Consider the following 141829-nt stretch of genomic DNA (forward strand, 5'->3'; position numbering starts at 1 on the left):
ATTTTGGTGAATACGTTATTATTACTGATAGAAGCTATCGACAAAACTACAGTGCAAAGATTGTATGAGTTGTATGAAAACCATAAATTACAAATTCCTGAACAAAATACTCAATTTGAATAAAGTGATTCAGTGCGTTGAATGAGTTGGTCTACTCCCAATTAAATTAATCTAACTCATGAGTTATTGGAAATGTTCATAATGTGCATAAATACCAGGTATGAACAGGATGACAACTACCATTTCTTACCGAGGTCAAATCAAATTAAATAGTATACACACAGACGTTTGTATAAATTATCCAGTAAGTGTGTTATTATGATTTTAGTCATATATGTGCAAATGTAGTTTAGAGACCTTTGGCTCCCCCCTGAGCTAGACTCTACAGGATGTTGGTGATCGGCAGCTAAAGTAATCTAGTAAAGAGTTACTACAGGACAGCGGTGGACTTACTTCCAGCGGCTGGGCGTGGTAGTGCTCCGTGGGATCCCTCAGCTCAGCAGCCTCTTTCATCAGCCTCTTCACCGCTGGTTGTTCAATGGAAACGAAGAACACAGAGTTTAGTCTCTTTAAGGGTATAAAAGAGTCTAATTCATGATCATTACAGCGTACATGTTCAGTGCACACCACGATGTGTTGCGTGTGAAACCCGACAATTACACCCAAATGTCAACAACGGCAGCGTTTGTTTTCACAGGCCAACATCTTCTGATTTCCAGATGCAGAAGGCTGTAAATGCATCGCTCCTCTGGGTAACAGGACGTTAACTCAGACGGACAGATGAGAGGAGCATGCAGAGCGATAGAGCTCCATGTGCTGGCAAGTCTCCGCTAAAAAACCACACTGACTGTCACTCATTCGGACAGCCACAGTAAAACAAGGCTCCTTCAAATGTGCAATCCAAAAAGCTTGGATCTAAAACCACCTTTGGCACTTCTGTTTCTACGCAACTGTCCAAGAAGACACCGAAGTTATATTTTGTGCGTTCCCCCTCCGCCATCATGGAAGATCTTCTAGTTCCTTAAATGCACCTCGAAGGTGATGAGGAGCGAGGACAGAGGAGGCTTGTGGAGGAGCTGAGAATCGAGCATTTAAAGCTACTACGAGGAACTTTTATTCAGTATTGTTTTTGGCGGTCCCTGTGGACTAAAGCGGTAGTGTTTCCAAACGCCGGACTCCCTTTAGAAAACCTCTCATTCTACTGCAGCAGGGTCTGACAGCTGGTGGTCTAGTTTACTGATGTAGGTCATATAGAGGCATCAGTATTAAATTGGGACGGTTTCATAACCAGTTAAAAGTTCTTCACGGTAACTTTAAGTCACTTTTTCAGCAGAAATGCAAAAGTTCCCTGCTTCCAGCTTCTCAAATGTAGATATTTCACAGTTCTCTGTCTTTTATGATAGGAAATGAACCGAATGATTAATGGATTGGTAAAGAAAGTAATGGTGAGATTAATCAATAATAGTGTGTGTGCGGCAGCGACACACACACACACTCTGAAAATGAGGCAGCGGAGAAACATCTGCTGGCATTAACCCCTCGTGTCACGACCCGGCCCACAACACACTCAGGCCTGCTGAGTTAATCTGAGCACAAACAACCGCATCACTCTGGGAAGGGTGGTTACACAAGTCCAGCTGGTGAAGAGGATGATGATGGTGATGAAGAGGATGATGATGGTGATGGTGGTTAATCACAGAGACGCTCCTTGATGTAATGCTGACTAACAAAGTCCTTACAGTGAGGCCACATTAGAGTCCGTTTGGGGCGAAGCTTTAGGTCACACATCCCATCGTGCTTCAGCACAAGCTCGTGAGTCAACAGCGTCTGGTGTCACAGTCTCAGCCTCGCGTGAACAAAGTGATCATCGCAAGTTCAAAAAAGTCTTTCTGAGCTGTCGAAAAGCGAGGTCAATTCTGCTCTCTTATGCTCGCCGCTACTGCCGGAGCTGCAAGACGGAAACGAGACGGGGCTGAAAATGGGAAAAAAAAGCAGAACTACGAGGTATTCATGGAGGCAAAATTGGTTTGGAATCCAATCGAGTGCGGACTGGGTGTCGGAGCTGTGAATGCATACTGTGAAATGAAACACGGGAGAGGAAGACGAAGGGCAGCGGCGTGATGGGTGGGAGAAAATAACATTGATGAAGGCGAAGCTTAGAGGATGTGTAAGCTGCAAGGATGAGCGGAGCAGCGGAGCGATGATGGACCGACACCACGCGGCTTTTCAGGGCACGTGTTCTCTCTGGATTCTGAGAAGATGAGAACCAACCACAGTAATCTCACACTGGACACACACACACACACACACACATATAGAAGACGTGTGTGTTTACCTTCTCCTCATGCAGCACTTGCAGTCGTACTCGAACTTTAAACTAGTTAGACGAGGGGCGAAGATGAGAAACTGATCCCGTGTGAGAATAAATTCTCACGTAGCCGTCTACGATCAAAAGTGATCAACATACACCTCGTGTTCTGATCAGTTTCAGGCGACTGTATCCCAGCGTGATGACGTGTAAAATGCAAAACTCTACACACACGTGAGATGAATCTTATAATTCACTGAATGACGTCTGAAACAGAAGAGCTGAGCTACATTTCTACTAGAATAATGAAATAACCGGCTTTTGTTGTGGAACATCATCTTTTAAGCAAATGTACTTGAGTATTTCCATTTTCTGCCAATTTATACTTCTCCTTCACTACCATTCATAGGCAAATATATATATATATATATATATACACACACACACACACATATAGTTACTTTGTTCAGATTAATACAAAATACAATCAGCAAATACACTATGATCAGTTATCATAACTGCAACATTTAAGTGATAAACACATTAGTGCATCAATAATAATTTATATATACATGTTCTCTGTTTTCCCTATTAAATAAATACATTTAATTAAATTGTAATTCTTATGATTCCCTCACTTCTTATCCATTAATACTTAATTAACTCCCTTTTATTTTTAGAAAGTACCAGCATCTGTGTGAGTCAGCTCAGTACACAAACATTACAAAAACAAAACATAAATCCTGCTGCAGTGCATTACAAGTGTGCTGTTATCTACCAAGATAAGGTTTTCACATCGCAGCTCTGAGAAAGGAAACGGCTTTTTACGCTGCATGAAGTAGAAACACGGAGTACTTCTTCCAACACGAGCTGTTGGTTTGATTATATCTTCTCGTTTCATCCTCACTCTCAAAATTCCACCTTCATCAATGACAATCTGTTGAGTTTTTGTGAAAACGTTAAGCTTCAACAGAATCTCTGTTTGCCCATGTGCCCCCCCCCGCCCGCACATTAGAGCCAACAAATTAAATAACAGACAGGAAGCTTAACTGTGCAGAGATCTGTGAAGGGCTCAATATACGGCTGCAGCACTCCGCCGTGTGAGCTCCATCCATCACGGGCAGCGGCAGAATATTTCAAATTCACAAACGCTGAGCCAGCTATATAGGCGGGGGGGGAATGAGCCGAACAGGGGGCTGATGGGACAGTTTCTCCTCCTCACTCCGAAGCTAACTAGCCAGCCATACATCCCAAAGCTTCATGTGTTAAAGCTGCATTATCTCTAATGTCCACCAGGGGGCGACTCCTCTGTTTGTATAGAAGTCTATGAGAAAATGACTCTACTTCTCTCTTGATTTATTACCTCAGTAAACATTGTAAACATGAGTTTATGGTCTCAATCTCTAGTTTCAAGTCTTCTTCAGTACAGCATGATGTTCATTTAGTACATTATGGTCCATTTAGAGTCAGCTGGGCTTGGCTCCCTTGTGATTGACGGGTCTCTACCAGAGTCGTATGCGGCGTCTCTACCAAGGCGTCAGAACTTCGTAGTCCAATTATGTCCACTGTTGCAAAAAACAAGATGGGGACGGCCAAAATGCCAAACCTGAGGCTATAAAACCAGAGTCCACAAACCAACGGGTGACGTCACAGCGGCTACGTCCACTTGTTATATGGAGCGTATGCTTCCTAGCGAGCTGCAACGGCACTTTACGACTGTCGTTTGTTGTCAACATAACTAACCGTCGCCATTTTCTTTCGTACTTATCAAATGTCCAAGGAGAACAGTTCAATGTCCGTTTTACTATTTCTACGGTTCAACCCTTTTGCAGGCTTTTGTATGCGATTTTACAAATCAATAAAAATGGAAACATATTCATATAAATATTGCGTTGTTGCTCATTAGGAACTCTTATACAACTTTATTTTACCCCACTAGAACAGTTTAATAAGAACAACAATTTGATCACATTACTATTGGGGTTTATAGGCTATGATAAATATATATACAGTATGTACATACACATTATATACATGCATAAGATATGATTAATTCATTAGGATATTGTCCGCTACTCTTTCTGATATCTAATCTCATATCAAAATATCAAAATTAAAGAGCCGGAACTATTCCACAGTCTGACGTAAGGTCTCTGGATGTTCACACTATTTTGAAAACTTGGTATGATGAAATAAAACAACAATGAAGAAACTCTGACAAAACTTTCCCCCCAAAAAAGCTTCACTTTTGATTGTCGAGCTCAGGCTCTCCGATGCGTCGAGTTGTTTCTCACGCTGAAGAAAAACGAAGGATAAAAGGAAACGGAAATTCTCTGAAGGTTGGACATCGCCTGCTGTGTGCAGACGAACCCTGAACGTTGATAAGGAGACGGCACCTTTAAAGTTTGCCACAAACACACCAGTATCTTCTTTCTACAACACCAAAAAAACCACAAGCGGCTGGTATCCAAGGGTGCAAGGATCAGAACAAAGAGTCCTCAAGATGTTCCCGAGAGCGCACACTTGTTATGCAAGACAGACGAAAGGGAGCGGTGCACGGAGAACGGAAAATACCGACCGAGGAGAGCGGAAGAGGCCGGAATTAGAATGAAAAGAGGAGATAAGGAGGAATCAGCTGGGAGAAGGTGACGTGAGGGATCTCTTGAAATTAGTTTTTAACCTTCGGCGGAAGCTGCAGAGCCGTTGTTGATGGAGAGAGAAATGTCAATCCGCCGTCGTGGACCCCAGGAGGGACAACTTTGAAAATGCTGATTGATACGCTGGTCTGATGTCTGTTATTGTGACGTCAATGCAAAGCTCTGGAGATGTGTGCTGAGAGTGTGAGGAGCAAAGTGTTTGTAGGTGTGTTTCTTTCATCGTTGGTTTCCCACATGTTTTCTTTCATTTCATAAATCCAGAGTATATTCATGCACTTAAATCCTCGCCTGCATTGAAAGATTTTGGTCTCAACTAAATGTTCTCTGCTGGTGGAACAGTAGGGGGTATTATGGTTGCAAACTAGGCCAGATCACTCTGGATGTTTCTTCTGAACAACAAATTCAGTGAAAGGTTTTTGGCTGTAGGAGAAACAGTTAGTTAGTGTGTGTGTGTGTGTGTGTGTGCATGTGCGTGTGCGTGTGTGTGTGGGGGGGGGGGGGGGGGGGAGTCTGGGACGTATCAGCAGCATTTTGCATATTTTTATAGACGTTTGCAAAACAGAAGAACTTTTTAACTTGGCAAATTAACTTCCCGTTACTGAAAACATTTATTTTTCCTAAATGAATAGAATTGGATTAAATAGCGTAGAGCTTGTTGTTGAGGTCTGTCAGGGTTTAAAACACTCACAAAACTCAACTTTCAAGGGAACTTGGCTACAGTTGTATAAACAAGACTATTCTTACATGAAAACTGCTCACAACAAGGTCTGTGGATCACCCAGAGTGACCGGGGTCAAGATTTGTGGAATTTAAATAAATAAATAAATCTTTTTCAATTTTTGAGCACCACAAGACGATATAGTCCCATTATCTCTACGGCCGATATCTCCAAAACTGGGCCACTCGCACCAAAACAATTTAGATTGATGAATAAGAGTAGAGGTAAGAGGACAAATGTGTTTGATTTTGAGGTGAACTATCTCTTTAAGCGAAGCTAAGCATCACAGACAGGACGAGCTCCGTCACCGCCAAATCCTGGAGGTCCCGACTCAGAGCTTTTAAGGCGATGAGCTTACAGCGTTGATATGATGTGCTCACACGTTTAACAGCAGATTTCACCACATTGTTCGCCAGCTTTCTGTCATCTACACTTAACTACCTGAGGCAAACCTATAAGTGGTGTATTGTGCGCAGGGTTTTTCCTGCAGCGTTTTACATTTCGTGTGAGATTAAGAATCAAGCTTAAGGCAAAAATAACAAGAGGCACTAATTTATAAAGCAAAGGCCACAAGTTTCATGAGTGAGGCGACGGCGTCTTCTGTTAACTTCATTGATAAAGTGACGAGATGAGTCGAGGTCTGTCCACAGACTTTATATAAGAAGAGGACGTAGTCACCGTGACGTCACCCATTGGTTTGTGGACGTTTTGAAGCCTCGAGTTCGGCGATAACGGCCGTCGCCATCTTGGAATACGGCCGCATGTTTACTGAGGTAATAAACCATGAGAGAAGTAGAGTCATTTTCTCATAGACTTCTATACAACCAGACTTCTTTTCACAACCAGAGGACACACAACGATTGTTTTTTGCATCTGACTGCTTCTGTTTAGGTTGTTAGTTTAAAGTTATATGCTGACAAGCTGGACCGTGTTGTTTGCACTGACTGTGTGGTCAAACAGAGAGGTGACCATGACAAACAAACTGCACTTCGTTGGTGTTCTTGAACCACAAAAAAAAAAAAAAAAAGCACACAGACAAAAGGTTTCAAACATTAAAGCTACGCAAGTGACTTTGTGACATTTTCCACGAAACCACCTTTGGTCGAGCCTAAATAGCACCGACACAAGCTAGACAGAGAGCGTGATATCCCGCTACTCACAGAGTTAATTGTTTAACCTGCAGTGCAGAACATTTGTTTCCCCCCTCTGGCATTCAGAGATATTACCATACGAGAGAGACCAGCAGCAGCTCGGGGGAATGCCGGAAAATCCTACAAAGCGTCCGAGAAACGTTTGTGGGGTGGATGCTCTGGATAAAAAACCAACTCTGCATTCAAAGGCAAGGATTTAAGTACAACAATACAGGGTTTTGTGTTCATTTGTGGGGATTATCTTGCTGAACAAAACGTGTAAATTTCATCAGCCTTTGTTTGCCACAGAACACATTTCTGCAATAATCCAAAGGTTCTCTGTAATAGTTGGACTTAGCGCTGTGAAGCCGTCTGCAGTTTGCTGATGCAGGCTGCTCTGTAATTGCAAGAATGTGTCATAATGACAAATTTGCGTAAAATACAAACTGGTTTGAGTCTGTACACCGCAACGAACCGGCAAAACCAGAAACCCATCCAACTACTGCACTCCAGCGTATAACCACCTACAGCTGAGTGACTGAACCACCAACAGTCTCTACTTACGTTTCCAACTAAAACTTCTGCTGCCTACAGGTTGTTTAAACATCGTTAACCATGAATTATTAAATTGCGGCTCTCGCAGTTTGACAGTCCCACTCTGAGAATTGTGATGCCGATATAAAAAAAAACGATGAATCATTCAGCGCTGGTCCTACTTTTAGGAACAGGGCTCCGGGAGCATACAGTACGGTGCGGTCAATAACTACGGGTTGTGCCTGTCTGTATGTATTGTAAGCTCAACCTCAGTGTATGGTACATGCCTGGTGCCCGAGGAGACAATACGTCTGATGTGTGGCCTAAGTTGTCCTGACAGCACAGGGAGCAGTGGTCTCAACTACTGCCCAGCAGGCCTTGGCCTCAATCCCAGAGCGACAGCAGCACATTATGGCTGTGTGTGGGAGGACTGACTGTGCAGAAAATACTAACTTTTGTACCATCCTCCTTTTCCAGTTATCTATCTCCACATACTGTATACACACATGCTGTTTATCTAATCAGGCAGGAACCTCTGGATCTAGACAGAGAAGCAATGCTGAAGTGCCTTTAACCCTCTGAACCCCAAAACCCACCGACGGGATTGAAAAGTATTTTTTCTTTCAATAATCGGCAAAACTACACCGTTTATCACAGCCAGAAGCTGTAAAAACAGACATTATGGTCAGATTTTCATCTTTCCAACGATGCTTGAACACATCATGTGCGTCGAACTCTTTCATCAGGCGATGGCCAAAACGCCGAACTCAAGGCTTCAAAAAACGCAGTCGATAAACCAATGGGTGATGTCACAACGACCACGTCCACTTTATATACACATCCATGGTCTGAATACTGTAAATACTTATTTTTTTCTTACCTAAGAAAGTTTTACAAATCCCAACATTGTTGAAAATACTGGTGGCATGGGTCAGACAGAAAGACACTTTTAGGGTGGACCGATGGACCGAGAGAGCTGCAGCTGAAAGCTATTCAGGTTAAAAGATTCTCTCCATATTCGAGGCCACCAGTAAGTCATGATTTTCCACTTGGAGAATCCATCAGTGCCCTGCGGAGGTGTGATAGGCTATCAGGGCTGGACAGGCACTTCAGAATGAAAGATGAGCCACTTTAAAGAGTCTTCTCATGGGATGGCAGGACTCACACTCCAGAGGGACTCCTCGGGTCATGGACAAGACGTCCTGGTGTCAAAGCCGAATCTCAGAGGACGATATCCGATCTCCCACATCAGCCCGTCTACAGAGCCGATCCATTGTCAGAACTTTTAGAAGATTTTGGGCAAAAATCGGTTATGATAATACCGTAATCACAAAAAAAAGGAGCCCTACCAATATTGGTATTTAAAAATATAGATTTTCTAACATAGACTAGAGGATGTAGACTGCAGATCTCCACCAGGTGAGACTGCATTGCTGTAATGTTTGAGTGAATGAATACAATATTAGGACCCCCCCCCGTCAAGTATATCACAAATCTCACACACCAGAAATGTTCTCATTTCAATCTATGCAAATGTCTGCACCGACTCGGTCAAATACCAGTAAAATCAATAACGACTTTGACTTTTTAGGATGGTTAAAGTCCCTACGATATGTTGTTCTCAAACACTTTGTCCCAGCTACGATGTCTTACACCACATCCCGTAAATCAAAGCAGGTTTCTGTCTGAATCAACAGTCTCCATAGACTACAAGCATCTACACCTTTGTTCCCGTTTGTGTGTGTCGGGGGGGGGATTTTGAATATGGTTGCCCTTGATAGCTGAATATTAATCAAACGAGTGCGAGCACAATATAAATGTGTACTTTCACACCATCACAGGAGGGCTTCTTTCACCGCGGCGTTGGTCTCATCAACTGACAGGAATCATGCTGTGCAGCCCTTGATTGAACAATCATTGAGACACATGCCTTTTTGTCAATGGCAATTTTAAGGTGCCTTTCTAGTCCCGGGAGCAATTTGGGAGCAATTTGGGGTTCAGTATCTTGCCCGAGGACACTTGGACATGGACTGGAGGAGCCGGGGATTGAACCACCGATCTTCCGATTGGAAGCCAACCCGCGGCTCAGACGCTCGTTACGGCATCGTCCGGCTTTGAAGACAATGTTCTCCCTGTGGTTTGCTCTAGCATGTCTAATGAAGCTGGTTTGACTGTCTCTCAGAGGGTCACACAAGGATTCTGTATTATTGCAAAAACTCCAGATCTCTCTGTGAAAGAATATATTACAATTCAGGGGTTTCAACAACTACTCATGTATAGTTTAAAGGACCAGTGTGTAGGTTTGTAGTTAAGTGGGATTTATTAGCAGAAATTGAATATACTATTCATAACTGCGTTTTTATCGGTGTATAATGAACTAAAACTTGTGTGTTTGTTGGATTAGATTGAGTCCATCTACATAGGGAGACTGATCGACTAAGAGGAAGGCAGCCCTATAATTACATTATACTGTTGTTTTATCTTAAAACGGTATCATCAGTTGGAGCATTTCAACATTGCCCCATCCACTACGCAGACCTCCACAGCATTACTCGCTGCCTCGCTACATAAGCGGTACTCTACACTGACTCTGTCCGTCGGTCGTACGCTGCACATTCCTCCAGAATGAACTTGCGAGGGATGCTGAGCTGGAAGAGGAGATCCGGGTCTCGGCACAGCATCCTCTTAACACCACGCTCCCTGCCAGCGGCTGGATGCACTGTGACAGGCGCTCCGGTGCTCCAAATCCCATGCCCATATTTGGCTCTTCCTTCCGGTAACAGTAAGCAGAGATGACAAGGAAAAGCCCCTTTTCCCTCACAAGGGCCTCTGGCCTCCGCTGGGTTTGCAGAGGTCAGGTCACCGGCCCAAGGCGATGGGGCGATAATCTCCGTACGAAATCATCTTATGTAATGCGTAGTTTGAGTGTGATTCAGAATCGGTCCAGAGAGGAGAGAGGAGACACGCTTACGTAATAAAAAGCAGACTCAAAAAGATGTGAAATACCCAGAGCACAGAGAAAGGAGAGGAGTCCTCCAAAGTCTGAGCACTTTCTACTTTTCTGTGGCTGCTGCTTCCACCACATTCAGCTCAGAGGTGAAGCCAGGAGAACAAAAGAGAGACAATCCCACGAGTTCAGTCAGCCCTGAACTTAGAAAAAACACTCTGGTGTGAAAAGATACAGTACGGAAGGATATAGAACATTTTATACACCAGAAATATAATGTACAGCACTGTGGATGTGATCTTTAGGGACATTAAAGGGCCAGACTAAATGGAGACAGCTGGAAAGTACGAGATATATATATATATATATATATATATATATATATATATATATATATAGATAGATAGATAGATAGATAGATAGATAGATAGATAGATAGATAGATAGATAGATAGATAGATAGATAGATAGATAGATAGATAGATAGATAGATAGATAGATAGATAGATAGATAGATAGATAGATAGATAGATAGATAGATAGATAGATAGATAGATAGATAGATAGATAGATAGATAGATAGATAGATAGATAGATAGATAGATAGATAGATAGATAGATAGATAGATAGATAGATAGATAGATAGATAGATAGATAGATAGATAGATAGATAGATAGATAGATAGATAGATAGATAGATAGATAGATAGATAGATAGATAGATAGATAGATAGATAGATAGATAGATAGATAGATAGATAGATAGATAGATAGATAGATAGATAGATAGATAGATAGATAGATAGATAGATAGATAGATATCTATATATATATATATATATATATATATATATATATATATATATATATATATATATATATATATATATATATATATATATATATATATATATATATATATATATATATATATATAGATAGATAGATAGATAGATAGATAGATAGATAGATAGATAGATAGATATATACACAAATAAATATATACATACATACACATTCATCAAGAAGGAAACTGATCATAAGTTACAGCCCCACTGTTGAATATTATAGTTTAACTAACTTACTAACTGTATTAGTTTGCCTTGTTTTATGGTGATTCAACATGTGCATTAAACACCAGTCAGATTATCTCTGTGATTTCTGAAACTCTGAATATCAAAACTGAAACCGTTCCAACCCGCTGGCTCTAGACAAATCATGCACGCACCTGCATGTGTTTGCACACGTGTACATACGTGTACACCCGCAGAGCAAACAGCAGCTACAGGACTCTCAAAGAAGTACTTGTGATACGTGGCATGAATTCACTGCTTTCACTACCGTACCAGTAACTGTTTTTCTAGACGTTTGTGCCTGCTGACACTTCAAACACACACACACACACACACACACACACACACACACACAGTTGATGAAACCCCTGAGCACATAACATACAGTGATCTGAAACCTGAGACGGGTGTCGACATGCCACATCATTATGCTCTCTACTGCAGTGCTCGCTCGCATATGTATTAAAATCACTAAAGTAGCAGAAGTGCATTGACCAACAGCTGTTGGTCATAACCAATGACCAACAGCTGCTTCATCTTTGCTGCTAATGTTGCTTTGAAAAGTTTCGATACTGCATGTGACTCACTTGTTGCTTGGGAAAATAACCTATGAACTGTATATCGCTCAGTAAATAGCCATGCAAATCACCACTATCACAACTAGGCCACCTTCTACTACTTCTACACCACGTACTTCAGCCCAGGAAGAGAGCCGAGTCAATGCAACTAATGAGTGAATACAGATGTTTCTGTTCAGTGCAAATACAAAGTACCTCCAACAAACCAGCAAACACTAAGAAATAGTCAATATATTTAATATATATACGTATACATATAACATCCCTCTGTCTGTCTGTCTTGAAATTGCCAGTCGACCCTCATCTACCTGCATGTCTTTTATTGTTGTTCGTCTGTGTCTGACTGACTTATATATTTCACATACTCTGCATGCTTTCATGTTTTGTTCCTCTGACATGGATGTTTTTAGTGTCTAACAATACAGCATCATCTTGTCTTCAGTCCATGTTTCTATTTAACATAGTTATCCCTCATTTTATTTGCTTTGTGTGTTGAATGTGTCTTGTTAGTACTTGACAACATAGTATAAGAGTCTCCTGAATGATGATACTACTTATATTATTCTCACTTCTTTCATTGTTTCTGCACGCTCTGTAAAGGGTCAACATTGCATAACTATGCAAGTGTAATCTTAGGTTTATTTTGAAACATCTGCCAACAGTAATGTTTGTATTAATGTGCACTGTCCCTTGTCAAATAAACCAATAAATAAATAAAAATATATATGTAGTCATTTCATTTTAACTTACCACAAGTAGTTATTGTAGCTTTATAGTAATAAAGTGAACTGGTGGGTTTCTCTGAGAGCTGCAGAACATTTAAAAGAGAGCTTACCTGGACTCTTGAGGTTGTATTTATTCTCCATGCTAACAGATGCTGTTGTTTCTGATGCTAACTCGCTAGCTAACTTAGCTTACAAGCGACCTATACCGCTACTTAACGTTAGCTACACGTTAGCAAGCCCCGGCTATTAGCTTCCTTCGGTCCTCAAATATGAGCAGGACAGCGGAAACCGGAGGTCGTCCGCTGTGCCCGGTGTTCCGGTGTGCAGCTGCAGTATAATATATCAGTGTACAGTCGTCTCAACGGTTATTGAAGAGTTGTTTCTCAAGTTATCCGCTGTTTCGGTTTTGAAACTGTTTTGCTTCAATGTTATCCTCGTGACGTCATTTATGGAAACGTAAACAGGAAGTGACTGACTATTGGCTGTCTCTTCTTCTTCTTCTTCTCTTTCTTCCGAGGTCTGAGGCAGCGCATGCGTATTATTGCAAAGGACTTTTTTAAATATGATTATAACAGGATTTTTTTTCTCTATGACAAAAAAAAATTCACCATAAATATTTTAATCTTATAAGCAATTAAATATTTAATTGTGAAATGTAACCTCTGTTGAATTTAGATTAGCCTACCACTAAATGTCATGCACTGAAATACTGTATTTTATTTTGGAAAAACCAAATATACATTTGTGTATAATGATTTATAGTGTTCACAAATTCATATTAAAATTCAAGGACCTAATATTTAAAAAATATATATGTGTAACTATAATGAAATATGGTGTGAAATATGATTAAATTGTTTTAAAAAAAACACGAAAAAAACCTATATTGGTATCGAACATTTAGTGCATCCCTGCAGGGTGCGTTGTGATCATGTTTATTTCAACCTCCTGTCAATACAAAGTAATTTCAATGGCCTGGTATGCATAAAGCGGCCTAATGTATATTTATATGACAAGTTGTCAGGACTTAGATTAACTTTTAAAGAAAATAAAAAGATGCTTTGCCAAACAAAAGATGATTTGAACAAATCAAGCAGGTTTCTTGTTCCAATAGAAATGGGTCAGTCCTGTTAACTTAAAACCGTAAACAGGGATTTATTACAAGGTGATTAAATTCTGTTAACTTGTGTTTTTGTTATTTTTAGAATGTGAGAAAAGCTACTTTAAAAGTTAGTTTACTTTACACCAGACTCCTCTACGCTGTAGAACCTCAAAGTCACATGACTGACACGTTGTTAGATAAGTTTGTCGGATTCAAGAAGATGTCACATGTAGATCTTAACAGATTCTTATAGATTATGTTCACATTTTGATGATGCAGGTCACGGCTACAGATCAAAAGCAGCTGACATTTCAGAAATATTCTGCACACATTTATACTTGTGCATAATATTTTTGTCCATTTAAACTCTATATTCCTGGGTGCTGAGGGAAGCTGGTGCATGAGCAGGTGCAGTCAGGTGAAGAGGGGAATAGATGAGATATTCCAGGTCCCATCTTCTGTTTAATGTTCCCTGCATGTTATTTTTACTGACTCAAAAGTGTCGACAGTCGCAGTCGCTCTGCTTCATGTGACTCTGACAGAGACTCGAAATCTCAGGTTGTTTTTCAACCGCTCCACCATGAGACGCCGCTGATCCATCTTTATGTTTAGACCAAACTGCCACCATCCTGCCTTCCTCTTCCCGCCTCAAAATATCCCAAAGACTTGAATATGGCAGGAGGAATACCTGACTGTTTCTCACTTTCTTTTTGCCCCTCAACATTAATGCAAAACTTATTCAAAGGCTGAGATCTCAAGCAAATGCCAGTTTCAGGCATGAAGCAATACACAGAAATCTGGAACTCACAGAGCAGGTTTATGGAGATTTCACAGACACTTTGAAAGCTTTATGGAGGTAAATGGGGGGGGGGGGGGGGGGGGGGGGCACTTTGATCTTGATCTGTTCATGACTTTGCCCAAAAGGTATTAATGGAGTTTGAACCAGTTCATTGAAGATAATATCTTGCATCTTAAAAACAAAACACTGTTGTCAGATTGAAAACAATGGCAATTTTGCAATTTTAAATGTAATTTTGGATGTAGTTTGACACTGTTTTCCTATTATATGGGACAGACAGACAGACGGACAGACGGATAGACAGATGGATAGACGGATAGATAGATGGATAGATGGATGGATGGATGGATGGATAGATAGATAGATGGATGGATAGATAGATAGATAGGGTGGGTTTACATTGTGGTTTAGTTGAAAGCCTCGGTATCAAACACCGAGGGGCGCCGACAAAGCGTTGGTATTTGACGAGCTGGGAGTTAGACCAGTTTTAAATATCATCTCCTGTCAACGCTCCCCAATAGAATATAAAAGCAGTTGTCAGCGGGTAATAACCAGCATTCCAGGGTGACCTCGTCATCACTGTTCCTGCACAGATGAGGTGATGAAGACACCTGCTTCATTTTTTGTGTGTTTAAAATAAGGGTATTAGGCCTGCATATTAAGAAGCAACGGTATTTCTTTAAGGATGACATGGAAAAAGAAAACATCCCTTTGTCACAGACATTTGCCCACTCGCGCACTGTCTGTGGTTACATTTCACTGTATTCAACACGGCTGAAACAGCAGAGCAGCGTGTCACTTCTATAGAATATTAACTAAAGCTGAGTGCTCGACCGCCAAACACCCTGCATCATCACTTCAAACTGACCACTGCGCAGAACGAACGTCAAATCTCAAGATCACATTGCAAAGCAACGAAGGGACGCCCGACCACTGACTCATGTCACACGCATCAAGTGCAGTCCAGCTGCTCTGCGTGTGTGCCCACGCACTTCAAGCCTCGCAGTCAGTTGCTCCAGTCATGTACGGATGCCGGGGGCGTTAAAAACCCACTCCTGCAAAGTCAAAACCCACAGGAGTCATGAACATGCCGTACGGACCAGAGACCTCTGACCTTTTGGCTGTGCTTCTGCTGCATGATGTACATCCACAGAGCCTCTGGTGCTCTATGTGCCAGCCACAATACATGCTTTATTATGAAGCAGGTGTCATGAAATCGCATTAGACATAAGACATTTTCTTTTGTTTAAAATGTAAATGAGGGAGCATTGGAGTATGAGGATGTGCAAATTCACCATGTGCAGGTTATTGAAGGAGCGAGACAGAGTGAAATGTGGTTGAAACTATAAAGCTGAGAGTTCTCTGTTAGACAGAGGAGAGGTGTCTTTTTAATCAACTCTCTTGTTGGAAACTCAACTTCTTTGACTGCTGGGTTTACGACAATACCTCAAACATTCACAGGATCCAGTGTGTCGACGCCAATATTTATAACAAATTAAAGTCACATTAATGCTGACAAATCACAACACAAACAGGTAAACTGCGTCGCCATCGACGGCTTCCTTTATATTTATTACTTCTACTTTTCTTGTCTGCACACAAACATCACCCAAAGGACTTCACACAAAAAGATCAGACGCTGCAGCAAAGAAGAGAAGGAAAATTGATCTGAAGCGATTTTAGCAGCTGTTTAAATTTCAAATTCAGATTCAATTCACTGTAATAATTTAAACTCTTTGTGTTCACATCATGTAGTGTGGAAGGTAGCGATGAAGGAGATACCCATGTTTATGACGGCTGTATGCAGAGTTTTACATTTGCATTTATTTAACTATGTCAAATATATCGAGCATCCATGTTTGTTTGATTTCTCAGGAGCTTACATATCATCCGTGAAGATGCAGCAGCTGTAACACAGCTCAGACACACCATCGTCTTACAGTATAAAGTATAAATGCTCCACTCTATTCACCAGCTCGTCTCTTAACTGTGTCTGCCACAGCGACGCCGCTTTGAAAGCGATGGTATTTGATTCTGACGCGTCTGGTCCATATGATCGTCTGACAGTTGGTGTTTGTATAGATGAACCTCTAATGAGGGGGAAAAAAGCTTTATGTAATGTCACGAGGTTGGCTCTCCATCAAGTGCAGCAATCTTCCACCCGCCAAATCCAGATTAATTCTGCTTGTGTGTGTGTGTGTGTGTGTGTGTTTAAATCTGCCAGTTGCTAAGGGAAACTGGCACAAAGTTTATGATAATTATTAGTCAACACTATGGGATTTACAACACAAATGTCTTGACCTGAAGCTGACAAACGCAGCACATTTCTTTTCTTTTAGGATGATGTATTCAAGCCTTTATGTCATAGTATTAATGGAGGGACACAGGGAATGTAGCAGGGGAGTGACGTGCAGCCGGGGAATCGAACCGCTGACTCGCTTCTCAGGGGCATTTAGGCCTAAAGCCACTTCGCTGTTGGGTCGCTGGAGCACAGCACATTTCTGCCACGTGGCTTTAGAGTAGAGTATTTATCGATTGCATTAGAAATGACACTTTGTGTGGCTCGCATCATGATAAGAGCAGGTCAAAGGTGCCTCAATGCTTCCTTTCTAATCTCCTTTAGCATAGGATGCACTAACCATCCTTTATGAAAGGAAAGGAGTTAATCCCACAATCCCTGTGCAACATTTAAAGCCGCTCTTAAAAACAGACGATATGCGTATCTTGCACAGATTTAACAATTGCTTTCATACAGTCGTGTACTAATTGAGAGAACGAATGTTGATAAATATGAGTGGATGGCGACTACCTTTTCGTTTCACTTTATTTTTTAGTCAGTGAATATAGCAAGCTGTCAATAAACAAATTCTCATAAACAGAATAAATAATCAACATGAATAAATATTAAATGTCCAAAAAGGAGTAGGGAGAATAATACAGTGCTGCCTCTTCTCCATAACGCAAACAATAAACTCAATACAGCAGCAAAGGTGAAAGTAAAATATAATAAGTATACAGACTGAACGGTTGAATTCACACTTGAGTATTTAATAATGCACCACTACTTGTCTGAGACGTTTAGGTTCATGTATAGATGTCAGTTTGGGAGATCTTTTGTGTCGCTAAGATGAATATATAGTAAGTTACAAGCAAAATCAGCAACATAAGATTCTCCTTTATTTTACTATTCACATTTATTTACATTTATGAGTCGTGACAAAAAGCTGCAGGATATTTTGTAGAGAACTTTTGACACAAAAAAAGGATATTGTCACTTTCCAGCCTCTTTTCTCTTACTTCACCTTATCATGTGCAATATCAATTACACTGTTCAATAGCAATATTTAACCGTGAAATACGGAAAATTATTAGAAAATATGCTCCAACTTCAGTGAATTGCCATCCAACAGAATTAAACATGGTAGATTTAGCAAAACATTGATGTTTAATACATCAAAACATTTCAGTAGCCAGTGAGGAATCAGAAGAAGAAGAAATAAAAAAGCACACTTTGGCCCGAGATGGCTAAAATGCTACCCCCCCCCCCCCTTCATTTTGATTAACGCCAAACATGGACAGTTCTACAATAGATGCCATACAGCTTAGAATCAGCCCAAGATATGGGATGCAATTATATGTTGATGTGACAGCACGTCTTAGTCTTTTGAATTCATTACGATGATTTGAGTGAATTGTCGGTTTTGGTTTCCTGCGGTCTGCTGTGAGCAGTGTTGATTGTGAAAGTGTGACAGCAGCAGGAAGGAAGAACCTGTGTCATCTTTCCTTCACACACTGCAGGTGAAGCAGCTCGACACTGAAGGAGCTGTTTATATAGACCGCCTGAAACAACATGTGGGGGTTTCTGTAGTCCATCCTTGGAGCATTGTAGTTTCACCACAGCAGACCCTCATCAATAGCAGCCACCGTCACATCATCAGGATTCTGTAGCTCAGTGTAAGTGCAGTCGGGTTGTGTTTTCCTAAATCCTCATGAACTGTCCTTAATGTGTTTCCTTGACCTCTCAATGTTTTCCATCAAGATCAAAGAAACGTGGTTAGGAAAATATATTAGGACGTGTTTTATGACTTTTCCGGCATGCGGCAACCTCCTGATGCGGAAGTGTCTTAAAACCTGCATTCTCTCTAGTGTCCACCAGGGGGCGACTCCTCTGGTTGTATAGAAGTCTATGAGAAAATGACTCTACTTCTCTCTTGATTTATTACCTCAGTAAACATTGTAAACATGAGTTTATGGTCTCAATCTCTAGTTTCAAGTCTTCTTCAATACAGCATGATGTTCATTTAGTAACTTATGGTCCATTTAGAGTCAAACAGACCATAAAGCAGGGGATCCTTTAGGGCGGGGCTACCTTGTGATTGACATCACTCCTCCTCATTGCAAATATGATACCTTCCGTTCATCGGTTGCAAAAAAAACAACATGGCGACAGCCGTAAACCAAGATGGCGACGGCTAAATTGAGGCCTCAAAAACGTCAGTCCACAAACCAACGGGTGACATCACGATGACTACGCCTACTTCTTATAGACAGAAACACATGTTTTTCTTTTCCAAGATGGCAGACTTTCACTCTCAATTTCCTCAAAGTCCGTGAGGGTTTTAGTTCTGTCCCACCGTCAAATCGTTGAGTGTTTTCACGGCTCTCTGGCTGACATTTGCAGCCCTTTATAAACACATTGTGTAAGTCTGCATGGGAATTACCCACAATTCATAGCATTGTGACGTTAAACAAGGGATTACCAGGGGAAGCCCGGAGGCGTTTAAAAAAAAAAAGGTAAATAAAGAGGACGGCACATCGATGTTCAGCCTGGAATATCCGCACAGAAACATTCATATTAAAGGGACAGTTCACCCCAGAATTAAAATCGTACCTGTTGTGATATTTATCAATCTAGATTGTTTTGGTGTGAGTTGTCTTGTTTTGGAGATATCGGTCGTAGAGATGTCGGCCTTCTCTCCAATAAAATGGGACTAAATATTTCCCACATGCTCACAACAAGGTCTGTGGATTTTGGGTAACCGGGTCAAGATTTCTGAAAAGAGACATGAATTTTATTTGTGCTTCGAGCACCACAAGCCAACAGCACTACAGGTAAGAGGAGAAATGTGCAGTTTTTATTTTGGGGTGAACTGTCCCTTAGAGGTCTGAGGATTACACATCTGGTTTATTTATCAACAATTTATTTTAATTGTGTTTATTGAAGCTGTTTTGACAAAAACAAGTAAATACATTATTTTACAATTACCTCTCATCGTGCAAGGCAAGAGATGTATAAAATATATGATGAAGACCTACATGTCACAGCAAAGTGCTGGCTTCAGGGTTTTATACACTGGGTTGGGCCCATGACGCCACTACGTTTTAAGGTTTAGTGTTTGCTGCCCTCTACTGGTTAAATGGATAAACTGCAAAAAGAGTTGTTTTTTTTCAAGAGTTCAAAAAATAATATTAAAAGATATATTTTCAAACAACTTAATTTCACTGATTTCAGAAGCGGTGTAATATTCCATTAAATGTGGATGGTTAGGAGACAAATCATCTTTAAACATGTCAGAAGATCACATTTGAAATCAGTAGCAGACTATGAATCCATGTTAATAATCCTATTGATCTTAATCATTATATTAATATAAATTATTGTTATACTTGCTAATAACTAAAGCCGCTCCTGTCCGATCCCAACACTGTGAGGACTGGGTGGTGATGAGGAGGTGGAGCGTTACGAGTACCATGAACGTACTAAAGGCAGAGAGACCATCATATTTAAAAAGAGACAGCAGTGAGATGATACGCTGATGATGCAATAGTGTCGCTGTGCTATTGGACAGAAGAGACCAGCTGATCAGAACAGCTGATGTCATGATCAACAGCACCAAACGATGACAGCATGCCTCAGAGGAGTGAAAGGCAGATTAATGAGAGATGAACTACAGGCCTAAGCATGTCAACATAGTCTCCCTGACTGAACTCATGCTACAGCTTCATGAAAGCCCAACACATACTGTAGACCAATATGTTTGCATTAAAGTCCATCAGAATCACTTCCTCTGCACACTGAGGGACAAACGTGATGCGAATCTGCTGCAGCTTAACAAATAAAACATAAATCTTAATTTCACGGCTACATTTTTCAACAGGAGGCCAGTTTATATTAAAGAATAGATTCAGCTTTATTGTTATTGAACAGAGTACAAATACTGAGATAATGAAACGCAGTTTAGCCAGCAGAGCAAAAAGCAGTTAAGAGCAGAGTAATATATATTATTATGTAATACATAGAATAAACAGTAGGGGGTAGGTATGAATATGTTAAGATATAAACAGCAGTGCTGGTATAAGTATAAAATATATAGTGCATGTATATAAAATGATATATGTATATATATATGTGTAGCTTAGCACAGAAAACATCTGAATGATTCTTTAGTCATGGACTAGGATGTCAGGATGTTTAACAGCAGTGGACTCTGTGGTGGGTTGATGTTGTTCATCAGTCCAGTGAGACGGAGGCAGAAGGGTCTCCAACGTTTTCATAGTTCACCGTACCGTCATCTTCATCTTCATCATCACGCTCCTGTAAACAACAACAACAACACACTTGAGATTCTGGGTGAACATGGAGCCAATAGATTTCTTTAGAAACACGGAGCAGCTCCAGAGGAACAGCTGGGTTCAGTGCCTTGCTCAAGGGGAACCAGAGTGATGGTTGTTGGAGCAGATGAGAGCGTTCACTTCAAACACACTCTTTATTTTAAAAGGCTTCCACTGCTCCACATTTACAGAACACACGAGGAAATCCAAAATGTCTTCTCATTCACCTCCATTGAACTGGATACATGCAGAGGTGTTGACTCAACTCTATGGTCACTTTGGAGCCTTTTATTTGTTAGATTATATTTCATTTTGGTTGATATTTCTTATTTAGCTTCTCCCAATGAACCTTAAACCATAACTGTGAAATCATCACTTTATTTAAATTCATTCAGCACCGTTTATCCTCATGCTGCATCTTCATGTCTTTTGTAGATCCACAGTGAAAAGTAGATAACAAACATAACAAACAGTGATTTTACTCTGTAACGTCATGAATCACTGTTTAAACTCACAATGTTTTCTTCCATCAGAGTTTTGTTTCCTGAAAACACAAAAAAAGAGTCGACTTTAGTTTCGACGGTCAAATTGAGGTTCATCAACACTTCTTGTTTCTAGAAGTTTCCTCCTGAATGTTGTCACCTGTAGTTCTTGTCCACATGTTGACTGTAACAACACTTATTATAAGTGCTGCTAAACCCACAGGAACAACGATCAACCTCCACCAGCCTGAGAAGAGAAGAGTTAGATGTAGTCAGAGGGTTTCATGATGACGAGGTGTTTGTTAGCGTGTTCTTGTGCTGTCTCTATCTCTGATATCTCAACAAAGAGGTTTGTTGTCTGCATGTCTTTTCTAAATGTAAATGTATTCTGTTCTGTTCAGTCACCTTCTGCTTTCTTCTCATTCGAGTTGTTTTCAGGTGTTTTGATGTTCGTCACTCCTGCAATGCAACAAACTGTACAGTTAGAAACAAACTCAAGCATCTGACATCATGATTAAAGAACGATGTGATTTTAAAAGCTCAAATATGAACAAATACTTTGTGTGATCATCCACAAGAGATTTTAAACAGCTCATCATATTCTCACCTGAGGACTGAGGGCTGAAGGTGAACTGATGCACTTCTCCCCTGTAATGAGTCACTTCACATTTCAATAAAGACTTTGACTTCTGATCAAGGTGAGGTTTTTTAATCCTCAACCCGGCTGAACAGATATGTTGTGATGTCACCACATCATCCTGATCACCCTCATTCAGCCACTTCACTCTGTGTCTACATCCTCTATATGTCGACACAGAGCAGCTCAACGTCACCTCATCATTGTTCTTCTGTTCAGTCACTGTTGGTGAAGATGGAGACGTTGTGAGAGACAACAAGAGTCAAATCAACTTCTTGGAATCACTGTCATCATAATTATTATAATGTTTCAGTTTATTGTTCCAACAAGACGGTTTGAAAACATCATGATGTAAATACTCACTGGTGACAACAGACAGATAAACCCAAGTATCTAGACCTTCTTGTTTTCCTGATCTGAACTGTCTGCAGTGATAATAACCACCATCTTCATCTGTGACATTCTTTATAACCAGAGAACATTTCTCTGAAACACTCAGTCTGTCTGATTTAGCTTCTGCTTCATGAATCTTCCCATATTCAAACAGCGTTACTGCTGTTCCTGAATCAGTGAAGAGCCACGTAGTAGAGTTACACTCATCCTGATCATGTATCACATTCTCACAAGGCAAAGTGACTTCATCTCCATCTCTGACAGTGAAGAATGAATATAGAGCTGCTGCTGTTGAGAAAATGTAGAAAAATAAACAGAAATATGAATATAACTGTAAAGTTAATTCATAGTGTTGTGATAACTTTAGATAAGTTTGCAAACGTGTCTCATTCTTTGGTTTCCAAGAGTTAATAAACTCATCATGAAGTTACAAACAGAACCTGAACTCTTACCTCTAAAGCTCAACACCTGCAGCATCAGAAATGAAGACATCACAATCCATCTGAATTCAGCCATCGTGTTCCTCTCTTGGTTTCACGCTCTCGACTGTCAAAGTCTCCGACGCGCTGCTTCTTAAACATGAACGCAGCATCTACTTCCTGTCTTCACTTCCTCACGATGGGCCAATGCCAACGTCCCCCTAAAGCCTCAAACCCTGAACCCTGAACTGACGTCACCTGGTGAGTGGGTGAGTGTGAGAGACTGAGAGGGCTTGAGATGGTGTAAATAGGAATGGGACAGCACTTTGCTGCAACATATGTCACCATGAAAACGACATAAAATATGATGTATAATTGTGGGTATTTATTTTGTACTTTTTACTCCCTGATTTGAACGTCTTCCAGACTCTTTCCTCACGAGATGAGAGATCATTTAAAATAATCAATTTACTTGTTTTTGTCAAAACAGCTTCAATGACAAAATCTAATATTTGATGAATAAATATCTTCTGATTTCATGTTTGTTTGTTCCATCTTTAACCCTTAATGTTTCTGAGTAAATGTAATATGACAGGCTGAACACACATTGCATGTTTTATTGATTTTCTGATTGTTTTAAATGTGAATCTTTGAGTTCATCAGGAATCGAGACAACAGAGAAAAGTGCAACACCTGTTCAATCAGAGAGCTCATCACCTCGTTAGCAGCGACTGCTTGTTGACCCTCTAAGTATCTGGTGACTCACCTGCAGGGAGACGGTCCGATACGTTTTACATACTTTAACTTACAGTCAGTGCAGTATTAAAGATTCTACACATGCATATATAAATACACAAAAATTCAAACATGCAGATACAATATACAAGTACATGGTCTGCAAACACACACATATATGCATGTACATGCACACATGCAGCTACTATCAGAGCCTGTTTAGTCTGCAGGAGTGAGGTGTCACCAACCAGCAGGCCGAGAGGAAGCGATGTAAGACTGATTCTGACATCATCGTCTTCTTATAACTTCTAAAATATTCAAACAGGAAACACCTCCACAGCTTAACACTTCAGTAGGTGTCACATTATTTCAGTTCTGAAGAAACAAATAATGACTTTTAAGATTAATAAGAAGCTAATAACGCTGAGTGGTAAGACTCTTGTCCACTGGTGCCCTCTGCATCACTCCTCCAGTGGAGGAAACATGATGCGGTGCCACACAGGCTGCCCTACATGGTAGAGAACCCAACGGAGGGACGGTTCACTACGAGAGCTGAGCAGAGACAAGCTTGTAGTGTAGTCTGTGTGATGGAGACAGAGAGAACAACAACACATTATGTCATCATCTTGGTTTAGTTTGTTTCCTGTTTTATTTTGAAGTTCCCTGCCTCTTGTGTCCTGTTTGTCTGACTTCCTGTCTCATTTGGGTTCATCCTCTGCTGTCTTTTCTTCAGAAGTGACACATTATAGAACTAAAAACACTAACCATAACAAAGGTACGATTGTTCCAGATTATATTAAGACTCAAAGCTCATTTCAATCAGAGACAAGATGAAGAAAAGATAATTGTTTATTATAAACAGATGATGTGTGATGAGAAAGTCTCTGGTGCTTGAACTCTACGGGGAGATTTGTAATCAGGGGGCGTCTGCCCTAAACCCCCCCGTGGAGTCCAGACACTATTGGTGGAGGAGGCTGATGAAATGATGAAGTTGATGAATCTGCTGTTGGGACTTCACCATGTGGGGGAAACAAAGACAGAGGCCTTAACGTAAAGATAAAAGCCTAAACTGTGAAACCACGCTCGACTCCCATCAGGTGTTTAAATCTCACCTGAGTGTGAGATTTGGTTTACACCACAGTTCTGGTGCCTCATTGGACCAGATCCAAGGGAACCCCAGGGAGTCCCTGTGACACGGCAATGACATCACCATATAAACATCTGTGCACACCTTCACACTGTGCCGTTCAACTGCAACTATTATAAAAAGATGTAACAACATCGGTACCCGAAAATAACCTGGTAACAGTCCTCACCTCGCTGGACGAGCAACACACTTGGATCCTGAAGGAGAGACGGATAACTTGCCCCGATGCCCCATATTGATACATATAGTGATATAATTCATTTTATTAATATCAATTATTTTTATACTTGCTAATAACTAAACCCGCTCCTGTCAGATCCCAACACTGTGAGGACTGGGTGGTGATGAGGAGGTGGAGGGTTACGACTCACAGTATTTAAAAACTTCTATTAATCCAAATCTGATTTTAATGTGTTTGTAACCCACATCACACCGTCTGTAATGTGCTCCCTATGATCTAACACCTTGAACAGAAAAGCTTTGTGAGACAAATCAAACTTTAAAGAAGCGCTGTGATGTCAGACGTCACCTTTTTTTTCCTTTTTTAAAGTTATTTTTTGGGGCTCTGGAGTTTTTCCTTATCCGAGGGGGCCGAGGGTCCAACAACAGAGGATGTCGTGTGTTGTACGGATTGAGAGGCACATTTGTGATTTGTGATATTGGGCTGTATAAATAAAATTGAATGTCATCACATGAGGTCCATGACATCAGAGACTGGGGGCTGGTGTTAGATTCGATAGAAAGCAGGAATCCACCCTGGTTGCTCACCTGATTGGGCAATGCACAGAAGCAATTTTTAGCAATGTTTGTGACGTTTTTCCCTTTTTCCGTACCAATTTCATTTAGTTTTGTCAAAAAATTGTTTTTTTTTCTTTTGGAGCAATAAATGTTAATGTGCTAATAAATTGCACTTAATGGAGCTACAGTGTGCAGACTTTAGTTTATATTTTCATTGCTGTCTTATTTTGGTCCAGCTCTTTCCCACAGCGGTTTTTGGAATCTCATGCCAGTAAATCATTTTTTTTAAATCTTTATTTTTACTGACACTCTTCCTCTTGCCCCATTATCAGAACAAAATGGGAACAAAATCAAAAGTTGCAGACCAGATTCATGTTTCTGAAGAGGAAAGTCCTTTTTTATTTTAAAGACCTTATCACTATCCCCCGACGTTTTGAAGCCTCGAGTTCTACATTTTGGCTGTCGCCATCTTGTCTTTTTGCAACCAAAGGGTGATGCTGAAGTACAACTAAATGCTGATTTTTAGGCGACAAAAAAACTGTTTTACTGAGGTAGACTTCGATACAACCAGAGGAGTCGCCCCCTGGTGGACAGTAGAGAGAATGCAGGTTTAAGACATGAAGCATTGCCTTCACTTTTCAGAGCCGGATGTTGCCGATTAGTCTTTTTGAATCAGAAAATGTTTCATCTTAATATTCAGCTTTACACCAACAGCAAACACAAACAGATCCAGTCGGTCTGTGACAAACTGTCTGCAGACACAGATGAGAAGCCCTGCTGTCATGGACTTACTGTCACCATGTTGTTGTTTAAAGGTTGATCAAAACAATAAAAGATGATCAAACATAATCTTATGCAGCAGAGGAAAATTAAAGTTCGCCTTTGGATAATCCTAAAGACAGCATTTCTGACAACAAAGCAGAGCTGATCAACTTCTGCTGCCACATGAACATTAACACTGTGTCCACACTGCAGCGCTCCACAATATCTTGTTGAGACAGAATTTTACTTAACAAATGTTGGTTTAGTGTAACGCTGGCTGGCACAGAACAGCAAGATGAGAGCAAGTCCAGAGTCTTTATTCCACGAAGAGGGAAACAAACTAATAAAGAAGAGTTTCGTGCAGGAAGCTCAGGTTAGAAATAAAAATGACTGGTGGCCAAAGCACTGTGAGCCTCACCTCATACCAATAGTGAAGGAGAGAGGAAATATGATGGTGATAGAATGAAAAATAACCCCAGTGACATGAATGCACTCAGCCTCTGGCTCCATCACCCAGCCGAGATTTGTGGATTAAGAGACGGTTACATAACTTCCTATACAATAATTGGTAATTGGTGATGTGCTTTATAAAATTAATATCCTAAAGTGTGTTTAACTGCAAATATATCAGATTCCAAAGGATCCAGCCTGATACGCTTTAAAAAAGCGAATAAAAGAATCACAAATCATGGTGCTTTGGGGATTTTCCTCCTCATCCACCTCTGATCATCATTCACCATTTTGTGCAAATATACAGGAGCGAATCAGATCAGATCATGACGTCCCTGTGAGCTGCGCAGCTGTCAGATTTGTACTTGTGGAGGTGAAGCACCTGGCGGGAATAAAACAATAAACGTGATCTGCGTTCCTGCTCGGACACGGCCGAGCACACGGAGAGCAAATCCGCGCCATCTCACGTGGAGGATTTGTAGGTTCAGCCCCCCCCCTTTTTTTAGATTAAATAGCGTGGCATCCATGTATACATTCTCAATATGTTTACAGCGCGAGGCGAGTGCGGAATGCGCGTCCTGTGCGGGAAATGTTGTGGGAGTAACCTGCGGTTTTGAGACTTTTGGAGAGGGCTAGGACTCTGGACACCATGCACACGGATGTGGTGCTGCTCTTCCTGCTGGTTTGGATGGCCGGTGTGTCCGGACAGACCCGTCCGAAGGGACAAGTGCTGCAGCCATGCCTAAACGTCAGGTCAGTTCATTGTGCAGGAGAGGCTTGGCTGACTTCTCATATGCCGTGCGTAAATACGTGTAAAGATGACACAATGTCATTTTAAATCGTGTGTAAAATCTTACATTTCACACTCAACAGTCCTGCAATAAGATTAAACCCAGCAGTGGCAGATCAACCCAGCAGCTCCAAAAAAATACATCTTCATCCAAGAAGGTAAAACAAACTGATCTGCGTTTGGAAAAACGACAAGATAAATGAGTCTGTTCCAGATTATACTGTTGAATAAAACAGTTCATTCTTTAGCCTGGAAACAGCAGTTAACAAAACAATCTCAACTCAAGGTCCGCTTACAGGCTTGTTGGGAACTTTCGTCCTTATCACACGATCTTCATCATTTGCAATTCAAATTTTACATGAACCCCTAGTTTTACATTTATCTCCAATATGCATACTATTGCTTTATTATAAATCAGTATTGTTATTCAGCCATACAACACGCTGCTGCTTGAGGTCTGTTGATGTGTGAGCCTCTCATGCATGGCTCCTACTGCTGCCTGCCTTAACACTATCACATGTTTCATATATCCTCTTATTTTAACTGCTAATTTCAGTGTCTGCTTGCACAAATGTCCTCTTGCAGCCATGTTTTCATTTGAGCGTCATTCTTGACCTTGGAAAGAGAATAATTTTAACACAACTATCAAGCAACTGCTGAGAGAGGATTTTAGTTAAGTTAATTGACTGTTTTGGGATTGTTTTCTATTTAAAAGTCAGATCTCAGATCTCTTTCTCACGGTGGGGACCAGTGATGAAAGTAGTACATGGCGCTGAACCATTTGGTTGTTGGAGGAGTAAAATGATTTTCCCTCCTCTTACCCTTCTGTCATGATGATGTCATGTTATTGATTATTGTGATTTAGGGATAGCATCAGTTTGATGCTCCCAAAGAGCTTCTATGGGTTTAATATATCTGGCTATATTCTCAACAACTGAATTTTTAAACTAAATTGCAAAAAATCACGAGACAAATTAGCTGTTCAGACCATCATTAACTTAGTTCGGTTTTAAGTTGATTACATTATTACAAATCTGATTTTGTAGTATTATTTAGGTTATAATAATAAACATACACTAAACACACTATTGTTATGTGTTAATATTGTACATATGCAGTATATTATTACATGTAAAAGGTATCTCAGGTAGAGTTTGAACACCTCAAACCCCTTTTCATTCATTCAAGAAACTAGTGCCTGAAACATGTCTGTTGACAGCGGGCCGAATGCTCGGCCTCCGGTGTTGCTCCTTGCAGCTTCCTTGAGAACTGCTCATGCAAACGACTTCACTCCCAACACTGAGCTTCCTTTGGTCCTCAGCAATACACCTGCCATGACAGAGCGCGTCACACACCCAATCATGGCTATTCACGAGCAGAAACACACCGGTGACTGTGCACGCTTGGTAATCAAAGCTCCATTTTTCAGCTGACAGCAACAAAAGGTGACGTGTGGCTGGTTAGAGAAATCACTCACTATGATTACGTAACCTGTCATCTAAGCGTGTTAATGTGCTTTCTGAATTATTGCTATTGTTGTGGCTTTGGGAAAGGTCAGCCGGGCAGAAGGAAGGTCAGCAATTAAATGTGATTTTCAGTAAAACGCAAATGTAAAACGTTTAATTCTGTCTTTCTGCTGTGCATCTGTCAGAAGATACAGTTTGGGATTTGAGAAGCTTATAACTGGAAATGTACTTTACTTTAACATTGTTGCTCTATACAGCGACTAGATGCTCTGTGTGGCTTCACGGAGTGCTGTGTTTAATCAAATTTAGACACATTCCTTCTCTTACACATGAAATATAAATTTGTTAGCAATAAATCAATCCTATTCAATTCAATACAATTTTGAGCTTTAAAGACAACTTCCTTATTGGCAAAACCGTAGAATTACAACTTCGTGGTCCATCATGTGACGCCATCAGACCCAAAGACTTCTGCCCATTGACTTACATTTTTTTTATATCTCCATTACAAGCCATTACATTTTCAGGTTGTCCGTCCGTGCGTATGTACGTTCGTCCCATTCTCGTGAACGCAATCTATCAGGAACCCCTTGAGGGAATTTATACAAATTCTGCACGAACGTCAACCTGAATTCAAGTGTTCAAAGGTCACTGTGACCGTAACGTTTGATACACCGATTATGAGAACTTCCCACAAATGTCTAATAGGATAAAATGATGAACTGCAAGGCGGCTAATCTAGTTCTGAGATTAATCTTCTTTCCAGTACAAACACTTAAATAGCTCTTATTTAAATCATTAGGTCCTAAAATTAATAAAAATGCACTAATAGCTGAATCCAGAGTTAGTGAGCTGTTGACAGGCGGAGTTAAAGGAAACGCTAGTGCGCTTGCTCTATGCGCTGCACAGATGGGGAAGTTCGCAGGAAGATCTGGGTAGTTGAACTATTTTGGCTTCATGTGCCACTGAGAAACTTTCATAGGAACGAACGAAGCCTCGCTTCCAACGCTGGATCCAGTTCTCTTTATACATCTATGGTATTATTGTGGAACTGACTTCCTTGTGTCAGTTCACCAGCTTCATGGATCTTCTCCACTTGTGCTACTGCTACTTTTGGTGTTAGTGTCAAAGTAACATGACGGTGCAGCACCTGAGTGTGAGGTTTAGTGCAGATATTGGAGGGTTTTATTAACAGCAGCTCTGGAAATGAAGCTGTTCCCCAAGCTACTAATAATGAGGACCTTTATCATTTAAAAGCATAAATGGAGAATGATGACGCTAGAGGAGTAAGGCTGCATCGTGTAAAGCAGGACATGTACAATGCAGAATTAAAACGAAACAATGTTAAGCAGACAATCAGCAAAGGCAGTTAAAGCATGGCAACATAAGATCACATTAGCCTCCATTACAGACGGTAAAACCAGACAACGCATTACAAGCTCCACCAATGTTTTGAAATGGGATACACTTTCTGTCTCCTAAGTGTTCAATGGGTCATAAATTTACTCTGGTGACTATAGAGAGAAAGAATCGGTCATTATCTGGGTTCACTTCTCCCATTGAAGTTAACAGACTTAATGGGAGAAGCTAGTCTCCTATATGGGCGTAGCTGTGTAAACCACGGATACAGTGAAGTGACACTCAGTGGGGGTTTCTCCATTCTGAACTGGGACGCAATCTGACAAACAGACAAAAAAGCCAAGCAAATGAGAGCAGACAAGGCAAGCAGGCAGTATGACAGCTTTTTAACAAAGTGTCAAAGGGAACATATCATGCTCATGTTCAGGTTGCAATATCTCGATCTTTTGAACCATTTCAGAAAACACATAATGAGCATTTAAGAAGCGTATGCAATACGCATGTTCACTTTCCCAGAACTAAAAGCCTTTTTCATTTTGTTTGTCCTGGCCTGCAGTTGACAGAAACCCGAGGAATTACACTGCTTGGCTTCGTGGTATGTCCCAGACTGTCCATTTCAATGTACGGTGTCAAGCAATCTGATGTTAATCTACTCAGTGTCCTCAAGTCAACTCAGTTTTAGGGTCACAGGCCGTGAAGGGAAGCAGACGGTGCCCCGACGGCCCGTCAGCTCTTTGACCTCTTTGTCTGTCCTCAATCACACGCTTAATCATTTCTCAGTTTCACTGCGTCCAAACTGATCGAACCGCCGATCCTCTGATTGAAGGACGGCCCTGACATAGTCACCCATTCGTTTGTGGGCTGCTGTTTTGAAGCCTAGAGTTCTCTATCTTGTTTTTAGTTTTCTAGTGACACTAGAGGGTGGAGACATTTTAGGCGACCAAAATGTTTCACACTGGGAAAACACAGTGTGAAAGGGTTAAATTTCTAAGATAAAAACACAACTCCCAGTCAGGACAACGCTGTGGTAGCAACCTGTCAATCACTGTGTAGCCCCGCCCTAAAGCATCCCCTGCTTTATGGTCTGTTTGACTCTAAATGGACCATAAGTTACTAAATGAATATCATGCTGTATTGAAGAAGACTTGAAACTAGAGACTGAGACCATAAACTCATGTTTACAATGTTTACTGAGGTAATAAATCAAGAGAGAAGTAGAGTCGGTAGGTAAATGAGTACACAAAATATTAGGCCGATGGGTCCGTTATTATTTGAGATTTGCTTTAACAGACTCGTACCTTGAATCTTATTTTAATAGCTTTTCCCTCCTTTGTTGTAGAGTTCATGTTTTTCATCTTTTTATGTAAGAGATAAGACTATCATGTCACAAATCTTCTGTTTTTACAACTTGCCCCACTTACTTGAAGATTACGTTCACCCAATTTAGCATCAGTGCTATTAAATATTGCATAATGCTTGCGTAAAAATGTTCCCCCCCCTTTCAAATCGAAGAGAGAAATGCCTCTGACAGACGGATCCAGTCGCAAGATTGTCAGGTATGACGCACGTCTGTTTTTTTTATCGTTATTTAGTCCAATTAGAACGATAACAGGGGCTAGAAAGGAGGATCTCATAGCGGAGATTAAAGCATCATGGATTAAGAGGCACATGGTCAACATTTTAATCACACTATTGTTTGCAGTATCTAGGAGGATGGGCCGCTTCCATGTATTTTACTAAGCCCAATATAATCCATTCTTATCCCTCAGAATCAGGAAATTCATAAGATGATTTTGCCTGTGCTGCATCAACTCATAAACAACAAGCTACGATGCACAAAATCTCTCAGGTGTTCACAGCATAGAAGAGCTTATTAGCGGTAAAACCTTGATTAGTTGCTAAATAGCGACGGTGATTTGAAAGAGGCTTAAGAGAAGCATTCGTTACTGTCGCTGCCAGCAGCCGTCCACATGTTCAAACACTCAGGACAATTAGACTACAACACCTGTCCACCCAAGCTGGATTATCTGCAACTGGGTAAAGTTTGACTGCATGTCATGTGTGCAATTTTTTAGGGAATTTGCACTATTGTCCACTTAGAGGTGAAGGTTTATTATTAGTGTTGGGTCAGGATGCTGTTTTGATGGAGCCCTGTGTTATAGAAAAATCTGGCAGTTGATTTATATTTTGCACTAAACATGAGTTTATGGTCTCAATCTCTAGTTTCAAGTCTTCTTCAATACAGCATGATGTTCATTTAGTAAATGATGGTCCATTTAGAGTTAAACAGACCATAAAGCAGGGGATGCTTTAGGGCGGGGCTACACGGTGATTGACAGGTCGCTGCTGCTACCAGAGGCGTATACGTTAGGCTATAAAAGAACTCCACCACCGTCACATGACTTCACGTCACCACCACTAACCTAAAGGACGACGTTTAGTCGTCTCATTTAGACACTTGTTAGCAACCGCCTTTTTCAAGACACGTAAAAGCTTCAGAGGGATATTTACTGACTTATTTAATGTCGTAGAACAAAACTTTAATGCATCTAACCAACCTGACCAACCTGACTCCGGGGCGAAGGAACAGGACGTTTTCAGGACTCATTCCTGCAGCACTCAATAACTCTGTCTTGGTGGTGAATAAATTAACTCTTTAATTGTTGTTTTCCAAACATTTCCATCAGCCCCATTTTCAGGAGGAGTCCAGATATAACTAAAGTCTGGGGTCAGAAGTCAGAGCAGCTGCTGAGTATAGACGACCACGACTTTACAATGCGACCAGGATTCGGAGGTAAGGAGGTTCATCTTATAAATGGATCATCTCTCCTCGAAGATGCTTCAGTTTTTAATTCCTTCATTAGCCACATCCAGTGTTCTTTTAGACTTTACAGCAAACCCAAGCCCAGATCATTCGTGTCTGGCGCTGGCTTGTAAAGATGACATAACGGAGTGGGATTATGCCTAAGTCATGCACCAGTGAGTAGTTACCAAGCAGCCACAGTCTGTAGCTTTAGGCTTCAATAACTCCCATTTTAATCTGCCGCACTGCTCAAAGACAGAATCGGGTGCTTTGTAAATTCTCACACTTGCATTTCATCTAGAATCTCCAAACCTCACATGGAGTTCTTGGCTACTCGGTTCTTATTGTTGTTAATTGAGTCAGGACTGAGTCTCATTAGTTGTTTATGTTAATGTTTTTTTAATGGTACGTGCATAGTGTGAGTACAAGGTGCAGTGCAACAGATATTTCAAAGCTCCAGTGAGGCATTCCGTCTGACAGCTGGTTGGCTTTAACTAATCAGCTTGTTCGTCAGGCAGGAAGGCCCAATGTGTTGTTGTTGTTCTCTGAAGCCTGCATGAACTGGGAACACCTTTCCTGCTAGATCCACAGAGACATATTTAATCTTTGCAGAAGTTTAAGCTCATCGATGTGTTTCTCTTTTCACATGGCCGTGTGAGTCTCACTGCTCTCACTGCACGCTACCTGCCCAGCATGAAACAGCAGAGAAAAAACGTGAACAAGAAGTTGGTGATAAAAAAAACCTGCATTTCTGTTTGTTTCTGAGTCTTTCTGCAGGATGCTGTGGTGTCCTTTAACGCCACTTTTGCAAAATGACAGGAGGCAGTAAACACTAATGCTGTACCCGAATCAGAAGTGTTTGGATTCAAATATGATTTGGATGTTCAATACGCAAAGTCGACAAATTTTTTCCTTTTATATATATTTATATCATATATACAGTTCAAAAATCTGATTGCATGAACTCCTCTCTCAAGCTCTCCACTTTCACTTTCCATGTGTACAACGCCATGAATGCTTTTTGAGGAGAGACAGTTTGAGATCGTGAGCTGTTATCGTATCAATCATAGCATCTTATATCGCATGTTAAAAACTGTACAAGTTAAATTGAATGTCACAACAATAGAGAGTAAAACAACATCAACGAAAGCAACAAAAAAAACAACAGATGAAAGAAAGCAGCATGCAATTAGGATTAGAGTACTCACTCCGCTGCCTTCTGTGCCATTGTTTGGGAAATCTGCACCCGACTGCATTGATGGGGATTTGGATGAAAGTCATTGTGTGAAGCAAAAGCACAAAAAGGAGTCACAACCTCCAAATAACCACAGATAATCCTGACAGTTTAAAATTTTAAAAAGTTTAAAATGAGGCAGCGGGGCCACATCTGCACTCGTTGGCTCTGCTCAGACAGAGAGAGTTTTGCAGTTTGCTGCCGTTGTAAAATGTTTTGCGAACACGAGCTGTATAAACTGTACGGTACCTAATAGTTAGCGGTGCAGTTTGAATTAGAGTTGAATTTCTTTTCAACTCAAGGCGTTCAGGGCGCTCCTGCAATAAAGCGAGGCGCATAGAGCGGAGAAAGTCGCTCAGCAACAAAAAAAACAACGAGCAAATACTTCACTCTCATGAAAACAAAAACTTGCACCAGGCTGCCAAACTATTACTCCTGGAACTATTTCTTGCGAGTGGCAGTGAGGAAGTGCATTCCCACCCACCTGTTTTTGTGGACTTTTTGAATTTGCACATAAAAAACATTGAAGTGGAATTGCCGGAAATTCTAAAAGACCAAATATCACGAAACCTTTTTTTTTTACGCTTGGCTAAAGTAGAAAGGTTGGTGTAATGTAACTTAACCAGTTCATGTTTGATTGGAGCTCTTAATAACGTCATCTTGTTGCCAAGTCGGTCTGATCTGAAACTGTCCACTGTTGTATTTCAACAGACACGTCAACACTACTGTAAGTTAAAGCTTAATATTTCTCTGTAGGGCCTGCCGTCCCTGTTGGAGTGGATGTCCAGGTTGAAAGTTTGGATGCTATCTCAGAGGTCGACATGGTATGTCTGGAGCAAACCGTGAGTAAGAAGATGTTGTTGGCTGAGATAACAACGTAACAGACACGTCTATCCTTGTTTAAGGACTTTACTATGACGCTGTATTTGAGGCACTACTGGAAAGATGAACGTCTGTCCTTCAGAAGCAACAACAACCTGAGCATGACCTTCGATGGCCGCCTGGTGAAGAAGATCTGGGTGCCGGACATGTTCTTCGTCCACTCTAAGAAGTCCTTCATCCATGACACCACCACTGAAAACGTCATGCTGCGAGTTTACCCAGACGGCAAAGTCCTCTACAGCCTCCGGTAAATCATGCCCGTCAGCCGGGCCCGGCACTAAACATACACAGTTACATACATTTTATTATTATTAATAATTATTATCAGTTCAGTAAAATCCTTGTAGCGGTTCGATTATTTTCCTTTATTCACTTAAACTTTTTTGTTTTTTTTAAATGTCATTGTGTCATTATGTGTCCACCAATTAATCGGCACGCATACAACGTTTTATTAATGCACGACAGACTTTAAATTACACTTTAGATTTGTATTATTTAGATAGTTTTGGGATATTCTTCATTACTCCTTGAGAAAACCTTCAAAATATTTCTGGCGATAAAGTTAGCAAACTTTTTGGTCCCAGAAACAGCAGATTTCGACCTCTAATGAATATTTTTTGAAAGCACCAATAGTCAACTCTACAATATCGTACAATACAATATTAATATCGAGGTATTTGGTCAAAAATATTGTGATATTTGAAAAGGCCAAATGTACTACAATTTCACATTATGAATTTTAAGATATCCCAGTGTTTGTTTTAGTACTGGATACATGCAGTACATGTGATGCCTCTGAAGTGGGGCAGGTTAGGATGTTAGTGGGTGTTCAGGGACGTAACTGTCGTTGGCTGCCCTGCAAAGACAAAGTGGCACCAGCTGCCACGGTACAAGATGTGTATTTAAGGGGATAACGTTCTGCCAATTACGGCCGCTAATGCCGCCGAGCAAGACCTCGTAATTTTGGCGAGCGATAGGAGGCTCGGGGCCAAGATAGTTGATTTGGTAATCCACATAACAGAGCCCGGCGGAGATTTGCTGCTGGCCATCTGCCTTCCTCTTGTGACCACTCAGTCGTGGCACCGACGTCCTGATGGACCGGAACAAACTGATGACATCAACATCTGCAAATCAGCATTCACTATTGATAGCGGGGGCATCATAGTATCTAAATGAGGGAATAGTAGCTGGGTGGTAAGTGGCAGATATATACACGTACTCGTCACATGGTCGGGGTTAATCTGTGTGGCGTTGGTGCTGGTTGGAGAGAGATTTCCCAGACTAAAGGCAGATTGGTGGGTGAGGATGCAGTGTCTTGTCCCATGAGCTGGATTATGTATTTTCATTCTCTGTGCTGGAAGCCAAATCTCTGCTGACCCACTCTGTATGTGCCCGTGGTTATGGAGGGGTAATGCTCTGCTAAAGGTTAGATGTGCATTACGGGCATATAGGGGAAAGCCATCAGCCTCTATTTACAGTTTTTATCAACAGACTTGGACCCGTTTTCAATCAAAATTTGAGTGCATGTGCGGGCTTTTGAAACATGTGAAAACTCTCTAAAAATAGAATCCTTTTCCATTGCCAGCAGACTTAGTCACAAACATAACAAACACGGGCGGGAAACTGTTTTTTTAATTTTTATATCCGTCTTTCAAACTCTCAAACCAGAGTTGGTGGTTGTTGGAACAGTGGAGAGACCAATAAAGACGTTTTTGAGGAGTTTTATTTTGTTTCTGTCGAGCTTGAATTAAGTGTGTTTTACTGTAATCAGCGAGTAGAATTACTGTTTCTGTCAATGGAGTCTGGTATCTTTGAGGAGAGCATGTAACGGCTGTTTCTTTTCACATCTAACTGAATGAATTAAGGGTTTCTTTGGACCAAACCAGAGCTAGAACTAAAAATCGAGATTAAAACTGAAATAATTATTTGGTGACATTTTCTTCCATACATCACCACAGCTTTGTTTTGTCATTGCAGGGTGACAGTCACATCCATGTGTAGCATGGACCTGAGTCGCTTTCCTCTCGATACACAGACATGCTCTTTGGAGATAGAGAGCTGTAAGTGACGCGATGTGATCAAACTTGATGTGGCTTTTCCTCTCCTCTGATCATTCCTGCGACTTCTGTAGAAAGTCTTGTCGTAGCTGCAGAAGCAGTGAGATATTTATCCTTCTGTCATGTTTATGTGACTATGTCAAATCAAGGAAATGTTTTAATATTTATAAAATACTGTGGATGTTTGTGCAAAAGATCCTTCATGTATGCTCTTTGTTTCTCCAGATGCGTATACAGATGATGACCTGATGCTGTACTGGAAGGAAGGGAACAGGTCACTAAACACAGACGAGAAAATTTCCCTCTCGCAGTTCCTCATCCAGAAGTTTCACACCACCACCAGGCTGGCCTTCTACAGCAGCACGGGTACTGACAGGAAGTGCAGAGATGTCTTCTAATTTCAGGCCTACAGCCACTTGGGTCTGCGTGACCTTTAACATTTTTTCTCCTTTCCAGGCTGGTACAACCGTCTGTACATCACCTTCACTCTGCGGCGTCACGTCTTCTTTTTCCTGCTGCAGACCTACTTCCCCGCCACTCTGATGGTCATGCTGTCCTGGGTGTCCTTCTGGATCGACCGCAGGGCCGTCCCTGCCAGAGTGCCACTAGGTAAAGCTTGGTTTATGATCACGCTTGGCGCCGTATGTTGGGAGGCGTTTATACTCTCTGCGCTGTGCAGAGAGTATAGCTGCAAAATATTTAGAGGTGCACGACCAGGCGCGCGCGCCACGTGCCGGCCGTGATTACGTCATTTGCGTCAGTGCCTTGCCTTTGTTAGCTAATTGGTGCGGTGGTTAGTTTGGTGATTGCTGGCTTAGTTCTAGCTTTATATTGTTTCTCTCAAAGCCCACAGATGAAGATAACGAAATTATTTAAAGGTGCTGTATACAAGATTGGGAGCATCTTAACTGCTCTCAACATGGCGAAGGTTGAGCCGGCGGCTCGCGGCTAACAGCGAAAATTATGGCGACTGACAGGGCTGACAGAGTTTACCTGAGGGGGAACCGGAGTGTGGATGCTATCAGGACGGCATTATCAGCTGTATCCGCCGTGTGAGAGTAGTGCGCTAACCAGTGGGGCACGCTCACGTGCACTAAAATGCAGTTAAAGCACGTGGTCTATGTCAACAAAGCAAGGAGAAGCTTAGATTGTGTTTACCTTTCAATTAGCTTATGCTAAACGCTAGTACTATTGCCAATCACTAGCATGCTGGCAGTCATTATGATGATGGTTATGTAAGTGCTGTTATAGTGACAAAATACAGTATGAACTCAAATTTTAGTTTACATGTAAAACTTAGATATACAGTGGGTACGGAAAGTATTCAGACCCCTTTAAATTTTTCACTCTTTGTTTCATTGCAGCCATTTACTAAAATCAAAAAAGTTCATTTTATTTCTCATTAATGTACACTCAGCACCCCATCTTGACAGAAAAAAACAGAAATGTAGAAATTTTTGCAAATTTATTAAAAAAGAAAAACTGAAATATCACATGGTCATAAGCATTCAGACCCTTTGCTCAGTATTGAGTAGAAGCACCCTTTTGAGCTAGTACAGCCATGAGTCTTCTTGGGAATGATGCAACAAGTTTTTCACACCTGGATTTGGGGATCCTCTGCCAGTCTTCCTTGTAGATCCTCTCCAGTTCCATCAGGTTGGATGGTGAACGTTGGTGGACAGCCATTTTCAGGTCTTTAAAGGGGTCTGAATACTTTCCGTACCCACTGTATGTATGTTAGCGATTAGGATTAGCACTAGCGATTAGCATAAGTCGTTGTATGTGAGGGGGCGATGAAGGGGTGACGAAAGCTGCCTTAATATAAATCACTTGGCTCCAGATCAGCCAATATCAAGATTCAGTTGCCATAGCCGTGTTTCAACCAGTCGCTATGCATGTTTATAACTGAACTAGACACTAAAATGTCAAGATTTGGACTTTCATTACACATTGCACTTTGTGTGAGTCCATATTTGTACATACCTGCCACCATGGTTGTATTTAGAGCAAGTAGCAGCTTCTTAAGTAGAGGGAATAGTACTCTACTCTCAGATGAATGTTTATCACTTCCAACGTCAGATATGAGGCCGGTTTGACTTTCTCTGCACTTGTTCTCTGTGCTTCAGGTATAACCACGGTGCTCACCATGTCCACCATCATCACTGGAGTCAACGCCTCCATGCCCAGGGTGTCCTACATCAAAGCTGTGGACATTTACCTCTGGGTCAGTTTTGTCTTTGTGTTCCTGTCGGTGATAGAGTACGCTGCCGTCAACTACCTGTCTACTCTACAAGAACGCAAGGAGAGGGTCCTCCGAGAGAGGGTGAGCATCGAGTCATCTCATCTCCATGCTCATAGATGCCAAGACGTGCATTTACTAAAGTTATTGTTTAAAAGCACCTTTTTTTTTAACCAGGCTAGTGGTTCTAGGGATGACAATATTGTGTGGTTGGTTGCTTTGGTCTGTCAATAAAGAAATATCTCAACATGAAATTTTGCGACAGATATTTAAGGTCTCCAGAGGAGATGTTGTGAATTTTATTGTCCGGTCAGAATTAAAATTTTAAATCACATACCTGCCAAATTCCCATCAGCCTCAGCTGTACTTTGTGTTAAGTGCTAATTAGCAAATGCAATGCTGAAAATGGTAAACACGTTAGCATGCTGATTAGCCTTTTGCTCAAGAGCCGCTAGCAGTAGACTGAAGACAAGTTTAACCTAAATACTATAACAGTTGTTGAGCCAGTATATATTCAGAATTTGAAATGAAAAATTATAGGCAGTGAACTAAATTTGCCAAATTGAATATTATAATTTTCTACTTTTCTTAAGTGAAACTGTACAATTTTTAGTACTCTTTTTTCGTGCTGCATTGCGGTGGTCACTACTCTGCAAAAATTACATCTACTCAAGTAATTTATTGTCTTATTCATAGTTAAAATCACATTTATCCAAAACAAGATTAGATAATTAAAACAACCTGCACAGTGTCAGTTTGAGTTCCAAGATTATTAACAAGTTTTTTGTGAACACGTAGTGTTTCAAGTACTTTTTTGTCTACCTGCAGCTGCCGTGTACCTGTGGTTTGGCCCATCCTGGCATGATGTCAGCCAGCTACAGTGAGGTGGACGCCAACACGACGGGGAACTACGGCCTGCCGGAGGAGAATGGGATAAAACGGCAGAGGATGCTGGTGCAGCTGGCGATGGAGAGCGACCAGATCACCGGCCACGTCGGCTCCACCGCCTACAGCAAGGTCGGGATCGACACGCACATCATAGACAAGTACGCCCGGGTCCTCTTTCCTGGATCTTACTTCTTCTTCAACATCATCTACTGGTCGATCTACTGCTAACACAGATGGGACTCGAGCAGACCTAACATGACTTCTAGCAGACGTGTGAAAACTCTGCCTCACTGCTCGTCAAAGTGGTTTACAGACGCACTTGTGCTTTAAACTTGCAGATTTGGGCTTTTTTTTGTCTTCAAATTTGAAAAAAGAAGATGGAACTAGGGCTGGAAAAATTCCCCTGATGTGAAAATCATATGTAATATTATTGCCTTTTTGTTTTTTTTTACAAATTACCTAATTTATCCTGATTTTAGTGTAATATAAATAAGCTTTATTGTTCAGCTATTATAAGGTATATTGTTGCTTTTTAAATGAATGCAGAACATAGCAGCGATTTGAAGCGCAGCGATTCTTTTTCAGGTGAGCGTAATATCCGCAGAAGTAAAACTGCCGACACAAGGTAGAGTACTTCTCTTCCCGCGCCTCCTCCATTGTGATTGGACGACTGGGAAAAAAGTGACAGTGACGAGCGCGGCTTTTTACCCAAAGATGAACATTTTTCAACTCTCAGCGCCTCGTCACGCTGCTGGCTTTTGTAGCATAGTATGAATACGCTGCTGCGCTCCAATATAATATTATTTCTTTAAAAGTAAAACATAGCGGTTGTGGCAGTTGCTTGCCATCCCTTGTGGTTGGCTTGCAATATTGCATTTATTGCGACAGCCCGAGATGCAACAGTCCAATTAAAAAAAACAGACTCCCAAAAACACATTCTACTTCACCTCGGTCCTCGGGTCTCCACTGGACAGAACCTCAGAGGACGTTTGTGGACAGCTATGTCTGGACATTTTGAAAGTAAGAGGTTGTTATCTGCCAGTTGTTCAGGGTTTTCCCAATTGGTCCAGAGCTTAATAAACTCTTCAATCAAGGGCTAAAAACTAATTCTAGGCAGTACATCAGTAAATACAGTGAAACCCTTTTTTTCTCATTTGTTTTTGATTTAGTTGCTGTTTTTTTGTTGGAATTAAAGGACAGGTCCATCTTTTACTCCAAGAGGCCTATTTTAACTAAGCAAATGGAAAGACTTCTTCAGGAAATCTCATTGTGGTCTGGATGACATGTGTTTTTTCATAATTTCATCTATCTATCTATTCACCATATTCTGCCCCAGTATGTTTTTTTCATTTCAGGTTCTTATTTGTTCGTCTAGTTTTTAAACAATGACTGATATTTGGGAACATTCAGCACCTAGACTGTGGTGATCGGATGGTTTTAGTGGACCACATCCATTAGCCAACAGTGACTGGGAGGACGGCGTATACAAATGGTGTGAAATCAGATATGAGGACATTTTTAATGACTTTGTAGTCTCTTGGTGTTGATGGCTCCACTATGAGGAACTAAAAATGTACCGAAGCTGAAAAAGTCTACACAGAAAGTTGAAATTTCTAGATACAAGTTGATCTAAAGAGTAAATAGAACCAGGACTGTGCGGGGCAGACTGTCAGACCCTGATGCAGTAAAACGAGAGGGACTCTGGTGCTCAGAAACACTACCACGTTTGTCCACAGGGGCCGCCAAAATCAACACAAAATGAAAGTTCCTTGCAGTAGCTTTAATCACAGCTCTTTTTTTTAAAGCTTTTAAGCAGGTAAAGGATGATGAAGCTAACAACGCTAAGCAACGTAATCTTCACTTCCACTTTAACATGGAAGATTAAAAAAAATGACGCAATACAGAAGCGCCAAAGAATAAGGTCAATAAAAAAATGAACCTGTCTGTCTGTCCACAACAAACGCTCCGAACAGGCATTGCACCAGTTAGTCCAATGATGATAGAAATAAATAATGAAAAATAGTTGAATTAAGCCATTTATATGATCACGTCAATCTGGTGCCATTTCAGACATAATTCTGCTGTATTTTATGTTATGATTTATATCTTAAAATGTGACAGAGGAGTAGTTTCTGTAATTAAACGCTGGATTATTTTCAAGTTGGAAAAAGAGGATAAATATCGCATTATTAGGCAGAATACTGAGTTATATAAAGGTGTGTGTTTACTATGTAGCAGCACGGGCCCCGTTCTTTATATGCGGACAAATGAGGAATCCAGATTCGGATGAGCTTCGAGTCGGGACTTACTTCAAACCTCCAAATCATTTAGCCCAAATCTGCAAAAGTGCAAGAGGTTTTAGGATGAACCCTGTGTATGAAGTAATAAATAGAAACAAATGGCTCTGTTTCTTCTATTTATAATAAAAGAGAGTTGATATAAATGGGACTTTAGAAGAGAACATGCAGGTTATTGATAAACTATTATCATCAATCATTGAGAGATAACATTTCTATTTACAATCAACACTTAAAATGATGAAGGCAAATGACAAGGTAGTACAAAATGTAAACCACACTTTGGGGCTTCAGTTTTACCTCTTTACTTAAGACTTCGTTAAACTTATTTCTTCCTTTTTACATAATGAACCAAAACAATGAGGATGATAATAAAGAGAATAAATATAAAAACAGGTTGAACTGTACTTGTGTAGTAGAGGACGACTGCTGGTGCTAACTGTGGAGCGGTGTGTTTGTAGTACGGATTTGGTAACAATGGTGAAAAGTACTTGAGTTGAATTTAAAGTACCTCAAGGCTCAAGTTTCACTACCAAATGTATTTGTTCTGTTTTTAGTCGCAGTCATGAACAGAAGGGCGTTTTCATATTAGGTGCGGTTGATTCGTATCTTGTCCAGTCGTTGTTAAATGTTAAAGTTTGGTAATTATTAAGAAACACAGAATCAAGGCTGAGTTTGCATTTAAACAGCAGCTGTTTGTGGTGTTTTTTTAAGTCAAATCTTCAGGGTTTCATGGTTATGTGTCATTGTTTTATCCTTTGACCTGTTTGCTTGAACTTACACTTGGTAGTAGGTGAAGCTTTTTTTTTCTACTTTCACGTCTCCATCTCTTGAAACTCTTCTCATCAACATGTTAAATCATGTAATTGGTAAGTCGTACAGAATTCTTGATTAAAATGTTCTTTCTTAGAGTAGTTTTCCTCCGACTGCAAAAACACCACTGACTCGACTAAGAAAGAGATACGACTGTGATGCAGGTCAGCGGAACATCCGACACGTTGGAGTCAAATGAAGTCTGTTCGATCAACAGGCAAACATTTTTACGAGGGCTGGTTTTGAAATATGTCCTTCTGTTGCTTTTTAAGCTTATGTAATGTCTGCGGTGACATCTGTCGTGGCTTATGTCAAATTTAAGACAAAGCCGAACCGGCAGACATGGTAGAAATAAACCAAGAGCTTAGTAAAATCATTGTAAACAATGAAAATGAAAACAACAATCTCTATCCACTGCTAAAAAAAAAACCAAAACAGATTAATGATTTGACCATGAAGTAAAAATTCTGTCAGGACACAGTTGTGATGAAAGAGACTGTCATTTGGTGATTGTCGTGTAGTAGCTACATTTAGATGTAAGAGGTCTTCTTGATGGATAATTCTGGTTTATTACAACCTATTATTATTATAGTTTGTTCACTATCAGTATGACTTTGAGTTGTGCGCCACACCACAGACTGTACATAAGAAGCTACACACAACGCTGCGCACTGTTTAACCAAAATTTGTTTCTGAGAAATGCCAAATGAAAGATGAAGGAGAAAGGATGAAGGGCAATACTTAATCACAGGAGTATTCATTTAATGAAGGCCGTAGCTGTACATACGTACTGTATAGAATTAACTAAATGCATCAGAGGAAAGATTTTAACTGCTACATTTTCTGTCCCTGCTTTTGTCTTTCATAACGTTGCGTGCATAATTATTCATCCACAGGCCTGGTCAGGTCTGTTTTGACCACGTGTCCGTCTCTTTGTCCCCTCAGACCAGCCAGGTAGACCTGAGGTTTGGGCACGTTGCTCTCGCCGTCTCGCTTGCTCTGACAGGCCGCGTTCTTGGGCAGCCAGGTCTGAGAGACGTTTTCCCGTCTCATGTGGCTCATATCCGTCTGCACCGAGTGCGTCACTTTGGTCCTGAGATCAGCCTAGAATTATGGCATAAATATATACATATAAATATATATAGCTGCGTTTCTTTTAATCTTAATATCTTCCCAGAAACCTAATTTGCATGACAAAGAATTGCATGGAGTGAATTCTGGCTCACCAGTTTGATAGCTTTTCTCCGCAGCTCCCACTCGCTCCACTCGTATGACTTGACGATGTTTGTCTCCACCGGGTGGACGTCTGTCTGTGTGCCGCTCTCACACCTGGTGACGGGCTTCACCAATAAACTCTCTCCTGGCTGAATCTGCAAGAACCACACGGCAACAACTCAAACTCCCAGTGAAGTCAGCGTGCAATACTGTCAGCCAAAGTATCCTCTATACTCCCACCAGATGTAGGAACAAACTACATAAATAATGAAGTAGAAATAAATAAAGTAAAGCATTTCAAACCCTACATGTAGCAGAATGAATAGTACTCTGAGTGAGTGCTTTCAGCTCTTCACATACATCATAGGTGTCCTAACTATGGGACTGTACTTTGAGGATACTCAATGCTCACCTCGGAGTAAGGACTGATGCAGGACAACTGTTGGTGCAGTTTGAGGAGCTGAATGAGTTCAGGGGAGTGCTTGGCTTTCTCTGTGATCTCTGCGATGAAGTCGTCTGGACTGGAGGCAAACTTCAGGGCAGCCTCTTTGGAGCTAAAAACATAGAGCTTCTCCTTGTGTTGAAGGACTCCGATGTGTGGATTACCTGCAACATTGAGGATGCTCTTCATATAGAATCCCTCCATACAGAATATATTGTGTGTATATATATATATATATATATATATATATATATAGAAAAAGATTAGAGGGAATAAACAATGTTACCATGACATTTTACACATACAAGGATAAGAATTGGCAAATGTGTCCCAAACACAAGGAGTAGAATTGCTGCTGCTTCACACTGAACCGAGTTGTTTGGTGCATCATGAGAACAGTACCTGGGAGTAGAAGCCCATCTCTGTTCACAAGCGTGTAGCCACAGACTCCGTTATACTGCAGTGGCAGCTCATTGAAACTGGCCGTTGTTTCAGGCAGGAGCCATTCCTGTGTCTTCATCTCAGCCGGAACGATAGACTCATCTGGAAGGCATAATAAAGCAAAACAACCACATTTAAAGGGAAACCCATTCTGTTTGTTATCGTGTCTAATGAAGTCTCGCTCAAGGGGAAGTCTCATTCTAAAATCTCGTTGGATAGCACCAAGCTACACTTTCTGTACTCTTAACAAAACAAACTAATTCCCGGTACTCTTCTCTCCAACTCTCACTCACGTTTCACGTCTTTCTAGATCTCAGAAGGAGACTTCTCCTTGAGCGAGACTTGGGTCGAGAGAGGTAAATAAAAATGTTTATATCTCTGTAGGGTTCCTACCATAATGTTGTCAGACACAAAAAACAATCTGAGCCTGTCAGTGGCAAAAACTAACTTTTAGTGGACGTACATTGACGGTGAGGCCTGAAAGGATTACGTTGCATTGTTTAGCGGCTGCAGCGCACACCTCACGCCTGCTTTACCACGGAGAGAATAAACCACGCTTTACACACCAACTGCTTCCATACCTGAGGACTCGGTCATTCTCTGGTCGTCTGTCTTCACCTCGGACGCCTCCAGCAGGCCGTCCAAATACGCCTCAGAAAACATCTTGGCCTGAGAGGCAACAAAGGGCTGCAGGTTGTGCATGATGTTGTTGAGGATGTTCAGCAGCTCAGCCTCATCCTGAAGTCCAGACCACAGCTGTGACAGGGACTTGAACAGCGGCTGAAAGACAACATGAGGCGTGACCGAAATGAGGCTAAAATAATAAAAGAAAACTATTCCTTTAAGACAAAATACAACAGAATAACAAGAGCAAAATAACAGAAGGGACCAAGACACTTACAAAAACCTTTGCAGTCAGTACAGCCGTCTGTGATTTCACAGTTTCTTTCAGCATCTTCATCTGTGATGAGAGCTCAGTCTGCAGGATCTCCACATGCTTGGCACATAAACATGCATCAGACTGGTGGTAAAGGGAAAACAAAGTTATTCTTCAACATACATTTCACTCTGAGACATAAAACATGAATTCACCTGCCTTCTTTTGCTCAATGAGCTGCAAAAATGGGTGTTCCTCATCCTCTAAACTCACATTATATTAGTAATAGATGTGAGCTACATGAAAATACCGCATTGACACAAACCGTAACTCTGTGTTACCTCACCAGTAACATTTTGAGGAACACTTCATGCTGCCTGACGTTGTAGAGCGCCTGTTTGAGCAGGACAACGGGCACGTCCCGTCCACCAGGCTGACTGTCACGGTCCGCTAGCTTCTCCAGCAAAGCGGTGTATTTCCACGCTACAGTCTGTGATACACTCAGCTTGTTTTCAACGCTTCTACTGGTGACTGGAAGGGCTTCATTGAGAACCGCAGGCACTGTGGAGAGAAATTGATTATTGTGAAGAAGTCTGAGGATGTTGTTAAAGATACAAAATGAAAAGCTTTCACTCTTGGTTGAATAAACATGACACTTCTCTGGACAAACTAAACCTAAATCTGTGTAGTTGCAACTTCGTGGAGGCAGAGAGGCAACTGTTTGCACCTCAGATTTGAACCTCAATTCCCAGAAATCCTCTAATGGATGTCAGCGACCTCTCCACTGAATGCTGCTAATCTTGCCACCTTTATACCTGCTCAGCTAGCAGGAGTAAGACATTCTTCCCTGAACCAGCCAGCCCCACTTTACTCAGAAGATGGTATTTATTACATAAAACCTTGCAGAAGCCTTAATGTAAATATTCTGCTAAGCACCTTATCTGTCAGATTTGCAAAAGGCACATTGTCTGTAATGTAACACGTTTGTTTTTCCGTCAGTGGCCTGGATTACTGTACTTAGTTCACGGAGGTCAGTCTCCTCGCCTCCCTGCTTGCCGGCTTTGTAGAAGAGTCGGATCCCTGTGACGATCATGGTGAGCTCGTTGAGCTGCTGCTCCTTGTCCCTCTTTAAGAGCACCGTGAAGGCTCCCAGTTCAGTCTGAGGGAAGACGCTCTGCAGGGCCGCTGGGACAAGAGGACGAGAAGAAGCCAAGAGTCGGGATACAGTTGGTGCATAATTTACTCTGTCTTCTTTTATGTAAGTTGCTGCATCCAAATAAGTCTGAAGTTGGGTTCATAGTATGTTGAGAAGCCGGGAAACATAAGTGAAGTGGCTCAACATTTTAACATCAAGCCCCCCATAAATGTCTACAAAGCAATGCATGATTTCAAAGCTGAGAGGAAACTCGTGCTGTCTGGGGCACTGACACATCATTTGATCGTTTTTTTTTAATGGGTGTCACTCCCCTTCATCCTGTACCGTTACTGACTATAGTTCCCCAGAAGCTGAAAGAATAAGTTAAAGTGAAACCTGCAGCCTCATGCAAAGCGTTGTCGTCCGTCGGCGACCCCATGCCGGACCGCAGCTGGATGTAGGTGATGATTTTACGGTACAAAGCGTCCGATTCGTCCCGTGTTTTCACTCTGCTGTCAGTGATCTCTCTGCTCACCGCACTCGGCCTCGACTCCGCCACGCGGTGGATTTCCTCAAGAAACTCACCTGCACAAACAAGTAGCTGCTTAGTCATGATATTCATATTATAAACAAATGGGAATTTGAATTTTTCTGCCTTTAAATGTTTTTGTGTTAAAATATGCAGTCCTTTAAACATTCTAAATTGATTCTAAAAACAATTTTAATTATGAATTAATTGTTGGTCGTATATCGATCCAAATGTTAGAATATTGTCTGATTTTAGTTTCTACAATGTGAAGGTTTGCTGTTCTTCTGTCATAAATCAAACAAAACACTGGCAGATTAATTGATAAAGATCATCAATAATGAAAATAATCTTGAGCTGCAGCCCTCTAAGTGGCTAAACTATGCATCAAAAACTACATTCATAAAGACAATACATTTAATCCATTTGGATTTCATGCAAAAGAGAATTGAGTTTATTCCTCATTATGGAAACAGAGGGTTTGTCATTTCATACAACGCTTACGTCGGGAGGTGTAATTCATATCAAAATACACCTGCATCTTGATCGTGTCAAGGGACGGGCTGCACTGGTCCATCAGTTTATCCAGACACAGCTGCAGGAAACATGGCAGAGGGAGATTAGGAAAATAAACAGGTGTGCTCTTGCAGGTCAGTACTCACACTGTGTGTATTCACAATGTGTGTGTATTCACTTATAGATCATAGTGTAGTAACTCAGTCTAACGACATCAAAATGAATGTCAACATACTTTCGAACATAAAAGACACGACCATAGAAACTTGAATAAATAATCTAATTTATTTCTATTATAATCATGGAGGTTGGGGGTTAAACTAAATAAATAAAATACAGTAACTCACCTCTTTGAGTTTCTGGACGTCTTGTTTCGTCAGTGTTCGATCAACATTAAACCCATTTCTTGGGTCCAGCACCACAGCTTTCACCTGAGAACATTAAGAAAGGAAACAAATATATATAAAGCTATAGAGTATTTATTGCACACAAAGAAATCTGTGCAATATAAATACACTGTGCAATACTACAATTATTCTGTCTGTATATATATTTTAGTTATTTACTTTTATGTTCTTTACTGTTTTACTTGTTTTGATCTTGTTTTTTTTACTATGTCTCTTGTTTGCACTATGCTGCATGTAATCCTGTACATTTCTCCACTACAGGACTAATAAAGGATTATATACATATTACATATCTTAAAGCAGTTTATAAAACAGAGCTCGGAGCCACTCATCAAGCTGGGTTTCCAGAGGGATAGTTCAATATTTTACACCCAATAAGTTAAAAGTATTTTGCCCGTATTATCACTCAAATGAGACATGAAGAGAGTTGTAACGTTAACAAGCTTCACTGACCATGAAAGCCACCAAAGTGTCCGTCACCACGTGTCCTCTCAGTGCGCACTGCTGCACTATTTCACCAATAATGTTCTTAATCACGCTTGCGCGCGCTCTGGACTTCTCCACCGTCATTTAAGCAATTTATCTTATAGCTAAAAGGTTCACAGTTAATCGTTACCGATAACAGCTGAGCTGGCTACGTCCACAACAGTCTGTTGATAACTGGTTGTCACAGTAACATTGTGTGCGTGCGCAATACTGAGGGACGTATGACGTGAACGAGTCCAGTAGAGCGCGCTATAGATCGTTGGGTCCATGTTTACTTCCGGTCAGAAAATAAACTGGGACACGTGTGGAGCGTACAACTGTGAAATAGTTTATTATTAAAGTACTAACGCTCAGTTTCTGTCGTTTAAAAAGGAATATCAATTATTTATCAGAATATGATTTTAATAATGACTTAAAGTACGGCAGTACGACTATGTATTTCAGACTTTATTTTATTTTTTTATTTCTTTATTGGAATCCTTGTGCAGAAAAAGTAAAAATTAAATAATTACAGTAAATCTGCCAAACAGTTTAACATTGATTAAGTGTTAAACTGGACTTTACTGGCAATAAAGAGGGTAAATGTATTAATGCTCTTTTGCATACAGCGATTGATTGAATTGAAATCATGTTTGAATTAGTTACAGTAGTAGTAATCCCATTTTATCAATTATTTTTCAACTGAATGTTAAAAACAGTTTTGACTTAACAGTGTATTGCAGTAAATGAGGAAAGCTTGAACATTATGTGCAATGTTTCACATTAAAATGCATACAATGGCACTGGTAGAAACAGTAAAAATACTGTAATAGAACCGTGTGTTTTATCCCCAGGATGTACGGCAAGGGGTGTGCCTGTTGTACAAAAAAGGAACAATGCAAAAGAATGAGGATTAAAATATTTATTATAAAAACAGACATGACATAAATATCATGGTTTGGGTGAAACATTGCTAGATTCAGTTCAGACTGTTACAGTACGTTTAGGAGGAGGAGGCCCAGAGACCCAGAAAACAAGGCACACTGAGCAGTTCAGAGAATTGTGTAGAGGCAGAAGTAGAGATCCCGGTCACATTTCATGCCGATTTCCACTTAAGAGCTGAACTTAAGATCACATGATAAACCCCATGCCTTTAGGGAGGCACTTCACAAAAAGCCAAAAGAAAAACATGCACCTAAAGGAGGACATGCAACAAAATAAACAGCATGCAAAACAGAGCAACATTCAAACTAATTAGATTAAATATAAATATACAGGGTTGGCAAAGTGGGTTTTCAGAATCAATAGTATTGAGATAACTGCAGCACTTTTGGCACAATTGGAACGCCTTTCAATAACGTCAACACTACTGTGCAAGTGTCAAAAACAGACAATGTTCTCAGATCAGAAAAATAAAAAAATGAATTAGTGGCAAGACACTGCACTCAAATAGAAAATAAAGAACTTCAACTTCAGAAAATAGACAAAATGTACCAACAGTAGCATTGAACATCACCTGCTTATTCAACAGACTGAAAGGCAGTACCAGACCAATACTTCACATCGTTCTCCATGGACTTGTTCTTCATCATTACCAGCTGCACACTAACCTTCCCAAAACCAAAAGTTCACTCAAGTGGAGGATCAACATGTTTACGAACCATTAGCGACACACGACTCGGCTGTTTTTGAGAACACAAGAATACACATTTTCTCCTCTCCAGTTCACATTACTGCAGCAACAGCAAACATTCAGGTAGAATCATATTTTTGCTTTTGGATATTTCATGAGTATTGGGGCCACTGAGAGGAAAAATTAGAGTTATATACAAAAGAGATTGAGAATAAAAAAAGGTGCAAGTTTGCAAAAAAAAGAAGAAATTAAAATGAGTCCTGAGAAAACCAAATCACAAAACATTCTGTAAGGAAATAAAAGAAATTCTACAAGAATGTGAAAAATAGTTATATTTTGAGAGGAAAATTATTGAAATATGACATGTTTTTATTAATATTTTTCCTAACAGTGGCACTAATCCATCAAAACTATCATTTAATGCTGCTATAATAAAAACTAAACCATAGCTGTGAACACTGCACAGATCCAAACTTCAACATGAATGCAACTTTCACCATGTCGATCACATAAAAAAAACTAATTTACTTTAAATCGTTGTATAAATACACATCGTAATTTGATATTAGATTATATATAATTTGGAGTCTCTTTATGGGCTCAATCTAGAAACAAAGTTGACAGACGTCGATTAAAGGCCAGCTTCAAATCTAGTCCCTTAAACCACGAACATGCGCTTAAATTCTCGAGACAGAAATACTTTCCCGAAATGGGAAACTTATGACACATTAGAAAAAAGGTTCTTGAGGAACGACGACATCGACTGACAGGAATTTCATGGACGTAAACATTACTTTCATCCGTGCCATGTTGGTGGACCTCAGTAGATAAGACTCACTGATGACGAGGGTTAAACTGACTCCACAGAAAACTCAATCCATAAAGAGACTAATACATAAAAGGGCTTATAATGGCTCATACCAATCCATGGCTCTGTATTATATACACATACATATATATTGCACTTGTGGAAATAACATTAAGTGGTACGTTACACGGCGGTCCGTCTCAGAAGCACTTCCTGAAGACGATCTGCGGCCCGTGCTCCTCGTATTCTTCCTGACAGATCCAGGCGGCGCTGAAGGTGGGCAGGTTGGCGAGCACCGCTCCGCCGCTCCACACCGAGAAGTCTCTGTCCTCGGGGCTGGTGACGCGAACGCTCTTCCCCATGTCGGCGGGAAGCAGTCCTTTGATTTCAGCCTGGAGCCGCTCGGGCAGGCCCGGCAGCAGAGTGTTCCCGCCTTCAGCAAGAGACAGAAAGAAAATGTTATTCCAGTCAGTAGAAGTTATCTGGAAAGATGCGTTTTTGAGTTCATCTTTGAGCCCTTCTGACTATTGTGTAACACCGTAACAAAACAACGGTTACCTGACAGTACGATATTTCCCAGGAAGCAGCGCCGCAGGTCGATGTCTGAGCTGAGGATGGACTTAAAGATGCTCTCGTGCATCCCGTAATGGTCCCGTCCAATCAGCTCGGGTTTAAAGAGAATCTCAGGGGCCCTGCATGAACGAGGATGTGGTAGACTTCTCTTATAAACAGCCTACGTAAATAGGTCTATTTGACTCTAAATGGACCATAATGTACTAAATGAACATCACGCTGTATTGAAGAAGACTTGAAACTAGAGATTGAGACCATAAACTCATGTTTACAATGTTTACTGAGGTGATAAATCAAGAGAGAAGTAGAGTCATTTTCTCATAGACTTCTATACAACCAGAGGAGTCGCCCCCTGGTGGACATTAGAGAGATTTTAAGACACTTCGGCTTCATTCGGCAGAACTGCCTGGTCGTTTCCCATCCTAACAGCTAATGAGATGTCAAAACAAAGAAAGAACAAAGTTCTCACATGTCCAGTGTTAATATTGATTTCCTTTAGGACCCCAGTCAGTGAAGCAGGACACGATGTGCAGACAGTTACCTGAACCTCTCCGGGCCGAGTGTGACGATCTGTCCGTCTGGCATGGTGTAATGCATCTCTCTGCAGGACCCGCGACTCAGCTCGGCTTCATAGTCGACGGCCACACAGCAGCAGCTCTCCTTCATCTCCCTCACTATCTCTATCTCCGCCGTGGTGCGCATGCACACCCCTTGTTCCTGCAGAAGCTTTCAGCACAGGCACACCAATAATGGTCACTCGTACAGTTCAGTGCACCACACAGCAACAGAACATGTCATGAATATCCTTACACGAGTGACTTGAATTCACTTAATTTGCTCCCGTGAAGGATTACCTACTTATTTAAGATAGATTGCTTTTCACGTAAAAGCATTCTCAGATTAGTTATTAGTTTGTTGTCGTGATTATTAATGCAATATTTAGTTATCGAAGCACGACCCAAGACGGTCTCGTCTAAGCCCCGGAGGTCCACTCTCTGCACCCGTTAGATGAGTCATCCATCGACATCACTGACCATAAATTGTGTAACAAACAAAGCGAGTGAATACCTTTTTCAGATGCATTGTAACGTCGGCACCAGCCAGAGGGAAGCGCTGCACGGCATGAGGTAGACAGTATCCCTCAAACACAGGCACACTGTGGCTCACTCCGTCTCCAGAGTCAAACACCACACCTTCAACGAAAACAAAAAGAGTTCATGAAAAGAAATCCTCATTCTCTTTTTGATCCGAGGAGGAAAATAAGGCTTTAAAACAGCTGTTTAAACATGCCAAGAGGAGACTGAAGTCCAAGACAGTATTAAGTCCTCCTCATGAAATCACACATTAGTAATTGATGGATTATTAAGTATTCATCCAGGCAAATCTATCCAACATAATGCATAAGAGAAATGCATAAATAGACGCGTCAATTAGCCAAATTACCAGTCGATCTCCCTGCAGCGTAAAGTGCCAGCACCGCCTGCATGGCCACGTAGGTGAAGGGAACATTGAAACACTCGAACATGATCTCCACCATGCGCTGACGGTTCTGCAAGGGGTTCATGGCCGCCTCGGTCAGCAGGACAGGGTGATCTTCTGGCTCCACGCCGAGCTGCTGGAACGTGTGATGCCAAATCTTAAAAAAACAAAAAAAAAAAAAAAAACAGTTAAGAAAGTCCAGGTCACAAACCCATTCATCCTGGTCCTCCAGATGCCAATCCAAGCATCCTCGTCATAGAAACACTCAGTGATCTGATATCAGGCATGGGCATCGCTACTCTCGCTACCTTTTCCATTTCATCCCAGTTACGAATGATCCCGTTCTTAATGGGATGCTTCAGAGCCAGGACCCCTCTCATGTGTTGCGCTTCATGTCCAATGTAGATCTCCCTTTCAAGGTTGCCATTCATTATCTCCTGCAAAAAGACAAAACCATTGATCATAAAAAGGCTGGCTTGAGTCAAAGCCACATCACTATTAGAATGCATTCTCTCTTTTACAGAGAATAGAAGAAGAAATACTTTAAGTAAATGCCCTTACCTCATATTTTGGCATTCCAATAATTGTTGGGAATATAATGTTTGGGAGGTCTTGATCTGCAAATCCTGCTTTCATCAAACCAGACCCCGTATCCAGGACTATGGGGGTCTTGAAATATGTCATCTGCAATCACATTAAGAAAAATATCCATCTGCATCAAATGAACAATAAAGCTGACGGTGCTCTGCAATGTTCGGTCATTTTTCCTTTATGCACAATCTGGTTCTTAACAGTCTTAATCACTTTAAACTGCTGGCAGCATGGAGGGAGTCTAATCTGCTAAATTACAACAATTATAACAAGTGAGGGAGGTGTGTGGAGCCAACAGTCCTCTGTAGCTAAAAACTGTAAAGGAAGCACACTTTAGCGGTCCAATCAAATGTCAAGGATTAAATTCGTCCAGTCTTTATGCTAAGCTAACCACGTTAAAAAGTGGCCACCCTGCAGTATTACAGTAGATGGTGTACCTCTCTCATGTCGATATTAAGCTGGGCCTGAATCCCAGGTGACCTAGAGCCTGACATCCTCATGGCCTCGGAGCTCTGAACACCATCAGCAAAGCCTTCATCCCGCTCATCTCTTCCACCGGGGTCAAACTCCAGAGGCCGGTCAGGAGGCAGCTGGGGCGCCGACTGGTCATCTGTAGCAGACAGAGTCTGGACTTCCTCTTCTGGGTGCAAATCTGTTGCTAGCAAACACTCGGGTACTTCTGATGCATCCTCTTCACCTTGAGTGGTTACTTCAGACAAGTAGTCTAATGGAACATTGCATTTTCCTGTGAGCACATGGTGGTTGTTGTTATTGTTGCTGCTGCTGTGTTCCTTCACATCTGGATTGACAAGAAAGTTGTGACCGATGGCTGGAGCTGCATTCTCAAGCAGTGCATCGAGTTGCACAAGACCGGGATCTTGAGCGACGGAGGGCCGAGCTGGATCCTGCAGCTCCGTGTAAGGAGGAGGTTCGTGTTCAGCGAGGTTGTCGTGGTTCACAGGAAGTGGAGCCCTTCTTGGCTCGGGCACAGGAGGACGGTGAGATTTCCCACCTGGGTCAAATGCACCAACATCTGGCTTCATTCCAGAAGGTAAAGATGCATCTTCACGAGATTTGTCTAATTTGTTTCCGTAGATACGTTCCTCTTCAGGAGTTTCTTTCAAATCAGAGGTGGCTTTATTAAACGCTAACGAGCAATCATCTTGACATTGGGAATCTGGAGGTTGAACCAAGTCTTGTGGCGTAGCCTCTTCGTCAACATCGGGACCCGACCCCGCTTGAACGTCTTCAGTTTGACATGTTTCCTGAGAATCATTCTGGACCGAAGGTGTTGAACTCTGTGATCTACAGCTACCTGATAAAAGCTCATCACAGAGGGCTCGGTCTTCCTTATTCTCACTTCTAGCCTTCTCCATCACAGAACATTTTACAACCTTTCTAGCTTTGTCCTTATGCTTCTTCGCCTTACGTTCTTTGTCCAAACTCTTCTCGAGCTTCTCCACCTCCCTTTTCTCCTTTTCCAGTTGTAGCTGAAAAGCCTCCCTCTCTTTGCTCGTACTTGACGGCCTGTTTGTATCCGGAGGTTCGCCCACAGAGAGTTCCTCTTCGGGGTTTTCTTCGCAGATTCGGAGCTCCTGGATCTTCAGGTTCTCCTCCATGATCAGCTCCTCCAGGATGTGGACTTTCCTCAGCTCCGTCAGCAGGTCCGGCCTGCTGTGAAATGCTCCCGTGGCCGCTTCAGAAGCCTTAGCGTCGCTTGCAGATCCAGCTGATCCGGGCTCACCGATGTGGTCGGACTCTGCAGGTTCAAGGTAATCCTCGAGGCCAAGAACACCGGCTTCAGCCAGCTCACTAGACGACATCTTTAAAAAATGAGCACAAGCAGGTGAAGCATTAGGAATGCAGGTTTGCGCTGGCTGTATAAACAGTTCAGTGATGCATCACTTTGTCCAGTACTTTGATCTCTAGGAAATGTAGTGAAGTTCATACAAGGTTTTAGGAAAAGGAAAGTGCTGAACCCAGCTGATAAAATCCATTAACACAAACCAAGCGTACCACACCGAGCTGGTCCTCACTGTCCCAGTGCGGCCACTGACGGTGCCCGTCCTCCGACCTCAGCAGGGCGTCCAGCACCGCCTCCTGAGCCAGAACTTTTTCTTCTTTCTGAGGAGGAAGACATTTCAAAGGGCTGTTTTAACTTGTGAAGGGCATCGGATGTTAATATTTGACAATTCACATGATTGCAGCCCTAAAATGGCAGCAATCATCCGCTCTTTTACTCAAACGGTGCATCTCCTACCTCTAGTATTTCATCAGCCCTGTCCAGGATCTTCTCCACCGCCCTCAAATCCTGCTGCTCCTTCACATCCCAGTCATTTAGGGAGATATCGACCTCACTGAGGGGAAAAAATAAAAAGCAGGAGAAGTGCCATTGTTAGAGTTTGATTGTGACAGTAAGTCAGCACTATCAAATATATATTTAATGTTTTAAGCACACATCTATGAAATCAGTATAACAGAACTAGTGTTAATGTAGTATGATTTAACATGTAACCCGTTTGTTTTAATGTTTAACTTATTAAAGAATTTAAGTTTTTTAAATCCACTCTGGAAACTCCTGAAAATATTGGTGTCAGGAAAACATGCCTGAGCAGGAAAGTTTGGGAATTCTCCCGAGACCCCATTAGAAACATTAGACTTGGGTGGGACCATAAAAACATTACACCATTATTTCCAGGGCAACAAAGGAGGAGTTTAGAACATGAGGTGAAGCATTAACCCCAGACGGAGGAAATATACAAGACCGTGTTCAGAGCAGGGAGATCAGTTCTTTGTTTAAAGAATAAACTCTAGTGCATCGAACTCTGACCGCGTCCAGGGATTTCTTGGAACATTTTCGGGATTCCAATAGCAGCATAATAAGAAAACAATTTTTTGAAGGAGTGACAGGCTGAGCCAGACTGATTTAATATTCTATAAACCGATGCGTTACCCGTCCACAGCATCGTCGTTCTGGTCGTGGAGGTCATACGAGTCCCAGAGGAGAGTGGGAATCCCCTCGGTGGTGCAGATGGACTTGTCTCGTCCATCTGTAATCGTGCTGGAGAGGAGGTGGCGAACGGGACTCAGTTCAGGATCCTCCACACTGCTTTGCGAGTGCATCGTCCAGTGGCCGCTCTGCGGGCCTCTGGGCCGCGTGCCGCTCACAACCTCCGTCTGTGTGGGCTGATCTCGAGACCTGTCGGACTGGTCGGCGCTGGTGCGGGGGTCGGAGGGATTATGGGATGGCAGCTCTCTCTTCTGCGGCGTTGGGTTCTGCGTGATGGTGACCGTGTACGAGTTTTCCAGATCCTCTACCGGCAAGCTAAGCCAAGGATTGTTGGGCAGCGCTACCGAGCGCTTCACTTTGATCTCCAGGTTGAGGGAATCCACGGTGACTTTCGGGACGATCTGGATGCTGGCCCCGGAGGAGCTCCCCACGGAGCCAACGTCCTCACAATCTGAAACACTGAAGGTAATGTCTTTGTGGATTTGAGGCTGGCTCACGGCTCCTTCCCTGCCCCCCCACACTTCCGTCTGGCTGCTCGCGGCTCCATCGAAGCCCGAGTCGAATGAGCTGAAGGACGGGGGTTTGCCCTCAGCTGACACCACCGCAGAAACCGCAGTCGCGGACGTTACTAGAAGACGGGCCTCTTCCGTACCACTTTCACATTTACCGACGTCCTGAACATCTTTAGTCGCTCCGTTGGTAGCGCCGTCAGCGGAGGAATGGTTTACACGGCCGCTCCGCAACAGCTCGTACTGCCACTGTAAGGCCAGCTGGAGGTGACCGACAGCCACAGGTCCCGAACTCATCATCAGTTTCCTCAGGGTCAAGCACCTGATCAATAAAAAAAAGATAACATTTAAAAAAAGACCATAAAACTGGTCGTGAAACAGTACCAGAAAAAAATGTCGTGGTGTGGATGTGTGTCAACAATGTTTCTGCTCCGCCAATTGTTGCAGTTTATATCCACGTCCGGCCAAAATCTAACGTGACATTAAACGCCATGCTCGCTCTCTCTCTCTCTCACCGATGAGACATCTGCTTGCCCGCCTCCTGGACCTCATCATCCAGAATGGCTTTAGACAGATGGCCCAGATGAACCAGCTCCTCCGTATCTGGAGGGGGATTCTTCTTCAGGAAAGTGGACATCTTGTACCTCCACGCAGGGATCGTCCCCCAGCTCCTCCTCTGAACACCGTCTCCACCGACTCCGGACAGCAGCAGCTGGAGGATGTTCTCACAGAGGACCAGACGGTACCAGCTGTTGGCCTGGAAGAGGAGCACAGTTTGGGGTAGTTTAGGGGCAACACTTTAACTTACAAGGGTTTGTATTTGTCATTGTACGACAGGGTTGCACAACGAAATGTAGATGGTAGTCCCAATTTGCAAACAAAAAAACCGATGTTATAGATGGAGGGTGGATGAAGGAGTCATATTCAATGAAATGTTTCCCTTGCTTTTAAAAGGTATGATGAAAATGACGAATTATTAAAATGGTTGATTATTTTCTGACAGTCAACCAATCTTTTCAGATACAGACATGACTACTTTTAAAAGTCCTGAAAGGCTGAGAACTTGCCTTGTTGTAGTGATGGTGGTAGCTGGAAACTGCTCTGAGGGTTTGGAGGATGAAGTTCACAGCGGAGCGGAGCTTCTCCTTCAGCCGCTCCACATCCAGAACCCAGCGCTCCCTGGTCTGACCGTCATACAGCAGGATCTCCGATACCGTCTGGATCACATCTTCAGCACAGAGAATGAGTGCCTGGTGGGGGAGGAGGGTTGGAGTTATTTGAAGAGAACATTACTTAACAATAAAGGAACTCATAGGGAATATGACAGTGTGAGAATGGATGCATGACTGATATTAGACATCTAATCAGGAAGAAGACTGAAGATACTACAAGGAACTTTAATTTTGTGTTGATTCTGGCGGTCCCTGTGGACAACAGTGGTACTGTTGCCATCAGCACCAGAGTCCCTTTAAAAAAAAAAACATCTAATTTAACTGCCGCAAGGTCTGACAGTCTGCCCGCTCCGTCCTGGTTCCTCCCGTGCCTCCCTTCCCTCCAGCGGGCCCAGCAATACGGCCTTGTCCTGCTGGAGTCTGAGCTGAATAAGTTTCTGGTGAACTTGATGACGCGGGGGATCGGTCCCAATGTTAAGCAGTAAGAATATCCACCACCACTGTATAGAAATAGCCAGTTTGCTTTTGCAGGTCATATAGAGGCATCACTGTGAAATTGAGGCCAGTTAAAAGATCCTTGTAGAAACTTTCAGAATCTAAACTGTGAAAATCTGAACCACAATACAGTCTGATTGAGGCTGGGATTACAGTACCATGGCAGGCGTGTGAACGGACGCCTGAAACTCGGAAACCAACATCACGGCCTCTGCAGCATCCTTGGCAATCTCTATTTTGTAAGGCTGGAGTTTCTCTTGAAGGAGAGTTTTGATCTGCTCTGTGATCTGGAAACGGAAGGAAACACGTTTTGGTTCATAGAGGTAGTCTGACATTTAAAACCACAGCTACGTACTTTGCTTTAAGTACAATCACTATACTCAGAGTGTAGGAAAACAAATGTGTCTTTCTGGAGAAAATGAACAGCCGACTCCTTAAGAGCGTCTTTCAATACCAGCGAACACGGCGAAGATCGCCAAACTCGAGGCTTCAAAACGTCAGTCCACAAACCAATGAGTGACGTCATGATGACTAAGTCCACTTCTAATATATGTTCACTCTGACAGCATTCACACCGGTCCGAATGAACCACACCAAAAAAGGAGGCAAATGCGCCACAGTTGGTTTAAAGTGTGAAAGCACAGACTCACCTGCAGAACGTCCTCTCGCAGCTGGAACACCTGTAACTGGAGACGGGCCTTAGAGAAGGCCTGCTGCCACAGCAGCTCCACTTTCTCCACAGCAGCAGTTATCCTGTAAAATACAAAAAGACATCTTCAATTCATATTTATTACCTTCATATCTACGCCAGTTTGCAGCCCACTAAAACACATTACTACCTAAATAAATGCACCCTGAAAGGCATTTATTAAAAAGGGAAACATGTATCCCAGAGATCCTTGTTACATGAATGAAACTGTAAAAACTAGAAAGCATGAAAGAGCTTTTAGACAAACACTAAGTTTCCAGAGCAAACTGTTGTGATTTGGGGCCATAGAAATACTAGAATTGTGGTTGTATGCCTCAGCAAACCAGTCAAGTACAGTTTCCATTCATGTCATCACTTCAGACATGCGTGAAATGCTAAAAAAAGAGAATTTATTTGATCATTTATTTTACAAAAACTGGCACACAATAGAATCTATTTACACAACATTTTTCCACAAGTGTAACCAATGTTAGGAAAAAACAAATGGAGGCTCCATGTGCTATATATTAAGCTATTCACATGTTTACAAGCTCTACTTACAGCCTCTCCTCTCTGCTCAGTGAAAGTTTGACAGAATTTTTGTCACATGACTGTTGGTCTCAGCCGAATCAAACATGGCTTCCTAGTTGCGCTGAGGAGCTCAGAATTTAATCTTTTTGACAGGATCCGTTTAGCGTCAACGGTTTATTTTGGAGGAAAATTCTAAATGAGACATGATGATGAAATATCACAACTTTAAGCTTAGTTTCGGTTGCTTTTTCTGACTGAAGCGTTCCTAACACATGATGTGTTCAAGGACCTTCGGAAAGATGATAATCTGACGATTATCACAGTTCTCAGAGCTCTTGGCTGTGATGAACGGTGTGGTTTTGGCGATTGTTTAAGGAAAAACACGTTTTTTCAATCCCGCCGGCCGGTTTTGGTGTTCAGATGGTTAATTCCTAATTTATTTACCATAAATACATCACGTTACCATGAAGTCTCAGCTATGACTGCTTAGACAAACAAACACTTTTCAGCCAACAGAGACCTTACTAGTGAAACTAATTGTTGCTTTGGCTGTTGAGCAACATAGGGTTGCGACATTGTATGGTATGCGTGGGAAGCGTTGTTATGGAGGAGTAACTGCCTGCAGTACCTGCTGTGGTTCTGCAGCATGTCGAAGGCGGTGTGGGTGAAGAGGGCCGTGCCGGCCATCGCCTGGTAGCACGGCTCCGTCTCCGGGTAGCGCAGCTTCTCCACAACACTCTCACAGTGCGTCAGCAGTTCATCCAGCCCCAGCTCCCTGAATACCAAACACATGCATCCAGATGTGAACACGGGTTAGTTTGAAGATGGTGTAGAGGGTAAAAGAAAATATCTCAAACAATGAAGCATTTGTTGTTTTTGGTAATGTAACCTAAACAATGGCGCACTGTGTTGGCAGCGTGGAAAACTAGCTACACTTAGAAATAATATTTATTTTTTTTTACAATCAACACTTAAAATGATGAAGGCACTTGGGCTTATCACTGTCGGATCAAAACTTTTTAATGGACTTAATGAACTAACAGTCGATACGAGCACAGCAGTTTAATCAGCTTTTGACTGGTTAATCCCCCTCGCCTGCGTGTTCATATAGAGTGCCACAAATATAGAGATTTTAAAAGATCGCTTCCAGAACAGGTTTTCACGATCAGCAGATGGATCTGTTAGCAGTTTAGCTTTTGAAATCATGCTAAAAATCACACATCCGCTTACATAAAATTCTGTAGTCGGTTTGTTTGCTTTCACACCACAAACAAACTGCACCTTGTGACCGAGATTTCAGGCAATCTCGGTTTGGTTGTTTGAGCCTTACGAGGGTTCGATTAAGAGCTTTCACACCAGCCCAAACATACCGCACTAACAAACCTGTTTTAACCAAACAGGTTAGGTGTGGAAGCACCCTATGAGTCATTTTCAGTGAACATGGCTGCTAACTTTAAAAGGAAGTTGTGTTTTGTGTTTGAGATTCAAGTTCCCAATATGTTCACATACAAGCAGTTAAACCCCTGAGAACACTGCTGCTCCAAAACAGATAACAAGGTGAGTTCCAATACCCAGACTACCATACTATTTAGTATGCCAGGATTATCTTTTTTAGGATGTCCCAACACACAATATGTCAAATGCAGAATGACAAAAATGTGACCAGGATGTTCTGCATCCTGGTCACATTTTGCAGTATGCAAACCAACATGCTTTTCTGGCTATTCTGATATTTGAGCAAAAGTTCAATGTCCCATGTTATGAGAACGTAGTATGTCCCAATTGAATGAATACTGCATGCAACAGTACGCACTTTGTAAGGGTCGCTGTAGTATGTACTAAACCTAAAAAGAAAAGTATTCCATTTGGAATGCAGTAAATCACTCATCGATATTTGCATTTTAAGTGTTTTACCTTCACAAAGCTGAAATACAAATAAGGAAACTATCCCTGGAGATCATCAAATAGATCAGCACCTTATTTGAGATAAAGCTGGGTGAAGTGGTGGTTATCCTGCATTGTCAGACTGAACCAACGTTGGCCTATGGGAGGAGTAGAGAAACAGTAGTGAGCCGAACCTCCTGAGCTGCTGGAACTTTGCTTCGTTGGTGGAGCAGAAGTGTCGGAGCTCGCTGAAGGTGGAGGGCGGCGGCAGCCTGGACAGAGCCTGCAGGGTGGAGATGCACGAGGGCAGCCGCTGGACCACAGACAGGAACTCCTGAACAAACTCATCGATCTCCTGCAAGGAGGAGCAGCACCGGGACAAGAGTCAATGTCAAAATGCAAAGACGGGTGATGCCCAGTTTTCACGGTGGACTTCGTATTTACATCATGGTGCTCAAAGTTGATGGACAATGTCTTTTTTTCTCATGTTTAATTTTTAATGTGACAATGACTGACATATTATCTGCCCAGAGAATTGTTTTTGTTGCTGCCGTTTACATTCCTCATGATACAAATTTAAAAACAAACGCACTACAGGAATGTACTACTGTGTTTGTTTTGTATATCATGCGTCTGTTGTGTCACAGATGAGCTACAGATGAATTTTGTTGTGCATCCCTGTGTTGCAGAATGAATAAATGATCCTTGAATCCTAATGTATTACTAATGATTTTATGATAAAACAAGCAAGTTTGCTCTGATTTATGTGCAACAGAAGTTGCTGTAACCACTCAACCTACATGTAGTGGAGATGATGTAGTTGCATCCTAAAATGGTCTCCTATAGGACGAGAGCTGCCATGGTTAATGAATACTGTCATCATGGCAAAATGCCCGAGATGAACATGTATGAATGTAATGGGAAGAGGGGGGGGGGGGGGGGGGGGGGCGCTCCTTTCACTTGCTAATAAGGTCACGATGCATTTGCTCAAGCTTCACCAAGGTAACACGACAATAGACGCCGGCCGCTTGGACGGATCTCATGAATGGATTCACACATGAAAACATCTCCTGACCGAGCGAGCCCGAGAACGCTCTCCATCACAAAGCAGCACTAGTCGGAATAAATATTTTGGCTGCGGCGTCGTAAACAGGTTGGTTTGTGAGCCACTTCAGACGTCAGCGGAACAACGGAGTGTGTATTTGTGTGTGAACACAAACCGCTGCCGGGGACAGCAGCACAATGTTACTTTGTGTTAAACCGTCTGACTGATCACAAGACCGATTCATAAGACTTGCTTTGATTCACTCAGATACCCGAACACGCGTTTCACAACCAGAACGGAGAGATGCTAATTTACTGCATGCATTTACTGAATAATATCATCATCTGTGTTATGAACATAATGTAGGGTGTTTGTGCCAAGTTAATACAGAATAAGGATGCAGATACCACAGTTTTGATCTTTTACACATGCAGGATTATTCTTATCCTGCAGATCTCAATTTTTCCCCGACAGATTTGCTCGTATGAACCCTCTTTAACTGCACAAGCTTGTTTTAAAAAGGGCTTTTTTAACATCGATGAGTTACTGTGCGAGGCGTGATTGCTAAATATGGCTACTTGTTCGGCTCCGTTTGTAGTCAAGATTTTTTTTTTTTTTTTAAACTGTCTCCCAAGAGTAAAGAGAAGAACTTCAGAACTTTGTCTTATTTCTGCAACATAAATAAAAACCTCTTCAATCAAATTAAGGGCGATCAGTAAGAGTCCTACATCGAAGTCAAAAAATAACTTACGCATGTCTTTTAATTAATTTCTTTAAAGATAGTCATAATTTTTAAATCTTTGACCCCTTAAGACAGCCGCATTGTTACCGTCTGATACTTGATTTGCTACACGTTTTCTATGGAGAACACCTCCCAAAATCATGTATAGATAAATCAATATGCCATTAAATGTACCACAAAAACAAATTTAAGCATTAATCAGTGAAAAGAAATGTGACAAATTGATATTTCTGTTTTAAATTGATTGACTTACGTTTGTATTAATTCACATATTTATCTACTCATCTCATTTTCCCTTTTCATTAACTTTGTTGAAAAAATGTATGCATTATTAAATGTATTAATTAATTTATGCATTCATTTTCCTTAAAAGCATTTCTGCTTCATTATGCAAATGAGGGGGCTTTTCCGCCTACTGGTCGATGAACAGAGTGCAAAGATTACCTTGATGAAGGCCACCCAGCTCTGGTGACAGTAAACCAGGTAGCCGCCCAACGATGCCGTGAGCTGGCTTCGGTCAATGTAGTTGGAGAGCTCTGGGATTTCTTTAAGAAGCACTTTCTGCAACAGAGAAGAGAGCGGCGTTACGTCCTGAAGTCAACAAACCACAAAGAGTACAGTGTGCGTCGTTTCACTCACCTTGAAAGAGGCCATGAGAGACTTTGACGGAGCCAGGAGTTTCAGCAACAGCTTGACAGCTTCCTTCTTTTTGGGCTGAATTATGTACACACTGTGGACGGTCCGCTTGTGCCGCTAGAAAAGAAAGCCACAGTTTGTGATGCTCAAAAAAAAATCCCTTAACATTTCCTTTTGTAATGATGTTAATTGGAAAAGAGAAAGTTTGTGGGTCAGTGGGCCCCACGAGAGCTGCAATTCCAACCATGGTCTAAGTAATCACGTAGTCGTCGTGACGTCACCCATTGGTTTGTGGACTCCCGTTTTGAAGCCTCAAGTTCGGCTTTTTGGCCGTCTCCATCTTGGTTTTTTGCAACCAATGAACAGGAAGTGACCGTATTTGGACTGCGGAGGAGTGACGTAGAGACGCCGTATATACACGACTCTGGTAGAGACGCCGTATATACACGACTCTGGTAGAGACCTGTCAATCACTGTGTAGCCCCGCCCTAAAGCATCCCCTGCTTTATGGTCTGTTTGACTCTAAATGGACCATAAGTTACTAAATGAACATCATGCTGTATTGAAGAAGACTTGAAACTGGAGATTGAGACCATAAACTCATGTTTACAATGTTTACTGAGGTAATAAATCAAGAGAGAAGTAGAGTCATTTTCTCATAGACTTCTATACAACCAGAGGAGTCGCCCCCTGATGGTCACTAGAGAGAATGCAGCTTTAAGGCACTTCAGCATTGGCTTGAGCCGAGGGTTGCCGCCTGGTACAAAAATACAGTAAATAAAATTACCAAAACCTATCGACATTCAGTAGAAAGTGCAACTTTTGGGGCCATTTGTGGTCAGGGGCCTCAGGGCCGCTGCCTCACAGCCCAGCGTGATGGCTGCGTATGTTAGCTTGTTAATCAATCACATCCAGATTGCACGGATCACCACACACAAGACAGAAGGTAATCATAAATCAGGTTTTTTCCCCCCCGAATCCCAGCAGTTTGTTATTACAAAATAAAATGTTTAAACATGTCTGTGTGCATGCTGACATCAGGCCAGCAGCTAAGACCACAGAAACTAGAACACTTTAGTTTCCTTCTCGAGTGGAGGACAGTTGATCTGGGTGAGAAAAGGCAGCAGCCCGACATAAGTGTGCTCATTTAATGTAATTTCACTGAGGCGTTTCTATTAAAAAAAAACAAGCATGTGACCAGCAATGCATGTGACCCCCGCCCCTCTTCTCCACACACAGGATTTCTACTATAACCACCACATGCTTTACACACTTGGTATTGTACTTTGAAGAACAGCTCAGACCACAGCTCTTTGAATCTAGAAAGCAAATGTTGCATAACTTAAACGCTGCAAGAAAGAGCTCCGCTAGTCAAGAGGGCAATCACAAGGTGAGCGCGTCACCGCACCGTGTGCAGAGAGAACCCTCATGCATAATTCATACAGAGCCAACTGCAGAAACACCAAGCTACAGTTTCACAAAAGATCTGTACGTACATGTACAATACTTTCACTTAAATAAAAACAAACACTGGTCTTCCATCTTTTCTGCAGCAGAGAGGAATGCTCTCTTCAGGATGGGACATTCTTCTCGGCCCTAATTCAGTTCTGCAGTTGAAGTTGGACTTTTATCTGCCCTGCCCAGAGGAAATAACATATCAAAAGCTGAAATGAATCCAGCACTGATCCAACAAACGGCAATCTTCAGGAGACCGCTGTTCGTTTCCCACATGAAACAAGCAGTCAGCGTTCATTTATTTGTCACGTAACTTGCGTACTTCAGTAACAGAAGATCACTAACTTAGTATTTTTATTGTCTAAAGCCAACTAAAGTCGTTTACTGTGAAGACAACATTTAGCTCGTTATGGGGCTTTGTGAGTTACGTACATTTTCTCATCATTGAGTGTCTAATCATGCGGCGGATGAATACAATTGCAACAATTCACAAGAAAATATTAATTAAAAAAAAAGGTACTATCATTTTGTACTATTGTTTTCTATCAAAGAAAGAGATTAAAGATTTTTAAAAAATACAACCCGTCCTATTGGAAAACAAGGTGCTCTAAATTTAAATAAGTGTCCAATTCCTGCATTTTTTTTTTTGATGACTAAGGAAACATTTTGGAAAATTCCACGATATTCCGCCTTTAAAAGCAAATGACATTCCACAATCCGTCTTCAGAACAATTGTAATCAAATAACCAACAGGCAGTAAAAAAAAAAAAAAAAAGGAGGTCCTTGAGCGTGCCGCCATGAATGCTCGATTTAGCCTAGGACAGACACGGAGACACACATACGTGACCGATCTCACTATCTCCCGGCGGAGATATGGAAATACTTTGTTAGGCATCAGTAGTGAGTAAATGGGCAGAACATAACTGCTCAATTAGTGCAGCGTATTTAAAATATCCTGAATACGAACACAAGCTGCAGGCCCGTGAGAGACAAGAGGGAGCTGATGCGCGTTTGAAAATCCAGCATTGTTTACATCCATGTTTACTGGCTGATGAGTCTTCGTCCCCATCTTGGCCCCTGTAATCGATTCTAGTGTGTCTGTAGTACCACATCATGTGCATCCTCATGTGTGCACAAGATAACAAGGACGCACTCATGGAGAAAAATGCTTCATAACTGAAACTCCAGAGGGAACCTTTAATCCTAACCGACAGTGGTGCTGTTGGCTCATCATGGATATGTAGTTACTGTGGATGGTCTTGTTTTAGACCGACAATGTCAGGGAATCTTTAGAAAAACACGTTGCACTGTTGCAGCGTGAAGCACACAGGTTATACTACTGCAATCAAGGTTTTTTTATGCATTGATACAGAGGGTTGCTGTGGTATATCCACTCAGCACATATTCTTTATGTGGTTTGTATCGACAGCAGCGTACTCGGCCGGGACAGTACCTCAAGCAGGAGCAGCGTCTCGGCGACGACCCTGGTCGTCGGGAGCGAGGCGTGCCTCAGATCGGCCACCACCGACACCAAATTCTTCTTCTCCTGCTTCTTACTGTGGAGAGAGAACAAATCCATCCATCAGTACATCTCTCACACACAGACACACACTCACAACAAGCCTCACGACTCCACCTACTTGTGCAGACACAGAAAGTAATTTATGAAGTCCACCACTTCTGCTTTGCAGAGTTCTGAGGAGAGTTTGGCTTGTTCGTCTGCAGGGAACACGATCAGAGGGCAGCCATGTTGATCAAACGCACCTGTACAGACAGATAACAAGTTAAGTTGCACTTAATTCAATACAAAAATAAGTCAATCTTGCCAATAAAGCTTAACATTGTTATGTGATTATTGTCAATATTTATCACTTCAATGCAGCGACTCTTAAGGGCTTAAATGAGCCCTATACGTCTTAATTAGCAGTTTTCATCCCTGGCCAAGCTTCATTATAAGCCTCATTACTGTGCATTTAAAACATTTTTAAGTGGAGGATTAAATAGCTACCGGGGAATAACACGGCTGCAGAGTTGAGCACGTGATCAGCAGGCACCGACTCGTGGAAGTCTGAAAAAAAAAAAAAGATTTGTGTGGAAAATGATTATTGTTATTTATTTTTTTATTGAAAACTCTGCAACCGCAACAAGAATGTTTCAACAGTTATTTCTGCAACACGACCACTGGAGGAAAAACCGGACGCAGCAAATTCCTCACAAAGGAAAAACAAAGTTGAGCAGCAGCTCAGTGAAGTGATGAAGACTTTAAAACTGTCCACGTTTAATATAACCTGTAACAGTGGAAATAACACGAGTTATCACGGAGGATAAACAAGGTGACGCGTGCACACTTTGTGTGTCTCCTACCTGTTGCGTGTCGGCTCATCTTTCCTCATTCGCGGCTCATTTCCACGACAGTTTGGTGGCTTTTTTTTGTGCAAAGCGAAACTTGTCCCTTCATTAACAACCCTGAGAGAGCTGGACGAACACGGAGCACTTCTACCGCTGCTCGCTGCCTCTCTCCGCCATGTTGACAGCGTATTCACCCACGGCTGACTGGATGCTGTTCGGCTCGTTTATATCAGAAAGAGGGCGGAGACAAAACACAGGAGGAGGAGGGCACAAACTGTTAACAGGTGCTGTGTCAAATACATTGTAAACTTGAGTAAATGTATGGTCTCAATCTCTAGTTTCAAGTCTTCTTCAATACAGCATGATGTTCATTTAGTAAATTATAGTCCATTTAGAGTCAAATAGTCCATAAAGCAGAGGATGCTTTAGGGCGGGGCTACTTACTAACTTGCATTCTCTCTAGTGACCACCAGGGGGCGACTCCTCTGGTTGTATAGAAGTCTATGAGAAAATGACTCTACTTCTCTCTTGATTTATTACCTCAGTAAACATTGTAAACATGAGTTTATGGTCTCAATCTCTAGTTTCAAGTCTTCTTCAATACAGCATGATGTTCATTTAGTACATTATGGTCCATTTAGAGTCAAACAGACCATAAAGCAGGGGATGCTTTAGGGCGGGGCTACTGTGATTGACAGGTCGCTACCACAGCACGGTTGTCCCTGTTCCGTCTTAAAACTTTATTAAACCCTTTCAGTGTGTTTTTAGTTTATAGACATTTTGGTGGCTTAAAAATGTTGTATTCGTCGTCCGGTTGTACTGAGCCTCACTTCTGGTTTCAAAAACCAAGATGGCGACGGACAAAATGCTGAAATTCCGCTTCAAAACTTGTTTAATAAAACCGTACTCCACAAATCAATGATTAAAGTCATGATGACTACGTCCACAATAGATGCCATTGAGTTGCATAATGGTAAGTGTAGGATCCAGTACTTTTTGGAGTTTAAACCATACTAGGAACTAAAAGTCAGGATCTGCTGCTTTAATTTTTAAACATTCTTTTTAAATCTGTCTCTCAGAAGATCCTCAACATTATGTGAGGGCAATAATACATCTCTGAAATAGTTCTACACCTTCAAACAGTCCATTGTGTTCAGTTAATATTCTCTATAAATACAAAACTGTATAAATAATGATTATGCCAAATAAATAAAGGAAATAGTTCACATTTGTTATCTGAGGGCCCCGTGGCTCTAAGCAGCTGGTCGGGTCACTTGTGCCTTCAAGCAAGCATTTCCTGCAGTAGGAGCAGCCAAGCCTTACGTGTCTGTTGATACACCAAACTGGTCTGACTGCATGGAATATTGTTCTCACACAGAACCTTTGTTTCATTTAAGTCATTGATCATCATTATCAAAGTGTGCCGATTCATTTCAGGGTTTTCAGGGCTCATACCAGCAGCACTCTGTAGATTATTCCAGTATTTGTTATACGCAATTGTAAACGATTTATGAGTAAAAAGAGAGATTTGTGAGAATTTTATTTCACAGATTCCCTTTTTAAAAGTTCTGATATTCTCAGTGTTTTCCAAATCAGCTTGCCCAGTTTCTACATTGTGATTTCAAACACAGCCTTATTTAACGTTACACACAACTACCAAATGAGGGCACTTTGGTTTGGTTGTGGCTTTTTGGAAAACAGTAATATCCCATTCATTGACCAGAGGATATGCTAAATTTACATTTTTATAAGTTAAGCACAGATTTAAGTGTTCAAATCATTTAGACTCGGTGCTGAACTTTCATTGGGACACCCTGCAGGTATCTGTCATGTGGATTTTCACTGCTTCCTGCATGACATTGTTATTTCCATTGGACACATTCTTGGCACGCTTCAGTAGCAACATGAAGAAAGAAACAGAGTTGTGTCCATTGTCTATATTTGCATATCTGGGTCAGGTTCACAGAATAAACATGGTTTAGCAGAGGCTCCCATCCACTCCCAGGCATTATGGGGGATGTAGTCTTCCCAGCATGTTTCATCCTGATTGATTAATGAAAAGAAATCCTCTGTTAAAACCTTCAGAATATAGAGAGGAATGAAAGTGTAAAGTTTGGTGTATGTGGAGCTACTGAAGTGGATCAGAGTCTGAGAAAAACCTCATTTAGAGAGAACGTCCTTTAAAGAGATGTTTAGATAAATTACAGACATTTTGTAGACACTACAGGTGAATAGTAAATCATTTGAGACACCATGTGATCAGCAATTGGCTTTCTATTCATAAATAAACATCCCAGGCATAGATGATAGGTGGTAAAATCATTGCAGGGACAGATTAAGCCACTTGGGGGCTGGAGGACACATTAGCTTCCCCTGTTGAGGCACAACACATTCTCATGCCCCAGGTTTGCTGGATGCCAGTTGTTTTGTGATGATTTAACTAAACACAGATCTGTTTAAGAATGTGCACCACGTGTGGGCATAATATCAACAGCAACATTAAAGGTATTAAAGCATGGACTTTGAAACTCGGCCCCTTTATGAATCAGGACCTCAAGATTGGATAAGAATGTAGGAGCCACCTTAAAGTCTTTAATTTAGTTTAATGGCACATTGGTAATCAATCAAAGTCTGGACCAACCTGGAGCAGACTTGGTTGATCATTTTGACATAACATCTCATATCTGTGTCTAAGTATATCATAATTTACTCTTTTAATTGTATTTTTTATTTATATTATGTCGACTTTCCACATATTCATATTTCGGACGGAAATGGATTTCCAAACGTTGCACCCTCACTTGTCAACACCTTTTATTTTGTAGGTTGGAACCGGAAGTTATTTTCCCATCTTGACATCAGTGCTGATGCAATGTGACGTAGTCATGTTATACATTTTCATTGCATCATTGCAGCTAGCCGACACACATTTTACACACCTTGTTATGATGTAAAACATCAAAACACTGAAGGCCGCTTGTCAACACCTTTTATTTTGTAGGTTGGAACCGGAAGCTATTTTCCCCACGCGCTAGCCTCGTTGACATCAGTGCTGATGCAATGTGATGTAGACACGTGATATATTTTCATATTCATTGCAGCTAACTGACACACGTTCACACACCTTGCTACGGTGTAAACAAACCGTCTTTTCGTATCGTTTCACTTTAAAATGTGTGTTATGTTTTATATATAAACTCGATTCAGTCTCAAGAGGAACAATTGTAACATCAAGTTAATTACAAGCAGTAACCTTTATTCGCCAGTGAACGCCACAAACAGTGACATGCTAATGAGGCTAAGCTAACGTGCTAGCAGCATCTGCGGAGTGCGAAGAGATGAACACGCCGCTCGGGAGGAGCGGGTTGATCGGACTCGCGGTCGGAGCCACAGTCGGTTGTGGCTTGATCGCCTTCATGATTTACCGGGAGATCGATAGGAGAAGATCCCGGAGTCTGGTGCTGGAGGCCCGGTCAGCTCCACGGCTGTGTGACGGGGCGGAGGAAGAAGCGGTGCTGCTGCGGCGGCGGGAGACGCTGGATGCTCAGGGTGGGTGGGTTTCTGTCAAAAGATACATGGCATGTAAGAAGATATTCAGTTATGATGATGAAACATCTATGGAAGCCCATTTCCGCCACTGTGAGGACAAAATAAAGATCCAGTAAGTCATTATAATGAGATAGTATCTCATAATAATGACTTACTATCTCATAATATGAGATGTGATGTCCCAATAGAATGCATAATGCATGCAACAGTACGCACTTTGTGCCAAAGTTGCTGCTCCCTTAGGGGTTTGAATTGCTCTTATGGTGGTGGAGTCGGGGTGGAGGTTGTCCTGGGAGCTGTTTTTAAAGGGCATTTGCTTTTAAAAGGGTCACCCAAGGCAAACTGGTCCCAGGTTAGTGGCAATTCTATGAGGCAACAGATGAGCTTAAAGATTTGGTGAGAAGCAGCAGCAGCAGCATTGGAAGGAGACAGTTGAGGTGGTTTAGGTGCATTGAACTGGAAGGAAAGCAGGAGCAGCCTCAAGTTACACTGGATTATATTTCCTATCTGGTCAGAAGGGGCTCGTTAGGGAGAAAGACGTGTTAGCCTGCTGCCTCCACAGCCTGATAAGCAGAGGATGGGTGTTCATGTTTGGAGGGGTGGGAGAAGGGTTAGGGATCGGAGGATTAAATTGCAAGTCAAAACCCTCACATCTAACATTTTTGGTCTCCTTCCCCAGAGGTGGAGGCCCAGCAGCAGGCCCTGGCAGCGGTGGCGGCGGCGGTGCAGGGCCTGTCCCCAGAGCGGCAGCTGGAGCTGAGGAACCAGCTGGACCAGGTGCTCACCTGTGTGTCCTCGCTGCGCTCAGAGGTGGCCGAGCTGAGGGGCGGCCTGCAGGACATCGCGGTGCAGATAATCCAGGATGTCAAGTGAGTCACAGTGGTGAGATGTACAGTATCCGTAAGATACCAAACAGATCAGATAAAAAAAACACACCACTGTCAGTGTTGTCAGAAGGAAAGTAACTTCCTCACTTTTCAAACAAACCAGCATTTGAACACATAGCTGCTACAGGATGCTGGATAGTTGGCATTGTTTGACTGATGTGAACGTATGTTCCTCCTCCCCCACATTCAGAAAGGGAGTGGAGGACAGTCAGCGGGTACGTCGTCGGCGCCATCTTGTCCACAGGGAGCGCACTGACTCCAACGGCTCCAGCTCCATCTACTTCACTGCCAGCCAGGGCGTGACCAGCACGTACGAGACCAGCGAAGGAGGGTACGTCGTGGGTTGGTGGTGTTAAAACGCAGCACACTAACTCATTTTTTGTGATTTGGCGTCGTGTTTATGAGAGGAGAGGAGAGGAGAGGAGGGGAGAGGAGAGGAGGGGAGTAATGGGCTGTGAGTCAAGTAGGAATCGAACACTGCAGGACCAGGTCAGCTGATATCTAGGTTTGTTTTTTTAAAAGCTTCTTAACAAGCTTCATTAGTTAATTGCTGTTAATCTCTAAAACCATTACTGACTGTTAACTAAATAGTACCAAGTGTGGCTTTCAGGTTTAGACTCTGACGCTGAGACACAAAGTCAGACACAAAGAGTTTCATAGAGACCACTTAGCTTCAACCAAGGAATAAACTCTGTGGATTATCCAGAGTAAACGTGACACTCACTCTGGAACGTGATGTTGCTGTTGAATTTTGTAAATGTAATTTTTCAATGCTGTGTGAGCAACACACTCAATTTCATTCACACACGATGGATCCTCCTGGCGGAGACAAATAATAATCATTTAAATCAGCGAATAAATAACTCGTCCCAGGTACTCGACGGCCTACGCGGAGTCCGACTACACCGATCGCGACACGGACAAAGAGGAGGGCAAGCGGGAGCCCGAACAGGAGTCTGAGGAAGACGAGGACCAGAGCTGTGCCACCGTCCTCACGCTCCGCCAGGAAGACTCCCAGGAGGAGGAAGTGGAGGAGAGAGGGCTGCTGGAGGAGGCGGAGGAGGAGGAGGAGGAAGAGCAAGAGGAGGAGAGGCTGCAGCTGGTGACTGAAGTCCCCAGTGGGGAGCTGGCTCTCCTCCTGGCTCAGAGCGACATCCTCCACACCGGAGACGCCAGTTTAAAGGCAGAGGGCTTTAAACTGCTGCTGGACAACAGAGCAGAGGTAAGGGACACTGAAACTATTACTAATACTAATATCATCATAGAATAAAGAGTACAGATCATTTTAGATGAAGTAGGTATGAAATACAGCCCCTTGAAGAATTTTCAGATCTTGTTGACCAACTAAAGAGCCCAAACATTTGCTGGTGACACTGACTGGTGCTTCTACTGATTCTGTGTCGGCAGTATGGAGACAGCAGGGAGTTTCTGTGGCGACTGGCTCGGGCTTACAGTGATATGTATGAGTCCACTGAGGACAAACAAGAGAAGAAGAGCTACGCACAGCAAGGTGATGGACGCACAAACACACACACAGACACACCCTGCAATGAAGAAGTTACAACTCAAACAGAGAACTCGACTGACTGTGTCTCTGCCTTAGTTTATCGTGGTATAACATATGACTGTTGTAGTTGTTGTCATTGAGCTGTGAGCTGGTGTTACAGGTCAAGAGGAGGCAGAGTCGGCCCTGAAGAAGAACGGCCTTAACGCAGAGTGTCACAAATGGTGAGATAGCATTCTGGATTTCAACCACTTCTATTATTGCTGCAAACGATTCGTATTTTGATGTCACGATTCTGATTGAAGTTTTTCTTTGGCTCCAGGTTTGCTGTGTTGACAGAACTGACCTCCAAGCATGGGAGCATGCATGGTAAACTAAAGAGCAGCAACATATTAAAGGTAACGCGCAATAAAGGTAACACAGGCGCTTACTTACTGACATGCTTATTTACTGACATGCTTACTGACTGACATGCTTACTGACTGACATGCTTACTTACTGACATGCTTACTTACTGACATGCTTATTTACTGACATGCTTACTGACTGACATGCTTACTGACTGACATGCTTACTGACTGACATGCTTACTTACTGACATGCTTACTTACTGACATGCTTACTGACTGACATGCTTACTGACTGACATGCTTACTGACTGACATGCTTACTGACTGACATGCTTATTTACTGACATGCTTACTGACTGACATGCTTACTGACTGACATGCTTACTGACTGACATGCTTACTTACTGACATGCTTACTTACTGACATGCTTACTTACTGACATGCTTACTGACTGACATGCTTACTGACTGACATGCTTACTGACTGACATGCTTATTTACTGACATGCTTACTTACTGACATGCTTATTTACTGACATGCTTACTTACTGACATGCTTACTTACTGACATGCTTACTGACTGACATGCTTACTGACTGACATGCTTACTGACTGACATGCTTATTTACTGACATGCTTACTGACTGACATGCTTACTGACTGACATGCTTACTGACTGACATGCTTACTGACTGACATGCTTATTTACTGACATGCTTACTGACTGACATGCTTACTGACTGACATGCTTATTTACTGACATGCTTACTGACTGACATGCTTACTGACTGACATGCTTACTGACTGACTAACTTACATTGACAACAAGGCAGATTAAGGTGCTTGTGTATTTACTGCAAGATTTGTTTGCGTTCAGCAGCTTGATGGAGTCTGGAACAAACGATAGCTTCAGGTGTTTGGTTTTGCGATTCATCTTCTTCAGGTTCATATTCAGAGAAGAGAGGACGTTGAGAGTCTGCAATGGTTTTTGTTGCTTGTACCTTTTTTATATGAGTTTTATAAATCTCCATCCAGGAGCATCTGGACCGAGCAATCGCCCTCAGAGATGATGACCCCATGTGTTACTACTTGCTTGGCAGATGGTGCTACGAGGTGAGAGAAGGGGCTGGGCGTGTTTATACTCATTCCAAATGGCCACACTCGTACTTTATTCGGGCCACGACTCTGGGAGTTTTCAGGTGTTTGTGTCTGTGCAGGTAGCCACTCTGGACTGGTTGGAGAAGAAGGCGGCCGCTGCCCTCTACCAGAGCCCCCCCACCGCCACACTGCATGACGCGCTCGAGAACTTCCTCAAGGTACCAGAGTTCTGTAGCTGACGAGACATTTCTGCACTCTTAATTTTACATGTTAGACGTCTACTCCATATGTAGTGTGAACCCTTTTACAACCAACGTCATAATTACGTCTCAGTGTTTAGCTTCGTTAATATGCGTGGAAGCCACGAGCACGCACAAAGGAGTTTATACTCAATCCTCAGATATGTAAATAGTGCTTTTAGCAGTGAACTATTTGTGACAGTCACGTCTGAAGAGATCTGATTTTGCATGCAGCTAACGCCTAGTATAAAAAATAATTCAGAGGTACAAGCCGAGCTTCGTCACCACTCGCGGAGCATTCTGGCACGAGGCACAGGCGGTAAGTTACGTTGTTTTCTGGCGCGCGCACCTCGAGCCGGGCTTCACTACGCCGAGTATAAATTAAACTTTAGCTGGAGACGAAACAAAGGGAAACACGAATCAGCTCAGAGTAGTGGGCTGAAGTCACACATCCAAAATGTCCTCTCATAAAATGGAGCTTAAAGTTTCAGTTGGTTGCAATCTGCAACCTCACCGCTAGATGGCGCCAAATATCTACACAGTAATAACTCAATAACCTTGGCAGCCTCTTACCCACAATGCTTTGAGAAAAATGAGGAGTGGCAAACGTGGTTTTGTTTTCCTTGGGCTTTTCATTTTGTGATTGTAGAAGTGAATGTTTCATATCTATAATATTTGTCTTCCAGGCAGAGGAACTCAGTCCAGCTTTCTCCAAGACAGTGAGACTTCACATCGCTCAGGTAAACGATCCCTCCGTGTTTTTCATCGACCGTCCAATAGAGTGTGTGATTATTGAGTACACAGTGTAGTAACGATCAGCGTGACTTCACCTTTCAGGAATAGAGTGCTGCAGGGAAGACGTATTTTTGTAGGCCAACCTCGGCAGTTAGCATCAACATTTGTGACGGTTTTCAAACATTTTCCACGAACGTTCTCCACCAGTTGTACATTTCTTTACAGTATGAATGCTCAGAATGTCGCATTAACACGGTTCTTAACACTGAGCCATTCACGGACACATCTTAGGCATACAAGCAAACAAAAGGATTTTAAATTTGTGTTTCATGCCAGCTGGTTTTTATTCATGTTGTTTGACTTTTAGTGTCACCAGAAGCTGGGAAACATCTCGGAGGCCACAAACTGGACTGAGCTGGCTCTGAAGACGCCCACAAACTCTGATGCTGTAAGAGCATCCAGTTTAACACATGACAAATCACCAGAAATGTATTTCTGTTCATCGCTTTCAGTATTTAGAGTTGTGTAGATTACTATGTGCATGTTTCATTGTTGCCTTTTCTGTATTTCTAAGGATGAAACGTCTGAACTGGAGGCTCAGCTGAGAGTCTTAACTGACAGAAAAGAAGAATTCTACTGAGATCCAGCCGATGGCACCGATTGGCTAGTCAGGCCGCCAATCTGTGGTCATCCAATCGGATCTCTTTTCCCTTCATTGGTGGATACTTTTGTCACACTGTGAAATATGGAGTTTATTGATGTATATTTATTTTCTTTAACAATTGAGCAAATATCGCTAAAAGTTATATATCTTGATGTTTCTTTGTTTTCTATTTGTTTGCCTTTTTAACTGATATTTTTTTTGAAGGATCCGTTTCCCAAATGACATCCTATCTGAGCACTTCTCTCTAATGTGCAGATGGTTTTATTTCAGACTGATATCTCAAAACTCTGCATGGCTCGATACCCCGACAGGGAGGATCTTTTATTCTGTTTGATTTTTGGAAGAGTTATCTGGACACCGCGTCCTGTTTAATCAGGGATGTTGTGAGAGCTTTAAGTGAAGGGAAGCACTATAAAAATAAACCTATTTAACTTATTTGTATTGTACACACTTCATTCTAATATTGTTCTGATGGGTCCATCAAATCCTCTTTGATGCATTTCTGTGAAGATAAATGACTTTATTAATGTAGATGTAGTAACACTAGTATTTTGATCTGAATATATACGTTTTTTTCAAGCTCCAACTTAAATCACTGAAATAGATCATTTAGTTTAAAGCTACTGTACTGAACCACATTCTTTGGTTTGGTTGTGACTGACAATATTTGTACTTTACTTTGTGTCGAGTATCTTTGCTTCCGTTGAGCTTTGAGTGGTTTTACATTCCTGTCTGAAGTGAAAGTTAAGCTGCAGGTTATTACTTTGATCTAACACTTTGTTCTTGTTGAGGTTGATTTTGCAGATTCATTTGATCCTGAAATAAAAAATATGCACTTATGTGACACATGGATAACATTGAAAAAAATGTTTTTTGGATTCATGTCTCGTAACATTCATGTCTAACAAATGAGAAGTCAGTTTAATGGTAAAACAAGTTTAATTTAGCCACGACGCTTATATACAGAAGGTTGTGGTGAAGACGAACACAAAGGGACAAACCAGTAGTGAAGGAAGTGACACGACAAAGTAAAATAACAGTATTCTCAGAAAACACTTAAAAACGACAACATTCAACAGAAACTTGAAGACGAAGCTTCAAAAAAAGATCTCAAACTATTTAAAATAGTTTTCTCCAAAATAATTTTTTTGACCACTCAAGGCAACTCAAGAGATGCATCGCACCCAACAAAGAAATAAGAAAAGACCATATTTCTAATTATAACTTATTGAGATACCGATCTTGTAATTATGAAGTATCTCATAGAATAACAGATCTTGTATTACTATGTCACAGTTGCAGGAAAACTTTTCTTTTCCCTTTGTTGAGTGAAATGTGCGTCAGTGTGAAAGAAAAGGAAACATTCCATCTTGCTGCTCCAGGTCCTGCAGCCTGGACCTTCTTATCCTCTGCCTCAATCAGCATCAAATCATACAACGTCCGTCTCTGGGTCACCCATCAGTCCGAGGCTCTGTGTGAAGGTCGCGCATACACACACACACACAACACTTTAGTCCGGGATTGAGTCAGCCGGTGTGACGGTAACATTTACCACCCTGCTCCCTGCCTCTCCGCCAGCTCAGTCCTTGGCGTCGCCCACTCCGTCAGCGTTGATGGCAAACATGGCTTCAGACTCCGGCAGGCAGGGCGAGTCGTAGATTTTACAGATCCTCGTCTCTCCTCGGCCTTTCCTCAGGTACAGACTGCAAAAAACAGACTTTTTAATCGTAGCGTCACAACTCGTACTAACACTCGTTCTTTAAGTCGAGATGAAAAATGCAGTTGTAACACTTTTAGATCACATCCCATACTGTGCAGCTACAATATGCCAAATAAATTACAAATAATCTACTTTGTACTTTTATATTAAAATCATTTTCTTCCTGTAAGACATAAGACGTGTGCTTATGTCAGCTACTAACGACCATTCATATCATGCAGGAGGTGACCTCTGGTTCTGCCGAGTGAAGCCAACGCCGAAGTTTTAAAACTTGCATTCTCTCTAGTGTCCACCAGGGGGCGACTCCTCTGGTTGTATAGAAGTCTATGAGAAAATGACTCTACTTCTCTCTTGATTTATTACCTCAGTAAACATTGTAAACATGAGTTTATGGTCTCAATCTCTAGTTTCAAGATCAGAACACCAAAATGTTCTTGCATGAGTTCCATAGAAGTCCTGGTGTCATGAAGCTGCAGCCGTGACCTCTTCTCGTACCCACTCATCTCTATTTAAAGTGTCCAAACACTCAGTGCATCACTCACCGTGTGGTGGAGGCGTGAGCCATAATGTTTCCCCCGATCGGTTTCTTGGGATCTGCGGAAAACATGGCCGCCCCGTCCACCTGCGCCACCACCTGGTTGGAAATCACCACTGCAACGCCGAACTGTCGTGACAAAGGGTTGAGGCAGACAAAAATACTTCACCACACTTTTGAGTTATCGCTCGGGTCCTAAAACAGCAGGAGCGAGAAACATCATCACACAACCAGCACGTCTCAACCTCTCAGGAGTACAGCCGCACACGGTCCAGCTGCCTACCTCGTCCGCCAGCCGGAGCAGCATGCGGAGGAAGCGTCCCAGGTGTCCCTGTCGGGCTGACAGCTCACCTCTGCCCGAGTAGTCCGTTCTGTACAGAGCTGTGGAGCTGTCCACTATCAGCAGGGCATACCTGACGCACAGGGAGGGAGAGAGAGAGAGAGTGTGTGTGTGTGTGTGTTTGTGTTAGCTGCAGAGATACACACTACTATCCTGCCTACTCGCACTGAAACGTCATTCCAAATAACTGCGGTCATTGGACATATTCAAGAAGCTGATACAGGAATACATGGGAAAAACATAGCAGCTAATGCTACAGTAGGTGTTCAGTGGTAAAATGTACTCAACAAATCTATTATTTAGAGACGAGTTAAGGCTCAAATATGCATCTGAAGAAGGATAAGTTAATACTCTGTCGGTAGAGACTTTTGGTGCTGACTGACCTGGACTCGGCCATCATGGCGGAGGCTTGGTACAGCAGCTGGGTCTGATGGTCTGTGTTGAAGGCTCGGGCGTAGGCCACGTTGTCCAGAACGTCACTGCCCACCAGCCCGTACCTGAAAACACGGAGAGTTCCTCCTATTTTACATTTCCAAATGCACAACAGGCAGGACGGCAACATATGAGAGACGGACAACACGGATGCAGAAAGGACGTCCCAAAAATACACATGTTGACTCACCTCTCAGCTACAGCGAGGAGTCTCTCTGGTCTGAAGGTTCCCTCTGTGTCGATGTACATGGCTTTACCTTCTCCACCCCCCTGATCAATGGGCAGCTGTGGACAGAAAGGACAAAGTCATTTTTAATCTGCAGCACTCACTGTTAACCAGAACCAGAACAGGTGTGTCACATTGTTCTGTATCCTGTGTTTCATCAGTACGTGGCTCATATTTGACTTTGTTCTACACTGAGGCCGTCTCTACCTGACAGGTGACAGCGAGTGTGTGGCACAGCTGGGTCTTCCCCGTCCGAAACTCCCCGAACATCTCTGTGATGGAGCCGGTCTCGATCCCACCTGCAGGAGAAACAAATAACTCAAAAATTAAACTTCACGTTTCCCCCCCACATGGTGCACTCCGGCTGAATATTTGGATCGTTCACAGGGTTTTACGGACCCTGCAGGAGTTTGTCGAGCTCCTTGGAGCCTGTAGAGATCTGGATGATCTCGGCTCTCCTCTGGTGGAACTCGGTAGCTGTGGTGAAACCCATCGGCACAAGTTTGGCAGCTTCAGCCTGGGAGGGAAGGAGAAATAAAATACAGTGCATTAGAACTAAAATATCTGCTGATAACAGTGAATATCAACACTTGAAATATGTTTAATTTAGAAACAGAGTAACAGAGGGGGGGGGGGGTCGCTACACCAGTCCAGTCAGCACTCATGCATTCTTCTGGGATGCTGAAAGAAGACCGTTGTTTCTTACTAGAATCTTGTCAGCCTTGGCCTCACTGATGCCTTTGATGTTGAGCAGCTCCTTCTTGGGTGCGTAGGCCACCGCCTCGATGGTGTGGAAACCTGCTTCGCCCAGCTTCTTGATGTCGCTGGCACCGACCCCACATTGCTGTATGCGGAGACATTAGAACAAGAGACAGCTCAGCATGAATCCACCGGGTGAGAGAAGACCGCAAAACGTTGTTGGGTTTTAGGAACAGTCCTGCGCGTGGCCCTGACCAAGGAAAGTGGGTCAAAAAACGTTTCTCTCCAAAACCAAAGCCCCACTCAGGCAGAACATGGGCGATTACAGTTGTACAAAGTGAGATATACACACCTCCAGTCTGCTCAGAGGCTGTGGGCCGAAGCTTTCTTCCTCCTCCACCTCTGTCTCCACCCTGGCCTCGCTCCTCATAGCCATGGTCTGAGTGTGAAGAAACCTGGTCAACAGAGAGGAGACAGAAGGGCTGTGTGACAGATAATCATGGTGGTGTCTTAACTATAACGAGCAAGCGTCTGGTTGTCATAATTCCGTGACATGTGCTGGTAATTTAACGTACCCGGTGAAAACAATACACAACCGGTATGGCTTTAACCCTGTTACTGCTTTACCGTTAGCTTGTTAGCATTAGCGCTGTTTTCGCATTAGTTCGCTTCTTTTCAGCAGCGTTAAACCGCCCAAACCAGAAGATAAACCGACAAGTTAACTACGTCACGTGTAGCTTACCTGTGGTTTCTAATAATATAATATACAAGTTTTCATTTGATAAAGACGCAGGACTCGCTTAACCTACCTGCTGTCTGTCTTCTAGCTAGTTTCTCTCGAACTCGACTGTTTGATAAGCAAAAAGCTCCCGCGCGACACACAAACAAAACGTGATGACGTTGTTCGTGAAGACGTCGAGAATCCAACCAATCAAACGCAGCCGATCTATCCTTCAAAGTAAAAGTTCCAACAGGAAGTCCTAACCCTGTAAAGGCTGAACCATCTTCTTCTTCTTTTTAGAGGTTTATTTGCGGTTGGCAAACAATGAATTGGCGCATTACCGCCACCAACTGGTATGGAGTGTGGATCAGGATGTCTAGTAAAAAAATAAATAAAAAAATAATAAAAAATAAAATGAAATAAAATGAAATAAAATGAAATAAAATGAAATAAAATGAAATAAAATGAAATAAAATGAAATAAAATGAAATAAAATGAAATAAAATTCTTGAAGAAGAAGAAGAAGAAGAAGAATGAATGAATTTCCGCTCACAACCACCAGGGACGCTGTGATATTTTAAGTCCTCACTCTCCTCCTCTTCTTCTTCTTTAATCTCGTCTCCATCGTTGACTTTGAAAACATGGCTACGCTTTAAGGTAGACAGCGTAGACCACAGGACCAAGAAGGTCTGCAATGTTCATTTACCGAGCTTCGTTTTCATAACATTTCTCTAAAGAGCCGCGGTTCATAGGTTTTGACCGGACATGGCGGATAAAGACGTCGGTCAAGGGAAGGAGAGTCCCGGGGAGAAAGGTTTCCGGACCCCCGGACTGAGAGGCGCACAGACCACGACCCTGTTCAGAGCTTTCAATCCGGAACTCTTCATGAAACCGGTGAGACTCAAACAGACAAACTGTCATTAAGCCAAATAATAATAATAATAACTTTATTTATATAGCACCTTTAAAAACAGTGTTTACAAAGTGCTTTGACAGACAAAGAAGCAAAAGCAAGACAATAACAACAACAACAGAAAGCTCAGTGAGACAGTTGATACGATTGAAATAAAATTATATCTATATATATATTTAGTAAAATCAGCAAATAAAAATAAAACAGAAAAGCGACGACATCACATAAAAGCCAGTCTGTAAAAATGTGTTTTAACAAGTTCCAAATAACTGTTGGAACTTGTCTCTGTATCTGTAATGTGTAACTTGTTTTGACGTGTACAGTTTTGGAGATAACTGAAAGTTAAAAAACTTAAAAGTACAGGTTTAGTCCATGTTTGACAATGATTAAGAGTTTCAGACGTAAACAGTGGCATTCTCTTTAGACATCTTTAAATGATACTTGGCACCTGTTTATTATTTAGAAAGTGTGTTTTTTAAAATGATTTTTCCTCACTCAGAACGAGACAGTTCACCTGCTGCTGGATAAAATGTCCTCCAAAGACCTTCTCTGTAACGTAAAGCTGTGTTGTTTTGCAGAACAAACCCGTGATGGCGTTCGGACTGGTGAGCATCACCTTGTGTGTGGGCTACCTGGGCTACATGCACGCAACGAAAGAAAACGACCAGCAGCTGTACGAGGCAGTCGACAGCGAAGGAGACAAATACATGAGGAGGAAGACTTCCAAATGGGACTGATGGCACGACACGTTCTATGAGAACCTCTTCTATGAGAACATGTTCTATAATGCTGTGTGTGTGTGTGTGTGTTATAAGGACAGAGTAAATTAAAACTGGATTGAAAAAAGGAACCCTGTCAAACATTTCTCTAAATGCTTCCATTAAACTTCTGCAATCTCTAAAAATAACTGAATTTTGAGCAAACTCAAAGCAGACCTGATGTGTAGAAAGACATTTGAAGATGTTTCCTTGATCTGTTGGATAAATATAGTTTCTGAATTCATGAATGATTATTTATGATGTATTTATTAGAGTAGTTTTGGCCCTAAAACACTCTGACTTATATTAATCTCACCACTCCTTATGTTTAAGAGACAGACGGACGGATGTGAAGGATAGCTAAACTAAAGTTCACGTTTTGTAAATAATGCCATTATCCACTTCAATCATTACCTCACTTAAAGGAAATGGACATTGAAAACTGGCGCTGTGGTGCTTAAATCACCAGCTGCACCACACACATGAAACATTTTATGTTTTATTAAACAACATAAAAAACTCCAAGTACAGCTGAAACACAAAATGAAATGTGTTCTTCGTGAAGCCCTGAGGTCCGCTCGGAGGAGGATCAGTCGGTGTTGCTCCGTTATTTGGCTCTCTCGTCCTGTAGAGACAAACAAAAGGCCGACAGTCTTTCATATCAAAGCTTTCAGGTGAACGTTGTCTTTTTGTTGGTTGAGATTTGCATGAAAATGACTAAAACTAGTTAGTTTTCAGGAGGTTTCATTTTGTGTCTATTTTGGTGGTCCCTGTGGACTAAAGTGGGAGTGTTTCAGATCACCAGAGTCCCTTTAAAAAAAACTCAAATTTGACTGATTTCACCAGAATCCAAACCGATGACGAGCATTAAGAATAACTTTATAGAAATACTTAATCTCGCTAAATGTCTCATTCACTTCTGCAGATCATTTAGAGGCATCCGTGTTCAATTTAAACTGTTTCATAACCAGTTAAAAGTTCCTCGCGGTAACTTTAAGTGTCACATTGAAAATGACAAATTCATTGACATAAATGATTGAAGGAGAGTTCAGTTTTAATAACACAATGACCAGATATGCACAGAAACCCTTGAAACCGTGCACATTCATTCCATTTCAACATTTAATGAATGTGTTTGAGATGGTACCTTGATGGCGTTGGCCAGCTCCTGCAGAGTTTGTTCATATCGGGCCTCCATACCCTTCAGGTTCCCTGGTTTAACGATCTGCTTTTGAATCCCGGGGGTTCCTGCTTCCACCACCATCTGAAGGAAGTTCTTCTCCTGAGTGGGACGAGAAAAAAAATATTGTTTTATAGCATCTTTACATCCTGTTTATGCTGTTCATACTCTATCATCCATATTTAATCATGCTTGTCTGTAGAAGAGCTCCACCTGTACGCCCAGCAGAAAGGTGAAGGCCAGGCCGGGTTTCCCTGCTCTTGCTGTTCTTCCAATCCTGAAAAATAAAAAGGGACAAAGTCTCAGTCAGAACACAATATGATGGAGCTACAACACGCAACATGGATATTGGACGGCTCACCTGTGAATGTACGCCCGGATGTACTGCGGCGCATCGTAATTCACAACACATTTGACCCCGTTGATGTCGATGCCTCTGGCAGCTGCGTCTGTGCTGATCAACCTGCAGGTTTTAGTTTGATTCATTGCTCATTAAAGCGCCCACTGCAGGAACTCACAACTGGCTCAGTCAATAAATATATAAATTAATAAATATACATTAAGAGAATACTATATACTGTATATATTCCCTTCATTAGGTCTATGATCATGATGACTACTCTATGGATACACTGCTTGACTCTTTCTCTACCGTTACATACAGCACATAGTAACAACAGCGGGAGTTTTACAGTTGGTAAATATTTATAATGTAAGACGACACAAACTTTCATGCTTGTGAATTTGCTGTCTTGTGTGTAAATTGCAAATTTTTCTGACTGTTGTTTTGGACTTGTGTTTTATCTTTCTAAAGTATGTTCAGTATATAGATGGACTTGAAATGAAATGCCTGATGAAGTTTGCTGTACTGGAACACAGACACTCATAAAAGACGTATCGTAACTGTTGATAGTGTGCCGGAGCTGATTTTTCATTACTTTGGTTTGTCGCTTATTCTCCAACACAACTGTGCGCATTCAAGACTCACAGTTGGATCTTTCCTTGTTCAAACTTCTTCAGCGTCTTCTTCCTCTCAGCGGGAGAGAGCCGGGAGGAGAACTCAGCGGCCTGAACTCCACCGAAGAGATGCACCAGCAGATAAAGTCTGAGGAGGAAGAAAAATGAACCAGTAAGGCCACGCTGAACAGGTACAATATATATATATATATATATATACGGAAACAGTGTTGCCGTCTCCGACCTGTGTGCGGTCTCCCTGGAGTTGGTGAAACAGAGGACGGGGCTGAGCTTCATGCGCAGGATGAAGTGGAGGATGAGGAGGGGCTTCTTGCTTAACGTACAGGGAACGTAATACTCCTAAACACATACAAAAAAAGGTGCAGCCATTAACGAAGTGAGCTGAAGTTCAATCATGTTTGTCCGACGGTACAGCGCCTCCTTCCTGAAGGCAAACGGTCATCTCTTACCGTCAGACCTTGGGGGAAGTCAAAGCCGCCCTGTGTCTGGGTGAGGGCTGCCGGTGTGGTGGAGCTGGAGTGACTGTGGATGGAGCTGAAGAGTCGGGGCTGGTGGAGGCCCAGCTGCTGAAGCTTCTCCGGGTTCTGTGTCAGTGTGGCAGAAAACAGCAGCTTCTGCAGCGGCATCTGAGGCGGAGACAGACTGAGAGGGGACACGGATAATGAATGATGTTTTTATTTATCTATATTTAAGTTACTGTGAAGAACTTTCAACTGGTTATGAAACAGTCTCAAATTGATACTGATGCATCGGTCCAATGTACCGAGCCAGGCTAGCTGTAAACCGCTGCTTCCAGTCTTTATGCTAAGCTAGGCTAACCGCGCCCCGACTCCAGCTCTGTACTGAACACACAGACATACATTTCATATCAATCTTCTTATCTCACACTCGGAAAGACGATATATATTTCATATCATTTTTGAACTTTTCCTTTAATAAAATGTTGAACTGTTAAACATGAGGTATATACTGTAGTGTTCTGAATAAAACAAAACTCTTACTTCTTTATCCACTGAAAAGAGACTTCAGGTGTGAAACACAGACTCACCTGGCTGCTGTGACGTACGCTGGCTCAGTCCGCCTGAAGATGGACCCGACGTCTGCACCGCCGCCTGATCTGTACACCGCCTTCACCACCTGACTGAGCCAAGACTGGTGCATGCTGTCAATCATCCTGTCAGCCTCGTCAATAATCTGGGAGGGATGAGAGAACGAAAGCACACCAATGGTAGATGGTGGACAATGTCACGTATTTCTGCTATTGCTTTTAGTTGCGCAGGTTTTAAGAACTCACAAGAAACCTAAGGTGTTCCAGACTGAAGCCTGAGTTCTTGTTGATGTGATCGACCAGTCGACCCGGAGTGGCAACAACGATGTCGGCTAAACTGCGTCTCATGCCCCCTCTGGAAGAAAAAGAAGCTATCGTGAGTATTGTACAAATACCACGTCCTGATCTGATATTTATTCATTACTATGTCTTCAATCATTCTCCTAATGCAAAGTGTTGGTGCCCCCTGGTGGTGGTAAAGAGAAAGACAACCATCTGCCATCATGGAAAAAATACTTCTTAATTTAAATACAACTTTCAACCGGAAGCAGCTCACCTGAGTTCAGAGAGTGAAGCCTGCTCTGCAGCAAAAGACTTCTGACCAGCCACCATCACCACTTTCAGAGAGCTGCCCTCAGCGTATGATGTGAACACTTTGCAAACCTGTACAGGAAGAACGTGTTCAATCTACAGACCTAAACATTACTGGATTATGTTGTATCCAGACTTTTGTTTTGAAAGGTTCTGACCTGCTGGGCGAGCTCTTTGGTCGGCAACACGGCCAACGCCCGGACTTCACACACCACCCGCTCCGTCAGCACCTGATGGTGGAGAACGTCTTTATTTAATCTGGAGAGTCTCTCTCCCTCCTCTCTCTCTCTCTCTCTCACACACACACGCACACACACAGTATGAATCCATTGCTTAAAGGTTTTTTGAGGGAAGCTCACCTGTACGACAGGTATGACAAATGCGAGAGTCTTGCCACTGCCCGTCGGTGCAGACACACATATATCTCTGGGCTTGTAGCCGCCTCGTCCAATCAGCAGGCCCTGCTGTGCGCTCTCCAAGATGGCCGGGATTACCTCTGCTTGCACTGTGAAAAGGTGAAAATTATTATTATTATCACAAACTAATGAAGCAAATAACACTGATGGAACACATCAGACATATTTGAACTAACATCAACATTAAATGAAAATGTACAGGCCAGTTCTGGATCACTTAGAAACTTCAGAAACTTGCTGCTGAATGTAAGGAAATACAGCCGAGTGTCATCACCTGGAAAAAGGTGCTGAATTCCATTATTTTGCAGTTTTTTCACGAGCAGAGCAGAAAGTCCCGGGAGGTCAGCGATGGGGACCAGGTTGCTTTTAATGTCTCTGTGAATGACATCAGGCTGAGCGAGCCACTGAGGCAGAACTCTGTGTACCTGAGAAAAGAAGAACACACACACTAAAACTCCGGAGGTTTAATGCTAATGCTATCGGAGAACCTTTAAGCTCCACCAAACGAATGACTGTACCTTTTGGACAGGTTTGTTCTCGAATCCTCCCAGAACCGTGAATCCAGTTGGAGCATAAGTCTTCTCCGTGGTTTCTTTTAGTGTCACGTTTTCTGTCTCCGTCTCCTCTTCTCCTCCTCCTGAGTCCTCCTGTCCGTCTCTTCCTGTCACAGGAGTTTCTGGCAGATCTTTAACTGAAATGCCTAAAATCCGAAAGACAGACAAACTGAATCATCTGAGGGCATATTTTTGTTCTGCATGTCGTACCTGTATTACAGAAGCAACATCACAATTTGCAACCGGCCGTAACTGAACTTCTGCAGTGCAGGGCTCAGCAAGTGAAATACCACGCTGGGCTTATAAATGTAGCATCTAAAATAATTAAACATTATGGCACTCAATTATCTGCGCTGACCTAAAATCGGCTGATAATATTGGTCATAACAATGTGTCGGTCGGGCTCTTTAAAAGGCACAATGTAACAGTGAAGGAATGTCATCATATCATAACATCGATCATGTGAATGATGTGATATGAATAGATTACCCAGTGTGAGTTTATACACACCTGACTGAACCTTTTTCTTCTTTTTCTTCTGTTTCTCGTTCTTCTTTGCCTCTTCGACAGGCTCATCAGGATTATCAGAGTCCGCATCTTCTGATTTCCTCTTTTTGTGCAGTTGAGGCTCTTGACCGCTGTTCTTGTCAGCTTTTCTTTTCTTTTTCACATCTTGTTGTTCCGTCCGTTCTTTAGGCGGGCGTTCTGTCCTACTCTGTTTCTGCTTCTCTTTTGCCTTCTGCTGCAGTTTAGCCAGTAACGCCTGAGACCGGGACTCCTTTGAGACACTCTCACTTTCCTCCTCTCCAAGGTACCTGTGAGCGACACGACAGAATGTAATATGTTACAGATTGTTCAGTCCACTTCTTCAGCATAAGCAACAACACGGCAGACCGTAGAATTATACGATTCTAGCTACACTTTTGTCAAAAACGTGTTAAAGGAAATGTTATTAAAAATAAAATGTTGCTGATCTGTTGTGTGTGCCCAAATATAATAAAGCATAACTCATTTCAGTAATTAATAGACTTACTTTGGGTATTTTAACAAAATAATAGATTAGTGTCTGTTATTTACATGCTTTTTGTTATACCTTAGCCGATACAAGCTAATAATACCAAGCAGATAATAAGTTCTCAGTATTACACAGTTCTACCATGTATGACATATCATATGTATATTCTATGTGACAGGTTTCTGATATTTGCACCTGTTAAAGACAACTTTATTGCTTATTACTTTTGCTATATGATGTGAAAACTATCTCTACTTATTATCTCAGAAGCAACGCACATCTATATAACTCTAAAATCATGTAGCTATGTGACAAAAGGACAAACTATGGAAGCGAGTGCAGAAAATAACAGTAACTTTACCTGTTTACAAGAAAAAGAGACATTTCAAAAGCAGGATAATACACTCCAAGAAGGTTTTTGTATACTTGTCAGCTATTCCGCATTTAGAAATGATTAAGCCTGAATATCAACTAACGTCGCCGAGATTCGTTAACAGCTCTGATTCTTTAAAGTACTGTAAACGTTTAACTTCTACGACCACCACCGCTTTCTCATGTGTTTTCCACACTTCACTAGACGCGGTTTGATGACGCCCAACAATACAGTCGCTAGTTAACGCGTCACTAGTCGGTCGCTACCATGTCACTTGGTTTTTCTGTAAAGAAAATTGAATAAAAAAAATAATTTTAGATTTCAGATCTACTCACTCATACATAGCCTAATATTTGATTAGAATACATTTAAAAAAAATGTGGCTAAAACGTAACTTTTATTTTTTTTACACAACCATATATGGATCCGTCCACCTGATGACGTCTACCAATCAAAAGAAAGCGGGACAATTTTAAACAGCGAAGAAGAACAAATAACACGACGAGTGTGCCCACGGCAGTTGGATTTCAATTTTGAAATATGTATTAGGATTTTACGCGTTTGGTGGGGGACTATCAAAACATAAAAATGACGGAAGAGTCGGCAGTTAAAGTCTGTGTTCGAGTCCGTCCGCTTATTGAGAGGTAAGTTTTGTGCCATCAGAGTATAAGTTCTTAGTTAGCTAACGTTAGTTAGGAGCTAACGCTAAGTTACCCAGCGTTAATGCTAATGCTAACTAACTGTTACCAACCTTAGGACTTGGTCGCTCACTTAATTTCCGACGTTAACGACCAATTAATGAATGTCATAACGTAACGTTAGCTTTTAACAGTGTCCTAATGGTCACAACGGAAGTAACGTAACGTTACTGAACATCTAGCTTAAGTTATGACTGTTGTATTGTTCTAATGGACCCACTGAACTCTGTCTGTAACTTCTCCCCTGCAGTAATATGTGTGTTCAAAGACAACACGGTTTAAATTACTCCTTTAAGCAAATAATTCACGTTACACCTCGACCTGTTTTGCACTGTCCCATCCACTGGGAGGGTCTCGAGACCATCCCAAATTCCCCCTTTAGTGGCAGATCGACTGAAACCTTTTTGCACTTATTTTAACCACATGTGAAACTTTTTTTGGGAATATTTTCTTCTGCTTTTCATAGCATCTTGACAGCCATAACAAATGCTTTGTTCTTACAAGATAAACAAATGTCAGAGATGAGGAATAAATGCTTTGTCTTTGCAAATGTACATCGGAATATATTCCTCGTGTGCTGATGTACTCATGGGTTATGTGTCGCATAATTAACAATAAAGGTTTTGTCTTCAAATATAATGTGCCTTTATTGCCACTCTCGTATCAAAATGAATCTGAGAATCAAGACTCTAATCTGTGATATTATTGATATGGACTTAGATCTATACCAACGAGATGCTTGATTTCTCCTCCAAACATTTTGTTTCTGCTGAGCTTCCAAACCTCATAAAATCATCGGGGGTGTTTAAGAAATTCAGCCACAACTGAATTCTCACAGAGCAACAGTAAACTTTGTCACCCGACTATGTTGTTGTTACAGGGAAGAAAGCGCTGCGTCGGAGAACGCGGAGTCTGTCCAGGTGTTTTGGAAGGCTGACAAGAAATCCATTCATCAGATCGATGATGGGAATTCCACTAAGAGCTTTGTCTTCGGTACGTTTCGCAGCATGTACAGGATTAAGAGATGTGTTTCCTGGATTTTGTGGCTCCTTTTGAGATATTTTGCACACACATAACATAACAGATATCTGCTGTACATTCACTTTCCTGCTCTGTTGTTCACAGACCGAGTTTTCATCGCAGAAGAAACAACCAATCAGCTGTACCAGAGCATTGCAAAGCCTCTGGTTGTTTCCTCTGTCCAGGGGTACAATGGTATGTGATAGAAATGGAATACAGTGAGACCTGTCTGCTGGTAATGCGTTACTGCATTAACTCACTGTAGCTGGTGTTTATTTTGTGTATTTATTGTGCGTTCGATCCACAGGAACTATATTCGCTTACGGGCAGACTGCTTCAGGGAAGACTTTCACCATGATGGGGAGCAATCGTATTCATGGAGTGATCCCTCTGGCTGTGGAAGACGTCTTCCACACCATTAAAAATGTAAGGATTGAATCAGGTTTGAAACACGCCACAGTTGATTTTGTGTAATTGCAGTTTTTTTTTTTCTTCTAACCAAAGGACTTTTCTTTTGCCCAAAAGTGTTCAAAGAAGGAGTTCCTTCTGAGGGTTTCTTACATGGAAATCTACAATGAAACTGTGAGTGATCTGCTCGTTGACAGCTGGAAGAGAAAACCTCTGGAAGTCAGAGAGGGAATCAATGTAAGTGGCCTATTTACAAGTTATCAAATCTCAATTCCTCATGGAATCTTTTCAGGTCTAGTTTTTAACATTAGCAAGTAACTCATCTTCAATCATTGACTTCAGATCTGTAATCACCATTTGTTCACCATCTTCCGCCTATCAGGTCGGTGCTGGTTAAAAATTCGAAGCAGCTACCTGAATGGTTTTGAATGCAGCTGTGTCTTTTCAAACAGACAGGTTAGCGTTGAGGTTTTACCGATTCTGGATGTGTTCCCAAACCAGAAGCGGATCTCAACTGGAACTAGTTGTCAGAACCCAACCCTGAGGGTTTAAAGATGACGTTGATCCTAACTAATGTTTTATGAAGCATTTGTCAAAACTGCAAAAGAGTGCTTTACAACGCTGTAAAAGAAAAACGGCAAACAAACACACTTATTGAAATTAACAGCTAAAGCTCTGAAGACAATAAAAGTGTTCGAGAGTAAAATCATAAAATAGAAGCTGACTCATTCATTTCTAAAAGGACGACTTTATACTCAATAGTCATCCATCATGTCATCTCAGCTTGGGCTTTTGGAGAATTATAACCGAGTTACTATGGGAAGTGTAGGATCCAGTGTTTTTGGAGCTTAGAGTCTAAATAATCTCAACACAAAGACATTTGTAGACGAAACCAGAGCAGAGCGATGTGATTTATCGTGTTTGTGTCTTGAAAAACATGCAGAAAAACATCTACGTGGCTGACCTGACTGAAGAGCTGGTTACGAATCCTGGACAAGCTCTGGCCTGGATTCGGAAAGGAGAAAGTAAGATCTGAGATCACTGAACATGAGACTGATCCCTACAGCATTTACACTGCAGACTGTGTGTAACAACCAATGTGTTCTCTGCACCGTCTGCCCCCGCAGAGAACCGCCACTATGGAAAGACTAAAATGAACGAGCGGAGCAGCCGCTCGCACACCATTTTCCGAATGGTAAGCAACGCCACAACGCGTAGTAAGTAACATGTAGGATTCTGCGAAATCTGTGTTTTTCATGATTTGGTTCTTCTTAGATCCTGGAAAGCAGAGAAAGCGACTCTGCATCGGGTGAAAATGCTGATGGAGCCATTATTGTGTCTCATTTGGTACGCTAGCTCTTTTCTTTTTTTTATTGGCTTGCTTTATTGTTTGTGTTATTATTATTTGTTCACCAGTAAGTTTGCTTGATCTTCTAGAACTTAGTTGATTTGGCTGGATCTGAGAGAGCAAGTCAAACCGGAGCTGAAGGTAAGATGGAGTTCATGGACACATGGATACATGTTAGTTTACTGATCGCACACTACAGTCTATACGTTACAGTAACCCGTCCGTTCTGATGTCCTAGGCACACGTTTCAAAGAAGGTTGCAATATCAATCGCAGCCTGTTCACGCTCGGCCAAGTGATCAAGAAACTGACCGATGAAAGCCAGAAGTAAGTAAACGACATACTTGCAAAGACGTATCTGCTTGTCTGAACAGAACTGTTAATAATATATTAATAATGTATCCTCCAATAACTGTCTGAGTTGTACTGTGTACCACATATTTTCATCTTCTGATTCATCAGTGTTTCAATGCTCTGCATTTATCCCACAGACATGACATTCATGTTGATCTTGTCATCTTACTCCCAGAAAGAAAGTGAATGAAAGTATTTCCACACATGAACTATTCGTTTAATATACTCCTCAGAGCTGTAAGGGGTCTCCCTCGTCAATCTGAAATTTCTTCAGACTCTTATTGGATCAGAGAAAAATATTTGGACTGTGGAGGAGTGACGTAGCCCCGCCCTAAAGCATCCCCTGCTTTATGGTCTGTTTGACTCTAAATGGACCATAATGTACTAAATGAACATCATGCTGTATTGAAGAAGACTTGAAACTAGAGATTGAGACCATAAACTCATGTTTACAATGTTTACTGAGGTAATAAATCAAGAGAGAAGTAGAGTCATTTTCTCATAGACTTCTATACAACCAGAGGAGTCACCCCCTGGTGGACACTAGAGAGAATGCAGCTTTAAGGCTTCACTTTTCAGAACCGGAGGTTGACGCCTGGTTGAACATCAATTCGCTGACATTTGCTAAAACCATTGTCTCTCTTCAGGGGTTTCACCAGCTACAGAGACAGTAAGCTGACCCGCATCCTGCAGAACTCCTTGGGTGGAAACGCTAAAACAGTCATCATCTGCACCATCACTCCGGTCGCTCTGGATGAGACGCTCAGCACTCTGCAGGTTGGTGAAATATGCACATTTAATATATACATTCCATATTTTGTTATACAATCCTATTGTATATATTATATTTATAGGGTTAGCTCCATTCCCCTGTACATTTCTGCAAGGTTTGCAGTTAAATGTCGCCTGTCCATAAAGTGCAGCCATACCAGACTTTAAAACATGAAGTATTGGAGAGAAAATGAGGCAGATGATGTTTCACAAAGTCTTTCTTTGTATTAGTTTGCCAGCACTGCAAAGAAAATGAAGAACGACCCTCATGTGACGGAGGTGTCTGATGACGGGGCTCTGCTCAAAAGGTATCGCAACGAAATTGTAGACCTCAAGCGACGACTTCACGAGGCAAGTGTCTTCTTTTTTTTCTTCAGCCATGTGCCAATCTCTGCAAGTCCCATTATAACAGCACTTCCCACCCACTGACCTGTGTGTGTGTGTGTGACCTCCCTACAGGTCTCTTCAGACACTCAGACCACAGCGACGGAGAAGAAGGTTCTCTCCCAGCTGCTCCAAGAAAAGGATCAGCTCCAGAGAGAACAAGAGGACAGGATCAGAAACCTGACCAAACTGCTGGTCACCAGCTCCAACCTGGTTCCTGTTCGAAAGGTGAATATGAGCCAAAATAACGCTGTAGTTGGAGCACAGCTTTCTCTTGAGTATCATAGCTGTAATGACTCTCTTTCTGTTTTTTTAGAGGCCAAAACGCAGGGTAACGTGGGGAGGAAAGATGCTCAGACTTGCCCCTCCGTCTGCATGTGATGAAGGTCCATCTGACCTCAGCTTTGCAGAGTCTTTCACTCATCAGAGAAAAGCAGGCCGCTCCTGTCTGACGGATCTGTGTGAAGGTAAGGAGGAGCACATAGAATATATGCACCGTGCAAATAACAAGTTCACTTAATAATTCCCATTTCTGCACGCTGATGAGTTAAATGCATACATGGTGTGTTTCAACAGAGGATGAGGACTTTGACTCCCACTGGGAGATTCCCGATGAGCCTTCAGATGACATGGACATGAGTCAGAGCTCTGTGACTGTCCGAAGCTTTGGAGACAGGTGAGTGTCTGTTATACTGACAGTTATAGGAGTTTTCTTTAACTTTAACTATTTAAATACTCCGTCGCTCGCTACAATATTCACTTTTACGCGGTTGAACGGCATGCTGGGTACAGTTCGCTCTGCGGCGCTCGCTGTCGTACATCCTACAACAATACATTCTTTACTGTATATTTGTACTGTATACTCCGGCTGCTGTATGTGGAACAAAACCCTGGTGTTTGATTGTCTGTAGGTAGTCACACGTTAGTCATCCGTATGTTTTATCTTTTTTTCCAGCCCCAAAGACTTTTCGTCTCCAGACCGTATCCACAAGCTTTCAGGGAAAGTGTCCCACCTGGAGCTACAGCTGGAAATGGAGAGTCAACACAAAGAGGAGGCCATGTCAAAGGTAGACACTTTAGATGGCAGAGTGGCCGAGCTGGAGCTGCAGCTGCAGACTGAGGCCCAGCAGAAACAGGAGGCCCTGGAGAAAATGCAGACGGCAGAGCTGAGGGCGGCCGAGGTTGAGCTGCAGCTTCAGCTGCAAACGGAGAACCAGCAGAAACAGGAGGCCCCGGAGGAGATACAGACGGCGGAACCGAAGATGGCCGAGCTGCTCCTGCAGCTGCAGACAGAGGTACAGCAGAGACGGGAGGCCAATGAAAAGGCGGAGATGTTGGAGTTCAGAGTGGCAGACCTGGAGAGACGGCTGGAAGAACAGAGCCACACTCTGAGTGAAACTGATGAACAGGTGTGCTGTGTTTCTAAGTGCATCTGCTCTCTTGCCTCCAAGTAAGAGGAGAAATCCTCAAGTACACTAGAGAGGAGCACCTTCTGCATGCTGTTCATTTGGCTCGGTTGTGTGAGCTGGTTTCAGTACTAATCTTCATACTTTGTTTTCCAGATGAGGAAAGAGTTTGCAGAGACCATCCAGCTGTGTGAGACTCTGGCTAAAGAGAAGGTAATGTGTAATGGAGCGCCTTGGCTGTGACTTTAACTCATCCCACAACTCAGCAAAACAAGCTGTAAACGTGTTCTCTCCTGTATGTATATATGTTTATAATGTTACTTTCAGACTTGACTCATAGGTTCTGTTTCCCTTACAAGGTATTCATTTCAAGTTAATCTGGCTTTCAAAGGACTAGAGAGTTCTGAATCATTTCATATATTTGTTGCTCAATGCACAGCAACAAATGCTTTAGAACTTCTCCACATGGATGATTTGTTTATTTGTATTTAGGGAGAACACGATGTACAGAGACTCTAGTGCAACAAGCTGCTAAAAACATCAGTGGGTATAGAAGCTATGAGGTTGAATTGAGCCGTTACTTTTCCAACAACAGGATCCGTATTTATTCAGGTTACGAGTGGTGAAAACAAAGAGCATTCGAAGAATGCAATTTCAATGCTTAAATATATTGAATTGTATTTTTACAGGACGCGGTGGCGGCTGAGAGAAACTATCTGAAGCAGGAGCTCGGGATGTTCATCGAGCAGACGGAGAGTCTGGAGAAGGAGAAAGCTGCTCTGTTAACGGAGATGGAGGAGAAAAGAGAGATGGACGAGTTCAAATCTCTGGAGGAGGAGTTCAGCAAAGAGCACAAGGTAATTAATCTGATTCCATTAAGACTCCACTTAAAGTGCTTTAGATTAGAGGACAGTAGCGTTGGGTCTACTGGGTTTTATTTACACTGTGTTTGTGCGATCTTACAGAATGAGTTGCAAAACGAAATCTCTGAACTGAAGAGGACCTTCGAATCCTCTGAACTCCAATGCCTGGAGCTTCAGGTAAGAATCCCTTCAGAATATTGAGTTCATGTTAAGATATTGAGGAAGAAGTGGTTGATTTACAAATGTAAGATGTTTAATATTCATATAATTACAAGTCAGAGCTTAAGATTGGAGCAGTTTTGTTAAATACTCTTCACATGTTTGTTTTCAAGAACAAACTAGAAACTCTGTCTGAAAAGCTGCAGAAGAAAACAGTATTTGCAGAGGAACTTCAGAGTATGGTATGTGTTCTTTAATTGTTTTCTTATTACCTTTTAAACATAAAGCCAGTCCATAAAGTGACTGTTTTAGCAGAGATGGGCCTCAGGCAGGTTGTGTGTGCTGCTAGACTTTAGTGAGCTGTCTCTGGTTTCAAATGACATCACCTAAATCTTTTTCTTTGCTGGAAAATGACTGAATTCTGAATGGATTACTTTACAAACTGATTCATTTCCTGTCACTTATATTCAAAATAGTTTCATTGGCATAGTTCAGTGTTGCCGAAGCAAGTTTGATCATTCAGAATAAAGTAAGAGCCTAAAGCAGTTGAGGTGATTGAATAGTTAAGCGGGCTGACTGTGCCGTGTTGCCTCCCTGCAGAGCGGTAAGGACTTGGTGCAGGAGGTGGCGACGCTCCGCCGCTCTCTGGACGATGCCGAGGGGCTCAGCAGAGACACGAAGAAGGAATGGGCCCACCTGCGCAGCAAAAACATCGCTGTGGAGGAGATGAATGTGAGCGGCATTAACGCACAACACAATTATGAAGTCTGAAAATCTTCTGTTTATTAAAACACAGGTCGGGTAAATTCAATAGCTGCTGAATTCTACTAAAATCACATTTCTTCTATCACACAAATCTGCTTCTCAGGCAGTCCTTGACTTTTTATTGACAGCTCTCACACCAATGTTGAAAGTTTGACCAGCAAACGGTGACTTAGTTAGTTTGTAATCCGTGAGATAGTGACGCATGTTTAGTACATGGTCTGCCATTTTGTCTAGGTGTCCATCGTCTTTACTCATTTGTAATACTAATCTCAAGTTTCTCGTCGTGATCCCCTCCTCCAGGTGACTCTGAGCGCCAGCTCCTCGAAGATGGAGGCTGAGGTGAACAGCCTGCGCTTTCAGCTGGAGAAAGAGAAGTCGCGCTTCAGAGCGATGCAGAGCGATCTCGAAAAAGAGCTGAACGTGGCATTCAACGAGAACACGAAGCTCACCACTCTGCTCGACGGAAAAGTCCCAAAAAGTACGTTTTAAAGTCCGGGAGTCTTGCAAACGAGGTCTATTAGAGAAGACATTAATGTCTGGTGTTCTCTGTCTCCAGATCTGATAGACAGCATGGAGCTGGAGAGAACCGTGGCCCAGCTGAACCGAGAGCTGACTGCGTCTCATGAGGCAGAAGGAGCCCTCAGAGCTCAGCTGGAGGAGCTCGCCTCGCTCCAGGCTCTTCCAGAGAAGGTGGACCATTTGACGAAGCAGGTGAGTCCTCCAAACATCCTCTGAGGACGGTGTCGGGTTGAGATGAGGCATCGCAAACACTTCTGTTTCACTTCAACTTCAGGAGTCGCATTCTTCCACTTAAACTTTCCAGCTCATTTTTTAAATGATCAGATTGGACTACAATAGTAAAGTACTTGGATAGGGGACTGAACATTTGATCGGGACGTCCCGATCCCACCACAGAGTCTTTTGAGTGAGCGACACAGAGCCTCACTGGAAGAAAAACTGAAGGCGATGCAGCAGCTGATGAAGGATTTCTTAAATTAGATACGACCTGATTGTTGGATTACTCGAAGACTCTGACATGGCGGCAGTCCTTGTCGAGTCGGAGACCTTTTGCTGTCGTCTTTTCTCTGTTTATAGTGTTTGTTCAAGCATTGAAACGTGTGTAGAACAATTTAAGTATTGATGCCATGAACGTAACCTGAAGGGTTTTATTTATTTGGATACGTCTAGCTGAATGAGCTGACTGAAGAGCTTCAGCGTGTGCGAGAGGAGCAGGACGCTCTCCTGTCTGAGCAGAGGAGCTCTGCAGAGGAGACGGAGAAGCTGCTCTCTACAGTCACAGCGCTCACTGCCGAGAGAGACCAGCTCACGAGGGACCTTCAGGAGAACGTGGAGATGGTGGGTTAATGCATTGCTTCCCTAAGAGTTGTTCCCATCCTTTTTGTAGTTCACAGCTCTTGCTCAATGTCAACTCTTCCCCAGCTGTTACTTTGAGTTTTTCTAAAGTGTCCCTCTTCAAAACGACTTTATTGTTTTTTTTGATTTGCAATATTTTCCATTATTTTTAGGCTGCAGAGACACAACTTCTTCTACAATCTCTTCAAGACGAGCTCCAAGAGCAGAGGGGAAAGAACTCCGATCTGGTGAACCTCGCTGAGCAGAAGGAGTCTGAATCAAGGGAACATGTGAGTCAAACTGTAGTTAAGCAGTGTTTTTAAATAAATCTAAACTAATCCTTCATTGTCAATGTACTGACTGTTCGTTGGAAATCTAATCCAACAGCTGCTGAGTCTGTCACAGGAGCTTCAGCGTGTGCGAGAGGAGCAGGACGCTCTCCTGTCTGAGCAGAGGAGCTCTGCAGAGGAGACGGAGAAGCTGCTCTCTACAGTCACAGCGCTCACTGCAGAGAGAGACCAGCTGCAGACAGACATGCGGGAAAACGTGGAGATGGTGAGTCCAGGTTTTAAAAATGCAATCGTTTAAAATCACCAGCTGTGTTGGGCCTCTGCTGTGTGTTTTTGTCTCTAGATGTTGTAGCTAAAAATTAATTATATGTATATACTTCTTTATTTTACCAAACAGATGATTGAGAATCAGGAGGCGCTGAGGACGGCCCTGGAGAAGAACCGACAACGGAAGGAGCGGATCAAACAGCTGGAGACCAAATGGGAGGATTCACCCGATGAGATGAGGGCACAGATGGAGGAGCTGAAAACACTGGTAGTTCTCTTAATGCATCTGGAAAACTATATTACTACAATACTTCTGTGCTTACTTAGGTTTTTAAATAATTAATTTTAATATCAGTAAAATGCTATACTAGTAACGATACAGAATACTTTATTCAGTACTTGCTAATAGTGTAGATTTTCCTGTTCAACCCACTCTCGTTTAAAGACCTTTCTGTTCTTGTGGTCAATTAATCGACTTATTGTTGCAGCTCTAGTAATGAGATGGCACACGACTTCCCTGCTTCTTAATGGGAGTCTGTTTACCCTGTTATTGCACACACTTTTAGTGACTTTGCACGGAGGAGATCTTCCCTCGTTCACTCACGTGGTGGTGAATCTCTTTCAGATGATCGAGAACCAGGAGGAGCTGAGGGCGTCTCAGGAGAAGGTCAGACTTCTACAAGATGCGATCAACGAGCTGAGGAGTCAAAAGGCCGAGCTGGAGGGCAGATCAAGAGATGGGAGTGATGCAGAGATTTACCTCCAACTGCAAGAGCTCCAAAATCAGGCAGGACTACATTCTCATACATAAAGAACACACAGTGAACCTGCTGTCTAATGCTAGCGGACCTCTCTTCAACAGAGCAACTGATTTTTAGACTCATTTTCAAGTCTCCATTCTGTCCTGACAGATTCAGAGGCTGACTGAAAAGCTCGAGAGTGTTCGAGCGGAGAGAGACGGTCTGTCGTCGGAGAGGACGGCCGACGCTCAGACTCGCAGCGAGGAGACGGAGGAGCTGCTGTGCAGAGTGACGTCTCTCAGCGAGGAGAGAGATCAGCTGCAGGAGACTCTGGAGGCTCTGAGACAGGAGAAGAGGCAGCTCAGAGCAGAGCTGGAGGACAGGATGGAGACGGTATGTTAATATTGGTGTTTGTTAATTTGATTTTTTTATATTCTGCCTAGAAAGAAAATAAGAAAAACATTGTTTTTACTGTCACAGGTCGCACTCGCCCAAAGTGGGTTTAACCAGCCAGAAATGGTGCAACCACAGGATGAGAATGTAACCCATCTTCAGCAAGAGGTAACAGCAGTTGAGTTATTTCAGTCTTGTTTGTTGGTTTTGGTCTCTTCGTGGGAACGGTATAGATTAACAAAACTCAGGTTCTCTGGTTGAAATACTTTAGTTCTGGAATGTGGACATTTCCCTCCCCAGATAAAGGAACTACAGGCGACTTTCCAGGCCGTCACCGAGCAGAAGAGCCAGTTGGAAGTTGATCTGCAGCGTAACACGGAGACGGTGAGGGGAAGCTGATCGTTTGTCAAACTGAGATCAAACATTTTGGAATTTAAGTGCGATCACGCTGCCAGTTAACTGAAAGAGATTTTGCTCACAGAGTTTTATATATTTGCTCTTGTATGGATGAAATGTTCTTTCTGTTTTCAGGCTACAGAGACTCGAGATCTTCTACATTCACTTCAACAGCAGCTGCAAGAGCAGAATCAGAGGAACGTGGACCTGGAGACACTAAGCCCAGAGAGGCCAGCTCAGCTAGAACAACAGGTCTGCTCCTTGTATCATGTTTCACTTAAGCTGCATGTTTAGTCTTCCTTCTCAGAAGCACTGGATCCCCTTTGATGTTATTTTGAATTACAGAGTGTTCTCTTATTTGTAGGTTGCAGAGACTCTGTGTCATATTCAATCTCTTCAAGAGGAGCTCCAAGAGCAGAAGCAACTTTACTCCGATCACATGACCCTCTGTGGGCAGAAGGAGTCTGACTTGGATCAACAGGTGAGTTTAAATGTTGACAAAGACTATCTATATTGTTTTAACCTGATCCTTCATTGTCGGTGTTGTGACTGCAAGTTGGACATCTTCTCGTTGCAACAGACCAAGACTCTGACCGAGCGAGCAGAAAGGGATGCCCTATCTGAGAAGGAGACCAGCGGTCAGACCTCCACGGAGGAGGAGCTGCTGTGCAGAGTGACGTCTCTCAGCGAGGAGAGAGATCAGCTGCTGGAGACTCTGGAGGCTCTGAGACAGGAGAAGAAGCAGCTCAGAGCAGAGCTGGAGGACAGGATGGAGACGGTAAGAGCTCGGGGATAAATCTTTTAACTTGAGACGCGGCTATATCCCAGGAACTATCTCTGAAATCTGGTCCTGGTTTCTGGGGTAACACACCTGCCAGGACCTGGTATTTACATGTGTTTACAGGCTGAAGACTAACATGCACATCGTTCATAAAGAGTATACTCAAACTCAAATGTCTCAGAAAATCTGATTTGATAAGAATTCTGCTCTTGTGAACAGCCCTGTGTAGTTAAATCAAACTATTGTTTTAATCTGATTTATCTCTATTTGTGTGCATGCATGTAAACAGTCTGAATACATATTTCTACTATATACAATCTGTGGGAGAAGACTGCTATATTCACAGAAAGTCCTAACGGTGGACATATTGTTCTGTCTCTGTTGTTCAGATGCAGTGTGAGTTACAGCAGCAGCAGCTCAGCTCTGAGCCTCAGTCGCTGAAGGACGAGCAGGACGACTGCTCTGCTCTGCAGGTTTGATCACGTCACTCACTTATTCTCACACCGCAGGGACATCTTCACGTCTTAAGTTCCATTTTACTTCGTTGGGAATTTGTCCCCGAACACTGAACAGAAACTCTTGAAGAAAGCAAGAAACGACTCTGCACTGAGCTACAAACTACATACGTTACTCGATAAAGACACTTTGAGTAATACTGAAAACTTTAATTGTGCTTCAGATCCAACAGCTAGAGGAGCGTCTGGAGAAAACTCAGGAGGAGGTGAGCCAGTTGAAGTCTGACCTGCAAGAAAACGTAGAACTGGTGAGTTCTTTATTCCCTAAATCGTTCTAATTAAGCATTCAACGTAATTTACAGTTCAGATTTTTAGCTTTATGGACAAAACTGTTCCAGCCACATGTGATAGTTGAACATGTGATTTCAGAACTGTGGACCTTGGGGTCAGGGCTCTGTGCAGCTCAGTCAAGTCCTCTGTTATCGCACACTTCTTTTTTTGGTGACTTTGCACGGAGGAGATCTTCCCTCGTTCACTCACGTGGTGGTGAATCTCTTTCAGATGATCGAGAACCAGGAGGAGCTGAGGGCGTCTCAGGAGAAGGTCAGACTTCTACAAGATGAGATCAACGAGCTGAGGAGTCAAAAGGCCGAGCTGGAGGGCAGATCAAGAGATGGGAGTGATGCAGAGATTTACCTCCAACTGCAAGAGCTCCAAAATCAGGCAGGACTACATTCTCATACATAAAGAACACACAGTGAACCTGCTGTCTAATGCTAGCGGACCTCTCTTTAACAGAGCAACTGATTTTTAGACTCATTTTCAAGTCTCCATTCTGTCCTGACAGATTCAGAGGCTGACTGAAAAGCTCGAGAGTGTTCGAGCGGAGAGAGACGGTCTGTCGTCGGAGAGGACGGCCGACGCTCAGACTCGCAGCGAGGAGACGGAGGAGCTGCAGTGCAGAGTGACGTCTCTCAGCGAGGAGAGAGATCAGCTGCAGGAGACTCTGGAGGCTCTGAGACAGGAGAAGAGGCAGCTCAGAGCAGAGCTGGAGGACAGGATGGAGACCATGCAGACGGAGGTTTGTGTCCGCTAGCAATACCTCTATGAAATGGCCTCGGTAGGGCTGCACACAGTACTGTAGCAGTTGTGATAGACTATTTCACAGTTGTAAACATTCCAAATGTGTCCCAGTTTATTTCCTGTTGCAGTGTTTGTGAATGACATCAGCTGACAGGAAGTAAACATGGACCGGAGCTGGTCTATGATATAGTTGGATTATAAACTGTTTAAATCTGAAGCTGGAGTCAAAGAGACACTTCAAACGGCTCCCTTCCTCACAGATGAGGACTCTAACTGAGAAACTGGAGCTCGTTGAAGTGGAGAGAGACGGTCTGCTCTCTGAGAAGGAGACCAGCGGTCAGACCTCCACAGAGGAGACGGAGGAGCTGCTGTTAAGAGTGACGTCTCTCAGTGAGGAGAGAGATCAGCTGCAGGAGACTCTGGAGGCTCTGAGACGGGAGAAGAAGCAGCTCAGAGCAGAGCTGGAGGACAGGATGGAGACCATGCAGACTGAGGTTTGTGTCAACGAGTTGCCCTTCGTTTTCATCAGTTTTTGTTTTCAAACGCATCCAACTCACTTTCTGCTTGTTGCTACATTTGTAACATTGGCTTTAAATTCCCTTGACTGTGGAATCCACACCTTTCCTTCCATTTCTGTCCTATGTGACGTTAAAAATGTCCTCTGTGTTTGGATGGTTTGTAAATGAATAGCTGCCTCGTATCTGCTTCACCAGATCGCACAGCTGAACACGTCTCTGCAGACTGTGACTGAGCAGAAGAGGCGGCTGGAAGATGATCTACAGCAGAGCATGGATACGGTGAGGCAGCCGGCCATCAAAAGGGAACTTATCTGTAGGGCTCTCTGCTAAAGCAATTCCTCATCGACAAACACTCGTACAACTGTTGATCTCCTGATGACGCGTCTTCATATTTGACTGGCTAAAGTTACGTTTTGTTTTAAGGCTTCCACAACAGAAGAACTTGTGAAGTCACTCCAAGAGAAGCTGTGTGAACAGAAGCAGATGAACTCTTATCTGGACAAACTGTTTCAGGAGAAGGAACGCTCTTTGGATCAACAAGTTAGTGTCTAATACCTCATTTTACAAGACTGTGCGTCTATGAAACTTGTTTTCAGAGCGGGATGAACCGTCTAACTGCTCCCTTCCTCACAGATGAGGACTCTAACTGAGAAACTGCAGAGCGTTGAAGCAGAGAGAGACGGTCTGCTCTCTGAGAAGGAGACCAGCGGTCAGACCTCCACAGAGGAGAAGGAGGAGCTGCTGTGCAGAGTGACGTCTCTCAGTGAGGAGAGAGATCAGCTGCAGGAGACTCTGGAGGCTCTGAGACGGGAGAAGGAGCAGCTCAGAGCAGAGCTGGAGGACAGGATGGAGACAGTAAGAGCTCAGGGATAAATCTTTTAACTTGAGACGCGGCTATATCCCAGGAACTATCTCTGAAATCTGGTCCTGTTTCCTGGGGTAACACACCTGCCAGGACCTGGTATTATTTACATGTTTACGAACAAGAGATCAAGCTGCAACAAACGGTGGGTCCAACTCATTCACTGACATAGACTTAAAGGAATAGTTTGACATACTTTGGAAAGCAGGCGTATTCACTTTCTTTCCAACAGTTAAGCTGCAGCTAACAGCCACTTAGAAACAGCTCTCAAGCCCAGTAACTATCACCGTATTAGTTATTAGTGAAGACAGCCGAAAAAATGTTTTTTGCTTAAAATAAATACTAAAACCGGTAAATCAATTGTTAAAATAGTTGCCGATTTAACAGTTGACAACTAAAAAGCTGGAGTGTACAGTACACTGGCACGTTGTGGTTTTAGGGAGTTTAAGTACCAGACTGTTCGCTGGCTGGGTGCAGTGACCTCCTGGAGGCTCCTCTTGATGATTTCAAGACTCCAGGAAGTTGCTGTATTCCCAAACTTCAGCGGTTACTGTGGGGAGTAGAGTGATATCGTAACGGCTGGAAACAGTGGACACAAATTAAAACCCACATTGTGATGACCTGGAACTTTCCCTTAAATAAGCTGCAGAAAGCTTTGTCAGGAAAACCTGAGATGCACTTTGGACAGTAGCTTGATATGATGGTTGAATGCCATTGTAGGCGAGTTATTGACGGAGTCAGATGTGCACATAGTAAACTACGTTATCTGACAGGACAGATAAATTCAAAGCGAACCCTTTGATGGATGATCTCTACCGAGACATTTTCAAATGTTATCAGACAGACATTATACGTTATTTTCTACACAGAAAATTGATCAGTAATCAATAAGGGAGTCGGTAAGCAGAATCGATGATGGTATTCGTATGAATAAAACATGATCAAATCTCACCCTAATGGTGGTTCTTGTCTTGTCAGCATTCAGCATGCAGAGACATCTGAAAAGGCAGATTCAAATATTGATGAAGCTTGAGTTGGAGAAGAGCCATATGTATATAATTATTATTTTTCCTTTCAGTTGCTCGGCGAAGCGAACACGACCATCTCAGCCCTCAGAGAGCAGTTGAGCAGTTTGGATCAGAGCACCAGTGGAGTCAAGGAGGAGGAGGAGGAGGAGGAGGAGGAGGCGGCGTCGGCGTCCCGGCTGCAGGACTCTGCTGAGCAGCTTCAGGTAACGTCACCAATGGATTTATTCTTTTTAGTTATGAGCAGCTGAAAGGCAAAGACCTTCTACCGCACCAGTGCAACACATCTCTGATGCCACTGAACTCGTATCATTGCAGGAGTCCTTCGGAAGATTCCAAACCTTCATAGACGATTGTTCCAAGTACAGCTCCACAGCCCCGGACAAGATGCTGTGTTCGCTGAGTCACCTGAGCACTCTACCAAAACCCACCACGGACGCCTACAGCGCCGTGTGTCAGCTGCAGCTGCAGACAGCTCGGACTCTGGGAAACATTCCGGTAAATACCAACCCGTTGTTTCCCCCCCCCCATTTGAAATCTCATGATCTTCCTCTGTTGATCAGCTGATAACCTCCTGCTCTGTGCCTCCACAGGAGCACCTGCAGGTGCGAGCGCAGGGCTACAGGAATCTCTTCGAGCTGTTGGTGAAGAAAGATTTGGCCGTTTTTGAGGAGAGGCGTCAGCAGGATCTGCTGCTGTGCCGAGCGCAGGCACCCCGCCGCTCGCTCAAAGACGAGGACGGCAGGCTGACCGAGCTGCTGGACAAGAGGCAGCTCTGTCTGCAGGTGAGCTTTGGGATGGAAGAATGATCCGACTCACTTCCACACAGCGAGGCACACGCTTCATTAAAACCACCCCGCCCCCTCTAGAGAAATAAATCCAGTTCAAATGAGACGTTTAGCAAATTACGTAATCCAGATTAAGAGGAGGATTCAATGACGCATGCCCTGGATTATATGTGATTGTGTCCTATTCCTCATTATGTTTCCAACATTACTGTACTCAAACCCTTTATGATGACTCTTTGGGCTTCCTAGAAAATGTCCAGCGTGTATGGGAAGCTCCGGGCCAACATGGCTTCCTACACCAGCGAGCTGTTGGCTGAGATGCGAGCCAGAGAGAGGTTCGCTGGGCAGCTGAAGGCCAGCTTCACCGACCAGTCCTTCAGCTTCAGCGGGCTGGACGGCATCCTGAGCGGAGAGCTGGACCACAGGTCTGCGATGGAGCAGGACAGGAAGATGACCCTGCAGGTAGTCTTTAACATTCATTCACTGTACTTATTTGTATTTGCGTTAAAAAGTCAGGGCACTGCTTGTTCTCCTCCGTGTATGTATCTCAGTGATGTTGCTGGTCTTTGTAGAGTCGTATAATCCTCCTGACTCCTGCAGGCCATCATGGAAGAGCACAACGGTCTGTGTGAGGAGCTGAAGCTGCTGGAGGCTCAGACGGACTCTCGCCTCCAAGAGGAGAGGAGTAAGACCTCCACTCTGCTGGAGGGAACTCATTTGAAAACAGGGCTCGCCCTGCTGAAGGACAACCAGCAACTTGTGCTTCAGCTCCAGCAAGCTGAAGAAAGAGTCAAAGTATGTCTAAAGCATCAGTTTTTCACGTTTGTTTTACATGCGCTCATGACTGGTGGCATCATGTAGCAACATGTCTCTCCCTAACCCGTCTCTATGCGCAGCACCTGCCTCCAATGTCTCCTCTCAAAATGCCTTCCTGCAGATGTTGACGGACGTGTTTGTGTTTTTCAGACTCTGTGCGCACACATTGAGCAGCTGGAGGAGGCTCAGGTCAAAGCCAGCAGCAGATTGTCCAACCACAAACAGGCCACCCAGCTGCTGCAGACGGAGCTGCAGGACAGCCGCGCACAAGTCGATGAGAAGGACGGGACGATCCAAACCCTCAAGAGCAAACTGCGCCAGTCTGAGGTTCACTTCAACATTTCATCTTCGGTCCCCAGAAGCAGCCTCTTTTCTCTCTCCCAATCTGAGGCGTAGTCTCATACTTTTACAGCTGCTGTATTTATGATATTTGTATTTTTCTGCTTTAGAAAAATGCATCACCCAGCGCTGTTGAGGTGGAAAAACTCCGGAGTAAACTGTTCAAAATGGAGGTGGACTTGAGTTCAGCGTCTGATAACCACAAACAAGAGTAAGAGCCCTCTGGTTTATGTCCGATGTATTGACTTCAGCTGTTCTTCAAAATGTGTGAGCGGACGGTGAAATGTTTGATCTGGTCGATCTCACCAGAGGTTTCTGTTCTCAGGATCCAGATGATGAGCACAGTGCTGAAGGAAAAGGAAGAGTCCGTGAGGAAGCTGAAGGAGAGTTTGAGGAAATCACAGCAGGAAGGAGAGGAATCATGTGAGTCAGCAGTGTGTGTCCTGTGGGAAATGTAGTTATTCTGCCTGCAGCTGAGTGGTTATCTGATAATAACCTCACCAATATTAATTTATTACGAGAACAAAATGAATCCCTTCTGTTTGTCATTATATGATTATTGACGGGAAGAGGGTGAACGAACATGTGCTTTTATAATGTTTTGATTGGCTTTATAGTGTGAACAGTATTAATTAGAGGGGATTGATTCTGTATTTGTAGCTGCTAACCGCTGAGGGGGTTTATCAGCTCTTTCCTGGACCTGAGTGGTCACAGCGTACGCTACGTCACATCCCTGGTTCGATTCCAGCAAGGGACCTTCCATACTACCAGGCCTGAAGACACCTGTCACATGACCGTTCACGCACACTCGGCATGCTGGCTGCAAAGCACTCGAATAACATCTGGGCTGCTGCACATGTAGGCAGTTGTAACATCATAGAACGCAGAATTTAAATGCACAACAGCTGCTAGCAGAGAGAAACAAGGTCGGCCACGCCTGTAATTCATTATCTATTTTGAAATTAACCACTGGTAGTCGAGGCTGATGTTTGTTTTCTTCCGGAAAAACGATCATGTGATGGGGCGTCTGATACCCGATCAAGGAGCGAATGTGGGCGTCTGCAGGACTTAAACGCAACCGTTTTCAAACTAAGACGGCTTCAAACGCAGCACAAGCTATGCCTTTCAAAACAAAAGCGTAGTCATGATGATGATGGTGTCGTCGTGTTGAATTCAGTCCTGCAGGGTGAGGACCTTCATGCCAGACTGACCAACCCCAGAGGTTTAGTGATCAAGACCAGCATTCTGCTGGAGAAGAACAAACTGGAGGAGGAAGTCAACCAGCTTCAACTGAAAATAACTGAGCTGGAAAGGTGAGATGAACCAGTTTGAGAGTGGAACCGCTTGGGCGGTTGATGTGATTCGCGGCTTCTTTTAGTCCTCTGATATCTGTCCCCCTGTCACATCAGCTTGGTGTCCAGTCAGCAGGAAGAGATCACCAAGTGGAAGAGCAGAGCCACCAGGCTGAAGGGGAAGAGCAAGGCCGAGGTGGACAAGCCCTCTTCGCCCTGCACCCCCACCAAGAGGGGCCTCTCCGTGACCTCGGACACCTCCAACTTCTTCAGCTCACCCAAGAAGTTTCTGGCTACTCCCAGGAAGCTGCTGGACTCTCCCAGGAAGCTGCTGGACTCTCCAAAGGTCTCTTTGCTCGACTCTCCCAAGAGCAGATTCTGGGGGGCGGGAGGAAGCTCCGAGATGCTGTCCAGAACCCTCCCCAAGCAGTTCTTTAATAACTCCAAACTCGGAACAATCCCAGGTCAGCCCCATCTAAAGTTCACCTCTCTGTCTTCTTGTTTGTCTCGTAGTCTTAACGTCATAAACACCTGAGCTGTTTGTTTTCACCAGAGGTTTTCGATGTTCCTGATAGACCAGACGCAGAGACGGGTAACCGCTGTAATATTCACCACTGAGGGTTTTACTAACGGACGCATGAGGTGTTGGGACTTGTGTTTCAAATATCTAGTCTCCTCTTGTTGATGTAAAACGTCTTGGTGACAAGTGTATGTTAGAGGAGGTGTGGTTCCGTGAACAGTTTTCATGAACTGACTCGATGCAAACATCGTGTGGAGGGTTTGTGGTTTACGTCCGTTATAAGCTGATAAAATGAAAGAGACACTGATGGGTGACTGACACACTTGATTGAAGGCACCACTGTTATTGTTGTTGGCACATTAATTAGAAGAAATCACGGAAACATAATGTCACTCACATGTGGAGCGGGGTGGGTTTAATAGCTGTATGGACATCAGAGAGACCAGCGAGATGGATTGTGTAACTTCAGTGCTGGTTTGTCTTACAGAGGTCTTGTGTGTTGCAGATGTGGATGCAGATGCAGACGGGAAGGAGGACGGGTGGCCTCAGTCTCCAAACCAAGAGCAAATGTGTAAAACGCAGTAAAATGCTCCTCGTGCAATCATTTTAATTGTCTTTCTTCATCTTGTTTTTCTTTGTTCTTTTACTCCATTGTTCTATAAATAAAGCCTAATAAAGTAAATGACTGTGTTGTCTCGTTCACACTCACTGTGCGTTCCAGTGCTGAGCAGAAAAGGATTTAGTATGTCCCAATATATATAGTCTGTCAAATGCAGTGTGCTAAAAATACCATGATGTTCTACTGCATACGTCAAAGTCAGTATAGTCTTTTTCTTATAGTATGTCAAAAAACATGAAAAGGTCATAGTACAGTATGTCAAAAAATAGTTTTGAAGTCATAGTATAGAATGTTGAAAAAAGTTTTTAAAAAAAGGCATATTATAGGATGTCGAAAAAAGTGCCAACTTTTTTTTATTTTTTATTTTGTTCAAAAACGTTTTTAGTGATAGTTTATGTCAAAAAAAGTAATAGTATGTCGAGAATAGTTTTTAAAGTCATTTTTGTCAAAAGTCCTATAGTATGTTGAAAAAATATTAGATAACATTTGAATGCATCTAAAGTGATGTGAGCTCAGGCTGCGTTCAGAGGTTCACTAGATGCTCATGACCTCTTTACTGTAGCTGTTAGATGACTCCATGTTATTCTCACGTCGTTAAAACCCTGACGTGGTGACGTCACACACACTCGGATAAAACATCAACTTTTAGTTTTATGGTTGAAAACAAACTAGTTCAGCTACTTGTTAACATTCAGGCTTTTAGAGACGTTGAGTCAGACACTCGTGAACGTGTTCATCATTTATGTGTCTCATGTCCTCACTAGAGGGTCAAACCTCCAGATCTCTGCTGCTGTTGTTTCCCACATTCTCACCAGAACACTTCTCCTTCAGTTCTCAGAAAAGCTGCAAAGACACAATGAGGAACCAACAGGTGTCAGACACCACATGTTGCTCTGCTGCAAACATTTATCTTAACTAACAGTCTTCACACGCTCAGCTTCCTCTATTTTATTTTACCCTCCCTGTAAATCAGAATGTAGATTTTAATAAAATCAAACTATAAAGTTTCAAAGTGTTTCACTCTCTTGACATCCACAAGAAACTCAGAGAGAATAAAAGTTAATATCACGCATCAATTCATCAACAGAGGAGAGATGACGTCATTGGTACGGTGAGATTGGGATTGGGTTTATTTCTGTCCCGCTGTCAATTCATCGAGTGTTTGAGTCTGTGGCAGACATTTTGAGCCCTTTATGAACCGTTTCCATAAGTCAGCATTAGATGCAGACTTTGCCTAAGGGGAATTACCCACAAATCATTGCAATGTGACGTTAAACACGGGGTAACCAGTGGACACATGGAGAGGTAAACAAAGAGGACGACACACGTGTGTTCAGCCTGTCATAGTAAATTTACTCAGAAACATTAAGGGTTAAAGATGGAACAAACAAACATGAAATCAGAAGATATTTATTCATCAAATATTTGATTTTGTCATTGAAGCTGTTTTGACAAAAACAAGTAAATAGATTATTTTAAATGATCTCTCATCTCGTGAGTCTGGAAGACGTTCAAATCAGGGAGTAAAAAGTACAAAATAAATACCCACAGTTATACATCATATTTTATGTCGTTTTCATGGTGACATATGTTGCAGCAAAGTGCTGTCCCATTCCTATTTACACCATCTCAAGCCCTCTCAGTCTCTCACACTCACCCACTCACCAGGTGACGTCAGTTCAGGGTTCAGGGTTTGAGGCTTTAGGGGGACGTTGGCATTGGCCCATCGTGAGGAAGTGAAGACAGGAAGTAGATGCTGCGTTCATGTTTAAGAAGCAGCACGTCGGAGACTTTGACAGTCGAGAGCGTGAAACCAAGAGAGGAACACGATGGCTGAATTCAGATGGATTGTGATGTCTTCATTTCTGATGCTGCAGGTGTTGAGCTTTAGAGGTAAGAGTTCAGGTTCTGTTTGTATCATGATGAGTTTATTAACTCTTGGAAACCAAAGAGTGAGACACGTTTGCAAACTTATTTAAAGTTATCGCAACACTATGAATTAACTTTACAGTTATATTCATATTTCTGTTTATTTTTTACATTTTCTCAACAGCAGCAACTCTATATTCATCCTTCACTGTCAGAGATGGAGATGAAGTCACTTTGCCTTTTAAGAATGTGACACATGATCAGGATGAGTGTAACTCTACTACGTGGCTCTTCACTGGTTCAGGAAAAACAGTACCGCTGTTTGAAGATGGGAAGATTCATGAAGCAGAAGCTAAATCAGGCAGACTGAGTGTTTCAGAGAAATGTTCTCTGGTTATAAAGAATGTCACAGTTGAAGATGGTGGTCGTTATTACTGCAGACAGTTCAGATCAGGAAAACAAGAAGGTCTAGATACTTGGGTTTATCTGTCTGTTGTCACCAGTGAGTATTTACATCATGATGTTTTCAAACCGTCTTGTTGGAACAATAAACTGAAACATTATAATAATCATGATGACAGTGATTCCAAGAAGTTGATTTGACTCTTGTTGTCTCTCACAACGTCTCCATCTTCACCAACAGTGACTGAACAGAAGAACAATGATGAGGTGACGTTGAGCTGCTCTGTGTCGACATATAGAGGATGTAGACACAGAGTGAAGTGGCTGAATGAGGGTGATCAGGATGATGTGGTGACACCACAACGTACCTGTTCAGCCTGGTTGAGGATTAAAAAATCTCACCTTGATCAGAAGTCAAAGTCTTTATTGAAATGTGAAGTGACTGATAGAGACACTAGAGAAGTGCATCAGTTCACCTTCAGCCCTCCTCAGTCCTCAGGTGAGAATATGATGAGCTGTTTAAAATCTCTTGTGGATGATCACACAAAGTATTTGTTCATATTTGAGCTTTTAAAATCACATCGTTCTTTAATCATGATGTCAGATGCTTGAGTTTGTTTCTAACTGTACAGTTTGTTGCATTTTATTTTATTGGTTAAGATGATGCTGCAACAACGACGACTACGAAATCAACAACAACAATTCTTTCAACATCGACAACAAGAAATAAATCAGAAGTGACGAACAACGAAACATCTGAAAACAACTCGAATGAGAAGAAAGCAGAAGGTGACTGAACAGAACAGAATACATTTACATTTAGAAAAGACATGCAGACAACAAACCTCTTTGTTGAGATATCAGAGATAGAGACAGCACAAGAACACGCTAACAAACACCTCGTCATCATGAAACCCTCTGACTACATCTAACTCTTCTCTTCTCAGGCTGGTGGAGGTTGATCGTTGTTCCTGTGGGTTTAGCAGCACTTATAATAAGTGTTGTTACAGTCAACATGTGGACAAGAACTACAGGTGACAACATTCAGGAGGAAACTTCTGGAAACAAGAAGTTTTGATGAACCTCAATTTGACCGTCGAAACTAAAGTCGACTCTTTTTTTGTGTTTTCAGGAAACAAAACTCTGATGGAAGAAAACATTGTGAGTTTAAACAGTGATTCATGACGTTACAGAGTAAAATCACTGTTTGTTATGTTTGTTATCTACTTTTCACTGTGGATCTACAAAAGACATGAAGATGCAGCATGAGGATAAACAGTGATGAATGAATTTAAATAAAGTGATGATTTCACAGTTATGGTTTAAGGTTCATTGGGAGAAGCTAAATAAGAAATATCAACCAAATTTAAATATAATCTAACAAACAAAAGGCTCCAAAGTGACCATAGAGTTGAGTCAACACCTCTGCATGTATCCAGTTCAATGGAGGTGAATGAGAAGACATTTTGGATTTCCTCGTGTGTTCTGTAAATGTGGAGCAGTGGAAGCCTTTTAAAATAAAGAGTGTGTTTGAAGTGAATGCTCTCATCTGCTCCAACAACCAGCACTCTGGTTCCCCTTGAGCAAGGCACTGAACCCAGCTGTTCCTCTGGAGCTGCTCCGTGTTTCTAAAGAAATCTATTGGCTCCATGTTCACCCAGAATCTCAAGTGTGTTGATGTTGTTGTTTACAGGAGCGTAGTGATGAAGATGACGGTACGGTGAACTATGAAAACGTTGGAGACCCTTCTGCCTCCGTCTCACTGGACTGATGAACAACATCAACCCACCACAGAGTCCACTGCTGTTAAACATCCTGACATCCTAGTCCATGACTAAAGAATCATTCAGATGTTTTGTTGTTGAGGTATCCACCATGAATGTCCGAGACACACCCCACCCTAAGAACCTCTCTCTATATTTTTGTATTAAAATAATTGATACACAAATTGATTAATCGACTTATGGAAATGGTAGATTAAACGAAGACGTGCAACAAGGGGGAACTGTAGTTTTGCTGCATGCAGGTGAACTTTGATGCTATCTAACACCTCTCTGCCTTCGGAGCGAGGGGCTGGACACCAAGAAGCGTTGAGGCAGCATCCTGTGGTTTGAGCACCTTGCTGACTCGTATACAAAGAAGTCCTCCAGGCGTAGTTTCACACCTAACGGACAAGTATGGGCCATGACCCCTGTGGCAACTAGAGGTCCTATCTCACGGTGTTATTTTTGTTTCATACAAGATTGCTTATTCTCTTATATTTTCCATTGTCTATGATGAGTTACGATCTATTGTTTATTATCAAGCAAATAATGTAGCAGGCAAAGCGTTAAACTTAAAAACTAGGTCTGTCAGAGGGAATAAGACTATGAGAAGTGTCTTGTCCAATGATTTAAGAATGATCTGTTGTCTACCTTATATGGACCCGGAGGTTGCAGAAAGCGCGAGGGAGAAGGGTACAAATATGGGGAGACAACGAAGGATCGGGGCTGCGGAGGCTGAAAGGGCTCTGCCTCTTTTGGGGTCTTTGGGTAAACTTGGTCCCTTGTGAACTTAGTGCTTTTGACATTTTACATGATCTTTTATTTCCATTTTTATTATTCATTTTTGTAACCTTTTTCTAAACTTTTTGTAAAAAACAAATAAAACTGGATTGTATTTTGTGCATTCCAACCAAAGTCCAGCGTTGCTCATCTCTGGTGGCGCTCTCGTAGTCTCCTCAAGGTAAGGGAGCTCCTCCCCTGGGATACGCTGACAGTGGTACATTTCTTAGACATGTGATTTGAATGACGTTGCTGCTACAAGCCAAGGTTAAGATGCTGTTATTCAGTAATGGTGTGATTTATTAACTGGGTTGGCTCAGATTGATTTTGAAGCTCTGCTAATGTATCATATGTGATGTTGCAGTGTTGGTTAATAATGCTTAGACATTAGCTGAGCTGCATTAGGAAACAGTAGGGATTAGATTGGAGTCTAAATTAAGGGTGTTAGGGCCAGGGCCCTGAAGCTGCCCTTAATAACCGAGCGAGGTTCCCAACCACACGGGGTGGCCGTCTAGAGCAGGTCCACCCTGGAGTACACCCAGTCCTCTCACAACTATCTCTCTCTCACACACACACACACACACACACACACACACCTAAATCCGTTGATATCTGGCAGTCGGGAAGGCCGACGTTTTTAGCCTGAAATAAGTGATACGACGGTGGCTAGTGGCATTAAGTTATCGTGGGCTGGGACGGTCTCGCGTGTATATTTTGGGGGGTGCGTTCGTTACCTAGTACAGGTTATTGAACAAACTAAAGACTTTCTCATCACACATCATCCGTTTATAATAAACAATTATCTTTTCTGCATCTTGTCTCTGATTGAAATGAGCTTTGAGTCTTAATGGAATCTGGAACAATCGTACCTTTGTTGTGGTTAGTGTTTTTAGTTCTATAATGTGTCAGCAGAGGATGAACCCAAATGAGACAGGAAGTCAGACAAACACAGGACACAAGAGACAGGGAACTTCATAATAAAACAGGAAACAAATTAAACCAAGATGACGACATAATGTGTTGTTCTCTCTGTCTCCAACACACAGACCACACTACAAGCTCGTCTCTGCTCAGCGTAAGTGTAGTATGTCGAAAAAGTAATCGTACAGTATGTCAACAGTTTTAAAATAGTCATAATGTAGTATGTCGAAAGAAGTAAAAAAAAGTCAAGGGGTTGTAGTTTTGGAAGTAAAAGTACCTCATAGTCACAGTATTTAAGTACATGTACATTCGACCATTAGACAGAGTGGGGGGGGGGGGGGGCTGTCTGGGAGGCTGACATCTAAAATAAGTTGAATCAAGTGAACAGGAGATTTCTTTTTTGTTTTGAAAATCATTGTTCTAAACATTTGTGGTTACAAACATCTAAATCCTTATTTCTCGTCACATAATTCTACGTAAAATTAAAGAGGAAAACTTCCTTTATCACACGTAACACACGAGGGAAGTTCTGAAGGTGTTCAAGATGATGTGGTTCACCTCACTTCACACAGACTTATGCCTACTGTTGATTGATCAAGTCTAGCTTTGCACAACGATGCAAACACAACGTTACAGCCGCAAATGAAGAATATATGAACCTCCATTAAAAAGCAGAGCTATGGGGCTCAGGTTCTAAGAGTTTAGAGCAAACTGACATTTGAGAGACTGCAGGAAACCAGGAAGAGACGACCTGGGGTGACATGCAATATTCATCAGAGACACGCGATCTGACTCTCATCACGGTTACACACACACACACACACACACGCACACACACACACACAGCCTGAACAAAACAGGCAGCTGTTATTTGCATTGGACAGCTCCATGGTGATGGTTGTTGTCAGTACACACACACACACACACACACGCTTCTCTTCCTATACCTGCAACAGGTAGTTTCGAGGAGGCGAGGCCTTCCTGGTTACAAGATTTCTTGTAATTCACAATGAACCAAACAAAAGAGAGAGTGTGTGTGTGTGTGAGTGAGATGCAGCAGACATCATACAGCAGCAGTTTGTTTGGCTAAGGTGTGGCGCAGTAGGTGTGCAGACGAGCGGAGACACCACCTGCTGTTACACGAGAGGAGAAACCCACCGGACTCACCGCCGGTAAGTTACTGCTTCTCACGGAAGGTCTTCACAGCTTTTTAGTTCTTATTTAACCTTTTAGTGAGAGTTCAGATCAGATGCGCGTTAATTTAAAAAAAGCGCACATTATAACATTGGGCTTATAATTGTTACATCAGTAAACACACTGAACCACATAATATCTCTACAAACAGTTAAATGTCGAATGGTTCAGTCATTGATAATTAGAATGTATAATTAGGATTAGGATATATTTGTAGTATTTGTGCGACTATAATATTCCGGTTATTTGATGAAGACTATAATTATGATCTTACAGTTCACTCTGTTGAGCACAGATGTTTCTTGGGGACTTTTAATTTTCATTTGACCGCATAATTCACTTATTCAACATTTTAAGATCAATACATTACTTACTTCAGCATTGTTCGGGAAACATTTCTCCAAGAAATCAGAATAAGGAAGGATGCGTCACAAAATCGCATTACATGTGAAAATCCTTTAGTCATGTCGTAAAAATCTAAATGGGCCATAAATGTGTGTGAACAATCAACCAATCATCAAATAACCTCTCTGTGGTTATTTGAATATTTGCAAATGTATTTCGCTCCATAAAGGGACGATATCAACTAAATAAATAAAATAAATACTTGTGTATCATTCTACACAACCTTTGAATGGATTCCACTTTTGGAGACTATGAATGTGTTGAATGTATTTTATGTTAACTTTTATTTTTGATGTCCTCTAGACTTGAGCTCCGGTATCTTGGGATGTTTAGACCTTTTATTATAAATTGTACACGCCTCTTTACACATGTATTATTATTGTGAGGTAAGAGTGATGCATTAGTAAAATACCTGTAATTAATGAATATATATATATATATATATATATATATATATATATATATATATATATATATATATATATATATATATATATATATATATATATATATATATATATATATATATATATATATATATATATATATATATATATATATATATATATATATATATATATATATATATATATATATATATATATATATATATATATATATATATATATATATATATATATATATATATATATATATATATATATATATATATATATATGTAATTTGTGGTAGACTTGTAAAGAAAATAGAAAAAAATAAACTCTGGTATGTTTTTGCAAACAACTATATATTTAATTTCAGCTGTTGCTTTATTGCTCGACAGGAGACCGAGAGGAAGATGAACTGGGGCTTTTTGGAGAACATCCTCAGCGGGGTGAACAAGTACTCCACTGTGATCGGGCGCATCTGGCTCTCCGTGGTCTTCATCTTCAGGATCCTGGTGTACGTGGCGGCGGCTGAGCAGGTGTGGAAGGACGAGCAGAAGGACTTCGTGTGCAACACCCGGCAGCCCGGCTGCGAGAACGCCTGCTTCGACCACTTCTTCCCCATCTCGCAGGTGCGCCTCTGGGCCCTGCAGCTCATCATGGTGTCCACCCCGTCCCTGCTGGTGGCCCTGCACGTGGGCTACAGGGAGCACCGGGAGGCCAAGCACAAGTGCAAGCTGTACAAGGACAAAGGGAGCATCGACGGAGGTCTGTTCTGCACCTACATCGTCAGCCTGGTCTGCAAGATGACCTTCGAGGCCGGCTCCCTGTTCGCTTTCTACTACCTGTACGGCGGCTTCCAGGTGCCCATGCTGCTCCGCTGCAGCCAGAGTCCCTGTCCCAACACGGAGGACTGCTTCATCGCCAGAGCCACGGAGAAGAAGATCTTCCTCTACATCATGGGCTGCACCTCCATGCTGTGCATCGCCCTGAACTTCGCCGAGCTCCTGTACATCGTGTGGAAGCACTTGTGGAAATATTTCACGCGGCGGTACGTCCCCGTGAGGGAGAAGGCGGTCAGCCGATGCCGGTCACCTGTTTCCATTGTCAACGAGTTTGTGTCAGCTGAGCCCACAGTAAACACGGAGGACGGCACCACGCAGCCGGCTGAAAACCAGCCTGTCCAGTCCTAGAGGCGCTGGGAAGGACTGGGAGCTCATGTTCCCACCTCAAAGGGAAACCACAGAGGAACTGGCACGGACACTGCGGACACCTAATAATAATAATAATAATGTGTGATGATAAACAACCAAAACAAGAGGTAAACAGATGTAAGGTGCAGTTTGGCCTTAAGAGAAAAGCTTTGAGCAGACTAATTATAGATATTAGTTAACAGACAAAAAACAATATTACACATTTGTATTCGTCATTTAAACATTTTGAAATCATTCGTTTGTCTTCTGTGGCTCTGGAGGAGCTGTCAAGTGTGAGATAATAATCTGGATTTGGAGATTACAAAAACATTGTTTAGCGTGTTTACCGGGCAGGGAAGGTCAAATCAAAGTTGCATTGTGGGAAATGTAGGATCCAGTGTTTTTAGAGTTTGGACCTTACCGAGGACTTTAATCATTCCCAACAACACACTTGTGCTTTCCTGCTCAATGTCTGCTGTGGAACGAGCTCCATTTAACACATCTAAATGATTTATTTGGGGTTTCTATAGCTAGTTTTATCCGTCATAATGCAGCTGCAGAGCTGATGAACTGGAGGTTCTGCCGGTTATAAATGAAGTCAGTTATTTGGAGTTATTTGCTAAAACTCCTTGTAAAGTAAAAGTAGTCTTTGATGTCTTGAGAGTAATTTGGACCAAACAAATTAAATATATCTCCAACTATCGTACATGAGTTCAGAGGCCCAACATGTTAAATATAAAACAAACAGGACATACAGGAAATTATAATAAAAACTATAATCCTGCTACTTTGTGAGTGGAGATCGTCTTTTTTTTGTCAACCAAGACAAAAAGAGCTGCTGCTTTGACTGAATGAGAGCCAACAGCCAATCACACAACTAGCACTGCATGTCTGAAAAGTATTTATCATCTTTTGTACCTGGATTCTTCATGTGATGACGTACTCGGCCGTCTCTCCTGGAGTTCAGTTTAGTTCAGTTCAGTCCAAACACATGCAAAACAATAAAAGTGAGCAAACTGTTTTCAGCCGCTGAGATGAAACAAAGACAATAGTGTTACACAGGAACACAGGTTGTGTGTATTCTGAAAGTCAGTTTGAAAATATTTCACTGTTCTTTATTTAAATTTGTATCATTTGTCAATACTTAGTGGATTCCTCGAGAGGATGAAGAGACTTCAACTTATTGTCTAAAGCAATGTTTAGCACAGGCTGGTACGTGTACGATGAATATTTAAATGAGAAGCATCACAGTGAACGTAGGTTAGTTATTTGCTGCACTTTGTTTAGAATGAATGTAACATTAGATCATACTGTTCAATGACAATGCTACTGCTTGTGATTATGTGAAGTGCAATAATAAATTAATATATATACACATCACTAAATATGCTCTCTCTCAACTACACAATAAACACAACGCTTTTATTGGCAGTTAACCCGAAGACCAATAAAAGCAGAAGCGTTGCTTCTCCTCTGCATTACATTATGAACAGGCTGCTGCTCAAAGTTCACCAGTACTACACGGTAAGCCTTCGTTTAAAAGGAAAGTTCAACATTTTGGGAAATACAGCACGTCCGAGTTCATGCGTAGCACAGAAAATTGTCCCTTTCAATCTGCTGATGAGGATTTAATTAAAAGAAACACATTTTCTAGTTCAGAACTCCTGTAACTCTGCAGCGTAGAGCCCATTAGTCTTTAACAATTAAAGATCTTCCACAACAAAAAGTTATTCCTAAACTGCGGTGCATCTAGCAAAATGTAGAAAATGATGAAAAACAAGTCAAACTGGTTGTAAAAAACGGTTGATTTAATAATAAGACTGCTGGTGGCAGCAGGTGAGACTATATAACACACAATAATCAACATCTGAGAATCACGAGCTACACACAACAATACAATCCGTTTCAAAGTCCGTCTCTACGTCCCACAGGGATGATTAAGACAGCAAAGAGTCCTTTTCACATCGGCAATGTTCAGGGGACTTTTTGACCGTCCATAAATAAAAACATGCTATATACTTTTTCATAAAAAAAGACAAAAATTGTACAGATATTACAGTATAATCCTTTCTTTAATAGCCGGATGTGTAAAAACTCTTTCACATGTAGGGCACCAGTCTGCAGCAGCTTCTACTCATTCTAGTCCTGAGGTTCTGCTTTACAAAAACTAAAATGCGGGAGTCACTTGTGTGTTTATTTTGTTGTTTTTTTTACAATACCACTGTGGGTCGCGTGTCCTGCAGCTGTTTCAACATAAGGTCGGTGACGCCCGAAAAGGCCCCGTCTATTATTATTTTGACCTTGCTGAGTGATTTCTTGTTCTGCCGGTTGCTGAACCGGACACACGTGTCTCTGGAGTTCACTCCGGACGTCTTTCTCCACGTTTCCGGGACGCCAACCGTCACCGTCAACGGATGTTCACATTTGTTTGACTGCTCCAGGAATTTTAGGAAAGACATTTCGAATCCCATGGGTTTGAAAGAGGCCAGCGGAGCGCTGTCCTCCTGCATTATTGCAGGACAAGAGGAGTCGGACTCGTCGTCCCGGCTGTAAGCTACTTCCACCTTGGTCGTGCGTGGGATTTTCTTGCGTTTCACAGATTTTCCTACCAGTTTTCGTGGTCGTCCCCGCTTGCGTTTGACCACCACGGAGCCATCCGAACTTTCATCGTTGGTTAATTTGCTTTCGAACACTGTGGCGGGGGACCCTGCCGAGGTCCTCTTGCGTAGGATGGGCTTCTTATACCCGTAAGCCCCTCCTTCCAGGCCGGCGGCGTCTGATGTGAACTCGCCGTCCGACTGGTCAGACGTGTTTTCCGATTTGGAATCGTCGCTTCTGATGGAGCGGCACTTCTGCCTGGGGAACTTTTTGCAGAATATGAAGTGACTCCTTTGCTGTTCCAGGTACTTTTCTGACAGTCCGTGTTCCACGTAATGTTTTAATATGCTCCGCTCCGATCTCATGACTGAATCGCAGCCTTTAATCATACATGGGTATTGTTGAGGAACTTTCTTGGTGCACATTGAAGAGGCCTCTACTTTAGACTTCAGGGAGGGTTTTCCATATTTAGTCCAGTGGTTGCTTTTCCCCTTGCTCACTCGCTTTGCGTCACTTGCCTTCTGGAGGATCTTTTTATTGCTCTCTATGTTTTCCTTCCCATTACTCGTCTTGGTAATTTGGTAATGCAAAGGCTTAGCGTTGGGTTTAATCCCGTCTTCGTCTATCTGTTGATTATTCAGTTTGGTCTGGTACAGGTCCTCATGCTTCTTCATGAAATGTCTGAGCATGTTCGACTTTGTGGCGTACGTACGGTCACAGCCTTCGATTTCACACTTGAACGAGTTATTGAACGGATCCGCTTTGGCCAGCTTCATATCTTTATGCTGCTCTTTGACGTGTGCTATATACTTCCAGAAGGCGGTGAAGGAGGCCGTACAACCCTGCTGGCTGCAAGCAAACCTGCCGAGCTTGATGCTGGACAAGAGGCTGCCGACCTTATCCAGGCTGAAACCGTGCAGCTGCAAGTAATGCTGCAAAACGTGGGGAACTTCCTGGAAAACTCGGGAGCAGTCTTTGACTTGGCATCTGAACTCTGAAATTTGGGGGAGGTCCACATCTGGCTCCTCATCACTGTGGTCCATCGCGTCGTCCTGGTCGTCGCTCTGGTCCTGCTCTTTGTTCACCTCCAGCGCCGACAGAGCAGACTGGTGAACAGCCCTGTAGTGGAGGATCAGATTGTGCTGGATGGTGAAGGCTGCCACGCAACCTTGATGAACGCAGCGATAGGGTCTGTACGGACTCATGGCGCCCCTCGAGTGGGCCTTCTTCTCTTTCGTCTTCTTGGTAATGTCTATGCTTGGCTTAACTACCGCCTGCCCGTTGACGGCAGATTGTTTTCCGGGAGTCGGAGGCCCGTCGGCTTGAGCCGCGGCAGACAGAGCCTGGGTGAGAAGAGCTGACATTTCGGGCAAATGGGCATGAAGTTGTTTACCACCTGCACGCTGAAGATGAGACCACTGCCGTGCTGACTGACCGGTTGATGTGGAGCTGTGGGCCTGCACTGGTGGAGTCATCGCTTGGTTGTGCATGGGGGCGGTTTGCAAGGGCTGAATGACCGTGGAGCGATTGTCATCTTGAAATTTCTGATTGGTTACGTCCATGTTAGTGAGCGATACGAACGCCTGCGATGCATACTCGCGTTTGATCCCGTCTTGGAGTGAAGTGGGCGTCGGGGTGTGCGCTGCTGCAGATATAGATTTTTGAAGAGCAGCAGTTGCAGCAGCTTTGGCCTCTCTGCGCTTCAAATCCAGGTCTGCGATTTCTTTAGCCGATAACCTGTGAATGGACTGGTAGTGAGCGCGCAGGTTTGAGTTACGAGTGAATCTTTTGCTACATTTTTCACACTTGAAAGGAGCGTATTGGCCGTACTTTTTCTTGACCACATTCACCATCTCAATCGTGTAGTTGTGAGCTTTGGCGAGGTGTTTCCAAAGTGCTTCACTCGATATGGAACTAAACGGGCAGTTCTCACACGCAAACGGCATGAGAAAGGGCTTTGGGAATACGGTTTGGCTTTGCGTAGGGATGTCACTTTGTTTCACAGGAGGGGACGTTTGTTCAGATATGTCTCTGACTAAATCGAGCCTTTCAAATGCACTTTGAATTTCTGTCATCCACTGTTGCTGGCCGGCAGATAACTGACCGGGGTCAAGATCTGCACCATTTGCCGGGGCCCGTGTGGGGCTCAGGACCTCCTGCTTCGGGGTGGAGGTCTCTCTGAAACAGGTAAAGCTCCGTGTGTTCAGTAGTCCACAGTGGAGACCGCTTTCAGGAGCAGCGGCGGAAGGCTGTTCTTTGAGAATGTGAGAGAGAAGTGGGTCAGGAAACTCACTTCCAGCAAACGCATCGACGTCGGGCTGATAATGGGCCGTACCGAACGAATCGTCCTCTTGCTTCACCTGGATGTTTTCTGTATGCTGTATGACGGAGCTCCCTGGCAAGCGTTCACCACCTAAATAGGGAACACAAGGGTTTTGGAACAATGGCAGGGCAGCAGGTGTGTTAACAAAAAGATCGGACAAGTTGGATTCAGCCATGATCTGCTTAAGAATGTCATCACTTGTCTCACCATTGCCATATACTGGCAAATTATCTTGTGAATAGTTAGGGGCGGGGTAATCTTTTGCTGAACCATTTGTTACCGACTGATGGGGCTTCTCCTGATAAACGGCAGGAGGACTGTAAGACGACGGTGGCTGAGCGGCGTTAACCGTTTGCTCCGAGTTGAGAAGGTCGAGAAAGGAAGCTGGCAGGTCCGTGTTGAGCTCCGACTCATCGTAGGGTTTACAGCTCACACGCTTGGACAAATGGCCTCCGAGGGATTTGGGACTATTGAATTGTCTATAACACCTGCAACAAACAAATTTGCCATCCCTAAGAATAGCTGGCCATTTGGTCCTTCTGTTCTTTCTGGCTGGCTTTTGAATTTCAGGGTTGTTTTCAGAGACGGCCGGGCCCTTTAGAGGTTGGTTGTTAATGTGCTTTTGGCTCGCACTGACTGGAGAGGGAAAATGAGAGTGCATATTACTTTGCATTGATTTAGTTTTTTCTGGTGCCCTGGAACCGGAGACTAAACAGCTTTGCATCTGTGACGTATATGGCGGAATGAGGTCTTCTGCTTGTTGAGACGCTTCCTTAGCACCGTCCATGTACGAGGGCACAGCTGGCTGCGATGCATTCTGTGGTGACTGCAAGGAATCGACTCGCATGCTAGATGGGTAGACTTGGGAAGAGCTACAGTTTTGCATTTGTTCAGTTCCACGAGCCGAGAGCCAATTTTGACAACCTGAAACTTGTGACTGCGTAGTTATTGGGGTCGTGTGCCTTCCCAGCTGAGAGAGGCCGACGGGATTTGAAACGTTTTCCATCCGGACTGAAGCATTCTGGTTGTGGGCAGATAAGGAATGGGAATGTAGAGCAGAACAGTTTAACCGTACACCCATATTAATATAAGGAGGCGATTGGATGACGTTCTGCCTCTGGACTCCATGAACTGGTACACCGCTGGCTGGCTGGTTCTGAACCGAGGCGGCCGGACCGAGATGTCCAACGGATGATGTGCTCGGTGCCGGAGCGTAGCTTATCTCGATTTTAGTCCGAGCAACTCTCCATTGTTCATAGAACTCTGAGTGGATGGTTTTCATGTGCTTGACCACGCTTCTGTAGGAGCTGTAGTGCCTCGTACACGTTTCAAACGGGCAGTGGAATCGCTCCCTGTGTCCCGGCGGGGGACCCGAGCTCGTCGAGGACGTCACAGAGTTCTCCGATCTGTTCCCAGTTAGAGGCTGAGGGGTTACTGTTGGAGGGAGGGGTTGGGACATTGCTGGCTCTAAGGAGTTCTGGGACGACGGAAATGTCAACAGGTTGCTGCTGCTACACATGGGCCCTTGTGGCCCCGGCAATGTTAAGTTGCAGTCGGAGTTGTAACTCGTCGATCCAGTATTACTGGGGAACATTTGTGGCAAGACACCGGTATTACAGCCATGTGACACGTTACCTAAATTAGCTTCAAATGGAGGTACTGGTTGATTCTGTTGGGGCGGTCTCATGTTATCAAAAGAATGAGCACCTGAACCACATCTGGGTCCATTTGGATCGGAGAAGTGGGAATGCGCAGGCTGAATAACAGAATGATTTAAAGTCTGTGTCCGACTGGTGATTGAGCAAGGCGTGTTTTCCGTTTCTTGCTTGACTCTGTATTGTCCGAAGGTTCCCACGGGTGGTTGTGAGGATTTCAGTAAGCTCTCAATGGACACCGGCAGCCTTCCATTACTTGAATTTCCGTCACTCTCTGGTTTCCAGGTTCCTTGTGAACTCTCTTGTTTAATGGGCGCGTGATTGCAAAGCATTTGTTCAATGAGTGACGGGCCGGGCTGCATATTTTGAGAGACGAGTTCAGACGACGGGCTTTCCTCCTCCTCCTCCTCCTCCTCCTCCTGCGTGGCGGCGTGCCCTTCCTGGTGCAAATCCAGCTGCTGCTGCGAATGGAAAACTTTGCCACACTCCACAACTTTACAAGTGAACGTTTTATAATGCTGGGCCTCGTGGTCATACAGTTTGAAGGCCTCGTTGAAAATCTTGCCGCAATTGGGGAACATGCATCTAGCTCTAAAAACAGAATGTGTTTTCCTGTGTAGAAATAGTTCAGTGTTGGACAGGAAACTCGCCTTGCAGGTCAACTGTATACATATGTAAGGCCTCACGCCACAGTGGACCTGCAGGTGATCGTTCAGGTGGGTGACGTTAATAAAGTGCCGGCGGCAGTACTGGCAAACAACCTTTTTGCTCTGCATTTCCAGGAAAGTCTTAGCTTCCTCGTTGTCCCCGTGACCTTTAACATGCGCAACGAGATTTCTGAAAAACTTGAAGCTCCTTCTGCATTTCCCGACCGGGCACACATTGTCATCGCTGTTATCCATGTTCCGCCGGGCCACTTTGGACGGAACACTCCGTCTCAACCCCCCATTCTGACCTAAGGAGGCGCCGTTTGCATGAACTTTGTTTTCTGTCTTGGACTTCAACGCTGCGATAACGGGGGCCGCCGTTTTGGGATCGGCCAATTTCTTGTTCGTCTTCATGGCGGTCAGCCTCTCCTTGCACGACTCTTTAACATGCGACGTCACATGGGGAAGCAACGTGTCTTTTGAGGTAAAGGATTGAGTACATATTGGGCAGCTGTATACTCCACCGCTCAGATGAGTCTGTGCATGGCGTACGATCCTGTGGCCCAGAAACTCCTTGTCACACAGCACACAGTACTGCATGTACGCCTGCCAGTTCCTGAACCTGGCAGATATGAAACCTTTCTCTCTCAGTTTCTTCATTTCTCTGTTCTTCTGTCTCTTGTCGGTTATATCGTTTAGTTCATAAGTGCCGCTGCCGATGTGGTCTGGGATATTCCTGAACCCCCCCTGACAGAGGTAGTCTTCCTCTTCCTCGGGGTCCTCGGTATCGTTCAGCAAGTCAATGGACGACACTATTGAAGCTTCCTCGCCCATCAGTGCCAGACAGTGACGCTTCAGTGTCTTCCAGTCCCAGAACTCCGGGTCAAAAGGCCACTGGGTTTTAAAAACCAGCAGGAGCTCGCAGCGTAGAGAGTTGGGAACCGGCATACTCTCCTCCTCTACTTTCTGATCCGGTTCGTTGTAAAGAGTCTCCACAGCGTAGTAGGAATCCACCGTGGGCTCCAGGAGGAACTCTGTCAGCTGGCAGGCTCGCTTGACCTCCAGGTCAGTGGGAAGCAAGCAGGAAATGGTTTTACACACCGTGGCCTTGGTGTTCCCATCATTCGATTCCATTTGCAGAGCCCTGATGCACATTTCAATGCACACCGGCAGTCCAACGCTGTCAATCTATGGGAAAAACAAAAGAGGAAGCCGATCACATGGAGCACCTGGGACCACAAATAATAAAGCAAAGCCAGTGTCACGAGGGGTCGTCTTAACAGCAGTGTTGTACGGTCTCTGTCTAAAAGGGAGAATTTGTCTAAGAAGAAGAGAAGGTTGTACATGTTGCCTGCCAATAAGTAAACAGTTGTCAATTAACGATACTTTCTCATCTCTTAATTTACAATGTTGTAAATATATAAATAATGACACAGTAGCAGGCGTTAAAATAGACTCCGTGATCGTGATGTTATTGGCTGATCGGCCCCCCAACAATACTAATCGGAGCACGCTTACATGTTTATGCATTGAGCAGAGCAAACCCACACATGTAGCCTTTGAGCCCATCCAGAATATTTGCAGTATAATAAACTCGCCCCCTGTAAGCCTGAAAGGTTGCTTTGTGTTCTCCTGTGCAGAGGGCAGCAGCTTCAGTCTGCATCATCAATAAGCTCAGTGTGTTCCAAATACTTCCATCACTTCCAGAATACAATTAAAACACACTTCTATTTTCCACGCCGTCAGCGCTTTAGGTTTGTTGCTTATGACCAATGTAATCAAACACAATAACACAGCAGCATGTAAAAACATGCTGCTGTGTTATTTTGGCGAGTATTGGCTTGAGACATGATGATCAAACAAACGGTTGTGATGCATGAGAATCCTTTGAACATGAATTAAAGCCACAGAACCGACCTTTCAAGCTTCCATGCAGTGAGTTTTGATACTGAAAAGATTTGCTTTAAACTGAAAAGTATTAAAGAAACTATGCTGAACAATGATACGTAGAAAGTTGAGAATTAAAGGGTGATAATAACTTGTTCTTCACAGTTTGATGACAGCTGACCGTTTACTGACCTCTGATTGGATGACCTTAATGAGGAACAGGATGTGGTACACGGTTTTAGAAAGCAACGACATCCGGCGACATCGGTCGAGGAACGCTTGCTCCGACGGCTCCAATCTCTTCAGCAGCTTGCTCCAAAACAGAGTGAGCTCCCTGGATGGAAGAAACGGAATTCATTGGTCGTTTATTTGTCCGTGTCGTCTTAATATCTATTTAAATCAATCTATTCACGCTCATACTGACCATCAGCCTTTAAATACTCAAGACAAGACACAGTGACACAAACACGGAAGAGAAGAGCTTTGTCAGCCAAGGACAAGTTGGCGTTAACGACACCGCATACTGCATTCAACTTCGGTCTTTTCCCCACACTCTCCTCTAAAAGGATGACTCTTCTCCTCCTCGTCTTGTGATTTCTTACCAGGCACAGTACGTGTCTCCTTGGAGAAGCTGCCGGGTCAGGAAGGCCGAGCACAAGCTGAGCGCTGCCCTCTCGTCTCCGTCCGACTCCAGGTTGCAGATCATCTCCAACACATCGCGGCAATCCTCCTTGGAAAGCTGCACAGATGGATGACATGTGCACAGTCAGCAGGTTTATCTCTCCCTTTGAGGAAAAACACCCACAAGCTCCATCATCTAATACTCAGAAAGTAATAGGAGGCACCGATGTGTGGTGTCTCTCAAATTGCTTTTAAGTGTAGTCTGCCATCGTGTGGCAGGGAAACGTATTACAGGAAAGTATCAGAAGTTAACAGTCGAACATCGTAACATAACAAAGTATGGCTGTTAATCTGGTCTGCCTGATCCAACTAGGTGGGATTTTTGCCAAGCTCTTTCTTGTACGTTTAAATAAAGAACAAACAAACAAACAAACGTATACAAATGTAAACTCAGCTACGCAGATCCACTCACCTCGTCCATCAGCTGGTCCTGAGCTGAGGTAGCACAGAGGCAGACGAGGTACATCTGCTTGAAAAGTCCCTTCCCCTGGAAGGCACGACACTCGGAGCACACCTTGGCCAGCAGAGCAGCCTTCCCCTGCTGATCCTCCTTCATCAGCTGCCTCACTCTCATCTCACACAGCACCGGGCCCTCCTGCACCAGGAACTCCTCCACTGGAAAACAGTGGGAACATTTTATAAAGTGTGTGTGAATATGTAAACAAGAGTACACCCGTATCTTTAATAAATGCTTGATACGGTCACGTCTTCAACACGACCCGTGTTCCTCCTATTCACAGAGCGGTACGACCACTCTGAATATTTGATGTCTCAGCACTCATCCTATTGAGAAAACTGCTCATCTAACAGTAGTGATGACATTTCAAGAACCGTCTCGGGCTTCGTTTTTGAGGAGCTCGCCTCCACAATTGGACTTGGTGAATAAACCTGCACCAGACATGTTTTGTTCTTACAGAACGCTGGCTCGGTGCCACAGCTCCTCGTGAGGATTTATCGATTACTCGTGTGGATGTGAAAAGAAAGGTGAAGGAGATGGCGTCCCTAATTTATAATTTAACTCTGGATATCTGTCAACACTGCACAGTAGTTTGTGTCAGAAACACTCGAAAAATGAAAACTCGCTTTAACTGTATTAAAGTGTTGGAACTGTGAGAACCAGCGCAGGAGCTCACCTTGTTCAGTCTGCAGGTTCTCCTCGGACAGAAGGCCCTGCAGGACTCTGTTGGTCCAAACACCGTCACACTGGCCCAAAGCAGAGAGCTGGGACAGCTGGGTGACTCTGTTCTCCTGCAGCGCACTGTAAGCAAACTGAACACAAGAGGAAGAATACATGACTTCAAAGATAACATGCAGAAGGCATCTAAAGTCCATTTAGTCAAAAGTTTGGATTACAAATGAAAAACAGGTTTATGAAAACGTAATTAGTCTAAAGTCCTATTTCCTCATGTGAATCAGAAGACTAAATAACAGCGATTAATTCAGTTTGTGGAGATATTTCAACTCTTAATAAGAGCAGCGGTTACATAGCGTCAATCCTGTTCTTACATAAGCAAAGGAAGTGTCGGGTCATGGTTTTAGTTCTGGCCTTGTATTTTAAACGATATTTGATATTTGAAATAAATCCTCAGCTTTACCTGCACACATGACTTGAACTCCTTCCATAAGCCATCGGGAACATCCGTCTTCAGTGAGAGCAGAAGCTCCACAAAACTCCTGCAAGACGATCAACAAAAACACAATATTGATCCGTGTCTGCACTTCAAACATGAAACTGATAGAATCAACAAAGGAAGCTAGAATTCAGCTTTTGAAACAGAGTTGCCTTCAGCATACTGATGATTGATTACGGGGGTTAAACTCCTATATCTCATCTGCAGTTAATCACATCAGGAAGGGTACTCACAGGGAGAGCCTCTCAACCACAAGAGGAACATTTTCACACTGCAGTGAGAGGTATGGAGAGGCCTGGGCGTAGCTCAGCAGAGCAACTACGTACACTTCCACCAGCGCCAAGGGCTCTTCCTCTATCCTCCAGCGGCCCGCATACTCCAGCAGTGTCTGCAGAGAGAGAGAGAGAGCCACGGTCACTCACCCAGTAAACAGGTCACAGGAATTCTGTTTGCAATGACAACTTTGAACCGGCATGTTGAAAATAGAAACCAAAGGTTGGGTATTGAGCACAAGCAGTTAGACCCATCAGGGCAAAGACATGAAGAACAAAAAGCTCAAAGGAAAATGTAAGAAGACATTCTACATCTGTCATACATCATGGCCTTCAATGTTTAAATCCCAGGGATACTAATTACTATCTGCCCCACATTTCCATCAAAGTCATCGTCCTTCAACTGCTTCTTCATTCAGATTAAAGCAGCAACTCAACTTGAGCGTTTCACCATAGCATGCCACATTCCACCGTTTATACATTATTGGTATAATTTAACTTTTAACGCCCACAATGCAGCGCTGCGTCAGCTTTTTGACATCCAGCATTTCACGTCACTATTTCTTCAGATATTGCCTTTTCTAGTATTAACCGTTTGCCTCGTCAGCAATCATACAGGTGATGAAAACATCACTACAAGGTTTGAAAAATGATGGCCCATCACACACACACTAGAGGATATCATTAAGATCATTGAGCCACAGGGAGCAACGCACCAGCTCACGTGATCTCATGGGACAGCAGGTGTAAACTAAACAGAGACGGACATGGTGTATAACGTGTGGTAGTCAGACGGCTAAACAAGTCAGGACGAGGAAGTTGAGGCTTATTGTGATAGTTTGATCCATCCTCGTGTGGGTTGCACAATGCATACATGCAATATATGATCCGTAGGGATGCACAGATACCAGTATCCCCCTTCACCGGTCCAGAAGAGTGAGCAGCCACTGTGATGTGGACACATGCAGCCACATTAAGCTGACGTTATCCTCGCCGTAGTGAGGCCGTAGTGAAGCGCGTATGCCAGAAAACAACGTAATCACGGCCGGCATGTGATGCGCGTAGTGGCCAGTGGTTGTGGTGCTTAGTCGTGGCACCTCTGATTGTTTTGTAACTTGGCATGCACGATCACATCACTGTCACAAATAATGAACAGATAAAAGCACCATTTACATCTGGAGGGATTATACAAAGAAACAAAACGTCTTAAAAAAATCTTCGTCTGAGTAAAAATTTTGCAGCCAAATCAACTTGTTTACATGATATTCAACCTTTGTTTCTTTATCATGCTTTTAATACTTAACTTGTTTCTTTACAGGGCGTGTTTACAGGCAACACAGTGGTCCAAGAATTTAGTTGACTCTGTGTGTGTGTGTGTGTGTGTGACTCATTATCACTCTCAACCAAACTCATGCGTCCCATGTCAGCTGATGATTAAAGTGAAAGGGGTTAGCCTCGAAATTAGCAACAACTACAGCTCCTCCGGCTCTGGTGCACTTAAGGTGAAACAGTTCATTATTTCCATCCCTCCTGCAGAGAGCTACGCTCTGTTTGCACCAGGAAAACACAACATTGCATGTTCAAATCTCTGCAACAAAGATTGTTAGAACCGCAAATACTCGTATCGGTACTCGGCAAGTACTGTAGAGTAAATACGTGTACTTGGTCTGATGGGAAAACAAACACCGACTTTGTTTCCCCGCTTTAAAGCCTCCTCGACATTATGGACATCAACGCTGACCGTGGTCAGGAAAGCCAATGCAGTTTTGTGAGGCTGGATATTTGCAGGAAGGGAAGTGAGCCAAGAGAAGCTGTTTACAGAGAGCACGCTCTCTGCTTCTCACATGTCTGAACTTCAGCCTACACACTCATGATCCTCCACCCACAGCCTCTCACTCTGGGCTCTTTAACACCCGAGAGACCCGACATACGGGAACAAACTCAACTCAAAAGGCCATTTACAGAGCAAGCCATTGCAAAGTACACTGCCGTTCAGAAGGTACTGTTTGTACAAATTTAGTTGTGTAATGGATTGTTTTAAAAGATAAAATAAGATAGAACTTTATTAATCCCGAAGGAAATATTGTGCCAGAGTTTCATTAAGGATTAAAACAGAATAATGGAATAAAAATATGAACATATATGAACAATGAGTAACAAGTATTAAGTGTAAGAGAAATAAAAGTGACACCATTGCAAAATAGAACACAATAACAATAAGAGGAAGGTAAACAAATAAAGTAAATAATTCAACTTAAGTAGAAAAGTAATATTGAGCGTGATATTGAGAGAGGTATTGAAGAAGTGGTAGAAAGTTACATTGGACATAGATCAATGAAAATATTGCACATAAAAATGAAATGCAATACTGCACGACGTTTAAAATAAGTACTATTGAACATGATATGGTTATTATTGTTTTATACCTAAGATGTTGAAGATGTGTTTGATGCAAATATCTTGATCCCATAAAAACAAAAACACACCAAGAGAATATGTGACAGAAACAAACGACTGTAAACCCAGAAGGAAAAGATTGGGTTAAAGAAAGAAAGGAAAGAAAAGGCCCCAGTGCTTTCAGTGCTTTGTTGACGAGGATTGTGCTGAGAGGTACTTCCATAGACCAGTCTGCCTTCAGCCAGATGTTCCACGAAACTGTCAGCTTTGAAACTGGCTGTCAAGTTAGACAACAGACAGCTGCTTTTGTTTGAATATTAACATATTCTAACACCTAATTATCTAAGAGGCTGTTACACACAATCATTTCACGAAACAGTGATGGTTGAGTATTGTTTCTGGGTCCTCTATCAAACACAAAAACAAGTGGCTCACCTACACTTATAAGTGATGTCCTGAGCCATCCAAGCACATTTGAATGCATTGCTATGCATCTTTTCTTCCCTGTACTCGACTGTATTTTGTCCACCTTAGTGTTGCAGTAGCGCTACAGCATTTCACTGCAATATACAAGTGTATGAAATAAGTGAGGGACAAGATATTTGGGCACACCGGTGCAACTGACTGAGTGTTTTGATGATCCACTCTGTAACACCACTGTACAATCGCAGGTGGACTGAGTGAGGTCGTTTGCGTGACTAGGGTTGGGCGGGTGTTTCTGTTCTCGTATCGACCAATCGTGGTTACTCGAGATCACAAACATATCACCAGGGAGCGGCGGTGTGAAGCTATGAAAGAATTAATTTGCAATGTCTCTACTCAAACAGCTCGCTTCTCAAACTGTGTGTAAGAGCTTGTTGTGGAAATTTCACACCATTAAGTTCCGTTTAACTTCATCATCTTATCTTTAATATCACCATCCAAATCATATCCATAACGTTTACTACTCTTATGGAGCAACGACACACAAAAGAACAGGTGACGGACTCTAGAGATTATCTTAGTTCTGTTAGTAAGTCAGTTTATATTGCCTTAATATCTGGATACGTTCTCCCAGTTACACTTTCATTGATATAATATCAGTAAGTTAAGCTCATCAATTTAAGTGTAACTTCACCCCCATGTCTGAAACTAAGGCCTCCCACTGCACAATCTTGGAAAAAAGCAAACAAAAAAGTGGTCAAGGAGCTGAGAGACGACTTCATGCCCACCTCCCTTTGACTAAAGCCTCGACAAACACGACGGCTACAGCAGCTTGGATAATATCTATACGGCACGGGTCACTGAACTTGATGGATTTACTTCACCTGACCACAAGTGAGACAAGAATTACCCCCGCGGTACCTCGGTCTCACTACCTGCTGCTCTGCTACTTAACCAGGAGTGGAGCGGGCGCAAGCCTCAGAGAAGCACAGTTGCGGCGGTAGAAACTCAGATTCAGTGGCTGAAAAACAACTCAATGATTCATCGAGACACTCTTGTCACAGCGTACGGAAGCACACTGCTGGTCGTTAACGAGGATTCACCAGATGTTGTAATGTGCTTAAATCCCAGAACACAGAAATGATAGAAAGGGCTTGTGATGTGCTGTGATTGTAATAATACGCAGTGGTGACTAAAAAAGTGAAAACGATGGGCGCGGTGGGTAGAGGCGAGCAGGGGTGTCTCGTTGGGGACTGGCCCTGCAAAATCAGGGCTAACTTTAAAACAGCAGATGCCATTTTCAACCACGAAATGCCAAATGTTATACATTTGGTTACAAATTTTAACATTAAAACCTACATTGGTGTGCTTCATCAAAGTAGAGTCATTACATTTACTTTATATCTTTAAAAAATGAGTTGGTCGGACCTTTGGTAAGCTCATATTTAAGTGTCAAAATATAAAAATGTGTTTTATGTAAACTCGTATATTGTGAGTGATAAACTCTTTGTTTGCCTTCCTGCCTCTCAGTGTGTGTAAATAATTAAATAGTTTTGGGTTTATTTTGTTTCAAGAGTGCATTTTATTCTGGAGTGAACCTTAAAAAGGAGTTAGAGAATCCCATGCATCAATATTACCACAACCACCATCACTCATACATATAATAATAATGAAACTAGATGCAACAACACATCACATGAATCAACTTATAAGCAAAAATAAATTTTCTGTCCTTGGCTCAGCATTCTTGACATAATTGGGAAACTAACCCGGTTCGGTTATTTCTCACTCAATACGATAAGAGACTTTGTGAATCTTAATAATTATGTTTTAACGCATGTGTACATTATTTTTGGATTATCTAGCCTATGCATTTTTCCTTTACTATTGTGTCTCACTTCTGGAGACAGAGGAAATCATTTTTCCTCCAACCAAGAAATGGGGATGGAGATGCTTTGGTGCAGATCCGCCCTCCACACACTCTCAACACGCTATTCACATCTCTTTAACAACTGCATTGTGCAGATGGCTTACTAATGGGGCACCGTGCAGGACTCGAGGGTTGCCTGGCTGTATATTTAGGATCTATTGCTTTAGGATGCAACTTTGAGTCAAAAAACGCCGTGTCGCTTCTGCAAAGCGTGCGTTTTATTTGGCACGTACGCACAGCTAAATCCATCGCGGGAGAAAAACTCAAATCCGTGCTGTTATCCTGTAAAATCGCAACATATTCGGGACATTTCATGCAAAGAAGTCAACTTTATAATGACATTGTTGTTGACTGCAAAATGCATGGCACTGGCTACTACTAAACCTGTTAAATACAAGACCAATCCGATCTGCTAATGGACAATCAGGGAAATTATACTGACGTGCACGCGCATGTAGCCAAACATACCATGGCTAAGAGCTAATGTTGGCTAGCCGCAGGTAGCACCGTTATGGCTGATTACTGGGAATAATTAACAGCACCAAACCTTGGACACGTGCAGGTATTAGTCTAATGGAACCAGTCGATGACATACAACTATATATATGTAAATGACTTTTAACATCAATTACATTAAGTTTAACTAACGTTACACCTCCTGCAGACACAGCTGTGAGCTAGCGTGTGCCATTAGCTGGCTGAGCTAGCGATGTCAGCGGACGGATTTGAATCATATTTATTCTGCTTGACCGATTACTCTACAGTTTGACCACTGCACATAGTTCAACTCTGTAACGTCAACAGTTGCACTGTTTAACAACCAAACCTCTCACTGGGTTATCCGGTAGACCAGGACGTAACATTATGTTACCGTTAACGTGAATGCTAGCTATGCTATCTCGTTAGCTACCGTTAATATGAACTCACCCTGCAAAACTCTTGGCAGTACTCGGAGGAGGATTGTGTTGGAGCCTCTCCGCTGTCTTTAACCACCACTTCTTGCAGCTCTCGCAGCCGTTGTCTGAGTTCCCCGATCGTTTCACTGACACCGTTCGCAGGACTACGGTCCTGCTCGGCCTCCTCGTCCGCCATCTTCACACCCAGCTCCTGCGCGTACCACCACAGCGTAGCTACGTTCTACAGCACGTGACAATGTGTACGTATGACGTAGTGACTGCAGAGGTCATTTCCGGATTAGTTTATGATACTGAAGAATGACCTGACTTGAATGTACTTATTCCTTTCCCCTGCATATATATATATATATATATATATATATAATATAATATATATAATATATATATATATATTATATATATATATATATATATATATATATATATATATATTTTTTTTTTTTTATTTTATATATTTTTTTTTCACACAAAAAAAAAAAGATATATATATAAAAAAAAATATATATATATATTTTTTTTACATATATATATTTTATATACAAGCACAGAGTTCAGGGAGCTATCACAGTTTACAAATAAACTCAATATTTATTTTGTTTATATATATATATATATATCTATCACTGCTGGGCAAGCTAACGCTTTATTATCGCGTTAATTAATTAACGCTGACAATTCTTTTATCGCGCGTGTTTTAACGCAGTTTTTTAAAATAATATAAAAAATATATAAAATGACACGGACATATAACACCGTATATAAGTGCAGAGTTCAGGGAGCTGAACTATATATATATATATATATATATATATAAACAAATAAACAAATAAACAAATAAATAAAGATAAAATGACATGGGCATAATAAGCCGTATATAAGCTCAGAGTTCAGGGAGCTGTTTACATTCAGTTGGAATAAAATATTTATTTATATATATATATATATACATATATTGAACAGTAGTTATGAAGAATTATTTTATTGAGAAAAACACGCAATACATATTGTGTTGAGATGTAACTTCTTTTACTTGAAAAGCACAACATCACACTCCATATAGCCAGTATACAGACTGCAACTACATTTAAGGTGTATACATTCCCTCTGGTGTGTTTAAGCTCAAACCTACACATGCTCTTTTCTCTTGAGCAGCTTTTTAAAAGCCAGCTTGAAATCGTCATTGAAGCTGGTGTACAGCAGAGGGTTGATGAGAGAGTTGATGTAACCCAGCCAAGTCAGGAAGTCCGAGATAAGCGGAGAGGGCTGCACCATCCGCAGGCCCACTAGGACCTCCTTTAAAAAGAAAGGCAGCCAGCAGAAAATGAAGGCCCCGAGAATGAGGCCGAGGATTCGAGCTGCTTTCCTCTCGCGTGAGGTGCATATCTGGTTCTTCTCATCCTGCCCGTCCATGTCCGTCTCAAAGGACGGGATGCGGATGGTGGTGTTGAGTTTGCTGGTAGCCAGCGTAGGATCTGAGTTGGACAAGTCGGACACACAGAATGTGTGGGAGACACGGCAATGGTCCACAGAGTTCTGACTGCCCATGCTGCGGCTGCTGAGGTGCCGAGAAGAGCCACGCTTCTGGTACAGCGTTTTTGCGGTGTTGTAAATCCTGTAGTATAAGATAAGAATGGCGATCATGGGAATGTAAAACGCCCCAACAGTAGAGTATATAGTGTATCCCAAGTGATCGTGCTCTATGATGCACTGCTGGAAGCTGCCTCTGCTAGGCCTCTGCCTCCAGAATAAGGGCGGCATGGATATGAAAACTGAGATGACCCAGACTATCCCCACCATGATGGCGGCGCGGCGGGCCGACCTCTTGCGAGCGTACTCGATAGCTTTGGTGATGGCCCAGTACCGGTCCAGGGCAATGACGCACAGGTGCAGGATGGAGCTGGTGCAGCAGGTCATGTCCACGCTCAACCATAACTCACACACCACCTGACCCAGGGTCCACGTGTCCATGGTGATGTAGAGGATGCTGATGGGCATCACGAGGAGCGCCACCAGGAAGTCGGTGACGGCGAGGGAGCAGATGAGGTAGTTGGCGGGCAGGTGGAGCTTCTTGTTGGTGCAGATGGCGGCGATGACGGCAGCGTTGATTAGCGCAGTGAGGAGGGTGAGGAGGCTGAGAACAACCACCAACGCCGCCATACCGTCTGTGAACGGGACCGCCTGCAGGCTGCCGCCAGGTGGGACGGTGCAGTTTGTGATGTTGGGTCCCGAGGCGCTCCCCCCTGGGAAGCTTTCCATGTCCATCCCTGGACCCGGAATCACTCCCAGGGAGACAACGCTCCCTCCTCCAGAGTCAAAGGTCAGTCTGAAACAACAAAACAGGCAAACAGATACATGAGAGACAGCCAACGTGCACTTTTAGTGCTCTAAACTCAATCCAGGGTGCTTCCTGCCTTCAACACAATGCATGCTGGGATACTCTGCAAACTACTATGACCCTGAACATGAACCTGCTGGTACAGAGATGTATGTTACTTTGGTTTTTATGTTTAGGTTTAACTGTGACTCGTGTGGTCTGTCGGTCAGTCCAACGGTTTGGTTCATGAGAAAAGTATCTTAAAAATAAATGGTCAGATTTGATGTATATACTTATAGTACCAAGTGGTTTGAGAACATTTTACTTCCACCACGTGTCTTTTCATGGTATTCTATAACAGTTTGAATAGTGCCCTTTAGTAATTTGTATACTCTTTATACAAATGAGTGTCGGTGTGAATCTGTGGCAAGAAGCCTTGGAGAGGAGTTAGACGCAGCGGCGCTGGAATGAGCTTTGAAGTTCCAGCTTTGGATGACGTGATATAGAGCGTTTAAATTTTGTTCATTTTAGAGTTAAATACATAAATCCAGTGCCTCTTGAGAGCAAAATGAAGAGGTTATAGATCTATGAAGGACTTTGTGCTCTCTAAACAATTTAATCATAAACACATTAACTTGCAACATGTTAATGAAAGAGACGCACAAACACAAGGTTCACTTTCAAGGTCTTTCTTTCGGGTGAACACGTTCTCCTCTTTTGTTCTCATCATTAACGTCTGTATCATGAGCACTTCCTTTGTCTTTCAACCCCAAGCAGCACTTTCCCAGTTTGTTATGCTTCAACAAGAAGATTAGGATTTATGTGTTCATTCTGCAAGATAAACTCATTTTAAGCTGAAAAGGTTTTGTTGTTAAGTGGTTATTCTGTGTCAAGCTCACCTCTCTAAACACAGCACACTGATGCTGATGCTGTGAGGCCTGTGGAGCCGTGCGTTACCACTGACACACACTGAGGGAAGAAGTGTCGGAGCAGCTAAGTGGTGGCTGTCGCAGTGGACACGGTTGACTGCTGCCCCTGTACAACCTCTCAACACAACGTCAGCTGAACCTACAGGTAATCACGGACAGGTGGACCGGAGCAGCGGCATGCTGTGAATACAGCCAGGTCCATCCGGGGAATAAAACACAGACAGCAGGCTCATTAAGACAAATGAAGATCAGTGACCACCAGAAGCATCTCAGCGGGTCTCCCTTAGATGGCTGGACTGTCCCAACATACAACACCAGAAACACACATCAGCAGCAGCATCAGCCTGTGAACACCAGATCAAAACTACTCACAGCTTCCACTGGGAGGAGGTCAAACATCATAGACCAGGAGTGAAAGGACGGCCAGAGAAAGATCAACGAGGATGCAGAGGAAACCATCCTCCTCCAACCACAAGCACCTGTTGTCATGTGACTGACTTCCATACTTTGGTTTCATGCTTAGTAGCGCCTGCTGCAAAGTATTGTCAAAGTTCTACCGCTGATGAAGGCCTTGAACTTAAATTTACATCTTTATTAAACTTATTATAGTATAATAATTATAGGAATTATGCATGACTTTGATTTGATTTAAAAAGCTCACATACCCCCTGCGGTA

General features: G+C 42.7%; 12 protein-coding genes across 15 annotated transcripts in view; 5 read left to right on the forward strand and 7 right to left on the reverse strand.

The window, feature by feature from the left end:
* ube2j1 (ubiquitin-conjugating enzyme E2, J1) overlaps positions 1 to 13138 on the reverse strand; it is a 22638-nt gene extending 9500 nt beyond the window's left edge. The window contains exons 1-2 of the mRNA XM_076083844.1: positions 12782 to 13138; positions 454 to 527 (exon numbers count right to left, since the gene is read on the reverse strand). Of these exons, the coding sequence (XP_075939959.1) occupies positions 454 to 527; positions 12782 to 12812 (105 nt within the window). The 5' untranslated portion in view covers positions 12813 to 13138. The remainder of the gene's footprint in view (positions 1 to 453; positions 528 to 12781) is intronic.
* Positions 13139 to 33265: 20127 nt separating this feature from the next.
* LOC142941973 (gamma-aminobutyric acid receptor subunit rho-1-like) lies at positions 33266 to 40893 on the forward strand. Its single transcript, XM_076084103.1, has 8 exons — positions 33266 to 33356; positions 35356 to 35423; positions 35505 to 35728; positions 37459 to 37541; positions 37764 to 37904; positions 37995 to 38147; positions 39665 to 39888; positions 40606 to 40893. The coding sequence occupies exons 1-8, from the start codon at positions 33338 to 33340 to the stop codon at positions 40891 to 40893; spliced, it is 1200 nt and encodes a 399-aa protein (XP_075940218.1). The 5' UTR covers positions 33266 to 33337.
* A 3764-nt stretch (positions 40894 to 44657) lies between these two features.
* Positions 44658 to 50254, reverse strand: cfap206 (cilia and flagella associated protein 206). The gene is made up of 12 exons (XM_076084787.1): positions 49788 to 50254; positions 49275 to 49358; positions 48916 to 49006; positions 48282 to 48470; positions 47768 to 47935; positions 47097 to 47311; positions 46775 to 46894; positions 46455 to 46653; positions 45835 to 45975; positions 45403 to 45596; positions 45002 to 45145; positions 44658 to 44879 (listed from the first exon to the last, which is right to left on the reverse strand). Exons 1-12 carry the CDS (start codon positions 49902 to 49904, stop codon positions 44658 to 44660), a joined length of 1884 nt encoding a protein of 627 aa, XP_075940902.1. The 5' UTR covers positions 49905 to 50254.
* Positions 50255 to 50706: 452 nt separating this feature from the next.
* LOC142942456 (uncharacterized) lies at positions 50707 to 72957 on the reverse strand. 2 transcript variants are annotated; one of them, XM_076084784.1, is made up of 23 exons: positions 69415 to 72957; positions 69059 to 69118; positions 68691 to 68814; positions 68504 to 68606; positions 65599 to 65712; positions 65404 to 65520; positions 63367 to 63527; positions 61917 to 62063; positions 60720 to 60822; positions 60228 to 60356; positions 59470 to 59652; positions 58918 to 59159; positions 57837 to 58724; positions 57144 to 57240; positions 56900 to 57007; positions 55321 to 56706; positions 54854 to 54976; positions 54601 to 54729; positions 54257 to 54449; positions 53882 to 54006; positions 53355 to 53539; positions 52799 to 52932; positions 50707 to 52673 (listed from the first exon to the last, which is right to left on the reverse strand). In XM_076084784.1, the coding sequence occupies exons 1-23, from the start codon at positions 69431 to 69433 to the stop codon at positions 52441 to 52443; spliced, it is 5103 nt and encodes a 1700-aa protein (XP_075940899.1). In that variant the 5' UTR covers positions 69434 to 72957; the 3' UTR covers positions 50707 to 52440. The 2 variants fall into 2 exon arrangements, with proteins under 2 accessions (XP_075940899.1, XP_075940898.1); XM_076084783.1 differs by having other exon boundaries at positions 56891 to 57007.
* Positions 72461 to 78860, forward strand: rmdn3 (regulator of microtubule dynamics 3). The gene is made up of 12 exons (XM_076084788.1): positions 72461 to 72948; positions 73628 to 73817; positions 74026 to 74166; positions 74709 to 75057; positions 75243 to 75345; positions 75503 to 75563; positions 75662 to 75737; positions 76725 to 76802; positions 76907 to 77005; positions 77713 to 77766; positions 78129 to 78209; positions 78336 to 78860. The coding sequence occupies exons 1-12, from the start codon at positions 72738 to 72740 to the stop codon at positions 78399 to 78401; spliced, it is 1509 nt and encodes a 502-aa protein (XP_075940903.1). The 5' UTR covers positions 72461 to 72737; the 3' UTR covers positions 78402 to 78860.
* A 485-nt stretch (positions 78861 to 79345) lies between these two features.
* rad51 (RAD51 recombinase) lies at positions 79346 to 83712 on the reverse strand. Its single transcript, XM_076084789.1, has 10 exons — positions 83187 to 83712; positions 82730 to 82832; positions 82385 to 82522; positions 82078 to 82195; positions 81886 to 81977; positions 81643 to 81737; positions 81404 to 81517; positions 80964 to 81093; positions 80688 to 80809; positions 79346 to 80128 (listed from the first exon to the last, which is right to left on the reverse strand). Exons 2-10 carry the CDS (start codon positions 82811 to 82813, stop codon positions 80005 to 80007), a joined length of 1017 nt encoding a protein of 338 aa, XP_075940904.1. The 5' UTR covers positions 82814 to 82832; positions 83187 to 83712; the 3' UTR covers positions 79346 to 80004.
* Positions 83713 to 86857, forward strand: smim8 (small integral membrane protein 8). Its single transcript, XM_076084791.1, has 2 exons — positions 83713 to 83992; positions 84590 to 86857. The coding sequence occupies exons 1-2, from the start codon at positions 83864 to 83866 to the stop codon at positions 84746 to 84748; spliced, it is 288 nt and encodes a 95-aa protein (XP_075940906.1). The 5' UTR covers positions 83713 to 83863; the 3' UTR covers positions 84749 to 86857.
* On the reverse strand, positions 85256 to 91122 carry ddx51 (DEAD (Asp-Glu-Ala-Asp) box polypeptide 51). Of its 2 annotated transcripts, XM_076084786.1 has the most exons (16): positions 90913 to 91122; positions 90047 to 90351; positions 89501 to 89682; positions 89257 to 89407; positions 88926 to 89071; positions 88725 to 88796; positions 88532 to 88638; positions 88222 to 88330; positions 87976 to 88121; positions 87377 to 87569; positions 87151 to 87266; positions 86938 to 87054; positions 86311 to 86412; positions 86163 to 86226; positions 85917 to 86051; positions 85256 to 85394 (listed from the first exon to the last, which is right to left on the reverse strand). In XM_076084786.1, the coding sequence occupies exons 1-16, from the start codon at positions 90933 to 90935 to the stop codon at positions 85377 to 85379; spliced, it is 1986 nt and encodes a 661-aa protein (XP_075940901.1). In that variant the 5' UTR covers positions 90936 to 91122; the 3' UTR covers positions 85256 to 85376. The 2 variants fall into 2 exon arrangements, with proteins under 2 accessions (XP_075940901.1, XP_075940900.1); XM_076084785.1 differs by lacking the exon at positions 85256 to 85394 and having other exon boundaries at positions 85860 to 86051.
* Positions 91123 to 91512: 390 nt separating this feature from the next.
* Positions 91513 to 111689, forward strand: cenpe (centromere protein E). Its single transcript, XM_076084193.1, is given in 53 exon segments — positions 91513 to 91568; positions 92503 to 92615; positions 92748 to 92837; positions 92950 to 93068; positions 93168 to 93287; positions 93994 to 94075; positions 94178 to 94245; positions 94326 to 94397; positions 94488 to 94539; positions 94637 to 94724; positions 95399 to 95528; positions 95754 to 95873; positions 95982 to 96134; positions 96223 to 96373; positions 96483 to 96586; positions 96833 to 97317; positions 97474 to 97525; positions 98002 to 98169; positions 98278 to 98352; positions 98508 to 98576; positions 98935 to 99066; positions 99400 to 99577; positions 99656 to 99810; positions 100288 to 100455; positions 100840 to 101007; positions 101140 to 101277; positions 101635 to 101796; positions 101921 to 102142; positions 102230 to 102310; positions 102443 to 102526; positions 102674 to 102790; positions 102903 to 103019; positions 103119 to 103316; positions 103709 to 103792; positions 103999 to 104082; positions 104336 to 104484; positions 104630 to 104855; positions 105118 to 105351; positions 105571 to 105654; positions 105799 to 105915; positions 106009 to 106230; positions 107316 to 107468; positions 107581 to 107760; positions 107856 to 108047; positions 108300 to 108512; positions 108651 to 108845; positions 109017 to 109217; positions 109316 to 109416; positions 109531 to 109628; positions 110383 to 110518; positions 110615 to 110961; positions 111051 to 111095; positions 111535 to 111689. Coding segments are annotated over 53 exon segments (7416 nt in total). The 3' UTR covers positions 111603 to 111689.
* An 8080-nt stretch (positions 111690 to 119769) lies between these two features.
* gjb7 (gap junction protein beta 7) lies at positions 119770 to 120549 on the forward strand. Its single transcript, XM_076083990.1, has one exon. The coding sequence runs from the start codon at positions 119770 to 119772 to the stop codon at positions 120547 to 120549; it is 780 nt and encodes a 259-aa protein (XP_075940105.1).
* Positions 120550 to 122336: 1787 nt separating this feature from the next.
* Positions 122337 to 138126, reverse strand: znf292b (zinc finger protein 292b). 2 transcript variants are annotated; one of them, XM_076083615.1, is made up of 9 exons: positions 137921 to 138126; positions 132205 to 132359; positions 131936 to 132014; positions 131474 to 131609; positions 130753 to 130955; positions 130262 to 130398; positions 129852 to 129993; positions 125678 to 128960; positions 122337 to 125560 (listed from the first exon to the last, which is right to left on the reverse strand). In XM_076083615.1, exons 1-9 carry the CDS (start codon positions 138083 to 138085, stop codon positions 122760 to 122762), a joined length of 7101 nt encoding a protein of 2366 aa, XP_075939730.1. In that variant the 5' UTR covers positions 138086 to 138126; the 3' UTR covers positions 122337 to 122759. The 2 variants fall into 2 exon arrangements, with proteins under 2 accessions (XP_075939730.1, XP_075939728.1); XM_076083613.1 differs by having other exon boundaries at positions 122337 to 128960.
* Positions 138127 to 138975: 849 nt separating this feature from the next.
* Positions 138976 to 140226, reverse strand: htr1e (5-hydroxytryptamine receptor 1E). Its single transcript, XM_076084354.1, has one exon. It carries the CDS (start codon positions 140170 to 140172, stop codon positions 139036 to 139038), a length of 1137 nt encoding a protein of 378 aa, XP_075940469.1. The 5' UTR covers positions 140173 to 140226; the 3' UTR covers positions 138976 to 139035.
* Positions 140227 to 141829: the final 1603 nt, after the last annotated feature.

Source organism: Anarhichas minor, unplaced genomic scaffold (genome assembly GCF_050575085.1).
Source record: "Anarhichas minor isolate MPS153535 unplaced genomic scaffold, ASM5057508v1 ptg000136l, whole genome shotgun sequence".
Lineage (NCBI taxonomy): Eukaryota > Metazoa > Chordata > Actinopteri > Perciformes > Anarhichadidae > Anarhichas > Anarhichas minor.

Coding starts and splice junctions, on each gene's coding strand:
- LOC142941973 (XM_076084103.1), top strand. Junction 35,729..37,458: donor AAAGTCCTCTACAGCCTCCG/GTAAATCATGCC, acceptor TTGTCATTGCAG/GGTGACAGTCACATCCATGT. Junction 39,889..40,605: donor TCGAGTCATCTCATCTCCAT/GCTCATAGATGC, acceptor GTCTACCTGCAG/CTGCCGTGTACCTGTGGTTT.
- cfap206 (XM_076084787.1), bottom strand. CDS start 49,904: ATGACGGTGGAGAAGTCCAGAGCGCGCGCAAGCGTGATTAAGAACATT. Junction 48,471..48,915: donor TATGAATTACACCTCCCGAC/GTAAGCGTTGTA, acceptor TTGTTTGTGCAG/GTGAGTTTCTTGAGGAAATC. Junction 45,976..46,454: donor GAGAATGACCGAGTCCTCAG/GTATGGAAGCAG, acceptor TATGCCTTCCAG/ATGAGTCTATCGTTCCGGCT.
- LOC142942456 (XM_076084783.1), bottom strand. Junction 56,707..56,890: donor AGCTCGGTGTGGTACGCTTG/GTTTGTGTTAAT, acceptor CATTTTTTAAAG/ATGTCGTCTAGTGAGCTGGC. Junction 54,450..54,600: donor ACTGGGATGAAATGGAAAAG/GTAGCGAGAGTA, acceptor TGTTTTTTTAAG/ATTTGGCATCACACGTTCCA.
- rmdn3 (XM_076084788.1), top strand. CDS start 72,738: ATGAACACGCCGCTCGGGAGGAGCGGGTTGATCGGACTCGCGGTCGGA. Junction 73,818..74,025: donor CAGATAATCCAGGATGTCAA/GTGAGTCACAGT, acceptor CCCCACATTCAG/AAAGGGAGTGGAGGACAGTC. Junction 78,210..78,335: donor CGCCCACAAACTCTGATGCT/GTAAGAGCATCC, acceptor TGTATTTCTAAG/GATGAAACGTCTGAACTGGA.
- rad51 (XM_076084789.1), bottom strand. CDS start 82,813: ATGGCTATGAGGAGCGAGGCCAGGGTGGAGACAGAGGTGGAGGAGGAA. Junction 82,196..82,384: donor CCAAGGCTGACAAGATTCTA/GTAAGAAACAAC, acceptor CTTCCCTCCCAG/GCTGAAGCTGCCAAACTTGT. Junction 80,129..80,687: donor GCTCACGCCTCCACCACACG/GTGAGTGATGCA, acceptor TGTTTTTTGCAG/TCTGTACCTGAGGAAAGGCC.
- smim8 (XM_076084791.1), top strand. CDS start 83,864: ATGGCGGATAAAGACGTCGGTCAAGGGAAGGAGAGTCCCGGGGAGAAA. Junction 83,993..84,589: donor CGGAACTCTTCATGAAACCG/GTGAGACTCAAA, acceptor GTTGTTTTGCAG/AACAAACCCGTGATGGCGTT.
- ddx51 (XM_076084785.1), bottom strand. CDS start 90,935: ATGTCTCTTTTTCTTGTAAACAG. Junction 90,352..90,912: donor TCTCTTTTTCTTGTAAACAG/GTAAAGTTACTG, acceptor TGTCGCTCACAG/GTACCTTGGAGAGGAGGAAA. Junction 89,072..89,256: donor AATTCAGCACCTTTTTCCAG/GTGATGACACTC, acceptor ACCTTTTCACAG/TGCAAGCAGAGGTAATCCCG.
- gjb7 (XM_076083990.1), top strand. CDS start 119,770: ATGAACTGGGGCTTTTTGGAGAACATCCTCAGCGGGGTGAACAAGTAC.
- znf292b (XM_076083613.1), bottom strand. CDS start 138,085: ATGGCGGACGAGGAGGCCGAGCAGGACCGTAGTCCTGCGAACGGTGTC. Junction 132,360..137,920: donor ACTGCCAAGAGTTTTGCAGG/GTGAGTTCATAT, acceptor CTCTCTCTGCAG/ACACTGCTGGAGTATGCGGG. Junction 131,610..131,935: donor AGTTCAAGTCATGTGTGCAG/GTAAAGCTGAGG, acceptor TCTTGTGTTCAG/TTTGCTTACAGTGCGCTGCA.
- htr1e (XM_076084354.1), bottom strand. CDS start 140,172: ATGGACATGGAAAGCTTCCCAGGGGGGAGCGCCTCGGGACCCAACATC.